The sequence below is a fragment of the Cotesia glomerata genome, linkage group LG4 (assembly GCF_020080835.1).
Source record: "Cotesia glomerata isolate CgM1 linkage group LG4, MPM_Cglom_v2.3, whole genome shotgun sequence".
In the NCBI taxonomy this organism is placed as follows: Eukaryota; Metazoa; Arthropoda; class Insecta; order Hymenoptera; family Braconidae; genus Cotesia; species Cotesia glomerata.
This window is the reverse complement of record NC_058161.1, coordinates 25,996,149-26,097,217: the sequence shown is the minus strand read 5'-3', so window position 1 is coordinate 26,097,217 and position 101,069 is coordinate 25,996,149. Positions and strand designations below refer to the sequence as shown.

Below are 101,069 nucleotides of genomic sequence, written 5' to 3'. Positions count from 1 at the left end.
TGAGGTTATGTTGACATCTGACTCGAGAATAGAGGCACTGTAGCCTCACGCCTACACGTTCACACATATTACATATGTTGTTGAACGTGTACTTGGCTTGAGGCACTACAGTGCCTCCGGATTTATTATCTATATATCTATCTATAAGGACGCATACTATATGTTTTAATAAAAGAGAGACAGAGTCCAGTAGTTTGCGACGCCACCACCGAAAGATGTCCAACTACTGCATGGAGGGTCTTATTATGTGACTGAACAGAAAATTTAGGTAATTGTTCCGATAGCGTAAGGGAATAAACCTTGGACTTGTGGCGGTGTGGACACCAGGTTCGATTTCTCGGTGGTACAGAATTATTTTTTCGGTGATCTAAACTTCTTTTTAATTTGAGTGATAGAAATTTACGATGTTACATCGTATGAATTATGATGTTTGAGTTCTGGTCCGACGCTACAATGTTTTATACTAAAAATTACGATGTTTTCATCGTAATTTTTCGTACAATTTTCTTTCCGTGTATATCATAGATTCTGAAAAAGTGCGTAGAATACTGCCAACCGCGTGAAAATCGATTCATTCATTTAGAAATTATTGCAGTGTGAAAATTCAAAAAATATTGTTTTGTTAAACTTCTATCAGCCTTTTGAGCTCGACGAGCTCAATTTATATGTTATTTCGAGCTCTCCGAGCTCAAAGAGTTAGCTGTTCTAAGCTTTTGAGCTCTTCGAGCTCAAAAGTCTGATAGAAGTTTAATAAAACAGTATTTAATCTATCAGATGAAAAAAGTAATTAAAAGAGAACTTTTCTAATGAGTGGTTATCTAACCAAAATAGTTAAGTAATTTTTTATTTATAAGCTGTTTTATCTTTTATTATGCTTTTTTATATAATTATATGATTATGCTTTTATATAGATATATCATATATATGATTATGCTTTCTTTTATAATTAATTAATATGTTAAATTTTTTATGATAATCAATTTTTCAAATTATGAAAATTGTATGAAAAAGTACACGATTGTTATTAATATCGCAGTTACTCAAACAAATCTGAAATTAAATAGAATGTCAATAATTAGTGCTTTTACATGATATTCAAATCAGAATTTGATCTTTTTTTGCCCTCCGGGCGGAAAGTGGCAACTTTCGTCCCGCTGCGCTAAACAAAGTTGCCGCTTTCCGCCTTCGTCAAGCAAAAAAATAGTATACACTCCACGGGAAGTAAATAAGAAAGCCTCAGATCACATGTTTGTCAACCTCGGCTTCGCCTCGGCCGACAATTACATGTGATCTGAGACATTTCTTACTTTACTTCCCTAGGTGTGTAATATACTATTTTTTGTTTAAAAAAAATCAATCAACACTAAAAAAACATTGTTAAAAAATCGAAGTGATAGTTTTTAATTTTCTGAAGGTGAAATTTTTCAAAAAATTTTTTTGATAATCATTTATTTATTTAAAAAGTCCTAAAAAATATAATTCAAGTTTTCCCGCAAGAAATCAGCGCCACAAGCTGTACTTCGGCCGCCTCCGTAACTAAAACCCCCGTCATGTCGCCGTTTCCCATTTTTACTGAGTCGGAGTCTCCCGAATGCTCACTTCTCAGTCCGTTACCCAACGTTGTGTTAAATCGTCAATTCCCGTGCAGTAATAATTTAAAAAAATTATACCAGCAAGTATAAATATTTACAATGCCGTAATTATTTAAACAATCAGTGCACAATGCTCATCAACAGTGACTAGTGTAATTTATTGCACACATATTCAACACATTTGTTATTATATAGTATTACATATTAATAATTACAGAGAAATATATATTTATATACATAAAATAAATACTTACATATATTTATATACGAAAACTAAAATAAAACAAAAAACATAACAATGGCTAGCGATATATGGAGAAGCTCGGACGCTTCCAGGACGTCAATTGTTAGTTTTTGGTGCAGTGAACTTATTATATGGAGGTTTATTGTCCTTATGTGGAGTTTGTCTTTTTTTGTTAACACCGCGCTGGCTCGGGATATTAATATTCATCACGGTAAGTCACTTCTTCCTGCTTATACAATTTTTTATTAATTACTAAATTAATTATTAATTGTTATTAATCTTTTTTTATGTTTTTTAGAAAAAACTGGTATGTAATAATAATAAAAATTATAATTAAGACCCGACTGTTTTTTATGAATCAGAAGACAGAGGGGATCTGAAACTAGTAGACCGACTTCAGTTAATTTATGTTGTAATGATTCATTTCATTATTGGAATTTTTTTTATTGAGCGTTAACTGTTTTTATGTGTACAAATATGAGATATTAGTTTTCATGATTCATTTTTTAATTGGATCTTTTAATTATTGGTTGCTGAATTTTTGTTTTTGATAATTCATATGTTTATCAAAAATATATACTTTAGTTTTTCAGTTGACAATTGCGAATATGACTGTTGATGATAATTTGACAGTTTTTAAATGAGTTAATTCCTAGAGTTGGAAGTTTTTTAAATTTGGATGAAAGAATAATACACTGGTATCAGCAGACATCTGAACATTTTTTTTTATTTTAGTTAACAAATGAATTAATACAAAAAAAGTTGTTTTTAAAAACTTTTCTAGTAGTTTTTTTAGTTTCTACATTACACGAAAATTATTTTTTTGATCATTTGTCGGTTATAAAAATTCGAAAAATTGTCAAATGTTAGTTAGCTTTAGCGTCATTAGTATAACAATTAAAAACAAATGCATAGATAATTTTTGTGCAAAATTGACAATTCAAAATAAATGCAATTAAAAAATTTTTACTTTGAAATTGTGAAAATTTTTAATTTTAAATAATTAAGTTTATATTTACTTGAAAATTAAAAAAAAATAATTCAATATAATTCAAAGTTGTTTTTTTTAAGTCACTGAAACTAAATAATTCAATTTTATGAAATTAAAAATCAAATTATTGCTTATTCAAAATTGAAGAGATAAATTAAAAATAGATTCTTTCCATTTAAAGATTTAAGAAATAAAAATTATTAAGTAATTTTGCTAACTATTTATTTAATGAAAAATAATTAAACGATTATTCCATAAATTAAAAACTGGTTTTTTCTGTTAAAACCTTAAGAAATAGCATCAAAATTTAATTTAATCTTCAATTTAAAATTTGTATTTCTAATATTAGGTAATTGCAATTTATGAAGTTAAAAAGTTATTTTTTAACTCATTAGTCTTTTTATAAATTTCTGGAAATTTGATAAATTAAGTTTTTTTTTTTTTTTTATAAATTTTTCTTATAAGGTATTTTAAAGTTCATGAATAATAAAAATATAACTCTGAAACAATTAAAAACAGTTCTCGCTTTAAAGGTGTGTAAAAAAAACATTCATTTTCTGACATTTTTTGCTTGTTCGAAAAAATATGATCTTGAGGTTTTTTATTCAATTGATCTAACAAAATATTTAAATACTCTCAAAAGCAAAATATTAATTTAAAAAAAAAAAAAAGATTAAAAGTGAGTAGTCATTCTAAACAATTACTGTTTTTTCGTTTTCACTTTTTGGAGCGAGCTTGTTATTTATTTTAAAAATGTTCTGTTAGGTATAAAGTGTTTCTCTAAAAATTTTCAATTGTGACGAACAACGTTTGCCCAAAGTTTCTGTATATTGTACAGGTGCCACAAGAATACTACCGTTTATTTCAATGAGTACAAGAGAGAAAAAAAATTGAACTGATATGTTGGACTAGCCTCGTTGAAATTATCGAGTCGTTGCATAGAGCAGATTACTAATAATTATTATTATTATACTGTTTCACTTTGCACACTGTAATTGTTCTTTTTTTTAATTTTGTTGAAACTAAAGATGAACCTGTTTTTTTTTTATTTTAAATAATTAACCGTTTTTAAGTTTTTCGTTTTGGCGGGAAAATTAAAATTAAAAAAAATGGGATTAATAAAAATCACAAAAATTCTTATTTTGTTTTTCCAATATTACAGCGAGAATTTTTTTTTGTTTCAAAAAATTGTACAAAACAATCTGTTATTTATAATAACTAGAATGAACTTTTAAATTATGAACATATAAATTACATATGTATGTATTTACATTAAATCATGACCCTGAATAATCAGTAATGAATAATGAGATAATTAAATAATTATATTTTTAAAATGAACAAACAAATGAAACTGCAATGATAAATTAATGTTATCAAACTGTTTATTTTTTTTCTCCTTTTTCATTTAATTATTAACTTATTTTTATTGGCAAATAAAGTATGTAGAGAGCGTAGTGTGCATGATACTAACTGTTAATTTAAACAAAAAGCATAAAAGAACGAGGCCGAGAGTTTATTCACGACAATCGACTATTTGATTGGAGAATTTCAATTGAATCACAAGGAAATCTCAATTAAGCTTTCAGCTGCTTTACTCGGCTTCATACAAGATCAAATTACCTCTATTTCCATATTAATTTTTTTATTTATTTTTTACAAAAATTGCCTGAAGTGAAATCTACAAATATCAAACTATTTGTCTTTTAGTCTTTAATTTTTTTTTACTATAAAAAAAATTGTCTACTACTTTCGTCGTCACTCAAAGATAAAATTTTAAAGTTAAGTCCGGAAATAGCGAAATCTTATCTATTTCACATCCTGTTTCTAATGTGTAGTATGTAGTAAAAAAAAAGTAATGAGTTTTTTGTTATCAATAGAATAATTTCATCATTTGTAAGCAATTTGTTTTAGAATTAACAAGTAGGGACGTTGAATATTTTTCTACAATATTGATTGTACCTTCTCACTTTACATTCAACAATAACTCGAAATTTGAACTTGAGGATTGAAAAAAAAATTTTTTTTCTTTAATGTAAAATACTCATTCTATTGTATAACGATTAGAAACCTCTACAATAATTATTTATTGCACCACTTCAAAGTGAAAGAAAAAAAAAGAAATAGTTGCAATTTTAATGAATATACATTTAAAAAAATTTTTACAGTAAAATAGTAATGTGTTGTTATTATTGATGTATTGAGCTAAAAACACCAACTATTGTCAATCTAATTGGTTTCAAGATTTATTTAATTACTTATGAATTCAATACTAATCGTACTTTTTCAAACAATCTCTAGAATTTTAAGAATTTAAAGAAAATAATATTTGTGAAAAATGAAAAATATTAATTAATGAAAAAAAAAAAAAAAAAAGAGATAACTATAAATTAAACTTCAATTTTTAATTATTTATTCAGCAAAATAGTTATTAATTTCGAAATAATGGGTGCCAATAATTGGTAGATCAAATTTAAATGGCGTCATTAAAATTAATAACTTAGACAGCGCCGTAACTTTTTGTTTTTATTTTAACTTCAAAAATATTATAAATAATTTAAAGAATGATATACTATATTAATATCTATTTTCAGCATTTGATTTTTAGTATTTAGTTTTGCAAATTAATGACTGAATTATTATGGGTGTCAATAATTGGTACAACGGCATCACTAAACCAGTCGAATTAGTTGGACTGTTAAAACAATTTAAAACAATTCTAAAAATGATAAATCCAAATTTTTGAGTTTAGATAATAAAAATCTATACCATTACATACGTTATAAATAATTTAACACATGATTATATTTAAATCAAACAAAAAAAAATATTTAAAGTTATTGAATTAATGAAAACCTAAACTTAAATGAATATAATACATGATAAAAAACAAAAAACATAAATCGTTATTGAATAAAAGTATTATGTTGTATGGAAAAAAATGAGTAGGTGGATGAATCACTAGGGAAAAGACTAGAAACAATGAATTATTCATAAGAAAATGTGTGTTATCTATGTATACAAATATAAGTATATAAATACGTAGATAAATTTTTGAAGACCGGAAGTCAGGAAGTTTTGTGCACAAGATAAATATTAATACTACAGAAAAAAAACCTAAACAAAAAAAAATTTTTTTTTAAGTGTAATTTTTTAATTAACACTCAAGGGAAAACTAATTTATTATTTTTTTAGAACAGTTTTTAGGTATGAGTTAATAAACTTTTCATGACCTAAAAATAGATAACATCAACACTAATTTCTTATTTTCAATAGCGTCACTTGTACTTGACTTAAAAAAAGTCCCCTATGTTAATCTATGTCTAAAGTAATCGTAATTATACATAATGACAGTATACCATACACATTAATTATTATCGAAATTATAGCAATTAAGGATTATTTCAGATAAAGGTTTAGAATTTTTAGTTTAAATTGATAAAAAATTGATAATATTCAGTATTTTTTGTCAGTCAACCATTTATGAAAAATTATTAGTTTTAAATACTCATTTTGTAGAAGTTGCAGGTTCAAATAGAGTGAAAATTAGTTTCAAGTTGTGTATGCTGACTGAGTCGCTTGCTACTAACTGTCACCTTTAATTACAATTTATTGTCATTTAATTCTAATTAATCCTATAACATAGATGATTAACTATTATTATTGGTAATTTTTCTATTTACAATTACAGTTATAAATAAATTATTTATTATTGCTCTTTACCATTACTTTTCTTATTTCTTATTTTTACATTCTTATTATTTTATATCCATTACTGTTTAACTAATTTTATTATTACTATGTATTCATTTCTATTTAAGGCCCTTAGGGAGCTAATAATTATAAGGCTTCAGGGTCTAAAAATTTGGTAAATAAATAAATAAATAAATAACATTACCTATTCATATATGAATATAAATACAGTTTTGTTATTATAATACATATTAGAAAAAAGGGAAAGATATATACATAGGATTGAATTGTTTACATTTTTAATAAATTCTGAACAGATTACAGTCAAATGTAGTAGTAAAAGTTACAGTTTCATGTCGCGGAATCAAAGTTTTAAGTAGTAGTTTCGATAATCAATGTAAAAATTAGAATTTTGACGAGTTCATAAAGTTCAAATATCTCATAAAAGTGTCATAAGCTTAAAACGTTACACAATGGCGGACTTTTTTATGATATTTTTATGACACTTATTAAAAAATCTGAAATTTACGAGATTGTACATTTTAGAAACATTTTATTACTCCAACTTACAATCCAAAAAATGTTATTATTTATATTTTTTTAAATATGTCCTAGATTTTTCTTTCCCATATTCTGAAAATTTTAAGATACTTTGGTATTTTTTTTTTTTCAAAAAACTTTTGTAATACGTCTGTACTGAGCTAATCAACAATTAATCGTAAAAATTGAATTATATATTATTTGTCGGGTGATTTTTTAACATTTTAGTGAAGTTTCCACACCTGTCTCCAGAAGAATATTCGTATTGAACAAATTTGAAAATTATCCTAAAATAACTTTTATAACATTTTTTATTAATTTTACAACTTTCTTGTAGTCAATTAATTTGTTAATATATTGAACAATTTCGATAAAACCGGTCAAAATAATAGTTTAAAATAGTAATCATTTTAGTTTAAAAAGTCCAAAATTTCGTCTTTTTCGTGTAAACTAAGTTATTCACCTCAAACCCTTAAAAAAAAAACAATTATTTTTTTTTCTTACTTACACTGACATAAATGAACTTCAAAATCCCAACCACATTTTCCAGATTAGAATCATCCCAAAAATATGTTTAAGCTGATTATTCTGATTATAGTGTTTGTGGTGGCTTAGGCGCGATAAAATTTATCGGGAGATGGAACAAAGATCATATGGTATTTTTTTTCTATTACAAATGTGCAGATGTTTGCTTCCACATTTCAACATTTTAAAAATTTTTAAAGTTGAGTTTCAGACGGTCGATTCCAGGTGCACCGTATTTATAGGTAGGAAGTGGAAAGAGTACCTGGAACGGGCTTTTCTCGATCTAAAGTAAATGACCCAAGGTTTTTATCCCTATTACTATGAAGTAGATGGCACATTTTATCCATACCCCATGATACCAAATTTGAAACTTTCACTCATTTTGGGCTTGATGTAATACAATAGACAGATCTTTTGTAAATTTTATCCAAAAGATCATTTCTGAATGACTTATTAGTTATGATTCTTGTAAAATTATTGACTACTTCAGATGTTATTGAAATTCTAATGCTGGAAAATATTCTATTTTGAATGCATTTATTTTCGATATTCAAAATTTTAGTTTAATATTTTTTGACCAAAAAGGATCCAAAGTATGATGAAACTGAAGAACTTTCCTCATTGAGATTCAAATTCTCTATAAGAAATGCTTTTTTTGTAACTTCAATACTTTTTTAAAATCTTGGTTTAAAATAAAAAAAAAATTTTTTTCGCCTAAAAAAAAAATGTTGATAAACTGAATCTTTACAAACTCAGATAAATAATTTTAAGCCAAAACAATCATCAGTAATCTGCAATCCAAAAATATCACTAGATAAAAAAGATAATCAATCTGCATTTTTAAGTTTAATCTTTTAATCTTGAAATAACAAAATATTTATTTGTAACTACTCAAACACTAGATAAGTTTAAGGGTATTTGCTGTAGAAATTTTTTCCCTTTTTCAAAACAATCGATTTCTCTTGAAAAACCCTGTTTCATTCGAAAAACTCGAGGTGACGCGAATCGCAATTAGTCACGGACACCCACGAAAAAGATCCCTTCTTCTTGCCCCTCTTTTTGAATGTAATATTTTCAATGTAACTGTAATCTAAAGCGTTGTTTAGCCACACCCAACATGGAAAGGTGGATTTGAAAATGTTTTTTATCTACTAATAAGATCTACTTGTATTGTAGCTTGTTAATTATTAAGTATAAATGAAATACTTCGTATCTAAAACATTTTTAAGCAGTTAAAAACTTTTTTTTTTTTTAATTTTATGATGTAAAAGCACCAATTTTTTATAATTTAGAGACATGCCTAGAATTACATTTTTTTTTAACATTTTTAGAACTGTTTAATTTTTTCAAAATTGTAACAATTGGTCTTTTGGTGATAAAATTCATGTTTTTTAATAGTACTTCTTTGAATTTGTTTATATATTCCAACTGATCTAAAGTTAATCACCCGAACTTACAAATTATTGGCACCTAAAATAACCAAGTCATTAATTTGTCAAACTAAGTGAAAGTCGGGTATTAAAAATAAATCTTTATTTATTGCTTAGTCTCCAAGTTTTAATATTCTCAAAATAAACCTTTTCAATAACAATATAAACTGAAAGTGACCGCGCTGTCTAAACGTACATGTCAATTTGACATAACTTGAATTTTACGTATCAATTATCGACACTCATAATTTGAAATTAATAACTAATAAATTGACTGTATTTATCTAATGTTGTTATATTTTTAAGAAAAAAAAAATAGAATTTTAATAGATAAAAAAGATATTTCTCTCACGAGCTGTTTTAACTTGAGTAAAACTTAATTTTTTTATTGAGGAATTATTTAATATTTTTTAAAGTTATTAATTTTTTTAATTATTTAAATTACAGAGATAGTATGAAAAATTATGATGTTTATTAATATCATAATTAAATAAATTAAAAAATAAAGTAATGTATCAATAACTAGTGCTCCTATCGTAGAACAAAATTCATTGTCAATTATATCATGATACCTCTGCAATCAATAAATTCTCGAAACATTTATCTAAAAACTAACTTTTATTACAAAAGTCTCCGTCATTCTATTTAAATACTGTAAAATTAAATCAATAGCATACAAAAGCTATTGTATTGACCCGTAAATTGATACATGCATACATATACATATATACATAAGTAATATATAATATTAAGTATATATAAGTACAAAAATGAGGGACAATAGTACTTAAGTTTTGTTTCCTTAATATTGATATCGATCCAAATAAAATTTTCACTGCCTATTTAGCCATGAGTCCATTTTACTTTTATTCATTTTATATAATATACTAGTTATATATTTATAGATCAAAGTATAAATAAATATCGTAAATCGTGACAATAACTCACGGTAATTGAACTGGAAAAAAAATAATTTTATAGTAATAGTAACACTAAATTTACCCCCAGTTGTGATAAATTTGAGTTTAGATTACGAATCGTACGTGTAGTATAGTTTAATATACATACATGTTTGTATATATGTGTAAATAGTGTATATCCAGTATACAATAAGAGTATAGAGTTTGAGGAGAAACAGCTGGAGATGGAGAAAAATAAAATACAGCAAATGTAGTGTATATACTAATGTTATGTGTTAAGTTTTGTTTAGTACGACTAAGAGCGATAGTACATAGCATATATAAGCTATATACAGTATTTGTCTGTATACGTGAGAGGGAATGAGATGAGAAGAGGGGAATCGAGTACATGAGTTATATTAGGCATGTGTCATCGTCTCCCATGTGTTGTATATTCGATCCTACTCTACGATAGTCTAGAGTTATAAGTCTAGAGCACTCTTATAATCTAATATGATCTTAATGTAAGATAAATATGTGTTTTAACTAGGACTAGCGGATATTTTCTTTAAAATGTTAGATTTTTTAGTTTTTACAGCGTATCTGAATTTTACAAAAAATTACAAATTCAAACTGTTGAAATCAGATGAACTCTCGTACTGAATTTGACAAGTTTTTGATTGTGTTCTGCCGTAAAAAATTTATTTTTTATTTGGAATCGACAATTTTTAGACAAAACTGCGTTTGATACTCAGATTAAGTGAATCGTTAGAATAACGATAGAAGAACTCGTTTTGAATTTCGCGCTTCTGGTGGAACGATTACAGAGCATGCGCGGTAGATGTTACTGTCACGTTTGTTGAATCTAGACTGCATAGTGTACATGAATAACAAAAGACTTGATTCGAGAAAAATATTTTCTGAATATAAAGTTATTAGAAGAAAATTAAATTAATGTTAATTTCACAAAATTATTCTTAGATGAAGAATTTTCTGTATTTTACAATTCTTTCAAAATAACTCCTAAAATTTCTATTTCTTATTACTGTATGTATTATTGTATATTACTGTATGAAATTTGTAGCTTAGAAAAATTTGAGGCGAAAAGTCTCAAGCTCAAAAATGATCATTTTAAGTCTATTTCTACCATGATACATTTTAAAAATCTCTAAAACAGTTAAAAATGTTTTTTCTTTTTATTTTTCCGATAATTAATTATACACAATAATAAAACATATTATTCATCAAAAACTGAATGAACCTTATCGCTTATTGAGGCGCTTATTTTTCCGATTATTTTTACTATTTTTCCAAGATATTATTTCAACCATCTGGTAGTTGTAAAATAAAAAACGATTTTCCTCTTATCTACAAATAATTCCATACAACAATCGAAAGTTGATACAGCATTGTAGCCTATCCCCGTTACGGCTCGTTACCCAATTAAACTTGATAATTATCCCAGTCAGACAAACTACTGTATGCATGCTATACATAATAATAATGATAATAATAGTAAGAATCATAAGAATAATAATGATGATAATAATAATAACAATATATATATTTAACACGAACGACTGAACTTCGGATGATTCAACCGGACGCAATACACACTTTCATTGACGTGACTACCGTTAACAATTATCTCTGTAGTACACAAAAACTACTATATCCTTTAAATTCTGAAAATATAAAAACAAAAATGATTCATCAATTGATTTTTTTTTTTAACCGATTCAAGTTGAGCGGTTATGGGTCTGAATCTTTAATCTTTGTCTGGGAGACTTTGTTGCGAAAAAGAAAGGAAACGAGCGCGCATTCCATTCTTCAGCATGAGTTTTTTAATCGATTTTTCGCAGACGAAATTGTTAGACAGGAGATTTTTAAATTTTTAAAAATTGTGGTGTTTACTTTCATTTAATGTAATGTGCATTATGATGCAAACGCTAATAAAAATTGAAATAATGAATTTGATCTACATATGAAATCCAGGACGAATTTGTTAGGTTCTGTGAAAAAAAAAGGAAACGCGATATGTAAACAGCTGATGAAATTATTCATTATTTAAGTACTAACAATGTTATTGTTTATTACGAAAAGAGTGAATATAAGTTGATAAAAAGAGAGCTACAACTTTTTTTGAATTTTACTTCGTATATCAATACCCACGTTCTAATACACAGAAAGGAAGATTTCTTGACTCGAGAACAAAATTCTTGGATCAAGTAAATTTTCGGGTGCCCGAAGGAAGACCGAAGTTGTCTTGGCCGAAGTAAACATTTTTCTTGAAATTTTATTTTTGGTGGAAGTAATTCGAATAGTTCCAAACCAACCGTCGGGGGTCGCTCCGATAGCCGACTTGTACTGGCATGGGTTTTCTCTATGGTTTCCCCATCGCCACTTTTCCAACAGCCATTCGAAAGAGGTAAGGAATAGGGTAAATACAGTACAGGAAGCACAAGTCGGTCCACAGCCACAAGAGATACGCAGAGATTATAAAAAGTTGAAAGAGCAGGTTGCGATATCTAGGTGCGAAATTTGAAAGGCAGAATCTTTGAACGCAGTGAAATTTGAACGCAGTAAAATTTGAACACAATGAAAATTTGAAAGAAATTCGAACGCCGTGAAATAGAGAGAGGCAGTACAATTGTGATGAAAAAATTGTAAAAGACAATTCTTACTGCTGTACAATGTAACAAATCTATCTATCTAAAACAAAACATAATTTAAAAGTATTAACAGACTTAAAAGATATTATTTCGTTGAATATATGTAAAAAGTTAGCTATGAATGATATTTCAGTTGATTCTTTGAAACAAATATTTAAACAAGGAGGTGATGAAGCTATCGTGCAATTGTTTACTGAAAAAGTAAATAACAAAGTAAGAATAACAAAAAAAAAAAAGACATTATAAAGAACGTCTTAGACTTTTTAAAAAAATTACCAAAAAACTCAGTTAAGAAACTAAAAAAAAATAATTTTAAGAAAGAAAGAGTTTCTAAAAAAGAATAAAATAATTAGTAGTATTAATGTTCTTCTAAAGTTAAAAATAACTTATTTTAAATAAGTGCCTTTATAAAATATTTCTTGAAAAATGTACTTTTAAATAAATAAATATTTATTATATTAATATTGTAGCTATATTCTTGATTTATACTATTTATTATTTTACATATTTATTTTTCCTATAAGGTAAAAGCCCCAATAGATGATCACGTACCAGTATATGATCACTCCATGTATTTGTATATCTATATTCACAAATATAGGTATACAAATACATGGAGTGATCATATACTGGTACATCATCATCTATTGGGGCTTTTACCTTACAGTAAATTTGTGCTTAACCTATATCCATTAAATTTTTATAGTTATTTGAATCTGTTGGGCTTCTGCTGTATTTTAAACTTCCCGCGCAGTGCAACGTTGCCGTCACTATCTCTCACTTATTAGGTTATAAGAGAACGCTTGAAAATTATTAAAAGTAACAAACTTTAAACATTGCTTATAAAAAAATTAATACCGCTCGTTTATGTTTTTTTTTCAAAAAAAATACTTGTTATAACTTCAATTAAATATTCTCAGTTTTAAAAAAAAATCCTAAGAAAAGTATGGTTGTTATTCAATAAAATGTTCGCTCTAACTACGGTCAGGATAGGGAATACATGTTAAATGTACGATTTTTAATTGCTAATATTTCGAAAATTAACACCGCAAGGACTATTAAAAAAAATTTATTCGTATAGAGGACACTTAGAAGTACGCGTATTCAAAAATTGAAGAATATTGTAAGAAAAGTGATTTTTCACCATACCTCCTTAATTCAAATTATCATAAATACTTGATACAATAACTTTTTATATTTGATCAAGATTTTTAGATACTTTGGGGAAGCAGCGCCACCTACTTCAGCTGAGAAAAAAATTTTCTTACCTTGAGAAAATTTTTCTCTTGAATATTTGATACCTATTTTAGATTATTTTAGAGCGCAATTATACATATTGAATGAAAAAAAATGATTTAATATTACTTGATCATCCCATTTGACATGTTCCCTAGTAGAAATAATCGAGTTTTCACTGGATATAAACCAGTAACTGGCCAGTGATATCGAGTAAAAACTTGAAATCGCGCCACCTACAACTAAGTCATAAACATTAGTTACACCGACAGTGTATCTTTACTAGTGTGTGTATGTTTGTTTATTTTTGTTAACCTGTACGCATCATTATTGTAATTATTATTATTAAAAAACAGTATAAATCAATCAAAATTAGTGTTTATTAATGTGTAAATAATTTCCAGTATATATTTCAAAATGGATGCAGTGAAAAAAAATGACACAATATATAAATTGTGACTGTGGGCATTAAAAACAAATCTCCAATTCAAAATAATTATTTTCTTATTCTATTGTTAGATTTATTATTAGTCTATCAGTCTAATGATGTTATCTATTTTATAATGTACACATAAATGAAACTTTTTATATCATATCGTTTATTAAACATTATTTTGAATTTATTTGACAATTTTAATAACGCCTAATAACTTCAGAATTCGAAACTGACAGTTTCACTAAAGCCGCCATAATGTTTTGTTAGATCTCTAGTAAAACTGGCCAGTTACTAGACAGAAACTGGATATTACACTGGCCAGTTACTGGTTTAAGTCTAGTAAAACTGGCCAGTTACTGGCTAAAAACTTGATTTCATTTCTACTAGGGTTAGTTAATAAAAATATTAATGAAAATATTAATATTAATGAAAATGAATATTAATGAAAATATTTATTTATAATAAATAATTATTTATTTATTAAAAATTTATTAAATAATAATAAGGAAAAATTTATTAAATAATAATAGTTGATAGGCCTACTTTTAATTATGAGTCACAATTCATGATTATTGTTCTACTTTATTACTATTTGAGCACTCGATTCTATAAGCATATGTCAAGTGCTCAAAAGAATATGTTTTGAATGCAAATTATTGAAAGTCGTCAAAATAAGTTAATAATGTGAAATTTTTTATTTTATACAAGATTATTGAAAAATTTATCTATTGTCTCTCAATTCAAGAGGATATTATTTTTGATCGATATCGAAAATTCTTCATCCAAGAACAAACTTCTTTATTAAAAATACCAGAAATGTATTTATGCATGAAACAACGAAATTTTTATTGTAACATATTTTATTGGCAACTTGAAACCGCGTACGTCTTAATCCAAAGAAGAAATAAATTTTTGGTTGGAGTAGGGTAGGGCGGGGCTAGTTGATCGTAGGGGCAAGTTGTGCAATTGAAATATCTCGAAAACTAAGCAACTTACAACAAAAGTGTAAATGGTGAAAAGAAAGGGTTACAAGAGAAGAACACATCACGCGAAAGTCAACTGCGGTCCGATGTTTAGACTAACTGACAAAACGTCTTCTTTTTTTTTTTAATTTTTCTCCTACACTCGCTTAAAAATGCTATTTCGTGATCACGAAAGTATTCAAAGATGACTTAATGTTTGCCCTTTCGATTATATATGATTGTTTATTTTTAATTCTTATTATTCTTTTATAACCTAACTTTTATTTTGTTGCCTCAATTGGGGCTAGCTGAGCAAGGCGCTGACTGCGTGTTAAACCAGCCCTACTATATTTTCAATACTGAAAAATGAAATTTTTCTTCACTAAATTAATAATTACCCATGCAGGAAACCCCCAGAGTTGACAAAGAGGCCAAGCTTGGGCCAGTACTGGGAAACCTAGCTTCGGCGTACCTGTATTAGCCCATGCGTGGGCCAGGCTGTTTAACCCAGCCTCGGCCATGCCAATGATTACCTAACCTTGGGCCAAGACTGGCTAACCTAGCCTTGGCCATTCATTGGCGACCCAAGCGTGGGCCAAGACTGGTTAACCCAGCCTCGGCCTTGCCAATAATTATCCAAGCTTGGGCCAAGACTGGCTAACCTAGCCTTGGCGATTCATTGGCGACCTAAGCTTGGGCCAAGACTGGGTAACCAAGCCTTGGTCGACCCAATTATTACCCGAGCCTGGGCCAGAACTGGGTCCCCCAGTCACGGCCACAATGATTACCCGCGGGTTAGTCAAGATTAGGAAACCTACACTGAAAAAAAAATTAACTTGATTCAAGAGAAAAATTCTTGAACCAAGAAAATAAGTTTGAAGAGTTTAATTGTCTTCAATCAAAACGAAAAATTCTTTAATTAAATAAAATTTACTGAAACCAAGAAAAATTTCTTAGTTTAAGAATTTTTCTACTCAAATCAGAAAAATGAAATTCTTAAAAATTATTTACTTGATTCAAGTAAATTTTTTTTTCTGTGTAGCCATGGCCGTTGAATGGCAACCCAGAATTGGGTAACCTAGCCTTAGCCATTCAATGGGAAATTCAAACTTAATAAATCACTAAGTAATAGAATTTTAAACAGTAATATTTATTGTTTAACGAATATTTGCTAACAAATTCTAAAATTTAAAATTTATTATTTAACCAAGACAATTGTATATCGTCAAAATTGATATAGTCTTAAAAAAATTAAAATATAATAATTTACAGTTGAATTTTTAATATTGATAATTTTAAACATGAAAATTTATCATAAAATATTAAAAATATACAGAACGATGTACAAAGTTTAAAGTAATATAAGAACTTGACTCTTGCATTTTTTTAACTAATAAACATTTGTAAAAAATAGTTAATTTTCATCAAAACACAATATTAAATAACATAAATTATATAAATAATAAACCGTCACACTTCGTCACTATATAGATTTAGCTTATCAGAATAATAAGATGTGCATCAACTTATCGGTCGTACGGTGTAGGGGTGTTAGTTATCGGTCTGGCAAGCGCGCGGCTCGGGTTCGAATCTCGATTAGAAGAACGGATACAATTTTCACTTTATTTCTATAATTAGCAATAGTTAGGTTTAAATTTACTTTACTAACAAAATAAAATAAAAAAATAACACCCCAAAAATTCTTTTTTATCATTTTTTATCAAATGGCATGGGCCAGACTTAAAAATTAACTATGGCTCAGCCCTGGTAACCAGGCATGGGCCAGTCCTAGTAACCAGGCTTGGCCCATCGTTATCATCCCAGACTTCAACCAGGACTGGGCCAAGCCCGGCTTACAAGCTTGGCCCAGAGATTTACATAGTTGGGCCAAGCTAGGCCCCGTGGTACTTTCCTCTATGGGTATCAATTGATTTGTATATGTGATGATTTAATATCATGTGTAAAAATTAAAATAACTCATATTAATATTATACTAATAAATATATAACATAATCATAATTAATATTGTTATGTTAATAATTATTATTATAATCATAATTATACGTATCAAGAATTATAATAAATTAAATATTTACTTGTTAATTACAAATTTATTTTGTTTTCATATCATTCTATACAGTCATTCCGTCTATTTTAGCCATTGCACAACTAGCCTCATACCCATGCTCAACTAGCCTCACTAGTGGGGCACGTTGAGCAATTTGGAGCGCTCGCGTATTTCCGGGAATAACTTGAAAATTTGGACTAGGATCGTTTTTGTGTCACTAGACCTTTTGAAGAAGACTAAATTACAAACCTAACAGTATATGACTTGATTAAATCCGATACATCGTCTTAAAGTTATGGAAGGTCGAACCAAAAAGTGATCAACTAGCCCCGCCTACCCTATACGTGTATCTTGTTTGAAAGCAGTAAAGTTTTTCCTTTGAATAAAATTGTTTTAACCCTCGAATTTTAATTTATTTTTTCGTAGGTTAATTTCTTGAATTAAGGAAACTGAATATCTTGAATCTAGAATAAATTTTTCAAAAAACTTCTTCTATTGAATAGCATTTTTATTTTTCAGTGTAATTTACAAAACAAGTCTCGATTATCATGCCTTGAATTCAAACCGCGTATTTGAATTGAATTTAACAATTTTTGGACTGAAACGCTACGCATGTACATTATCATTCAACAATTTCGATTGCCATTAAAATACAAAATAACATACATCAAACGGTTCCTTGACTATGACATCCGGTTTTTACCTTTCACTAAAAGATTTCGAGCGTAAAAAATGGCTCAGGCTAATAAATATATTTTTTATCAATTCAAAGTTAGATACCGTGCATTTTTTCCTAATATCCTCTAATACTTAAAAACTTGTTGACTTATTTTTTGATAAATTGAATTCTCCGCATTCTGAAGCGTGAAACGACACATAAATGTGATATTTTCATCCGGTTTAAATGGCTCTTTTTCATTCATTCGTTCTATTGCCACACATGGCAATTCAGGATCTGCATGGGAACTTAAAAAAAGATCCGCATTAGCACACGTGCTCTCTACAATAAATTTATCAATTTAAAAAATTAACAAAAATAGATTTCCTCTGTAGACGTAAATACAATATTTTTTTCTGTATTTATTCTATGTTGATCAACGTTCGTTTCATCTTTATCAACAGTAAAGACAATAATTTTCTTTTTGTTGCAGGACCTTCCGCAGAATTTAGTGCTCACAAATTAGTCAAGCCGCGGTTATTTCATGGCCGTAGTAAACGTGAAATTTTTCACACAAGAGAAAACGTAAGTATTTCTAATTATAGTCTACAACTGACTATAAAACACGTGAAAACAAATTTTTTTTTATCTTCAAAAATAAAATTGAACAGTCGAAAACTTTAGTAATTTATTTTTACTTTTAGTGTTTAAAAATAAATATTCATTTTTTGTTAGAAACAAATGTATAATTTTTTTTTTAATTCGCTCAGTGATATACTCATTGCTTTTTTAATTTCATACAAGTATATTTTTATTTATTCAATTTACACGGAAAGAACAATAACCCACTGTACATCCTCGTATAGTATACTCCGTGGTATTTGTAGTGAGGAGAAATTTCAGACTATAGTCAATATCCTTCAAAGTATACTAAATTATTTTTGGACTGTACTCAGTGAAGTCTCCGATTTAATCGATTAATTTTTCTGGTTATATCGCGTAAAACTTCACGGGATATAATCTGAAAAATTATTTCGTGTAAATTAAATTATACTCTGTTGAAATTTGGATTATGCCCACGGTGACTCGCCAATTTTTTTTCTAGCGTCTGCGCACTTATCATTATCATATCTATTATGAATTTTAAATATTAGGTTAGTCAAATATTGTTTTAAATAATTACTAGTATATGTTGCGCGCGCAAGCGCGTGTGAATTTAGTATGGAATTATCTATATTTTCATACTTATGATATATTTGACCAATCACGTTACGAATAGTTTGTCTTATTGTGTATATTTTCATATTTTTCATCTAAATTATAAGAGTGGATTACATACATCAAAAACATTTAAGGAGCATTAATTAAAGCACAATTTTTCCGATAATTTGGGGTTAAAAAATTGTTTTTTCTTTTCTTAGACTTTTCGAACTTAAAAATGTTAGGCTAAGAAAAAAATATTTTTACATATCAAAATATATAAATAGTCACACTCATATAATTCACTAATTATATTTTAATTAATAACCAATATGCTGATTGACTATAACTCACAAATTATAAACAGCACTTTACGCGCAGGCCACATGGCAATCCAGGACCAGACTTTCAATGTCTTCACTTTCATAATTTTACACTTGAAAATTTATGATGTTACATCGTAAAAAGCCGTACAAAACTAGTCAATATATGAATTTTTATAGTACAAAATATCATGTTTATATTTTTCGAATTTCTATAGGGGGCGTCCATAAATTACGTGAGGCATTTTTGAGAATTTTTAACCCCCCCCCCCCTTGATAAGATTTCGTAAGATTTTCCCCAACTCCCTCCCCCCTCCCCTAATCTCACGCGAGATTATTCAAAATTTATGTTTTGGCTGTAAACGGGTTGGATTATTGAGAAAAAAAGTGCCATTCGGCTACACCCGACATGGATAGGTAGATTTCTTGTTTGAATATTGAAAAAAACACGTTATTAAAAGGCCGTAATGTCCTAAAATTTATTTTTTATTATATTTTTGCAAATAACGATATGAGACTGACTACAGCAAATAGATATTTAAAGACATCTACCTAAAAAATAGGATTTTTTACATATAAAAGTCATTTGATGATAAAAGCTAAAATTTAATTTATTATTGATTTTTTTTGAATTTTCTCAACTACGAAATAAATTGAAAAAAGTATTAAAAGTCGACGAACAATAGTTTAAATTGAAGATAATTAAACATATTATGACAAAATTGTATTAAAATTACGACATGAGACCGGCTACCACCGATAGATTTCTAAAGAAATCTGTACCTAAAAAATTAGTGAATCCTATCGATCAATAATCAAATTAAACCATCGAGCGCTACTTTACTGCTCTGCAGGGTTCAGACGAATACGAAAAACACTATTGTGTCAAATTTGGCCATATTTTATTATAGAAATACTTTTTCACGCAATTTTACACTGTTTTTTGCTAGAGAAAAAATTACGTGATATTTGTTAAGATCCCCCCCTTCCCCCTAAGTGAGATTTGGTAAGATTTAGCATGATCCACTCCCCCCCTAGAACACCTCACGTAATTAATGGACGCCCCCATATTGAAATAGTTTCTTATCAGCAATGATATTTTCCAGTACTAGAGTATGGATTTTTTTTCAATTGAAAAAAATAGACAAAATTGTTGAGTGACAAGAATAATTCATTTTCCTGAAAATTTTACGAACTGAATATAAACAAAAATATATCACAAAGATATTCCTAATGTGAGTCTCATATTTGTGTCAAACATGAGATTTATTATGATATTTATAATAATAATAATAAACATCATTATATCATATCATTTTGATACTGACTGCAGTAACTGAAATTTCTTAGATTTTTTTTTTAATTTTTGTCATAAAAAAGTATATATCTGACTGAAAATATCTGATTTGTAAATAAAATACACATTATTTGACAGAGTTAAAAAAACAGAAGATAACATCAGATCGTAAGATATGCAACAGTATCAATAGTAACAACCCGAGTCTGGCCTAATAGCGTGCTTAAATTTTATGCAATGAAAACTTGATTTCTTAAAATTAATTGTTTTTAACTTATAAATGATCTGTTAACTGAAAATTAAGAAAGACTTTTGATATAACTATCATATCGACGGTCTAATTAGCAATTGTTTTAACTCCTTATTTTTTAGAGGGTGATTTTTCAATATTTTGATGTAGCAATAGAGCAATTATAAATTATTTGAATGATCCATGCCAAAATATTATACCTTTAGTAGATATCAAGTGTTTTTTTAAAGTGACAATAAATTTTGATCTAATTGTTTTTTCGTACAAATGGAAGATTCTCTAAAATGCATGGAGTTAGATATATAACCAGTGATACTTATATTTGTTCTATATACCCAGCTTTCATTGAGGTTTTCCGGAGGAATTTTTTTTATGTGGTTTTTCGCAATAGAACTGTTACTCAATTATCAACCGCGACTTTATTATTATTATTTTAATTATTATTAGTTATTAATTAATGGTTGCTAACTTTAGTATTTAATAAATTTATTGTTTATATGATAATAACAATCATAATTACGATTTGGTTTGGCCTAGAAAATATATTATTATTATCTGAGAATAAAGGAGTCTTTGATATTAATGACCAACAAGTTAAAAACATTTAAAGAAAGTATCAAGATTTTTATAATACAAAAGAAACATTGAAATTTCGTTGTAAATCTTGAATTAATTAAAACTTTTTTCTCTCATTAAATTAAGATCAACTTACTTTCCGAGTTAAATTTTACTCCGGGATGAAAGGTATTAAAAAAAAAAGTTTTATACTTAATGATCAAATAAAATCAAGTGAAATTATCAATTTTTTATTTTTTTTTATTCCTAGAGATGTTCTCAAGAGCATCAATTTTTTTCCATAAAAAAAAGCAATTACAAGTTATTTAAATTGAAAAAATAACTGTAGGTCGTGAAAGAAGATAGTAATTGTATTAAAACTTTAATTTGCTAAAAGTGTTTTTTAATGTATATAATTTAATGATTTCAGGAGCATAAACACGCAGATATTATAACAGTTGGTTTTGAAATTGACGGTGTCAAGCGTATTCTAGACCTAAGACTCAACACAGACCTCATTCCGGTAGGATTCAAACAAAGAACACAACACAACGGTGGATACAAAACAGAAGTGCCTGACAAACATGTAAATATACTTTAATTTCTTATTTTCTGTAAATAACCCGTAAAAATTGTGTAAATTTCCGCAGTTGCCGTAACCATGACCTCTAATTTGATTTTCAAAGTTTATTGACCACACATTTTTATTAATTTCAAAGTATTTACTTGAATTAGGTTCAGTGAGACCTAATTTGGATGCGTTTTTTTCAATTGATTTTCTGTAGAATATTTTTATTAAAAAATTTGGTAAATTGAAATTGAAATTCTTTACATGCTCATTCATAAGAATAATAATCAGTTGAAATAATAAAAAAAAAAAAAAAAAAAAGAAAAAAGAAAATTGCATAAAAAATATTGAAAATTTAAAGCTCAATATCTTCATTTAAAATAATAATAGCTATGATAATAAATCAATTTCTCGACAGTAATCTGCACATAAAAAATTCTTCTAAGTTTCGTTAAACTTTCAACTATTTATATTCAAGTCTTGAATTTCACTGAAGTTCATTTCAAATTTTTCTTCAGAGAAGTATTTATTTTTGTGCGAATCAAGCGCCCTCGAGCGTTCTGACCAGTGATTTATATAAAAAACTAACTCATGCGCCGATCAGCTGGCCACACAACAAACTATAGTATTAGTTGTATTTAATCGTGTATTTAAAAGAAAAATTGATATGGCTGATCAAAGAAAGAAAAATTTGTCTAACTGACAGCCGAAATGATCAAATTATAACTAAACAAAACAGTATTTAGTTAAGATTTGCGATTCAATTATTCCCTGTTGGGATTATGCACTGATAGAAGGATTTGTTTATGGTTAAAAATATTTGTTAATATTTAACAAATCATTTATTAGAAGCCATTTTTTAATCCTTAATAAATATTTCTTAATATTTAATAAATCAATATCAGATTTATTAAATACAAACAAATCATTTGAAATACTAAGAAATATTTGTTTAATACTAAAATGTGGTCTCTAATAAATGATTTGTTAACTATTAACAAGTATTTTTTGGTACAAATAAATCCTTCTATCAGTGTGGATATAAGTAACGGTGTATACTACAAAAAGGATCGAAAACTTTTACTTTAAAAATAAAACAAACTTAAAATATGAAAAATATAATATCTTAATAGAGAATGATTTCTGAAGACGAACGCAATATTACCAAAGTCCTGAGATTTAAAAAAAAGTTGAGCTCAAAAAAACTATTATAAATTATTTATAACAAATTTTTCATATAAAAATTTCCATTGATCGATTTAAGGTAATTATTAAAAGTGAGGTCAATCCCATTTTGGGCCATAACTAGGTGAAAAATTAACATTTTCAAATTTTTTTTATTCTGCTTGTTTTTACGGTGCGTTTATGATAAAAAAAAGTGTGTGCGTGTAACCTTTACGCGCGATTGAAGTAAAACTTCTTTAACGTTGACGGCATATATCACTGAAATGATCAAATTTTAACTTGAATAATAAATATCACATTATAATTTAATTATATTTGGCTCTCCGCCTTTATTAATCCCGCCAAAATTTCTCAGCAAAAATTTCTCACAATTATTTACAATTAAGTACAATTATTTCTAAAAAAAAACATTAACATGGCCCTTTTATTATGGTTTTTGTGTGAAAAAATATTGTACAAGAAATTATTGCTGACAATTTTTGTCGCGAGAAATTTTTGCGTGAGAAAAAAGAGACGGTCACCGATATTTTTCATACTATTGTCAAGATAATTTAATGGAGATTAATTTGACACTTTTCAAAAATTGATTTAGTTTACTAGAATCGGAAAAAAACTTCAAAATAGGTCAAAAAATTTTCCTGTCCGTCATATATGAAACTCTGAAAACACTATAACCTACGAAAAAATACATCAATTAAGTTAATTTTTTTTTTTAATTCTTTAGGATAATTGTAGGCCACCGAATGCGAATGGTCAGGTAATTCAGTGTCATTCATGTACAATTAACAAAATAAAAAAGCCAGAACACTATATATATATATATATATATACATGTAAAATTTACATGGATGGTGATATATCTATACAAATTATGTACATTTATTCTACCAGGGGCGCCTGTGCATTACCTTCCTAGTACAGCTGTTTTTTCGGCAACTAATTTTGAACGACTTATGTTTTTTTCTTTTTTTTTTTAATATTTCATAATTAAATGAGCATTATGAGTCGTGCACTTTTGGATTTTCCAAATTGAATTTTATAGAATGTCGCAATCGTCAGAAAATTTATTAACAATTTATTTATCACAAAAGTAATAAATAAACAAGTATATTTAGAGATTTTGAAAAAACTTTGCAGTTTAAAATAATTTTTTTAAAACTTGAATTTTTATTCACTTTTTGCTATTCACAATTGATCTGTTTTAAAATATTGGAAATAAATAATCCTAATTGATTATGATATTTGCCACTAGCTGGCGCATAAGTCAAGAAGCGTGGAGTATATGACATTTACTTATTACCAATCCAAATTATTATTTTTGAATAGCGGAAACTACACAGACTATAGTAAGCGTTACGTCCGTCAGAAAAAAAATCTGAGTTACTCCCTAGTCGCGCCTAAAGAAGTTTTACTTCAAAAGTCGTGAAAGGAAAAAATAAAGATTTCGATAGTTTATTTGCCTTCAAAAGTTGGAAAAAATTTTGGCTCTCAGGTTTTTGGATAAAATTTATATTTTATCTTTTTTTGATATATATTTTTTTTTTTTTGAAAAGTACATAAAACTGATGAAAAAAAATTAAGAAAACGATTGACCCTGAAGGCCATCCCTGCAATTTCCCGCTATTTTCGTAATTAAGCGCTCAAAATTGCACTTCCCATATAGGAAGCCCCAGAGTTGAACGACGAGGCCATGCCTGGGACATTATTGGGAAGCCCATCTTGGCAAACCTATATTGTCCCATGCCCGGGCCATAACTGGGCAATCAGCCTTGGCCATTCCAATGAATACCCAGGCTTGGGTCAAGACTGAATAACCTAGCCTTGGCCAAGCCTAGAGTCACCCTAACTTAGGCCAAGTTTGTGTAACCTAACCTCGGCCGTTGGATGGTAACCCTAACATAGGCCAAGACTGAATGATCTGGCCTTGGCCAATGAATGGTAACCCTAACTTGGGCCAAGATTGTGTAACCTAACCTCGGCCGTTGGATGGTAATCCTAACATGGGCCAAGACTGAATAACCTAACCTTGGCCAAGCCTAGAGTCACCCTAACTTGGGCCAGGACTGGGCAATCTAGCCTTGGTCAACCCAATGATTATCCGAGCTTGGACTAGAACTGGGTCCCCCAGCCATGGCCATTCAATGGCGATCCAGACTTGGGCCAATATTGAGCAACCTAGCTTTGGCCGACTCAATGATTACCCGAGCGTTAGCCAAGACTGGGATGCCTAGCCTTGGCCGTTGAATGGCAACTCAGACTTGAGCCAGAATTGGGCAACCTAACTTTGGCCATTCAATGGGAAATCCAAATTTAATTAATCATCAAGTAATAGAATTTGGAACAGTAAATATTTATTACTTAACAAATATTTGATAGCAAATGCTAAAATTGAAAATTTATTATTTCAACAAAACAATTGTATATCGTCAAAATTGATACGGTCTTAAAAAAAAAATTAAAATATTATAATATGATATTAAAAATATACAAAACGATTTAAAAAGTTTAAAGTTAATGTAAGAACTTGACTTTTGCTTTTTTTTTTTTTTAAATTAATAAACATTTGTAAAAAATAGATAATTTTCATCAAAACACAATATTAAATAACATAAATTATATAAATGATAAACCGTCACACTCTGTCACCATATAGATTTAGCTTATATGAATGGTGAGATGTGCGTTAATTTAACTTATCGGTCGTACGGCGTAGGGGTTAGTGGTCGGTCTGGCAAGCGCGCGGCTCGGGTTCGAATCTCGGTTAGGGTAAATGCGATTTTCACTTTATTTCTGTAATTAGCGATAGTTAGGTCTAAATTAAGAGTTAAGTCGTCTAAACTTGCGTTAGCTCAACATCAAAATTGAAATAAATTAGTGACAATTAAAAAATTCCTTTTTTATAATTTCAACTAACAACTACTCATTTTATACAAAATAATTTAACCGTTTCGTAGAATTTTACGATTTTATTTCAGAGAATTCAATTTATTCGAAATTGGGTTCTTATTACTAATTTGGTTTCACATTAAATAATTAAATTCTAAATATATTTTGTAATCTACTTCTTTTAGTAAATTCTATAGTAGTGAATAAGCCTGGGCTTGCTTTGGCTTAAAAATTTGGGCCAGTCTTGGTTAACAATCTTGGGCCAGTCTTGGTTATCATGCTTGGACCAGTCTAGGCAACCAAGCTTGGCACCCTGTTATCACTCCAGACTTCTACCAAGGCTGGGCCAAAGCGGGTTTACAAGCATGGGCCAGAGATAGACAGCATTGCGCCAAGCATGGCCCATATCTGGCCCCGTTGTATTGTCCTGTATGGGTTATTACGTTTTTGAGCTCGAAGAGCTCAAAAATAGAATTTTCGTGTAGTTTTGAACTCTCCAAGCTCAAAAGTCTGACAGAAGTTTAATAAAACACTATTTTTTGAATTTTCAAACCGCAATAACTTGAAAGAATGAACCGATTTTCACGCGGTTGGCGGCATTCGACGCAGTTTTTCAAATTCTATGATACATTTTTAAACACAAATTGATAAGACCGGAAGTTTCGGTGTAATTCGAAAAAAACACTTTTTTTCGATTTCATTCGTCAACGATAACTCACGAAGGATTCAACCGATTTTGACCAGACTGTAAAAACAATAACTTCCCGATTTTTGAAAATTTTCAATTTTCTTATCAGGAAGTTAAAAATTTGAAGAAAAAAAAAAATAACTTAGGCTAGCATGGGTTGACTCCACTTGTAAATAATTACCCGACTTAAAAAGATTATTTACTTTTATTTCATTTATTTATAAATTATGACTGTTAGGCATAATTTAATGCAACGAATTCTGGAACTTGATTTTAATTTTGCTACTGACTGTGCAAAAATTAGAAACTCAATAATGAAATAATAATGATTTATTGCAATAAATATGAAATTTATTTATTTATAAATTATTACAAGTAACATAAATACCTAATGTGTGTGCATAATAAAATTGAGCAATTAAGTGTAGGATTGAATAATAAATTAAGAGAGAGTTAATACTAAATAAGATAAAATAATCATATGGACCATAGGATGAGTGCACAACTTTAATTCAATTTAATTATAAATGAGAAAGAAAGACGCAGACATGCAAGTATAATTAATTTAGCAAATTCAATTACATGTTATGGAGAAATCTACTATTATTACGGTCTATTATTAGAATTAAGTAGGATTAATATAAATATTTATCGATTATTATTTATAGATTTCATAATTATGCTCATTCCGAAATCTAGAACACTTGGAAACTGGGGCCTTTTGTTAAATAAACATAATGGTAATAAAAAATAATAAGGTTATGAATGTAATCACTGCCTCTGGTCTATAAACTATGATAATTATAGCCGTAACTATGGTCATTACGCACTATCATTATTATATTAAAGACTAGCTGATACCCACCCGCTTCGCTGGGCATACAATAAAATTTTATGTTGTAACCTAGATGAAAAATATAAACAAAATGATTAATTTCAAAAGATAATTAATATAAATTTTGAATTAGAGAAAAGTGATTGTTTATGATAACCGGTGTTAGCGAGTATTAAATATATGAGAAAAGTATTTTATTATTAATAATCAATCAATCAATGGGTCAGTTAGTCAGTAAATCTGTCATTAGACAGATTTCCGCATCACCCATGACGTACTGTGTAGTGAGATGCGTTCCCATTATAATAATGTTATCCTAAACATTTAGTCTAGACCGGATAGGTCAAATGGTAGAGTAGCCGACATGTCACCGGAAGGTTCTGGGTTCGAATCCCTGTCCGAGCTATCTGAATTTTTTCTCGCATATTCTGTAAACTCTTATTAAGAAGGTCCTTCCTATTTCTTTCTCAATCTCTTCCTCCTCCCATTATTCTGTTACGTGAATGTTGGAACGATTCACGTAATAATTATCCGTAACTCCTATTCTTTTCCGCTTCATAGTATTATTTAATTTTAAAAAATGTCAATAATTTTTTAATTTTAAAAAATGTTAATAATAAAATACTTTTCTCATATATTTAATACTCGCTAACACCGGTCATCACAAACAATCACTTTTCGCTAATTCAAAATTTATATTCATTATCTATTTGAAATTAACCATTTTGTTTATATTTTTCATCTAGGTTACACCATAAAAATTTATTGTATTCCTATCGAAGCGGGCGGGTATCAGCTAGTTATTAATAAATTCATAACAAATTAAGTGGTATTAAAAAATATATTTATTATTACTCATTTTATTAGAAATTATCTTAAATCGACCGTTTTTATAATAATTTAACGATATCGTTGTAAAATTTTAGAGAAGACGCATCAGACACAATTTACCATTTTAATTTTAATCATTAAAATCAGTATAATCATTTAACAATATCAACTTGATAATATTTATGTTTAATTTATCTGTGTTATGATATAACCGAGTTCATCCTTCATGATTATTCCAATACATATAAGTTATTTCAGTTATTAATGATTTAGCTATTCTTTCTTAAAAAACGTATGATTATGAATTCCTACTGTCCCAACAGTCAATCGATAAAATTTAAAATCAATCATTTTGACAGTTATTATAGCAACGGTAACCATGATAACGGTAACCATGGTAACGGCAACCATGGTAACGGTAACCATGGCAACGGTAACCACGGCAACGGTAACCATAGCAACGGTAACCATGGCAACGATAACCATGACAATGGTAACCATGGCAAAGGTTGATTAGCGTGGGTGGTTGTGGGGTTGAGTTCGATAATTTACGGGTGCCACTGATGGTTTCTTAGATTAGAGGGTCAAAATGATATTTCGCTCCCAAAAAAAGAGAGAGATATAGGGAAGGGGAAAGATTATAGGGCACGGGAGGGGAGGAGAAGAATGAGAGGGAGGGGAGGGAGGGCATATGTGATGGTAGACGAAAAATTCATTTTGGCTAGGAATTGCGTAAAATCCGTTCTTAGTGAGCGTCTACATCACGAATGGAGTAACTATGCTAAATTTCAAGTCAATCGGGCGAATAGTTTCGGAGATCTCGTGATGAGTGAGTGGTATTTCGCTTATATATATATAGATTATTAGTGTTAGCAGTACCTATTAACACGAGATTTTTGGGTGCGTCAGAACATAAAAATGAATAATTGGTTTTAAATTATAAGAACCCTCACAATTTCAACAACTAAAAATAATGAAACAACCATAATGTTTCGTTTAAATTACCGAAGCCTCTGTATAATTTTATTGATTTTTTTATTATTGTTTACATACAATTATAAGGCTTAGATGAAAGCGGTAATGTATTAAATTACGCAGAATACTTAACATAACCATGGTGCTGGAGCACTAAAATTTTCAATGCAATTTCTCTCTTTAAATTCGTTCAATTTACACTATTATTTTTTTAATAGCTTCGTTTTTTAAATTCGTACAATCCTATGAAAAATCATCTTATAAACCCTTTTAGTTTATTAAAAATTAACATTTTTATCTCAAAACCGATGGCAACGTTGCTGTGTCTGCTACTGTGCTACTGCTACCTACAGGCAGTATTTAAAAAGGCGGAAAATTTTTAAATATTTAGAAAATTTTTCATGCAACTTATTAACGATTTTTAACATTTTTATTATTACACTAATATACATTTTTAACTGTGTTAAAAGCTATGAAATGTGTTAAAATATATTAATAGAATTTTCGTTTTAAAATATCAAATATTAACAAATCGATAGTGATAATCGGAACTACACCCACTTTCATCAAATTTACGGATTAATAAATAACGCCTAGGTTTAAAAGAACCAAAACTAATTTATTATTGTTTTTTCCAGGAAATTTGTCATTACCAGGGAAGCGTGCGTGGTATACCTGATTCGTGGGTAGCAATTTCGACATGTTATGGATTGAAAGGTGTAATTTTTGACGGAGAAAACATGCACCACATTCATCCTGAATATGAAACTATAGAATCTAATCATTATTTATATAAACACAGTGACTTATTAAACAATTACACTTGTGGTAAGTTATGAATTTTTATCAACAATATCCTCTTTTGCTTTATCGCACACCTCAGCGGCCAGAGCGTTGAGTTTCCTTATCTTGAATTCTTTAATCTTACAAATGAGGTCAGATAGAGTTTTCCGTCTTACATAACCTTGAGGAAAAATTTATTAGTTCATTTTGCAGAGTAAATTTTACAAAACTAAAGAGATGATTTTTTCAACATTTCTTAAAATTTTTTGAAATCAAAAAATAACATATAGTTATATTATCTTTTAAAACAAGATAAAAATACCAGTTGTTGAATTCCGAATTTTTTTATTTTTTTTTTATAAATAATGAAATTTTTAATCCAAACTTTTTGTTAAATTGAAGATATATTTTTAATAAACATCTGAAATTTTTGTAAAAAAATATTTAAAACTCAGCCATTACGACGTCTCTTCCGGAGACCCCCTCCAACAAAAGGTGCTTTCGCGTTGACACCATAACTCATGATAGCAGCATGTAAAATCAAAAAATCAAATTGGATTTTTAATTGAATACCTAAAACTAGAATCCTGACGTTCGAAAAAAAAATGAAATTTAGAATTTTGGCAGAGTTTAAAAAAAAAATTCAAATTTGCACCACATTTTGATCTTTTAAAATTAGTTGCAATTTGCACAAAAAAAAAAAATGCTTCGTCCAAGTTCTTTTCAATAGTATCTCAAAGATTCGTGCCAAATTTCATCAAAATCGGTTCAGTAGTTTTCAAGAAATCTTGACAACCGACTTTGAAAATAGCGTTTAAAGTTTTGAGCGTTCAGCCAAACTGGCCTTGAGAGCCAAATTACTCCAATCGACTTCAAAATTTAGGACAATATTCCTGACATGTTGTGCAATTTTATAAAGTAAAAAAAGAACGATTTCTTGAAGCACCCAACCCATCTAACCCCTTAAAGAATTAAAAAAATTTTATAAGGTAAAAGACCCCATTAGTGGCACCTTTAACCCCCATTAGTGGCACTTTTTCTTTCAATGAAAAAATGTTCTACTTGGAATAAAAATTAAAAATTTTTTTGATCAAAAGGTTTTAAAAATTATAAATAATATATTTATTATTGAAATTAATGATTTAATTAATTGAATAAGTACTAAAATCAAAGAAAGTGTCAGTAATGGGGTCCCCGCCACTAATGGGGTCTTTTACCCTAGTTGTAAAAAGTATCAAATATTCATTAAAAAAAAAATAAGTTTACTCGAATTGAAACAGTTCCATTTTTTAATATTTTTTTATCTTTCTTCACAATATTTCTTTTTTTTTTTTTACAAACAAATGAAGTATTAAAAGACTATTCGGCATCCAAAATGGGAGTAGATTTCATATTTATCCAAAAAATGTATTCTGACTTAAATGTTCATTACGATTTACAGAATACTATTATAAGGTTTATACTCAAGATGCAGTAATTATAATATACAGATCATTAGAATTATATTTGCGAAAGGTATTTTGGAAGCATTAATTAATAACTCATTACATTTTTTAAACGAATGCAACAGCAAATTTCGTATTTAACTATGAGAAATAGGTAGTAATTTTTTGGTCTACAAAGAATATGAAAGAATTAGAGAATAAAAGTTTATCTGAAGAATTTTTGGATGCAATTTACAGAAATTCGAAAAGTTGTTGCATTCAAAAATTATTTGGGAAAGAAACTTTAAAAATATAGATTTTGGGATTTGGAAAAATTTTTAATCCTGTAATTACCGATTAAGCTCATTTTTTAATTTGATCTTTGTATTCATCAGCAGAAGAAGTATGTTGAGTTTAATGAAGATCGCAAATTGTAGACGCGATTGTCCTGACAAGCCGCATTTTATCCGATATATGCATATATAAATATATACCTACATTTTTGAACTTTTGAACCACATGTATTTTCTGCATCCAACTAGGCGAACTGAGTCGTACTATAACAAAATTTTTTAAATGCTCCGTCATGAAGACCAATGCAATAGTTAGATTTCTATGAAATTTACTAAAAATTCACAATAATATATTATTTGTTATTATCATTTCAGTGGTAATTAATTTAAAAATAATGGATGTCGACAATTGTTTCATCTTTGTGTCATTAATTATATTCAATTTTGAAAACATGAATTTTCTAGCCGAAAGAATAATACAAATTAAAAGAAAAGTTGAACAATCTTAATTCTAACTATGTTTAAGAAAGTGTAATTCTAGCTATATCTTTTGTAGCATTAATAATTGGTGCTTTTACCGTAGGTATACTGAAAATAAATATAGAGAAGATTAATTTTTCAATTAAACCTTGAGTTTAAGAATTAATACAAAAATTATTTTACTAAATCATCAGCTAAATAATTATAGAATATAAAAATATCGTACCGTAAACTCTTCTGCTAAAGATTGAAAATAAAGTAGGAAAGCGGATAAAAAAATCAAACTGTACATAAAAAGAAGACACCCGTCTTACCTTATCAGTAAAGTACTCACTTCTCACTATAGTACCTTGATATATATTTGTGAGATGTTTTTCTCCATTAAATCCTCGCATTATATCTCATGGCCTTTTATTTACTAGCTAAAAAAAATTATTAACAGTTACAACAATAAGAATAGTACTAATTTTTTTTATTTTTACTATTTGTTAGGTTACAAAGGGAACCATGACGCTACTTCACATTTAAATCATTTACGTGTAAGTAATTTATAAGTTTATTCGGTAAACTTATCTCTTATAATTTTTATAAATAATTAATATTTATAAATTAATAATAATAAATTTTTAGGAAAAAAGAGCCACTGAAGCAGTTCGAGGTCCTTACAATGCTAACCGTCAATCTCGTTACGTTGAGTTAGTACTTGTTATCGACAAAAAAGAATACACGGCGCTAGGTCAAGATCTTCAGAAAGTTTACCATCACTGCAAGGATATCGCAAATATCATTAATGCTGTAAGTGTTAACAATTTTAAAATAAAGAAAAACATTTTGAGTTTAATTTGTTTAAATTTGGAGCTCAATGGTTGCCCAAGTTCAAAACATAGTAACTGACATTTCTTTGTTTTTTATTTTTTTTAAGGGATCATTTTAGTTCCTGCATTCAAAAAAGCAAATATTCATTATTTTTTTACACAGAAACTATTATAGATATTGATATCAAATTTATTTAGTTCAACAAATACACCCTTGAATATAAAAAAAACATCTAAATTTATTTATTTTTTTTATATTTTCTATACAAACAAATAACAAAGAGTGAACAAAGCTCCTCTAAAAGTTGGTATGTCGCTAACGTTCATGATAACTTGATAACGGCTCATCTAAAACACAAAAACCAAAATTATTTATGTTCAATATATAAGTATTTATTGCACCAGCTACGAAGATTAATATTTATTGATAAAAAACAAAATGACGAACATTAAAAAAAAAAAAAAAAAAAAAAAACTGAAAAATGAGACTTTTTTCACAGTTTCTAGTCCTAAAAAAATAGTAAAAATCATAATTTTGATGTGGTTGTAGTTAATGCAGTAGCTACTTCTATGTAGAATATGTGGTTCAAATTGCATTAAGATTAGGTCAGTGGTTCTGGAGATATCATGTACGTCAACCAAAACAACATAGTTCTGCGATAAAAGTGTTTAAAGTTTTTTAAATTAAAAAAAAATCTTATCTAAAATCAATCAGTGATGACAGCACTAAAAAAATCCCATCAGCTTTTTCAAAAATTTGTTTCTTTTCCAGTCGAACATCCACATAAAGGTGGTAAAATAATGTAGTTACAGTGGACTGATCACTTACAAATTTTTAGATATAAGGTAACAGCCCCAGTAGCTGCTTAGGAACCAGTACCTGCTCACTCCATGTATTGGTATATCTGCATTTGTGAATATAGATATACAAATATATGGAGTGAGCAGGTACTGGGGCTTTTACCTTATATACTTGAGAAAAATGTAAAAGAAAAAAATTATTTTGAAAATTACAAACTAGAATGGCCCCTCCAATTCAGTTTATAATAAGTACATTTTTACTAAAAATAAAAAAAAGAAATTTATACATGAAGAAATTAATTTAAAAATTTTAAAGTAAAAAAATAGGGAATTGTTTCTTAAGGAGGTATGGTGAAAAATCACTTTTCTTACAATATTCTTCAATTTTTGAATACGCGTACTTCTAAGTGTCCTCTATACGAATAAATTTTTTTTAATAGTCCTTGCGGTGTTAATTTTCGAAATATTAGCAATTAAAAATCGTACATTTAACATGTATTCCCTATCCTGATCGTAGTTAGAGCGAACATTTTATTGAATAACAACCATACTTTTTTTAGGATTTTTTTTAAAAACTGAGAATATTTAATTGAAGTTATAACAAGTATTTTTTTTGAAAAAAAAAAAAAAAACAAACGAGCGGTATTAATTTTTTTATAAACAATGTTCAAAGTTTGTTACTTTTAATGATTTTCAAGCGTTCTCTTATAACCTAATAAGTGAGAGATAGTAATAAGTGACTTGGCAACGTTGCACTGCGCGGGAAGTTCAAAATACAGTAGAAGCCCAACAGATTCAAATAACTATAAAAATTTAATGGATATAGGTTAAGCACAAATTTACTGTATAGGAAAAATAAATATGTAAAATAATAAATAGTATAAATCAAGAATATAGCTACAATATTAATATAATAAATATTTATTTATTTAAAAGTACATTTTTCAATAAATATTTTATAAAGGCACTTATTTAAAATAAGTTATTTTTAACTTTAGAAGAACATTAATACTACTAATTATTTTATTCTTTTTTAGAAACTCTTTCTTTCTTAAAATTATTTTTTTTTGGTTTCTTAACTGAGTTTTTTGGTAATTTTTTTAAAAAGTCTAAGACGTTCTTTATAATATCTTTTTTTTTTTTGTTATTCTTACTTTGTTATTTACTTTTTCAGTAAACAATTGCACGATAGCTTCATCACCTCCTTGTTTAAATTTTTGTTTCAAAGAATCAACTGAAATATCATTCATAGCTAACTTTTTACATATATTCAACGAAATAATATCTTTCAAGTCTGTTAATACTTTTAAATTATGTTTTGTTTTATTTGCATCAGATATTTCTTGCAAATAAACGTCACATTTTTTATAACAAGTGAATAAATTATTTTTTAAATTTAATATTTCCACTAAATTCTGTAAAGTTAGAACGTCATAAGCTGCATCATGAAATGATTGTTGTTCATCATCTGAATTTTTTAAAAAATCTTGACTGAGACTCTAATTTAAATTTACCAGGACCTTTTCTATCACTCAAGACCGATCGAAATATTGCTAAAGTAAAATCTGTCATTCTTTAGCCGCGAAGTTATTATTTATTATTTTCAGTCTCCAACTATACGTAACCTCAAAATTATTTCAAAACATTAAATTTTTCTACAACACATGCCTCAAGGGGCTCAAGGGGCAAATGATTCTGAGCGAGAATGCAACGTAGCCAAGTCAAAAAAAAGACGCAGTGGGATTATTTTTCTACTTCTACGCATGTGAGAGGAGGCGCAAAAGTGTACTGCATCTCAACTACTCCATATTGTAGTTATAATGCTTTACATTGGGGCATATGGGGGGAAATTTTTCTGAAAGTTGAGAACCGTTGTAGGGTAATACCTCCTTAAAAGTAAAAAAAAAAATATAACCAGATTCCAAAAAAAAAACGATCTAAAATTTTTGCAGTTACTGTGTTTTAAAATGGGAAAGTCGAGATGTAGTGAGAGAAGAGAAAGGTTTTTTTTTAGTAATTTTTTTACACGCTTTATATTAGCTTCACTTGTATGTCAGTTTGTCAGTATGTCAGTATGTAACTCTCCGTGGGTAATCTGCGCGCCTGCGGCCTTCCTTGGTTCTGGTAGCCGTTTCTCAGGCTCGCTCTCCGAAATCGAACTCTGATTCCCAGTATTTATAATATTTATAAATAATTATTTTTTATTAGCTTCACTTGTATGTCAGTATGTAACTCTCCGTGGGTAATTTGCGCGCCTGAATATTTTTGATAATCAACAAATAATAGTTTAAAAAAACTAAAAAATCACGCTTTTATAAATAAACCAAACTAAAAAGTAAAAAATAAATAATAGTTTAAAAAAACTAAAAACACGCTTTTTATAGAAAACCAAACTAAAAAATAGAAAATAAATTTAAATTAAGAATAGTGTTAAAAATTTCAATAAATATAAATTAATAATAGTGTAAATAAAAAAAATGTATTTTATTTTAAAAAAAGCGTGGGATGCTTTTTAAGATATTATCAAAATGATAATCACTCTACTCATATCTGTCAATAAAATATTTATAACTATTGACACCATGCACCTCACGCTTTTTTTAAAATAAAATACATTTTTTTTATTTACACTATTATTAATTTATATTTATTGAAATTTTTAACACTATTCTTAATTTAAATTTATTTTCTATTTTTTAGTTTGGTTTTCTATAAAAAGCGTGTTTTTAGTTTTTTTAAACTATTATTTTTTAAAGTAACCGTTGAACTCGTAGTGACCATCGTCTAAAAATAATCAAAGGGTTAAAGAAATTTAACCCTTGCGTGTCAGACTATTGATTATAACACTATCATTATTATTATTGTTATTATCATTATTTTTTAGCTCTATACCCCTTTAAATATATTCATTGCGTTGGTTGGCGTGGAAGTATGGACAGAATCAGATCAAATTGCATTATCATCAAAGGGCGATACAACACTAACAAATTTTTTGCGTTATCGACGTGAGATGCTGGTGAAGACTATCCCTAACGACAATGCGCAGTTATTGACGTGAGTATTTGTTTCACATAAATAATAAATATTCAATATTAAATATTAACTTATGCTATAGTTATATTTATTCAAGTGGTCGATGACTGATTGATTAATTGACTGCTTTATTGATTTAATTTTCAGACGAATTCACTTCGAGGACGGAGTCGTCGGCAAAGCCTTAAAAGGCCCGATTTGTACGTACGAATTTTCGGGCGGTGTGTCGATAGATCATTCGAATATCATTGGAATTGTCGCGGCTACTGTCGCACACGAAATGGGTCATAATTTTGGGATGGAACATGATAACACTGACTGTGACTGTCCAGATGAGAGGTTGTTATTTATATACTTTCATTATTATTGATGTTATTTCATATTTAGTAACAAATTTTTTTTTTTATTTGATTCTTACATTGAAGGATAGATCTTTCATAAAAATTAGTGCGATGACATATTTGCATCGGCAAATATGCGTACAGCTAAAAATTCCAAATAAAAATTGATTCCTCCTTGAAAAGAATGTTGAAAAAATTGTAAAAAATAATATCATTAAAAATGAAAAATGCTCCGAAACTCTATATTTCTGTATGCTAATGGAATTAAAATTATCAATAGTGAAATAAAAATAGATTTCAAAAAAATAATCTCAAATAAAAATTATGTCAAACATAATTCAAAAACAGTAAAAATGTTAATTATAATTTAAACCTTAGATAAAAAATTTTAAGCTTTAAAAAGTAAAACGGCGTGCCATAAAAATATATTATTTAATTTAAAGTAGGTTTTTTTTAATTAATAAAATTTTTCATTTTCAAATACAAATTCACTAGTTGTTGCAACAAGTCAATAACGATTTTCAAAAAATTTTTTTAAACAAAATTTTGAAAATCAGATATTTTTTAAAAAATACACAAGGGTGCCAAATTTATTGAAAATCAATTTTCACAATGATAAAATTTTTGAATTGACCAAAAAAATTTGATTGAGAATTAAAGAAACATTAAATATATACTATCGCAACTTAACCGTCTCAAAGTCTAAATAATGAAATAAAAATAATAAATAGCACCAATTAATTACATTAATTATATAAAATAATTTAATTATGAAGATAAATAACTTTCCGTTTATTTTAAAGATCTATTATCCAATAAACAGCCCCTTCTATTATTTTGAAAACTTTAGAATAATATTTAAATAATTACTAAAGCAATAAAATTAATTCTTAATAAATTTTAGGTGTATAATGGCGGCATCAAGTGGTTCGACGAGTCCCATTCACTGGTCATCATGCTCACTTGAGTACTTAGCATTGGCATTTGAGCACGGAATGGATTACTGCCTTCGCAACAAACCCGCAAAGTTATTTGACAGCCCTATCTGTGGCAACGGGTTCGTGGAGCCTGGAGAGCAGTGCGATTGTGGGCTAAAGGAAAATTGCGACAATCCATGTTGCAACGCCTCAACTTGCATGCTGCATTCAAATGCCAGCTGCGCGACGGGGGAGTGTTGCGATCTAAAGACATGCAAACCCAAAAACGCCGGCGTTGAATGTCGGAATGCCGAACACGAATGCGATTTGTCGGAGTACTGCACTGGGCAGAGCGAATTCTGTCCCAAAGACGTTTTCAAGATCGATGGAGAGAGCTGCAATATGGGCAAGGCATTCTGCTATCAAGGAAGCTGCAGGACTCACAATGATCAATGCAAATTGCTCTGGGGTCCCAGTGGCTCTTCTTCAGATTCTCAATGCTACAATATGAATAACAAAGGCACCAAGTTGGGCAATTGCGGATACAATCGATTGAATTCTAGTTACATCAAATGTGATGATCCGTAAGTTTCTTATTAGATATTTTATATCAATTATTATAAATTCTATTGGTAACTTTGGTGTATTAAATCATTACTTTTTCTGTTTTTTATTTTTTGAAATAAAAAAAAGTGAAATTTGTTTACTCGGATAAAAAAAAGCAATCATGATTGGAAATATATTAAAAAAAAAAAATCAACATTCATGCCTAATAATCTAATAAATTCAATAAAGATTCACGGGTATATGTGATTGCTGAGATTTATGGACTATGAATAAGAAAACTTTGAGAATAAATTTTAAAAATAATTGTGCTATGACAGGAACAATAACAAATAATTAAATAGACAAATGTGACGGAACAAATTTATAGAACCAAAAATTTATTCAAAACTGCTCCAAGAACTTAACATAAAAAATTGACTTTCACTAAAAAATATATGAAACCATGAAATGGCACAAATTCTTATCAAGACCTTTTTGATGATACCAAATTTAACTATAAAAATTTATTTAAAAATAATATGTTCGTCACAAAATTTTTCTTACTCTCAATTATTTAAATCATAAATGACTATCGCTGAATAGATATCAAAATAAATTTACGATAGATCTACCCGTTACAAAATTTTGATTAGTTTCTTAATTATATAAATTAAGTTTTGATCTATAACCACATTCACATGTACAAAACAAAACAAAATAAATAAATAAACAATTATTTATCGCAAAATTTGAATCCATTTAAAACAACTTCGAAAACATCGTAATAAATTAACAATTGCTAAAAAGCATATGAAACATTGAAAATGTACAAATTCAGGTCAAAACCTTTCCAATGATACTAAATTTAATTTTAAAAACTCAGTTAATCATATAAATATTCTGGAGACAAAATTAAAATAGCAAAGTGATTCATTGGAATAAAATTTTCCTATACTGAAAAAAAAAAAAAAAAAAAAAAATAAATTGACTTGATTCAAGAAAAAAATTATTGAGCTTTCTGTCTTGATTTAAGTAGAAAAATTTTTGAACTGAAAAATTTTTTTGGTATAAGTAAGTTTATTTAATTTAGAGTTTTAGTGTCTTGATTCAAAAAAATGGAATTTTTTAAAATGATTTTCTTGATTCAAAGATTTTTCTCTTGAATAAAATTAATTTATATTTTAGCGTAGTCATACTTGAAATTTAATTTATTATATTGAATAGTTAATTTCTTGAATCAAGAAACCCGAACATCTTGAAAAAGTAAAGAATTTTGAAGAAAATGCAGTATCACTTCGTATGACTTTAAAATGGGCATAAAATATGTTGAAAAAACAAAATTAGACAATTTTTAAAAACCGAATGAATTTCATTAAATTAAATTATTCTTGCAGAAATATTCTATGTGGAATGTTGCATTGCAAACATTTAAATGAAAGACTGGAATTCGGAATGGAGTCGGTAGCAATATTGAGTCATTCATTCATCAACAACGGTGGTAAAATAATAGCATGCAGATCAGCGATGGTTGACTTGGGTCTCAATCAGGTTGATCCTGGATTATCACCCGACGGTGCTAAGTGTGCACCAGGAAAAGTAATTAACCATTCAAACAATTTGTATTTATAATAAATAATAAATAAAACAACTTTCTAAAGTTTATTGAATTAATTAACGATTTTGGTTTTTATTTCAGATGTGTGTAAATCAAAAATGTATGCCGATAGCAGATCTAAGAACAATTACAGTTGGCCGTAACATATGCCCAAATAATTGCGGTGGCAATGGCGTATGTAATAGTTTAGGACATTGCCATTGTAATCGTGGTTTTCGACCACCGGATTGTGTTCAACCTGGATACGGTGGATCTGATGACAGTGGACCTGCCGAAGATCCTAATGGTAATTGATTATTCATATATTTACTTATTTTTTTCACATAATAAGTTCATCAGTAGTTAAAGCAACTTTTAAATTGAGCGTAAGCAATCGAAAGAGTTTGATTACTTCTCAGAACTGCTCGATAGACATCAAGAACTCAGATACGTTAAAAAATGGTTAAGTAGCCATTAGTCAAAAAAAAATTTGTAATTTAATTTTTTTTTTTAAATTGATGTTAAAATTTATGAATTTTTAAAAAATTGATACCTTACATGTTATTAGAAAATTTTCGTTGACGAACTAAGGTAGATTACGCAACCAATTATCTCACAAAGTATTCCAAAAAAGTCTGATTAAAGTAGTTGTCATGGTACAATATTGTCAAAAAATTAGAGATTATACGCGCCGCAAAAGTATATGAGCTTGTAACTAAGTAATCCATAATTTTTACGCGACTGTACAATTGTTTCTGTCCGACTCCGTAGATATATACTTTTTCATAATTTGTTCAACTTTAATCAGTTGTTTATAAATAATTATATGATCAAAAATTAAAAAAAATTTTTTTAAACTCACAACACATACATTAAAAGACTGTCAGTTTTTTAAAAATTTCTGACAGTTTTTTTTTTATAACTAAGAAACTGGTACAGAACTACAGAGAGCGTATGCAATCAATGTTAAATACCCAATTATAGGTGGTCAATCGACTTCAAATTTTGAGGGTAATTGTATCATCATGTCCTTAATAAGTATACAAAAATTTAGAATTTTCTGATGGTATGTTTTAACCACGACAACTACCTTAAGCTAAAATTTTAAAGTTTTTTAAAGAGAATAGCCACTTTGACGGCCGAGAAAATAGGTGATTTTTGGAATTTTTTTAATCAAGAAAATAAATAAATTTAGGGGTCAGGTTTTTTTTGTTCTATGAAATGTGTGTTTAAATTTTCCGCTCAAATAATACTGTTTATACTCGCGTACAGTGTTGTCAGATTCGTTTCTAGCCAATTCACGGATGGGTATATTTTTTCATTTATTGTTGGACTTTCAATTGCTATATCTCAATAATGAAACGGTGAATACTTTTTTTTTTTTAATTTTTTGTTCTTTTCAGAAATGATTAAATATTATGTTAGTTCTTAAAAGTTTCTGATTCTTAGTTTTTTTTTATGAAAATCGCGAACGTTACTTAAAATGCATGCTCCTTATTGCTCGCAATGTAAATAATTCGAACTTTGATTATAAATAACTCGAATTTAAAACGATCAATCGACTTCAAATTTGAATGGTAATTGTATCTTAATACTCTTAATGAGTATACAAAAATTTTCAATTTTCTGAGACTATGCTCTCAGCAGGATAACTATTTTATAAAAGCATCAGCAGTTGGTGAGAGTCGTGAAACTCTTACAAGGAAGGTCGAGGTTCGATTCCTATTGCGGACAATCAAAATATAATTTTTTATTTTTAGTAATTTATTTTCTGTTGTATATAAAGTGTTAATTAAAATGTATTTTTAATTTTTCAGCGAGAAACGACTTCGTAACAGCTCTCTACGTAATTTTCCTCGGTATAGTACCGACAATATCGTTAATATCTTTCCTCGTTTGGTACCGAAAAAATAATCCATCACGCCCCGGCTGGAAGAAGGATATTTTATCACCGTATGTATCCAATTTACCATGTTTTAAAAATAATAAGCGTCCCAATTTGTCTCCGAGCATTAAAAAATTGAGCAATAAACAATTAAAAGTCTCGAGTAAAAATAAATTTATGAACATTTTTAAATTTTCACGCGACAATAAAAATAATAGTAACAGCAACAATGAAAACTTGATGCATGGGCATGACAATAATAAAATATTTACTATAAATACTCTGTCACGTGACAAAATAAATATTCAGCGTAAAAATCTCGTCAGTACGACTAATCAAGACGTTATTAATTGCTCAAACAACATTATTGCACGTAACTCATTATTTTTACCACAGAGTGACGTTAGTAATGACAATGTTAATGATACCATGCCTATCTATGCGAATGTCAGTAAAATAATAGCACGTGATGGCGATAGTTTACCGAAAAAGTTGCATGAAAATAATTGTGATATTAATGTTAATGGTAAGAGTAATTTAAAGGTGGAAAGTAAAAAAGATAAAAATTTCAAAGATTTGAAATTAAATACTCGAATTGATTTTAAACAATTGGAGGAAAGTCCCGGGAGTAGTGGATCGGCAGGTGTTTTGTTAGGAGTTAATAAAAAAAATAATGAACCACTGCCTTTTTACAATAAAAAACCACCACCACCTCCTGCTCCACCTAAGAGCAATAAACCGAAATTGTTTAAATAATTTTTTGGTATTTATGTACTAAGAATATTTTGTCGATTAATTTTTGTACAGTTAATAACTATTCGGCCGTTAATTCATCTACTGGTAATAATTAGAGTTGCAAAAAATTTATTTTTTCAACATGATCCTCAATTTTATTTAAAAAATGAGTAATTTAATAAATTTTTTTGACGCATTTCTTTAAACTTAATAAATGGTATGATTTAAATTATTAATTAAAAAAAAATGTTCTTAGTTTTTTTTTTAATTCTTATGAATAATAAAGAGATAGATTTATTTTTACTTGTATCACTGTTACAATCTGTGTTTTACAAGGTATTTTCTTATACAAAGTTGTTTTCTCCATATCCTACTATATAATAAAAAAGTACTAGCTACTATTTTTTGCACTCTCTGCATTTAGAAATTTTTACATTCTCTATTTTCGCTGATACCTTTATTGTACAGTGCATTCCTTTATTTCATACTTTCCATACTTCCTCACTCATTCTTTCATTTCCATTCATTTCTTTCCACTCCTTCTTATCCTTTTTCTATTACATTATCCCATCTCTCTTTCACTTTCTTTTAAAACATTTTCTATTTCCCTCATTACCTTACATATCCTTGCCTCTATTTTTCCCTTGAATATCCCTACAATTCTTTCCCATATCTGTTCCTCCTTCTCAGTTTCATCCCACCACCTCTCCATTTCCACTTTACATTCTTCACTTATCTTTTCTCTTATTTTTGCACATGTAAGTACATGCACTAGCGTTTCTTCTTTTTCCTTGCATTTTCTACACATCCAATTTCTTTCCCCTTTCTTTCCAGCTTTAGTCAGGTTTCCACACCTTACTCTTGCCCATATTTCCTTATTTTCTCTTCCTATTTTTTTATTTTCCCAGTATTTTACATCGGCTCTTTCTTCCACCGTTCTCCTGTATATTTCGCTATAATTTGATGCTCTAATCCTTTCCTCTTCCTTGTCTGACATCTTTCTCGCTAAGCATTCTATTCCTGCTCTTATTTCTTCGCTTATTTCTTCTATTTCTTTTCCTTTGTATATTTTTTCTAGTACCCTCTCACAATTCATCTTCTTTGCACTTTCTTCTATCTTTTTTCCCCATTTTGTTGGGTTCCCATTTAATATCCCTCTGATCTCTTCCCTTAGGCATATTTTTGGCCACCTTTTATCCTCCATTCCTGCTATTTCTATAATGTATCTCCATACCCTTTCCTTTGCTATTACTTCTATCACTTCACTTCCTGCTTCTCTTCTCACTATGCCTCCTGGTGTGTTCCTTGCCACTCCTAGCGCCATTCTGTTGATTTTATTTTGCAACACTTCTATCTTCTTTACCTCTCCACTTCCCCATACCTCTACTCCGTACATGCACCCTGATCTCACCAGCGTGTTGTATAAATACATCCTGTCCTTTATATTGTTTCTTTTCGTTCTTCTTATTAGCCCCCACGTTGCATTCGCCATTCTGTTCGCTTTATCCTTCATATTATTCAAATGCATTTCCTGGCTATTTCTGGTTGTGAATGTATACCCCAGATACTTGAAGCTTTTTACCACTTCTAATTTTTCTCCTTTATACTCCCATTTTTCTTTTTCATTCCTCCCTCCGTTCTTGAAAATCACTATCTTTGTCTTCTTTGCATTTATTTTCAGTTTATTTTTGTCCGCATATTTTTCCAACTCTTTTATCATTTCCCTTAATCCTTCCGGTGTATCCGATACCGCTGCTCCATCGTCTGCATACTTTGCCATATATATTTTTTCTTTCCCGATTACCGTCCCTCCTATTTTTTTCTTTACTATTTCATCCTCCATATCGTCTATAAATATATTAAAAAGTACCGCACTTAGTGCGCACCCTTGCCTCACCCCTTGATCTGCTCCAAATCCTTTCGATTTTGCTCCGTTTATCAGTACCTCGTTTATCGTGTTTTCATATATTACCTCTATCATTATGAATAATAAATTTAAACCTTTAATAATTACTCAGTAGAGAATTACCAAGTCGATAAATAGATTTTTAATTTTAAGATAAATAAAAAAATTATTTTTATAAATCCATGAAATATTTTTGGTGCATTTATAACAAAAAATTTAGTGATAAATAAGACTATTGCACTTTAGATAGTAAAACACGAAATATAAAAAAGTATTTTCAAGAAGTTCTAGTAGCTGGCATGACAAATTTTTTTAAAATGCAAGAAAAAAAAATTCTTTTAAATACTAAAAATAACTAGCAAAAATTAGTGAACAAATTACAGTTAAAGTAATCGAGCGAAATTGCGTCGACTGAAAGATAAAATAATAGTACGCACGCACGCGCTAATTCTCTTAAATGAATTTAATGGAGTTTTTTTTTTTTAGTTTAAATACAAAAAAAATAAAGTTTGCCGTAAGAATAATTTTTCTTGCAGAGATTAATCTCCTTGATTAAAAAAATTCTTATTTAAAATACTCTCTTAAATATAATAAGTAATTGCATTTTTGAAAATCAATGCATTTGTTTATAAAAATAACATATCTTTTATTTAATTGATAATTTAATAGTATTATATTATTTTTAAATAAATTACGCATGTTAATTGCATGTTTGACTACTGGGACTAGATATTAATAATTTAATGTGCAATTTTGAAAATATATATTCATTTTATTGATAAGAATTTTTTTTATCGTGCATACACTTCTTTTTTATTTTAAAACGATAGTCATGTAGGTTTTTAAGAAAAATATAATATTTAATTTAAAGTAGGTTTTTTTTAATTAAGAAAATTTTTCATTTTCAAATACAAATTCACTAGTTGTTGCAACAAGTCAATAACGATTTTCAAAAAATTTTTTAAACAAAATTTTGAAAATCAGATATTTTTTAAAAAATACACACCGGTGCTAAATTTATTGAAAATCAATTTGCAAAATGGTAAAATTTTTGAATTTAACAAAAAAATTTGATTGAGAATTAAAGAAACATTAAATATATACTATCGCAACTTAATCGTCTCAAAGTTTAAATAGTGAAATGAAAATAATAAATAGCAAGCCAGTTGTGACTTAAATAAACAGAAAAAGAAGACGAAGGCTGTGTTGGATCAAAATCTTGACGAAATGACAAATAATTTTGTGGTAAATAGAGATCTATCATCCAATAAACAGCCTCGTCTAAACCTCTTTGATTATTTTACAAACTGTAGAATAATATTTAAATAATTCTTAAAGCAATAAAATGAGTTAATTAAAAATAGCAACTAACTTAATTTCTCATCTTTGAATAATTAAAAAAATTTTCCAATTATCGCTCACATTAATTTAAAAATTGCACATTTAATAAGTCAACTGTGATCCAGCATGCGTCATAAAAAGCGATATCAATTTTCACTGTATTTACAAACCAAAACCAAGTACTTGAAATAAAAGTATTAAAAAAAACCAACAGAAACTCTTGTCTTTCTTATTTTATTATTTTCTCAGCTATTAATTTTAAATCTTTACTAATTTTCCCGCTTCTTGCACGGCATGACTCAAAAACAAAACGACAAATATTCAAATTCAAATTCTACCGCTCGCCCAATGAAACCCTCCGCTTACCCGCTTTTTTTTAAAATTTCAGACACGACCGTGGATTTGTCAAGACAATAGACCGACCGGCATATTCCCACCCATTGACCGGGCTTGAGACAATAGACTCTACCTTATCATCGGATCCAGCGTGCGCGAGTCTTCTTCCCAAGCCCGAGAACGAAGAAAACTTCAGGAACAATATGTTCGGGCACTTCAAAGGGTTCACTCTTAAGCCGCTGCCAGAGGATTCACAAACCAGCCCTCCACCCGTCCCAGCCTTCGTCCCTCCAGGCCCAGCACTGCCGCCCCTGAACCCCGGTAGCACAGCCCGCCCTTTAATTAGCAGTCCAGTTCTAGCTGCCACTACTTGCACCACAATGGAACTGCCAGTTCCTACCCGACCGGCTCCAGATGTGCCCGCTCGCCCCCTAGAGACACTCGAGTCAACTACTTCTCTGTCCCAGTCGTCGACATCTCCCGCCTTAGCATCCCTGCCCTCCATTTCCATTGACGACAGGTCCAAGTCCTCGACCCTCAACCGAATCGCCTCCATTTTACGACCTCAAGTTCCAAAAACTCGCCACCAGAAGGCGATAAAGGTCGACAAGGAAATCCTCCGTAGTCTGGAAATTTCTGCCCCGATTCCGCAGCAGATTATCCAAATTACAAGGTCAAATCTCGTACTGCCAAATTCTACAGATTCCGTAGACGGTTCATCGGAAATCTGCCCTAAAGTTTCAGAGGTTAAGAAAGTGGTGATGCGCGCACAGAGCATGCGTGATAGCAAACAACCAAGACCAGCAATCCACTCGTTTGGATCCATGCGCTCCACCCTGAAGCGGCCTTCCTCGATCCCAAACAATCGGCCCACCGCGCCACCACCTCCAGTCCCCAAACAGGAGACCCCGAACCTGGATCTCAAGATTCCTGGGCTACCGGGCTACCAGACGCCGATTACTCAAATAAACTTGGTTGGGAAACAGGAGGAATACGATGACTGTATGAATCTTGTCCGCGAGAAGTCTTGCGACAACATCTATGCGGTGATCGAAGAAGTTGATGATAAAACGTACAAAGTCCCCAAGCCGGTGGACAACGGACTCGGCCTCCTAGGGGAGATTGTCTCCGAGATTTCCCACAGAAACTTTGACTCGATTTACTCAAGCTCAACTTTGAAGAGGAAGGAAAAAGAGAAAGCTGATGGGAACTACGTGAATGCTAATGCGAACCACTATAAGTCTCCAGCTAGTATTTACTCGAACTCCTCCACGGCTATGTCCGCGGTCCTGTCAGAAACTTCTTCCGGATACTTGCTACCCTCTGCTGTTAACGTGCCTTGTCTGGGAGGAAAAGCTCCTGGAAATCTGGGAGAGAAAGGGAAGATCGAAGACAAGTTGAATAGGTTGGAGTCTAGCAATCCGAATGTCAATGACTCGATGTCCAAGGCTCTGGGGATGAAACCTCCGAGTCCGGTTAAGGCCGGGAAGAAAGAAGAGAATTTAAAGGGAAGAAATTCTATAAATGAGAAAAGTCAGAAAAAAAAAATTGGAAGACAAGAATCTGATGGGAGTCTTCAAGGGAAAGGCACTGGGAATGATGATGAGAAGGTTATAAGTCCTGATGTTGTTACTAGTTGTAGTTCTACAAAGGCTACTGAGCCTGATGTTTTAAGTGGAGGGAATCTAGGAAGTACTGGAAGTTCAGACGGCAAAGGCGGAAATTTAGGAAACAAAGGAAGAACTTTTGGTACTAATCAAGCGAATTTAGGAAATAATAATAAGGGACATTTGGGAACTTATGAAAAAAATATAGGTATTTTAAATTTAGAAGAAAATGGAAATTTAGGAAAAAAAGGAATGACTAGTTCAGTAAAGAAAATTGAAGATAATAAAAAAACTAATAAAAATTCAGAAGGAATGTTGAAAAGTTTTACTGGGAAAGGGAGTTTTGAAAGTATTGGAGGTTTAGGAGATAAAAAAGGAAATTCTAAAAGAATTTTAGGAGTTAATGGAAATTCTGGAGTGAAAGAAGATGAAGCCTTGGAAGATGATGGGAAGAAAGAAAATTTAGAAAGAAATGAAAGTCATGAAGAAAAAGGGGGAAATAACACAAAAGATAAAACAAAGCCTCCAACAATGAACAAAGGTAAAGTAGTCATAAGACCCAGTAGTATTGTTGCTAAAGCAGCGACATTTGTTGACCGGAAAAAATCCCCAACTTACGGAGTGAAATCAGTGACATCAGGGTTGAAAACTCCCCCCTCGCCGTCTGGAAGCAATAAATCAGTAGGCGGTGTTGCGGGAACAAAAAGTTCGGTTACCGGTGGTAGTACTAAAAACTTTGTAGGGAGTGGAGCTGTTACTAAAGAAATGGTTAATAAAGTTGACAAAAATCTGGGAAGTCCAGTTAAAAAAGCCGCCAGTAGCAAAACAAATGTTGCGTCTTTACAACAGAAGTTTGAGCCGAAATTTATTAACATGAACGCCGGAAAGAATGTGAAGAAACCCGGGGGCAAGTAAGGTTAGGTTAGTTAATAAATTTGTTTCTCTAGTCTACAGTTATTGACTGATATTTTGTTGTTAATAATCATTGATGATGATTAATGTTGTTAGTTGATAATGAGTCAATTGTTTGTATTAAATGCGGTTGGCAATGCAGCTTTTCAATTTGAACAATTTAAACTCTGTGATAATACTTACGCGAAATGATTACTATTATTTTTAAAATGAATGACATGGATGTTGATTCAAATTTGCAAATTAAATATTGAAGAATACTATGCTTAGCGCCTTAGGTTTATTTTGACTGATGTAAATATGTTGATACTGTTCAATGAAAACCAATTAGATTATTTCGACAAAAAGTTAATTTGATAAGCCAAAATTCAGGAGATCCGTCGCTGCTTGTAAAAAAAAATATTCTTTAATTTGAATTTCGCGCCAGTTGAGTGTGCGCAGATGTTGACATTAGGGCATTCTCCCTAAACTTCCATTTGAAAATTTTTCTACCGAAGCGCCGTCTGGTGTCAGAATGTAGCACTAAAATTCTTAAAATTGAATTAAATTAATAATTAATTTTATAATTAAGAAAAAATAGGGGAATGAATTTGGTCGTTAGAAAAATTAAAATGCTACAATTTAATAATAATTGAAGATAGTAAAATTTAAAATATACTTACATAAAATGAAAAAAGTAAATTGTAGGTTAAACATGGGAAAAAATGTCATGTGTAAAATAATTATTTAAAAAAAACTATTACCATTCACTAAAAAGAAATGATCAGCTCCGTGTAGAATTTTTAGGAGATTTTAATCACATTTTAGTTAAATTTTAAACAATAATATTAATTAAATAGTTTTATGAAAACCATTTCCAAGTTTCAACATAAACAACAGTATCGTACATATTATGAGGTCCCAAAGGGATCCCAGTGTAAAAAGCGGGAAGTTAAAAATTTTCAAAATTTGTGGATAATGCAGTTCGCAAGTTACACTCCAAATGTAGTTACCATGGGATAGAGAGAAGCAATGTTACCAATAAGCCCTGGAACGGAAGTCATTCATGTAATTTGAATTTATCACCAAATATGGTGAGTTATACATACTTTATTTATTCATATTTTCTAGATAATGTTTATTTTATAAGGCATGCATATAATGCAATATTCTAGACTAAACAAACGATCGTTTTAAATAAATTTTCACTTCGATTAAAGAAATTTTTTCTTTGAGCATAGTTTTAAAATATCGCATCAGCATAAGTTCCCAAATTGTTTAAATAATATTTTCGAGATTGGCGAAGAAAATTTGAAACTTCACTGGCAGATTTTTATTGAGCTAAGAAAATATTATTATCCAAAAAAAAACTTTTTCTTGCTCAAAACAACGGCCTTTTCAAAATTTTTTTTGGTTTTAATAAATTCATTTTTACTGAGTCGAGTTATGATCAATAAAATTCATTTTTTTGTAGATATTTTTTCCACTTTTTAGCTGGAAGTCATTTTTCTAGTTTATTCTTATTACTTACAACCAAGCTTTCCTTAATAGTGATATCAAATTGTAAGTCGGTAGTCATAACTTTATAATTTAAAGTTATCTAAAGTATGAATATTCTTTACCAGAAAATATGTAGTACAACGAATTTAAGAGAGTAAATGTTATAATAATATTTTTTCACTCAAAAAAATGATGGAAGGTCAAATACTATATATATATATATATATATATATATATATATATATATATATATATATATATACGTGTAATGTCCATTTTGCATTTTCGTAGGGCGTGGCTTTGAAAAGTACAATCCCTGAAATGATAGACTATTACAAAATAGGACTTGTTTTAAAAATATAAATGGTTTCGAACGTAAATATGTAGCATGAAATGCGCACAAGAAAATAAAAAAAGATATTTATACAAATACTTCTGCACTGATAAAAAATAATTCGGTTTAAGAGAAAAACATCATAACCAAATAAATCATTTTGATGTGTTACTTGATTATTTCGAAGATGTTCACTGAAGAAAATAAATTCTTGAATTAAGTAAAATTTATTTACACCAAAAGTTGTTTTCCTGTTCAAAAATTATTCTGCTTAATTCAGATCGACCGAACTCCTTAAAACAATTTTTTCCATTCCACATTTCTGATGAATAAAAGTTTTTTTTTTTAAGTTATTGTTTTTTAAAATTAAATATGCATGTTAGTATATAATAAAACCGCAAGTATACAATATATCTCACTACATAATGTAGATTTATTTATTTATAGACATCAAATAATAAATCTAGAATATAGCATTATATGCATGCCTTATAAAATAAACATTATCTAGAAAATATGAATAAATAAAGTATGTATAACTCACCATATTTGGTGATAAATTCAAATTACATGAATGACTTCCGTTCCAGGGCTTATTGGTAACATTGCTTCTCTCTATCCCATGGTAACTACATTTGGAGTGTAACTTGCGAACTGCATTATCCACAAATTTTGAAAATTTTTAACTTCCCGCTTTTTACACTGGGATCCCTTTGGGACCTGATAATATGTACGATACTGTTGTTTATGTTGAAACTTGGAAATGGTTTTCATAAAACTATTTAATTAATATTATTGTTTAAAATTTAACTAAAATGTGATTAAAATCTCCTAAAAATTCTACACGGAGCTGATCATTTCTTTTTAGTGAATGGTAATAGTTTTTTTAAATAATTATTTTACACATGACATTTTTTCCCATGTTTAACCTACAATTTACTTTTTCATTTTATGTAAGTATATTTTAAATTTTACTATCTTCAATTATTATCAAATTGTAGCATTTTAATTTTTCTAACGACCAAATTCATTCCCCTATTTTTTCTTAATTATAAAATTAATTATTAATTTAATTCAATTTTAAGAATTTTAGTGCTACATTCTGACACCAGACGGCGCTTCGGTAGAAAAATTTTCAAATGGCAATTTAGGGAGAATGCCCTTATGCAGTAGTCGCCGTCTTGTGCAGCAGAATATAGTTTTAGGACTTTTCAGTTTTTTTGTAAATTTAAAAGCTAAAATTCGAAAATAAAACAAAAATATGCTTTAAAAAAATTCAAACTGAAAATATTTACATGGTAGTTATCGGATTTCTTAAAAATAATCAAATTAGAACTTAAGAAAAATTGTAAAATTTTGTAAATCACGGAATATAACTTTTTCTACTCTAAACTTAAGATGAGCAATGAAGAAAACGAATGAACAATTTATTATAATTATTTATTTAAAATAAATATTATCGTAAGAGCTTTTGTATATAATTTTGCCTTTGTCAGTAATGGTTGCTAATTTATTCTTCTTACTATATATGATGGCCGATGATATATAATAGATGTTAAAACGAAAAATAATAATTTTGGAGAAAAAAAATTATCAAGCTTCTTATTTTACATAAGGCTGATTTAATTATAACTTTTTGTAACAAAAATATCCAACTTAATACAAAATGACCGCATTTAAGCCACAAGTGTTCAAGCTTAAAGATTAATTTAAAACCAAAGACCATTTTTTAAATAATTTTCTTCTCTTCATATCATATTTTCAATTATAAATTACAGTGCTATTGGTAATTTATTGATTTTAATCACTACGAACAGAAGATAAATATATAGATTTATAAATGATATAATTATATTTGTAGGTTAATTATAAGCCAATATACGTTTAAATAAATTATTTTTTAATTCAAATTGTGTTTTATTGTTTATTTTCATTTATTTCACCATTTTTTATCTTAAAGACTATACTGAAACAAATCTACTTATTTAAGAAAGATGCTTTCATTTATTTCACCATTTTTTATCTTAAAGACTATACTGAAACAAATCTACTTATTTAAGAAAGATGCTTTTCTCAAAATTTCATCTTCACCTCGTCTACGAATCATGTTTATGATCATTGAACGATGAGAATGTCCTTTTGGTAAAAAAATAAAACTCCTGATATCTTTTTCTCTTCTATGTTCAATCTTTAAGTGACTTGCAAATTCACTTTGCAAGGTTTGCAGTAGGGACAAAAGTATTTTTTAATTTCATTTTGAGTCACATAAATAGGTTGGGAAGGAGAAATAATGAGTTTCCAATGATGAAACTTGCTAGACATTGAACCTTGTGAAATCTTTCGTGGAGCTAAATAAAATAAATTAAATCAATATTTTACAAAATAATTGAAATCACTACAGCGAACCATCTTATTATAAATTTTATACCTTCATAAGATCAAGTCTGACATAATATTAAAGATAAATATATTTAAGGCCCCTAAAATAATTAAAATAAGTAGCGGCTAAAATAATTAAAAATAGTATCTATTAACCTACAGAATAACTAATGTATTTTTTATCATGTCAAAAATTCTATTTAATAACTTAAAGATCTTAAATTTGTTTATATACATAAAAAAATATTTGGAAAAAAAATTAAAATATAAATAATTATAAACTAAGATCGTCATGATGTTAGATAATGAGAAATTTCAATTATTTATAAAATATATTTATATAAAATGGTTCACTTTAAGTAATTATATATATTCATATACCTGCTGCTTTTGATGAATCAGTAGCATCCATGTTTTGGCCAGTTTCAAAAGTATTTTGATCAGAGGAGCATAGTACTGGTGAGTTATTTTCATTGGAGATCGATGTTAAAGAAGTGTGATCTGTTTGTTGCTCTTTGAGATTGTTATTCTCAATCTTGCATGATACTGGAAAACGATTTTGATAAATAGTTTCGAAATAATAAATAAAATATTGTAATAGATTTTATTTTCCAAAGTTAGTGTAATAAAAATTCTAAAAACTCTTGAAAATTTCAAAAATTCTAATTGCAAATTGTATTTTTTATCTAGTTAATAATCAATAACGAATAAAAAGCTTATATTTATAATTATTTAATTTTATCCGTGATGTCCAATTAAATGGCAGAAGATTTGAAAGTAAAAAATTAAAAAAAAGATATATATATATTAATAAAATAGAAGCTTCCAGTATTAAGATTAAGTAGAACATTAGAATACCGTATCAATTTTAATTATAAATAGAACTAGAATTTTTGCCACTATTTCGAAATAAAAATCAATAATTAATTATATCAAATTTTTTATATGACAGGAAAAATATTGATCGTTTAAAAAAATTTTTTAAACAAAAATTTTTCAAAATTGAATTTTATAAAAAAAAAAATGTATCTTATAAATTTTTCTTTGGATCAATCAGAAAGCCGTAATTTCAAAATTGAGATTTTCATAATTAGTTTATAGTAATTTATATAAAAGAATCATAAAAAACATTCATTACAGAAAATTTAATTTCCTACAATTTTTATTTAAAAACTACTTTTTTTAAGTAACATATTTTAGCAGTAATTTCAAACATTCAAACTATTTGTTTGTTTCTCAGTTAAGGAAAATATCTTGGCCTTAATTATAAACATTAGAAACAGTTGAATGCAATAGTATATTACACACCTAGGGAAGTAAAATAAGAAATGTCTCTCGGCTTCGCCTCGGCCAACAATTACATGTGATCTGAGGCTTTCTTATTTACTTCCCGTGGAGTGTATACTATTTTTTTGCTCGACGAAGGCAGGAAGCGGCAACTTTGCTTAGCGCAGCGGGCTGAAAGTTGACGCTTTCTGCCCGTCGAGCAAAAAATGATTTTATTTGTCTAAATACCTGCTGTTTCTGATTCATTAGTATTTATTTCCATTTTCTTGCCAATTTCAACCAGGCTATGATGCGGAGGAAAGATTATTTCTGACTTTTTTTATGCCTAATGATTTTGAAGAAATGTCATTCAATTTCTCGTTTGTTAAATCTTCATTCGAAGTCTTACGTGATACTGAAAAATAAATTTAATTAATAATTTTAAAATAACTTTAATAATATAGTAAAGCTATTATGGAAAAGATTTACGACATTTGTTCTTCATTGAAAATTATTATGTATATTTTTTAACTTCCCGCTAAGAAAATCAAAGATTTTCAAAAATCGGGAAGTTATTGGTTTTACCCCGTTTTGCAAAAATTGAGTTTTCATCAGATCTCAACGTTTGAAGGTCACAGGAAGCTTCCCTGACTGTCCCCGCGAGGGTGTCACTATGTCTGTGTGTGTGTGTGTTTTTTTTTTTTTTTTTTTAAGGGGGGGGGAATCCTTTTTACGGATTCTAGGCATAGCTGTTTGGCCTGGATATGTAGCGACTCGACGCAGTTTCATACTAAAACTCGACGCTAGCGCCCCTACCCACTAAACCCTAAACCCCTTTTCCTCTTTCCCCTAATCCCTCATGGAAACCACCGTCAGGCATTACTTCGTGAGGGGAGGATTTAGCTACTGCTCTTTCTTCTGGTGGCTAGGGTGTTATTCTTTCCTCCTTCTAATTGGCGTCATTCGCTCTTCTTCTTTCTATGGACCGCAGGTCTGAGAGGACTCCCGTGACAAACGTGTTTGTGGCATTCCAGGCAGCCTCTGATGACAGCATTGCTTCTACTATTGTCTCTGGTTGGATTTTCCTCTTCAGGATATTCTCCAGCTCATCTCGCTGTGGATAAAAACGTGGGCACTCAAAGAAGACGTGCTCTGCATCTTCATTGACTCCTGGGCAGGACGGGTACTCTGGGGAATTATCATGCTTAAAGCGGTGGAGATACGCCCTGAAACAGCCGTGTCCTGATAACATCTGCGTAAGATAATAGTTGACCTCACCGTGACTCCGGTTTAGTCAAACGTTGATCCTTGATATGAGACGATGCGTCCACCTACCCTTCACTGTGGCATCCCACTGTAGTTGCCATCGACTTATGCTCTTCTGCCGTTCTTCTGTTCTAAGCTCCTCAGCGCTTAGTGTGGTTGACTTCTTTCGTTGGTAAAGGATCCGTCTTTCCTCAGCTAAGACTCTGAGAGGCAAAGTTCCGGAAATGACACACACTGCTTCCATAGATATTGTGCGGAAGGCGCTTGCTACTCTTAAGGCACTCAGACGGTAGACTGGTCCAGCCTTTCTCCATGATTCTTGCTTCTCTAGTGCATCCGCCCAGATAGATATTCCGTAAGTGAGCATTGATGTGACTACAGATGATAGCAGTAGTCTTCTGCTCTGCTTTGGGCCTCCGACGTTTGGCATCAGTCGTGCTAAGCTAGCTACCACTGCTGATGCTTTTACACTCACGTGTTCGACTTGCTGCTTAAAGTTGAGTCGGGCATCAAGCATCACTCCCAGATATCGGATATATGGTTGTGATGTGATTTCTTGTTCTCCGACTTTCAGCTTTATGGTCTCTATCACTTTTCTGCTGGTAATAAGCACATCCTCAGTCTTCTGTTTAGCCAGTTGTAGATTCATTGAGTCCATCCACCGGTTAACTTTCTCAAAAGTGATACCGAACATGTGGTTTATCTCATCTAGGTGTTTAGCAACGATTACGACAGCTACATCATCTGCATATGCAACAAGCTTGACACTTCTTGGAAGAGTCAGTCTCAGCAGGCCATCATACATGACATTCCACAGAAGTGGACCCAAAACGGAACCCTGGGGTACACCTCCGGTAATATCATACTCTTTTGCACCATTCTTCGTGTCGTATCTCAGGATTCTTTCCGTGAAGTAGCTAGCCACTATCCTACGTAGGTATCCTGGTACGTTTTTCTCTTCCAGGGCTTGCATAATGCAGTCCCAATTGGCGGAGTTGAAGGCATTTTTGATGTCCAAAGTGGCCACCAGGCAGTACTTCTTCGCTCCACCCTTCCATCTGATCCCTTCGATTGCCTCCTTGGCCGTTGCAACAACCAGATTGATTGCGTCCAGGGTTGATCGTCCTTTCCGAAAACCATACTGGTTATCTGCCAGGAGTGGATCGACAACTGCTTCTATTCTTTGGTGGATTATACGCTCAAATATCTTACCTGCCGTGTCTAACATACAAAGTGGTCGATACGATGACGGTTCTTCTGGTGGCTTTTTCTCTTTTAGAAGTAGTACTAGTCGTTGCTGCTTCCACTTCCGAGGGAAAATCCCTTTCTTGAGGCATGTGTCGTAGACGTCCAGGAACAATGATGGCACTGTTTTTATAGTTGTTTTTAAAGCAATATTGGGGACCCCGTCCAATCCCGGCGCTTTATTGTTCCCTACACTATTACAAGCTTCCATCAGTTCTTCCTCCGTGACAGATGGAATGTCATCCATTTCATTCTGCGCTGATAGGTAGTTAAACTCGCTTTGTTCGGGGAACAACGCGTTTACGATCGTCTGTAGGAGTTGAGGACACGTGGATGATGGCATTAGCTGGTTTTTAAGATCGGTTATGACCACCTTATACGGCCTACCCCACAGATCTCTGTCCACCTCGTTGATGAGCTCCTTCCAGCATTTTCTTTTGCTATCTTTGATGGCTTTGTTCAGGGATCGATGAGCTTTTTTGTACTCTGCGACCAGCTCCGCAGAGTTAGGTCGTCGGTAGCCACGCTGAGATATTCTTTTCTTCTGATGACACTCTTTACGAAAGGCGCTGATGTGGTCGTTCCACCAGTGAACGGAAGGTCTTGTGTTCATGCCACGTCTACGAGACATACTGGCATCACAAGCCTGGGTCACTCTTTTCATCAGGTCCTTGGTCTTTTCTTCTGCGCAGCCCGCGATAATCTGGTCACTATTGAGAGCTACTAACAATGCACTTGAGGGTCAAGAGTTTTTACCTTCCAACCAATGGTGTTAAGTTGCTTTTTAGGTCTTCTCGGGCTCTGGACGTTTGATATTTCCCAGAGAATCGCGTTGTGGTCGCTGGATGTGTAGATATCCATCACCTTTCAGTTGATATTACCTCTGGTGAGGCTGCTACTGACGAATGTGAGATCTACAATAGAACTTGCGTCTCCTTTGGTGTAGGTTGGTGTATCGCCACTATTGAGCAGTACTACATCTAATGTAGAAAAGGCTTCTAGTAGTTCCTTTCCTCGCGCGTTTGTATACTTGCTGCCCCAGTCTACTGCCCAGGCGTTGAAGTCCCCGGCTATTGCCACTGGGTGGTAATGCTTCGCGTCCTCGGTAAGTCGATCCAGAAATGCGGTGAATTCGACGGTAGAGAGGCTAGGTGGTGCGTAACAGCTATAGAAGCGGATGCCCTCTACTGATACTGCTACAAAGCCGGCATTGCTGTTGTCGACTGCATTTTGGAAAGGGAGCTTGCCACATGACCAGATGACAGCTTTGGATGTGCTGTCAGATTCCCAGGGTTGGGTACTCAGGTGTTTATATGGCTCTGCTATCAGTACCAAGTCAAGCTCTAGTTCTCGCACGGATTGCATGAGCAGGTCATGCGCTGCCTCACAATGGTTGAGATTGAGCTGCAGTATCCTCATGTTTGTTTGTTCGTCAACTTCTGGAGTGCCTCCTGAAATAACGGGCACTTATAAGTACCGGCATGGTGGGTAACATTCTCTGCACTTTCAATCTCAGCACATAATGCACATTTGGCTGGATTTTTACAATCAGAAATCTTGTGCCCTTCTTGTCCGCACCTGATGCAAAGCTTCGACCGGTCCACCTTGCTTCTGCACTGGGATCCATGATGTCCGAAATGCCAGCATTTAAAGCATTGAATAGGTCTCTTCGTTGCCCTTATTCGGCAATTAACCCAACCAATCCGGATTTTGCTACTTCCATCCAGTAGTTTCTGTGCTGTTGCTGCTGGTAGAATTACTGTGGCAATTTGAGTACCTCTATAGGCCTTACGGATCTTGATTGCCTCTAGTGGTATCTCACAGCCATCTCCAGCTTCCTTTTGTAGGGCACCCTTGATGTCGTCCTTCGTTGTGTCATCATCGACGTCTCGGATCTCAATTACCTCCTGTGGTCCTTTGCAGGTTACTCTTGCGTCTTCTTTCAGTATGTCTGCAATGGTCTTCCTCAATGTTTGGCCTTTGTCGGTGTTCTTCCTTGAAAGAGTTATCAGCATATCTCCAGGATTGGTCTTATGGATCTTCTCTACCGTACTGCGGACCTGATCATCAGGGACGTCCTGTTTTATTCGGCGCATGATCTCGGCGTACTTTGCTTTCTCTGTCAGCCGGATGATGAGGGCATCTGGTCTGATCCATTTCCGCGGTTTCTTTCGCTTGGGTTCAGATCAGGGCTCCTTTGTCATCTGTTTTGAGAGCACCTCTTTCTTCTGTCGCTTTAGCTCTTTCTTGGACTGAACTTTTTGCCAAACCAACGCTTTTTCCTGTTCGTCGCTTCGTACTGCCGCTCCTTGCGGAGGGCTTTTCTTCAAATCCTTTTTCTTCACAACTAGGCTGATTGCTGGGTCAGGAGAAGGTCGATCTTTTCTCTTACCTGACTTGCTGCTGGCTTTACTTTTGTCTTCCGCGACTGATTCACCGTCACCTTTGGCTCCGGTGTCCATTGCTTCGTCAGTCACGACGACAGCCTGACAGGCTTTCTCCGGTGTAGCATGGGAAATGCGCTGCAATGATAAGCGCCACTCTTCGTCCAGCTTCTCAAACCTTTGAAGGGCGTTAGCTACACCAGTCGTCTTGGCCTTTATCTCTTTGTGAATGTTGACCTTTGGTTGGACGAAATCATTCAACTCACTGATCAGCTTTTCAAGGCGTTTGAGGGCTTGCGAACGCTTCATTTCAGCGCTTGCGTCAATCGCTGCTTGTTGGGCATGTAGCCCGTTTCCACTCTTGCTTGTTTCCTGTAAATTACTCATACTTTTTTGATTTACCAGCGCATCGTACGGAGTGGAGCGGGTTGTCATAACTAGGAACGGGTGTACCCTCGGAGATAGTACTCCTACCTCAGTTCCCTGAGGCCTAGTCGACATTTAGCCAGTCCCGGAATACACGGACGGACTAGACTCGCTCGGAACGGTGAAGATTCCGATCTCTAGCACTCACTGCGTACTCCCTGATCAAGGCCCGAGGTGGCTGGCTCCTGATCTACTGCTGTAATTTACACCTCGGCAGAGCAAGCTCACATCAGCCGTGGCCTGCATCGTCGGAAACTACGACACAGGTTCCGGACACTCCCAGTGGTTTACAACAGAGGACGATCTCCTTCTTGCTAGGTCAGTTAGTGTGACCAACCCATTAAGGGGAGTTTTGTCCATGGGAGCGTATTTTATTTAGCTCCTACCCTCTGTAACTTGTCAACTAAGAGACACCATGTCATCCAAGGACAGCGAGCGTTCTCCCATCCGCTCGGGGAGATGCGCCCGGTAGCAGTATCTCTTCTGCCCCGAGTGTGTGTGTGTGTGTGTGTGTGTGTGTGTGTGTGTGTGTGTGTGTGTGTGTGTGTGTGTGTGTGTGTAAGTATGTAAGTATGTAAACTTTCTATAACTTTTGAACGGTTAGACCGATTTCATCGCGGTTGGTGCCATTTGAAACGGCAGGGCCAAACTTAGATTTTGAATATAATTTGGACCGATTCGGACCGATGAATTTCGAAAAATCTAAAAAAAAAATTTTTTCAAGTGGTTTTTTTGAAATCACTTTCAAACGGTTCTATCGATCAACTCCAAAAACTAATCAGCTCTTAACCTTGAAAAACCACGTCGATTGCCGCTAATCCGGTCAAAATCGGTTGATTCGTTCGAGAGATATCGTGCAGGACAGAAAATCCAAAAAAGCGTTTTTTCGGAATTACTCCGAAATTTTTGGTTTGATCAATTAAAACTTAAAGATTCTTTATGAGGCTTAAAAAACTGCGTCGAATGACGCCAACCGCAAGAAAATCGGTTCATTCATTCAAAAGTTATTGCGGTTTGAAAATTAAAAAAATAGTGTTTTATCAAACTTCTATTAGACTTTTGAGTTCAAAGAGCTCAAAAGCATAGAAAAGTTATCTTTTTGAACTCGGAGAGCTCAAAACAACACATAAACTGTATTTTTGAGCTTGACGAGCTCAAAAACGGCATAAGTGCAATTTTAAGCATCCAGGTATGGAATTAGCGGGAAGTTGCAGGGATGGCCTTCAGGGTCAACCGTTTTCCTAATTTTTTTAAGCTAAATTAAAAAAAATTTTTTTTTCTAATCGAAAAACAATGTTAATTTTTTTTTTTTAATTAATCTATTATAAGATTCATTTGTAAGCAAAGATTTCATTTTATAATTTTTTTTCATTTTTTAATGAATAAGCAGTATAAGACGTAGAAATAGGTTAATTTACTTTTAAGATCGCAGAACAAATAACCTCGAAATATTTGATTTTTCTTAGTTAAATTTTAAAAACCACACTGATAGAAAGATTTAGTACAGAGTACTAAATTGATTTAGTAAAAAATTTTTATTCATTTATTTGGGACAAACAAATATTTTGTACCTACCGATCAAAATTATTTGTTACAGTTTAATAAATGATTTTTTCATATGAACTCGAGTAAAGCCTAGCCCTCTGTCGGATAAAAACGGGTAATTGAGGTTAGTTACGCGGGTACTTAGATAGTTGAGCTCTGGCGGCACTGAACAGAACTGGTATGCTCATACATAATTTTTTTACATTCTTTTAAGAAATACAATTTAATAAAAAATTAGAAAAACAGTTGACCCTAAAGGCCATCCCTGCAACTTCCTGCTAATTCCATACCTAGGCGCTTAAAATTGCACTTATGACGTTTTCGAGCTCAAAAATACAATTTATGTGTTATTTTGAGCTCTCCGAGCTCAAAGAGACAGCTTTGCTATGTTTTTGAGCTCTTCGAGCTCAAAAGTCTTATCAAAATTCGATGAAACACGATTTTTCTAATTTTCAAACTGCTGTAACTTTTTAATAAATCAACCGATTTTCAGGCGGTAGGCGGCGATCGATGTGGTTTTTTGAGTTCTATAAATTAATCTGAACAAAAAAATTGATCTGATAAAAAATTTCGGAGTTATTACAAAAAAACACTTTTTTCGATTTTTTTCGACGATATCTCACGAACGCATCAACCGATTCTGACGCTCTATGTGGCGATTGATGCGGGATTTCAAGGTTAAGAGCTGATTAGTTTTTGAAGTTGATCGGTTCAGCCAATTCGGAGATATTTAAAAAAAAAATGAAAAAAAAAACAACTTTTTTTGCAATTTCTCGAAATCTACTGGTCCGAATCGGTTCCAACTTACAGGAAATCTAAGTTTGGCGAAGCTTTTTCGAATGATTCCAACCGCGATGAAATCGGTCAAGCCGTTCAAAAGTTACGAGAGGTTTACACACACATAGTCCAGTAAAAAGTTAAATGAAACCATGATCTGACCAGTTTTGGCGCAATGAGTAAAAATGTGTTCATTAATACTGAAATAATGATATTATGAAAGGAATTTTGATTAAAATTAAGGGGAAAGGGATGAAAAAAATAAAAAAAGGGTTGAAAAATGCCTTTTTTTTAAATAACTTAATAACGGTAGGAAATAGAAAAAAAAGTTTCAAGTAAAAGTTGTAGAGAAAAAAATTCTACACAAAAAAGTTCCTCTTCATTTTTTTGTTATCTGCTTTAGATTAGCTGCAAAAAATAAAAATTAAATTTGCTTTGTAATTAATTATAAAAACTTACTAGAATTATTACGGCCCTGTACCACGCAGCGCGCGCATCACATAAATATGTACTAACACTACTACATATGTTTTCCCCTCTACAAATCATACAGCTGACTGAAAGTTGCAATAACGTAATGCGTGCAACTGCGATAGACAATTAACCTACAACTTACTTGTATTTTTTTAACTCGAAATGTCTAATTTAAATTATTTAATGGAATGTTGGAAATGCTTCTCAAACATTTTGTTGAAAATTGCTATTAAAAAATTGGTTTTAGATGCATGTTAGTCAAATTTAATAATATTTTTATGTACATATCAATGAATATTTTTTTATTGAAAAATTACAAAATTTAAACACAAATAATTAAACTAAATTATCATATTTATAATTCTTTTAGAAATTAATAAAATTAATCTCTTCCTCTTGATTATATAAGTCTTCATTTTCATCAGAACTATTGTCTGAATGTTCAAATTCGTATGTTCGCTCAGCTACATCTGGATCCATATCCTGATCATTTACATCATCATTATCATCATAATTTTCATCTCGTTCAATCCCAACTTTTAATGTAATATTATGACAGCTGTTATCATTACAATTTTTGCATAATTGAGTACAACGTAATCCAGTTTTTTTGCACGTGCACCGAGCTGTGGTACAGTCACCTGTGCACCCACAGCTAATCTGTAAAAAAAAATTACAAGCCTTTTAGAAATTTAATCATAAATTAAAAAGTCAAAATTATTTTTTTTATAAATTTTAATTACCAGATTTAACAAGTCCTTTGGAGCTGGATCATCAGTATTGGTGATAGGAAGCATCATAGTGGTTGTCTTTTTCCACCCCCATTCCTCTGGATTCAACTCATTACCCAACCATTCTTGAATTTGATAAAATACACGGTATGCATGTTGACGCAGTGATGATGGAGTTGGTGGTAAAACTGCTAGCGATAGTTCTTTTTTTGCGTGTGCTACTGTTGATGTAAATAAATCATATCGTAATTGATCAATGGAAGCTGCCTTTGTGGATTTATTCTGTTTATATAAACTAAAAATAAATTGTTCAGCTGCTTCATAGATTGTGTCAGTAGTGCTGTGAGCGTAATAAAAGCATTGGCATGCATCCTGTAAAGCTTCCTCCTTTTGTAGCAAATTCAAGATAGATTTCTTGCCTTTTCTGAATATAGCACTTGTCGTATCACACCCTCCGAACGCATGAGCAAATAATATAAATGATTTCATTTTAATATGAGCAGAGGTTGAGTAAAATGTGTACGGTTTCTTGCCACTAGAAACTTTACAAAAATCTAAATTTGAATATTCTGGAGTAAGAGCAATCATTATCACAAATAAATCAGTATCATTTCCAATGACAATCACTGGATTATTAGTTCTTTCTTTTATTTGTATTGCTGTTTTAACAATGAGTACGTCAGCATCTTCACGAGCGATTTGAACATTTATATTATTAGATTTTAAAAAAGATGTTAGAAAATCTACAAATTTCTTTTTGTTAGCAATGTTAGATAAAAATTTAGCTTTAGTCAAAGGATTTAACATCTCAGGAGTAAAGTCTAAATCAGCAGCCATATTTTTTTCCTTACGTCGAAATCTTTCATATGATTTTACACCGATATTATCCTTATCGTATCCATCAAAAACAATGAAGGCATTTGTTCCAAAGTGACTTTTTATGTATCTCAAATATATATCAAAAATTTGCACGTACTTATAACCATGAGGCCACGAAACTTGGTGCAGTAACCAACCTCCATCAATGACAGGAATATGATGATTTATGAATTCAACAGGATTTTGTATGTTTATGCTCTTGAAAACTTTGTATAACTCACTTTTTGGTGTTTTTCTCATAAAGCCATGTTTATCAAACAAACTCAAAGGATATGGTGATAGCTCATACCGTAATGCAGTACGTGTGAGGTCTGTATTACCCCGAATTACGATAGATATTCTTTGAAATAGTAGAGAGGCGTCCACAGCGACATATTCTTCATCACCAATATGCACTTTATTTTTAGCAGCACCTAAATTTTTTACCTTATTAACATTAGATAAAGAAATATTATCTCCATTCTTATCCTCCATAGATGCCATCCCTTTTAAACCTTTTTCCACGGCTAAATGACAGTCTATATTATCTCCACCAACAATTCCAGTTGATAATGAAACAAGTGATGATCTATCTTTAAATGGAGCATGTTCATTAAACCAAAAGACAAATCTATCAATATCCTCGTTATCTTGATTCATACGACTTTTGCATAAGTCAATATGTTGTTCACTTGTGTAGGACGATAAATTACAGTACTCTTCTAAACAATTCATTATATTGAATGCTGTTGGCATTGCAAGTAAATATCTAGTTACAACACTTGGTGTAACACCTCGACCATGTTTCAAATCAGTTCCGAAAAAACGGTTCAGAGTTTGTTCGATGGTCATATCACTCCATACACCAGACCAGGCCTTATCAGTCCTACGAATTGTGAAAAAACCTTCCGATGTAAACTTATAATATTCTTCATCATCCATTTGTGACTCTAACTGAACCATGTCTTGTAAATAAACTTGTGCACTTTTAGCATACGCAAAGTGACCTGATGCATGAAAATATGGCAACATATCGCGAACAGCTTGTAAATGCAATTTCCAGTCACCCAATCGCTCAGCTTCAATAAATTGCAGTGCAATGATTACAGCCTTCATATATTGAATCCATAGTTTAGCAGTAGGCCCAATTGTTTCCAGTACATTCAACTTTTCAATAAATTTATTCATCATATCATTAATAGTGCGATCAGAATTGTGATGACTCATGAACGGAGGATTAGTATCCCAGTCTTTAAAAAAATTTATAAGAAATTGTTCAAAGCCTTTGTCCAAATTTATAGTATTACAAATCGTAATACCCAGAGCAGTAAATGTTAGAATGTGCGCACGTATAGCTCTTGAATAAGCATGACCAGACATCATTTTTTTCACAGATTCACCAGCATAAACTACGCCCCACAAATCTTCTAGACCACTTCCGTCCATGATGTACCCAATCGACCCCAAATACGACAGAATCATATGAAAGCCACCTAACCGTACAACGACATTTGGCAATGTAGTTGAGTTTGCAACAATACTTCGCGATTTCCAGTAGAGTGGTTGATCAAATGTTACAAAACAAGTTTTTTGATTCCTTCGATTACATTCTTCACGGGAATAGTGTAAAGCGGTGTTAAGAGTAGTTAACTTAGAAGGAGGCTCATTAATGAATGGCAGACACAAGATGCTGGAAACGAAATATTCTGAATCACAACATACAACTTCCATAAAGCCTCTCCATGATGGTAAATTAGGAATCTTAAATTTTTTTGCCCATAAATAAGTAGCATACGATTGTGATAGTTGTGGTCGAGAACCAAGTTGTAATTTATTGACATTAACAAAAACTACCGTGTCTAACGCTGTGGAATTAAAAGCTCCATAAGGTATTATTGGTATCGTTTTCTCTGATGCTAATTCCGACGCAGTGGGCATTTTTTTCAATTTCTTGGAACCACCTTCATATGAAATTCCAGACTCAGGAGTATAACACGCAATGCCTCCTAGACAATGAAAAGTTCTTTTCCCGTCTAATGTGCTTGTATTATGGTCTGTATTATCATACACGAACTGTACAAAAGTTTCTTCGGTGATTCGAAACTCTGGAGGATCTTTTATCGTTGAAGCTTCATGCAATTGAATACTGTGATAAGAAGCACTGATTCCTAATTTAGATAAAACATCAATTACTAGTCGTGAACCAGTTTTTCTGTAAATATAAGTGCCAAGAGCTAATTGTAAAGTAGAAATAAAACTGTTTGGTCGGAGTATTGACACAATTGAATGAGCAATATTATCACGTTTAATGCAATTTTCTTTGTCATTGTCAGTAGATAGTAAATCACCAAGAAAATATGTTAGGAGTGGAGGGATATCCTGAATGACACCATTAAGAAAGCTGCTGCTTGCAGGGTAACGATCTTTCTCATATCGAAAATCCTTTATTTCAGCTTTAAGGATTTCTGATGCGACAGTCAAAATTGTTCTCTTTTGTAGTTCATCAAAGTTATCATTAGCACAAAACCAATCACTACACACACCAGCAATATTAAAAGATTTATAGTAAACAACAGGTTCTCTACCCTGACTCCGGGTAACCATTATTTCAGAACCGTACTTTTGCTGTAGTTTTTTAAATAACTTATCCGGATTTATTAAATTATCACCCATGATTTTGCGCAAATCGGATAATTTAAATCTAAAATTATTACTTTTTTCAATATGGTCACAAACTTCTTGGAATGCAGCATCTTCGTGAATATTTGATGATGTTCTTGGTTCTTTAAGTGGAGGATTCATAAAAGAATCATAGCATTTTTTGTGATATCTGGCTTCAACTGCAACTAAATCAGTAGCACGTAATCTTTCTTTCAATAAAAACGTCGTATCATCATAGTCCCGATCAGCAATTTCAAGAATTCTATCAGAAAAATAGCTATTTTTAATAACATGTCCTATTTTATGAGCTTTATCCCAATTTTTGCCACAAAATATACAAAGATTTTTGTAATCGAAATTTAAGCTTGATGATGTCGTCGAGTTTATACCTGAAGAAGATACTGGTACTGGTATCGTTACTGGTACTTGTATTGTTGATGATGATGATGGTGGTAAGTTGAGTTCACGAGGTTTCTCCAGTTTCGGTTTTTTTCGAGGTATGTCAGACGATCTCAAACGAGAATATGATTTAACACAATTTTCATGGAAATCGTATGAAATTTTTCCATCCCACAATTTCCATTTATCATCAAGTCTAATTTTACTGTTATTAATTAAATTTGCCAATCCTTTGGCCTGAACAGTTCGTATTGGAGTTTCATTGCGCAGAAGTTGTCCACAAATTGTACATGACACCGTCGTATTATCCATTTTTAATAAACTGAAAAAAAAGTTTATGCTTATTAAAATAAAATTATATTTACTTAATCTAAGTACTTAAAAAAAATTGAACATGCATTATTTATTTGAAAGCAAAAAAAATTCTGTGTTACAGCTTTAAAGTCATAAAAATTTTTAAAAAAGTGAGATTAATTTTAAGAAAAGATTTTTATAATATAAATAAAGAATTTTATCTAGAGAAAAATATCCATTTTTGCTAAATGTGTAATAAAATGGAACTGAATTAATTGTTTACTTTTGCGACTTGATATTAAACATAATTATTAATTGAAAGGCGTATACTTATGATATTTATGATTAAATTTTTATGGCAACTATTTAAATCAAAATGATTTCACTCCAATTAATAACCAATAATTAACTAATTATAAATTGTAGCTTTTTTATTACTCCGTTTTGATTATCTTGAAATTTACTAAATATACGTTAGAAGTTGAATACAACAGAATTAAATTTTTTTCTCCAATATTTTAATTTAATATACACTCTAAACTTAAATAAATAAACTGTACAATTATTACTTACTTAAAATCTGTTAAACGTCACTTTTATATTTTTATATTTCACTCAAAAAAATTAAAAATAAACGTGTTTCGAGGTTTACAAACATGTGCTCTCAATATTATGTACAGACAACCGGGAGATTCTTTCCGAACTTGCGCAGTCCGTCACAACACAGTACATGTAACTGTGTTAGTGCTTGTAGATGAAACGCGTGCGCTGCGTGGTACAGGGCCGTAATAATTCTAGTAAGTTTTTATAATTAATTACAAAGCAAATTTAATTTTTATTTTTTGCAGCTAATCTAAAGCAGATAACAAAAAAATGAAGAGGAACTTTTTTGTGTAGAATTTTTTTCTCTACAACTTTTACTTGAAACTTTTTTTTCTATTTCCTACCGTTATTAAGTTATTTAAAAAAAAGGCATTTTTCAACCCTTTTTTTATTTTTTTCATCCCTTTCCCCTTAATTTTAATCAAAATTCCTTTCATAATATCATTATTTCAGTATTAATGAACACATTTTTACTCATTGCGCCAAAACTGGTCAGATCATGGTTTCATTTAACTTTTACTGGACTAACACACACACACACACACACACACACACACACACACACACACACACACACACACACACACACACACACACACACACACACACACACACACACACATACACATACATACAGACGTACGGACATCATCGTGAAAATAGTCAGGAAAACTTCCTAGGACCTCGAAACGTCGAGATCCGATGAAAACTCGATTTTCGAAAAACGGGGTAAAACCAATAACTTCCCGATTTTTGAAAATTTTCAATTTTCTTAGCGGGAAGTTAAAAATTGGCCTCTTTAAGTTTTTTTCTGAAAATTGATTGGAAAAACTTACAATGTATAGAAGAAATAATAAAAAAAAAGTAATTGTTTGATGTTGAGAAAAACTCATTTTTAAAAGCGAAAAAACTTTGTCTTCGATTTATTTTAATTTGCAAATACAAATTCTACCCTTCAAACTGTAAATTTAATTTTATATTAGCAAAAAATTGCGTTTCAGATACTACACGGGCATATACTGGCAAAAGATAAACTCAAAATGACAATTTAATTTTCTACAAGGAGTATAAAAACAAATATTTAAAAAAAATATTTTTCTTATGATACAGTTATTTTTAACATTAAAAAAAGAAATCGTTTATGAATGTATTTTAAATTGTGAAGAAGATTTTCCAATGCGTGGGCTCAATTTTTGAGATATTGCGTCTCAATTTAAGAATCGTCCAGCCGTTTCAAAAATATTCAAAATAAAAACCATAAAAATATGGTTCTTGTTTAATTTTTTCTGATATACTTTCAAAATATTGAACTAATATTACTACATCGAATGCTGCCAACCAAGTCATAATCGAACAAAGTGTTTAAAAATTATACGTATTTAGAAATTTCTAAATGATTTTTTTTTTTATGTAACTTTTCTCTAGAAGAGCTCAAAAATTAATTAATTGGTAACAAGAAGTTCCAAGAATGGCTTGTAGGTCAACTGCTTTTTCAGATATTTAATTCCTCCTATATTTATTGCGTTTAATATTCAATAAATCGACATGTTCGTTGCACCGAATAAAAATACTCGACGATTAAGTTTGTGATGTATGTTATTATTTGCTTACTGATGAAATATTAGTGGAACGAAAGAGCTAGATCACAACTCCCGGGCAATTTTTGGTCGATAGTTTCTACAGCACCAGCAGCTCTTGTGGAGGCCTCAGCCAGTTTTATGGCAGCAATAAAAACTCCTTTTCCAGAACAAAGTAATAGCTGATCTAGTTGACGTGTCTTTTACACGAAGCTCATCACTAGTTTTTACGATGTTTTGCCACATTGTGAGCTGTAGTTATCATTAGCAACAATTAAAAACAGGGTCACACATATTGCAAAGCATTCAATCGAACACTTTACTTCAAACTGCTCAGTTGTTAGCTCGTCAGACGAATTATCATTTTGAAGTTTTTAAATATTTCTAATTGTTAATTATGCATGATTGGGTTTCTATATTGACCATTAGCAGATTAATGATGCGGCTGATTAAAATCATTTTATGCTGTTGTGTATTTACTGATCACTTTTCAAATGGAAGCAGCATTCACAGTTCAGAAATCAAATCACGCCTCATTAATCATACGGTAAGTTTATTATTTTGCTCGCTTTGAGCTCAAGTGTGAACAAAAATTTTTTTTTTGAATACTTATTAATCGTTGTTAAAATCGCTCATTATTCTTGCAGATGGAATTGATTGATAGAGATTTTGCAAATAATTCAAACCCAGTAGTAATATCTTCTGACTTAGTTGATTGCCAAGTGGCAAATGGGAACATCGGATTCCGAACTGGAAATCCGTTGATTGTCATAAATGGTGATCAGAGACGGAAGCAAATCGAAGGATATCTTCCCAGCTATCCTACGTACGTCCTCAGATTTGAATCTCTGCACAAACTAATGCGACTCATCTTACGGTATATGGACTCACCAACCTGGAACATAAAGTCACTAATTTTCGATATTTTGATATCATACTATGTGTGTTATAATGACGACAAGGATTCAACCATAGTCTACACTCTAAATCCTTACACGCAATACGCTCCGTCACCTTGGAATCGAGTTGAAATTACAAATGCCGATAGCAATGGTAAAACAAAGTCGATACTATACAGTTTGCAGTATCCGAAAGGTAATTATCAAGTTTCATGATATTATTTACAATGCAGTTGTATAAGCTAAATCATTTCTCTCAATTGATTTTCAGATTTAAAGAACAAATATAAAAATATTTATTTTGATAAAACTCAGTATTTAGATGGTCATAACATAAAATTACTGGCTCGTGTCATTTCACCGTATTCAATTGAACAGAATGAGCAGAAAAATATCAATACAATTCTTAAACATTTTGTAAAGTTCAAAGACTACGGATTGACTTCATTACCTGAATATATTGTTGAGATTGTTAGTTTTACTTATGAATATATATTTTAATATGAGCTTCTATTCTATGGCCGCTAGGCGGCAGCTAATACTGTACTATTATTATGATTATGTTACACGTTATATCTTACTTATTCAAAATGGCTTTACAATAAATCACATGCCTATATAAATTAAATCTGCATTTATTATTAACATCAATATTATCCATTAATAATTAATCACAGGCTATGGGCCCAGAAGATAATTACTAGATGTTAAAAGTTAAATTTTTGTGAAAGGTGATAGTTTAAAATTTCTGAGTGCAAAAAATACATATTTTGAGGTTAGCCAGCCCACGTGCAAAGAGCAAGTAACCCAAACGATGGAAGTTACTCACGAAAGTATGAAACTACAGAAACTCCAGGGACCGGAAAATTGGGCGGTTTGGAAATTTCACACAAAAATCGAGTTATCAGCAAGACATTAATATTGAGAAAGCTGCAATAGAGCCGGCAAGGCCAACTGACATAGGCGATGTTAGACCAACACTGGCACAGATGAGTGAGTACCAAGAAAAATTAAAGATTTTCAATAGGATGGAAGCAATAGCCCAGTCCGTGATCACGTCAACCCTGAGTCCAGAAGCTGTGCTGCACGTTATCAACTGCGGGACGGCGAGAGAGATGTGGACGAAGCTTAAAAAGGTTTACGAGAGCAAAACGAAAACAGGTAGACACATGTTAAACCAACAGTTTGATGGTACATGATGGTAAAGAATGAGACCGAAAGCATGGTAACGTACATCTTAAAAGTTCAGGATCTCGCATACAGATTGAAGCAAATGGGTGAGACCGTTACTTATGATCAAATTATAATGAAAATCCTTTTAACATTACCTCCTATTTACAGACATTTTATAACCGCTTGGGAATCAACAGCAGAGGACGAAAGAACCTTGACAAATCTGGTTGATCGACTCACAACGGAGGAGACACGGCTAGGTGGCTCTGCATCAACGTCAGAAGCCAGTGAAGCTTTAGTTGCAAAAGGGAAGCATCACAAGTCTAAAAGGCCCAAGAAGAAAGGAAAATGAAACTACTGTGGGATCGAAGGACATTGGGAGAGAGTGTCGCACCAAAGCCAAAGACATGAAAGGGTCTGGCAAAAACGAGAACCCTAGAAGGAGGAAACAAGAAAATGCTCTCATCGATGTCATGCTCCACACAACGGTTGATAACGTAGATTCACAAGACAGATGGTGTCTTGATTCTGGAGCAACAAGTCACATGAGTGGTAATAAGGACTGGTTCTCAGACTTGGTAAGTCTCAAAATTAAATTACCTATTAGAATAGGAGACGGTAAAATAATATATGCTATTGCTCAAGGCACTATTAATATTAAAGCCTTTAATGGTAAAACCTGGATAGATAAGTATTTAGAGGATGTACTAGATGTCCCAAAACTAAAGTACAATCTTTTCTCTTTGAGCTCCACCACCGACAAGGGACACAAGATGTCCACGGATGAAAAAAGTTGCAAATTCACACGCAGTGGGAGCACCGTAGCAGTAGGCGAACGGGTTGGAAACCTGTACCTCATGAAGTTCAGAATGCAGAATGAAAAGAAGAAAGAAGAACCACCAAAACATGCAACAGTGGGGGATGGAGACCCTACGTTAAAGATATGGCATCAGCGAATGGTGCACCAGAATTATGCGCATGTGCAAAAGATTCTGAGAGCTAGAAGCATTAAAGTGACTGAGCACAGTCCCGATAAAAATTATAAATTATACAAATTGAAAGGTCTGTCCTGGAGGTATTAATAATATCAACATAGTTTAAAAAAACTACGTTAGACTTATTCAACTAGGTTACGAAATTTTTTCTGTAAAATTGATTAGTGGAAATTATACTTAATATACTTTTTCAACATTTAGCTTAGTAAATTATTATACTATACATATTTTTTTAGATATTTATATAATAAATCAGAGAAAAAAGTCATATGACACACGCAAATTGAATTGTCAAAAAAAAAATTCAGTAGTTATTTAAAAAAAAAAGAAAAATTCTTTTTTTTCTTTTTTTTCAAATTCTTTTACAATGATATTTTCCGCTACTAATCAATTGATTTTGATAAAACTAATGTATTCTTGATGGTTTTTCAGGTAAAATAAAGAAGTTTATTGGACCTAAATCGATCCCATTGTAATTTTAAAGATTTTACAAGAATAACCCGTTCTTTTAAATCTTTCTGCAACGATATTTCTACTAGCAATAATAACCGTACTAGTATAGAATGAATCAATAAAGTAAAGATTTGTCTTATTTTTATAAGATTTTATACAAAATCATTAAAATTTATAGATCATTGTATAAACATTTATATTTTCTTTTAAGAATGTCAATTTTTAACTTCCCGCTAAGAAAATTGAAAATTTTCAAAAATCGGGAAGTTATTGTTTTCACCCCGTTTTTCGAATATCGAGTTTTCATCAGATCTCGACGTTTTGAGGTCCTAGGAAGCTTTCCTAACTGTTTCCGCGGTGATGTCACCGTGTCTGTATATGTGTGTGTGTGTGTGTTTTTTTTTTCTTCCCTTAGGGGGGGGGGGGGGAATCCTTTTTACGGATTCTAGGCATAGCTGTTTGGCCTGGATATGTGGCGACTCGACGCAGCGTCATACTAAAACTCGACATTAACGCCCCTACCCACTAAACCCTAAACCCCTTTTCCTTCTTTCCTCTAATCCCTCATGGAAACCGCCGTCAGGCATTACTTCGTGAAGGGAGGATCTAGCTACTGCTCTTCCTTCTGGTGGCCAAGGTGTTAACTACCTTCCTTCTATCTTCTGCTATTTGCTCTTTTTCTTTCGGTGGAACGCAAGTCTTTAAGGACTTCTGTTGCAAACGTGTTGGTAGCGTTCCAGGCAGCTTCTGATGACAACATTGCTTCTACTAGTGAATCTGGTTGCATTCTCTGGTTCAGGATCCTCTCCAGTTCTTCACGCTGTAGATCGAAACGAGGACATACAAAGAAGACGTGCTCCGCGTCTTCAGCAGCTCCTGGGCAGGACGGGCACTCCGAAGAGTCATCGTGCTTAAAGCGGTGTAGATACTCTCGAAAACACCCATGTCCCGACAACATCTGCGTAAGATAGTAATTGACCTCACCGTGATTCCGGTTAAGCCAAATGTCGATCCGAGGTATGAGACGGTGCGTCCACCTACCCTTCTCTGCAGCATCCCATTGTAGTTGCCATCGGCCTATGCAGATGAGTATACCAAAAGGAAAAAGACGAATTAGTTAAAAACACCCTAAGCGTCAAAAACAGAATACTACGTAAACAATACTCGACAGACATAAAGCGGACGAGGGAAAGCAGCTGGTGGGACTTCGTTACGAAGAAAGGTAATCAAGAGAAGTGGGGTCCTGTTTACAAAACCTGCGCAGAAAAAGTTAGTCAAGAGTGCAATGTGCACACTAAATCGTAACGGAGCATCCACGGAAAACTTTAAGGAAACAGCTAGGCGCTTTCTCGAGACGCACATTGTAGATGACGACCAGGAGAACAAAACCCCCAATCAGGAAAAGATTAGAGCCAACACAATTTTACTACCTGACACCGCGGACGCCAAACCGTTTACCCCACGCGAACTGGACAAGGTCTTTAAAACACTAAAAAACAAGAAGGCCCCGGGGCCGGATTTGATAGAAAACGAGGTAGTTAAACGCACAGGGGTTATCCTTCGCGACCAGTTCTTAGAGTTATATAATGCTTGCTTGGCGTTAGGAGCATTCCCAAAGGAGTGGAAGAAGGGGGCAATTATAATGTTAGTTAAAAGCACCGACAAAAACACGAATGACCCTAAATCTTATCGGCCAATTTGCCTCCTTTCGGGTTTAGGTAAGGTGTTCGAGAAGCTCATCAAAGAGTGACTTACTGCCACAGTCTTAGCGGAAGGGAACATTTCGAGCCGACAGTTTGGTTTCACAGCCAAAAAGTCGACGGAAGATGCAATTGTGGAGATGCGCCGATTATTAGACTCTTCAGAGAAGAGACTGGTGGCCGAACTTCTCTTCGATATCTCTGGCGCTTTTGACAACATGTGGTGGCCGTTAGTAATCGAGGGCCTCAAGGCCAGAGGCTGCCCTAGCAACATTTACGCGGTAATTCGGAATAAACTTAGGTAAAATAAAATTAACTGGTATTTTTGTATCAAAGTTTTTTGAACTCTTAATAACGTGCTACATTAATGTCGCAATCCTATCCTATAATCTATAATATAAAATTGATGATTGAAGTGAAGTTAGTTTAGTATCGACACTCTCAATACTAATCGAAAAAAATAGACCTTGATTCCTAATGGATTTAGGATAAGAGCTTACGCGCGCAATTTGAATATTTAGAAGGTTAAATAATTCGTTTCATCTCCAATAAAAAAATTAGGAAAAAGGTTGACCCTAAAGGCCATCCCTGCAACTTCCCGCTAATTCCATATCTTAGCGCTTAAAATTGCACTTATGATGTTTTTGAGTTATTCGAGCTCAAAAATATAATTGTTGTGTTATTTTGAGCTTTCCGAGCTCAAAGAGTAAGCTATTCTATGCTTTTGAGCTCTTCGAGATCAAAAGTCTGATAGAAGTTCAATAAAACACTATTTTTTGAATTTTCAAACCACAATAACTTCTGAATAAATGAACCAATTTTCACGTGGTTGGCAACATTCGACGCAGTTTCTCAAATTTTATGATATACTTTTGAACATAAATTGATCAGACCGAAAATTCCGGTGTAATTCGAAAAAATCACTTTTTTTTGCGATATTTTTCGTTAACGATAACTCACGAACGAATCGACCGATTTTGACCGGCTTGGATTTTTGGAATCGATCGGTAAAGCCGTTTAAAAGTTATCCCAAAAAAACCACATTTAAAAAATTTTTTTTCGTAGTTTTTTTGAGATTTCTCCAAATCTACCGGTCCGAATCGACCTAAATTGTATTCAAAATTTAAGTTTGGTCAAGCCTTTTCGAATGGCATTAAGCGCGATTAAATCGGTCAAGCTGTTAAATAGTTATAAGAGGTTTACACACGCATACACATACACGCACAAACACACAACACACACACTCGGGGCAGAAGAGATACTGCTACCGGGCGCGTCTCCCCGAGCGGATGGGAGAACGCTCGCTGTCCTTGGATGACACTTAATCTCTTAGTTGATGAGGTACAGCGGGTAGGAGCCAAGCAAAATAACCAAACAAAATACGCTCCCGTGGACAAAACTCCCCTTTAATGGGTTGGTCGCACTAACTGACCTAACAAGACGATCGTTCTCTGCTGTGACCCACTGGGAGTGACCGGAACCTGTATCGTAGTTTCCGACGATGCAGGCCACGGCTGATGTGAGCTTGCTCTACCGAGGTGTAAGTTGCAGCAGTGGATCAGGAGCCAGCCACTTCGGGCCTTGATCAGGAAGTACGCAGTGAGTGTTAGAGATCGGAATCTTCACCGCTCCGAGCGAGTCTAGTCCGTCCGTGTATTCCGGGACTGGCTAAGTGTCGGCTAGGCCTCAGGGAACTGGGGTAGGAGTACTATCTCCGAGGGTACACCCGTTCCTAGTTATGGCAACCCGCTCCACTCCGTACGATGCGCTGGTAAATTAAAAAGTATGAGTAATGCACAGGAAACAAACAAGAGTGAAAACGGGCCTCATGCCCAGCAAGACGCACTGCTACTTAGTGCAAAGATGAAGAGGACAGATGCGCTGGCACATCTGGAGAAGCTAGTCTGTGGACTGCAGGACTTTCTCCAAACCAAGCAAAATGTCCACAAGGAGATCAAGTCGAAGTCGACGAACATCTGCAGTGCCCTGAGAAGGTTCAAAAAACTGGACCAAGAATGGCAGGAAATCCAACAACAACACGGTAATATCGTGATGAAGACGAGTGTGACAGCGGTTCCACCAGCAAAAGCCGACACGTTTGTCGAGGAGATGGACACAGGTGGCGAGGGTGACGTCGAGTCAGTTGTCGGAGACGGAGAGGAAACTGGAACTGAAATCAGGCCTGGGAAAAGGAAAGAACGAAATTCCACAGACTCAATGACCAGCCGTACTAAGAAGAAGAAGGACCTTAAACCAAGTCCCCCGAAAAACGCGGTAACACAGAACGGCGGAAAAAAGGAGGGGAATGAATGGCAAAAAGTCCAGTCAAGGAAGTCCAAGAGAGAGCAAGCAGTAGAAAAGCTCCAGAAGCAACCGCCGGAAGAGTCCAGGCCAGAGCCTAATCGGAAAGAACCGCGCAAACGGATTAGGCCGGACGCACTGATCATCCGCCCCGCAGAGACGGCAAAGTATGCTGAAATTCTGAAGCGAATAAAGCAGGACGTCCCTGACGAACAGGTCCGTACTACAGTGGATAAGATCCAAAGAACTAGGACCGGGAGCTTGCTGATTACGCTTTCGAGGAAGAGCGCTGACCGAGGCCAAGCCTTACAGAAGACCATCGCGGACATCCTCCAAGAAGACGCGAAGGTAATCTGCAAAGGGCCACAGGAAGACGTCGAAATCCGAGATCTTGACGGTACCACAACCAAGGAGGATATTCAGGCTGCATTGCAAACGGAAATCGGAGAAACCTGCGAGATACCACTAGGGACAATTAAGATTCATAAGGCCTACAGAGGTACTCAGACAGCTGTTGTGACACTACCAGCAGCTGCAGCGCGCAAGATATTGGCAGGAAGCGGTAAAGTCCGGATCGGCTGGACCAACTGCCGAATCAGAGCTACGAGGAGACCAATCCAATGTTTCAAGTGCTGGCACTTTGGACATCTTGGATCCCAGTGCAAGAGCAATGTGGATCGGTCTAAGCTATGTATTAGGTGCGGACAAGAGGGACACAAGATTGCTGAATGCAAAAACCCAGCGAAATGTGTATTATGCGCAGATCAAAGTGCGGAGAACTCGGCTCATCATGCCAGCGCATCCAGGTGCCCAGTATTTAAAGAGGCACTCCAGAAGATAACAAACAAACAGACATGAAGATATTGCAGCTAAACCTAAACCATTGCGAAGCTGCACATGATCTGCTTATGGAAACAGCAAGAGAACTAGAGTTAGACTTAGTAATGATAGCAGAGCCATACAGATACCTGAGTACCCAGCCTTTGGAATCTGATAGCACCACCAAGGCTGTCATCTGGTCTTGTGGTAAGCACCCCTTTCAGAGTGTAGTTAACAATGATAATGCCGGCTTTGTAGCAGCAACAGTTAACGGCATCCGTTTCTACAGCTGTTATGCACCACCTAGCCTATCCATTGTTGAATTCACTGAATTCTTGGACAAACTGACCGAGGACGCCAAGCAGCATTATCCGGTCGCGATTGCCGGTGACTTCAACTCCTGGGCAGTAGACTGGGGCAGCAAGCAGACAAATGCGCGAGGAAAAGCACTCCTCGAAGCTTTCTCTACACTAGATGTAGTCCAGCTCAACAGTGGTGATACGCCAACCTATACTAAAGGGGAAGCAAGCTCTATTGTAGATCTCACTTTCGTCAGCAGCAGCCTCATCAGTGGGAAATACGACTGGAAGGTGATGGATATCTACACAGCCAGCGACCACAAGGCAATTCTCTGGGAAATATTACATGACCGGAATACAAGAAGACCAATCAAGTCACTCAATACCATTGGATGGAAAGTGAAGTCTTTTGACACAAGCACATTGATAATAGCCCTGAATAGTGAACCGATTACTACTGGACCCGCAGAAGAAATGACCAAGGACCTGATGAAAAGAGTTGTCCAGGCCTGTGACGCAAGTATGGTCCGGAAATGCAGCATAAGCCAACGCCCGGCAGTACACTGGTGGAACGACCACATCAGCGTTCTTCGGAAAGAGTGTCTAAAGAAAAGGAGAATATCCCAGCGTGGCTATCGACGACCGAACTCTGCGGAGCTGGTCGCAGAGTACAAAAAAGCCCGTCGATTACTGAACAAAGCCATCAAGGATAGTAAGAGGCAATGCTGGAAAGAGCTCATCAACGAGGTGGACAAAGACCTGTGGGGTAGGCCGTACAAGGTGGTTATGAATCACCTAAAAGTCAAACAAATGCCGGCACCCACATGCCCACAACTTCTGCAGAGAATCGTTACCGCGCTGTTTCCGCAGCAACGCGAGCTTCACTACCAGCTAGCTCAAGGAGAACTGGAGGACATTCCAACTGTCACGGAAGAAGAACTGACGGAGGCTTGCAACCGCGTAGGGAATAATAAAGCACCGGGATTAGACGGAATCCCTAACATTGCCTTAAAAACAGCTATAAAGGCAGCACCGGCATTATTCCTGGATGTTTACAACACCTGCCTCAAAGAAGGGATTTTTCCTCGAAAGTGGAAACAGCAACGGTTAGTGCTGCTTCCTAAAGGGAAAAAGCCACCGGATGAACCGTCATCTTACCGCCCACTTTGCATGCTAGATACAGCGGGTAAGATATTCGAACGCATAATTCACCAGAGAATTGAAGCAGTAGTCGACCCACTCCTGGCAGACAATCAGTATGGATTCCGGAAAGGACGATCAACCCTGGACGCAATCAAACTGGTTGTTGATACGGCCAAGGAAGCAATCGCAGGAACCAGATGGAAGGGTGGAACGAAGAAGTATTGCCTGGTGGCGACCCTAGACATCAGAAATGCCTTCAACTCCGCCAATTGGGAATGCATCATGCAGGCCCTCCAAGAGAAGAATGTACCAGAATACCTTCTTAAGATCGTAGCAAGCTACTTTGAAAACAGGGTCCTGAAGTATGACACGAAGAACGGTCCAAGGGAGTATGCTATTTCTGGAGGTGTACCACAAGGTTCAGTTCTAGGCCCGCTCCTGTGGAATATTATGTATGACGGCCTATTAAGACTAACTCTGCCAAGAAACGTCAAACTCGTAGCATATGCAGACGACGTAGCCGTAGTGATCGTTGCCAAACATCTTGACGAGATAAACCATGTGTTCGATCTCACTTTCGAGCGCGTTAACCGGTGGATGGACGCAGTGAACCTGCAACTGGCGCAACACAAAACTGAGGCAGTGCTTATTACCAGCAGGAAAGTGGTAGAGACAATTAAGCTGAAAGTCGCCGAACAAGAAATCACATCACAACCTTATATTCGATATTTAGGAGTGATGCTTGATGCCCGACTCAACTTTAAGCAGCAGGTAGAACACGTCAGTGCCAAGGCGTCAGCAGTGGGAACAAGTCTAGCACGACTGATGCCGAACATCGGAGGGCCAAAGCAGAGCAGAAGGGTACTGTTATCATCTGTAGTCACATCGGTGCTTACATATGGTATATCTATTTGGACCAACGCTCTCGAGATGCAAGAATCATGGAGGAAGGCTGGACCAGTATACCGACGGTGTGCCTTAAGAGTCGCCAGCGCCTTCCGCACAATATCCGAGGAAGCAGTGTGCGTTATTTCCGGAACTCTGCCTCTCAGAGTCCTCGCTGAGGAAAGACGGAACCTTTATCATCGTAAAAGGTCAACTACACTAAGCGCTGAAGAGCTCAGAACTGAAGAACGGCAAAACAGCTTCGACCGATGGCAGCTCCAGTGGGACGCTGCAGAATAGGAAGATGGACGTATCGTCTTATACCGAGGATCGACGACTGGCTGAACCGGAGTCATGGAGAGGTTAACTACTACCTTACGCAGATGTTGTCAGGACACGGCTGCTTCCGAGCCTATCTTCACCGCTTTAAGCACGACGATTCTCCGGAGTGCCCATCCTGCCCAGGTGTCGCTGAAGACGTGGAGCACGTGATCTTTGCATGTCCTCGTTTTAACCAACAGCGCGATGAATTAGAGAAGATTCTAACAAAGAGAATTCAACCGGAGACAATAGTAGAAGAAATGCTGTCATCAGAAGCTGTCTGGAACGCCACGAGCACCTTTGCCACTGAAGTGCTTACAGAGTTGCGGTCCATCGAGAGAAAAAGAGCAGAAAACAGAAACTAGAAGGGAGATAGAAATAAAAAACATCTTAGCCACCAGAAGGAAGAGCGGCAGCTAATTCCTCCCCCCGCGAAGAAATGCCTTACGGCGGTACCATGGGGGATCAGAGGATAGAAGAGAAAGGGGTTTAGGGTTTAGTGGGTAGGGGCGTTAGTGTCGAGTTAGTATGACGCTGCGTCGAGTCGCCACATATCCAGGCCAAACAGCTATGCCTAGAATCCGTAAAAGGATTCCCCTACAAAAAGACAACACACGCATACACATACACGCACAAACACACAACACACACACACACACACACACACACACTTACATACATACTTACAGACATACAGACACCATCGCGGGAATAATCAGGGAAGCTTCCTAGGACCTCAAAATGTTGAGATCTGATGAAAACTCGATTTTCGAAAAACGAGGTAACAACAATAATTTCCCAAATTTTTAAAAATTTTCAATTTTTTTCGAAGGACGTTAAAAATATTCAAACCGTCATAGATAATTCATGTAACTAAAAACAAAAAATTAGGAAAACGGTTGACCCTAAAGGCCATCCCTGCAACTTCCCGCTAATTCCGTTAATACCTGGGCGCTTAAAATTGCACGTACGAAATTTTTGAGCTCTTCGAGCTCAAAAATACAATCTATGTTGTTTTGAGCTCTCCAAGCTCAAAAAGATACCTCTCCTATGCTTTTGGGCTCTTTAAGCTCAAAAGTCTAATAAAAGTTTCATAGAACACTATTTTTGAATTTTCAAACCGCAATAACTTTTGAATGAATCAACCGATTTGTACGCGGTTGGTGGCATTCTACGCAGTTTTTTAAGCCTCATTAAGAATTGCTAAGTTTTAAGTGGGCGAACTAGAAATTTCGGAGTAATTCCGAAAAACACTTTTGGGTTTTCTTTCCTGCACGATATCTCTCGAACGAATCAACCGATTTTGATCGGATTAGCGGCAATCGACGTGGTTTTTGATTTTAAAAGCTGATTAGTTTTTGGAGTTGATCGATAGAACCGTTTAAAGATTGGAGTTTATTGATTGTTTAAAGATTGTATATTGACAATATTATTAGTATATTGACCGTTTAAAGATTGGAGTTTATTGATAAAGCCGTTTAAAAGTTGTTCCAAAAAAACTACTTTTGAAAAAATTTTTTTTTACAGGTTTTTTTTAGATTTTTCGAAATCTATCGGTCCGAATCAGTCCAAATTGTATTCAAAATCTAAGTTTGGCCAAGCCCTTTCGAATGGCACCAACCGCGATGAAATTGGTTTAACCGTTCAAAAGTTATAAGAGGTTTACATACTCACACACACACACACACACACACACACACACACACACACACACACACACACACACACACACACACACACACACACACACACACACACACACACACACACACACACACACATACATACAGACATAATGAGACCCTCGCGGGAATAGTCAGGGAAGCTTCCTAGGACCTCAAAACGTCGAGATCTGATGAAAACTCGATTTTTGAAAAACGGGGTAAAACCAATAACTTCCTGATTTTTGAAAATTTTCAATTTTCTTAGCGGGAAGTTAAAAAAAATAATTTTAAGAATAAAAAAAAAGGTTTTAAAATATTTATAAAAATTCTATTTAAAACTAAAACCGCAGAGCTAAAAGTGTCGGGAGACTTATGTAAACCACTGGAGTAATTAGTACCGTGTTTTAAGTATCTCATTAAAGTGAAGCACATAAAAAGATTCTACACCACCCACCCACACGAGTTCCCTGATTTGTATGCATGTGAGTAAAATCCATGAATGTATGTATCATCTTTCTGCCTAGATTCATTCTTTTTTTTTTCTTCTCATTTTAATTCTTCTTTTTTCACCTTTTATAGTTTTCGAGGGAGGAAAAAAATTCAAATATTCCAGTTTGCATTCAGGCGGCGTTCGAAGCTGTCGTTAAGAATAATTCCGCTTACAGGCTACATCTCTCGGCAAATTTAATTTAATTTAATAACATTATATCAATAAAATATGTACTCCGTGCAGGTGACGTCAGCGAGAAGAAAATCAACAGTGTCTGTATCGTCTTCTCAACTGCAACCGGGAACTTCCCAGTGTCGTGATAGTGAAGTATTGTTTAATGTCCGCAGGAAATCTATTCCAGTGAGAATAATTAATTACGTTAAAGAGAAATTTCAGTCGCAAGATACCGCCGGTGAGCTTTGTTGTGATATTAATTGCACATTGCATGGATTGATAGTCTCATTTGCAAGTTTATAAATTTACTTGCTACTTATTTCGTTTATTCAAGTAATGTACATACGTCTTCTCACTAAGAATTTAGTAAATCCAAATGTAAATTCCTTAACCGATTACTTATTACAATAATAATCAGTTGAATGAATAAAAAAAGGTATACCAAGAGTTTGAATAAAAAATATGGGAAAATTAAAATTCAATACCTTCAAATAAAATTTTAATAACTATTACAAGCGATAAATATATTTACAACAGTTTAAAGTTCATTTGAAATTTTTCTGCGGAAAGTATTCATCTTTTGTGCAAGTCGAGCGCCCTAACGTGTTTTGACCAGTGAATTAAAGAAAGAACCAACTCAACAGTTGACTATAGAATTAACTGCATTTAAACTTCTCTATTACAAATAAAAAATTAATATGACTGATTATAGATCAGAAAAAATTATTTGACAGCCGAAATGAATTATAATTAAACAAAACAGTATTATTGAGATAAGATAAACTATACAGCTCTTCGTAAAAAAACCCGATGAAAAGATTGAATTCTTCGTTAGTTTTAGTGTTTAAAACTATGAACATGAGAAATACACACTATAAGCGATTTAAACATTTTTTTCTTATTTAAACACGTCAATTTATCGATTCAAAATTATTTTTCATAAATTTGGCCATCATATCTTTAACATCGTGATTTTTATTGAATTTTCTGCACGGCTCATGATGCGAAGCATCAGAGAGTGTTCTATTATCACCAAATTTTTTTTGCACATTATTGTGAGGGTAATTTAATTAATGAAGATTAATTTTATATTTTTAATAATTATTTTTGCGACCGAATTATATATATAAACTAGCGAACCCAGCCCGCTTTGCCGGGCTAAAGCTTAGTTTATTAAATAAAGTACATATTTCAATACATTGTAATTAATTAATTCTATTATCGCAATATGTCAACCATCATTCATCTTTGAGTTCATTTTCTTCAAGCGCTCTCTCTAGCGGGTGAAAATTTTTAATTTGAATTTTTCTGAATTCTATTTTAAAATAGTGAAAGTTGCATTTTCTGTCTTGTTATTTTTGAAGAACATTCAATTGAAATAAGATAGCTTATTATTTCTTTAAAACTTATCTTATGATTGATAAAATTGCGTCTTTAATTTGATCTATCAAATTTTTACCAAATGATGATTTTATTAAGATTATAAGAATTTCAATTTCTGTCAGTTTTTGGTAGACGGGTTTTATTAGTCCGTGTAATATAACTAACGGTGGTTTGATTGAAAATTAATTGTGATTTTTCACTGATAATTTAAGAATTTATTGCTTGATATAATTTTTTTAACTATGAATTTTATCGAAATCTACCTTTCAATTCAATTATTCTATCAATGACTTTATTTTCGCCATGAGTCTCGTAGTTTATAAATGTAACTAATATTCTATAGTAACGAAAATAAGCCTTGATTAAACAAAAGGATTAAAAAGTATTTAAAGTATTGAACTATTAATATTTCAAATTTTCTCAAATTCTACCTCTTATGAAAGTTCAGTACATGAAGAATCATTTTTGATCCTTTTGTTTTCTTAGGGAGTAAACAACGTCTTACATTGCATTGGAATATAAATGCTACACGGTTAGCTGATGCGAGCTATGGGCGCCGCCATATTGGACTTGGCTGCTCTGCCATATGCCTTTCACTTTATCCCTACTCCACGGCCGGGTAATGCGACATGCGATAGATGGACGAAAAATTTTGGGGCGATAGAATAAAAGTTTCACTTTAAAAAGAAGAGATAATCATTTTTAAATTGTAGTTTTTGATCGCAAACTTGTATTTTCTATAGTTATAATTATGACTTTATATGTAATATATCGAATTCACTTATATTCTACCTGATGTTCATAAAATTGGTATGTGCCGCGTATTCGTCCCAAGACAATTCATCCCCGCGACAATTCATCCTCTGACAATTCATCCCTGTGAAAATTTGGTTTTCAAACATTTTTCCGTTCACATTATATATATTCTAGAAAATTTTTAAATAATTTTAAACATATAAACAATCTTTTTAAGTTTAATAATGTCGGATATCCACACACAAAAATCATGATAAAAGGGCACAACACGGTATAAGAATATATTCGTTTGATGATAGTCCTTTGTTTATGATTTTATAACGAGATTGACATTGATTATTAGAAATTCATTGTTGTTAGGGATAGGTAGTCGGGGATTGATTGTCAGAGGATGAATTGTCGGGGATGAGTTTTCTTGGGACCAATACGCAGTCGACCATAAAATTTTAGAATTAACAGCTCAGAATACTCCTTTAACATCATCAAGTAGTTCACATTATTTTTCTCGACGGTAAACATAAAATATTTTGTGTTCCCGGATGTTCTTAAGCCAATTATATTTGAAATTACTCCAGCAAATTTTGTTCAGGTATAAAAAAAAATTACGTTTAGTTTTAACAGACAAATATTGATGTTAAATAACAAATGATATATTTGAATTTAGCTGATTTGCTTTTTAAATAAATTGTATTTTTTTATTTACAAATGAAGATTAGTTATTTCTCTTATTTTCTTATTTAATATAAGTTGTAAAATAACTCACTGAATTTAAGGAGAAAACATTTCATTGCCTTCATTGCCGCATATAAAATTTTAAATCAGTTGATCGCTATAGAACTTAATGCATTGAAGCGCTATCTGATGGTAATATTTAATAACATGGACATCATATTTACTTTCTCTGAGGAAAAATACATGGTCGTACCAATTTTTATGACAATCGGTTGATTGGGGTGGAAGTCGATAGTTCACAGCGCTGCCTGGTGGCGAGTTACATCAATGGGCATAGCATATTCGTTTTCTCCGTGGAAAAATACATGGTCATACCATCTTTTATAACAATCGGTTGAACGGGTGGGTCGATACTTTACAGCGCCGCCTGATGGCGAGTTACATCAATGGGCATAGCATATTCGTTTTCTCCGTGGAAAAATACATGGTCATACCAATTTTTATGACAATCGGTTGAACGGGGTGGAAGTCGATACTTGACAGCGCCGCCCGGTGGCGAGTTACATCAATGGGCATAGCATATAAAAATTCTCCGTGAAAAAATACATAAACATACCAATTTTCATAATTATTATATATATATATATATATAGATTAAAGTTTTAGCGCCTAGCGGTCAAATGACTAGTAGATCTAAATTCAAGCCAACGGATTGGCAACCAACCCCATTTATTTTTTCAAAGTTTGTCTTTACTCTCATTTAATTTCTTTCATTTCTTTTATTTAATAAACATCTTTATAACTCGAACAGATACCACAAAAGCTTTCAGCTTCACTAGTATTCAAGTTCGGTGGATCCTCATCGAAATTATGTAAAAGAGAGAATATGTCTCTCGACCAATATTGAAGATGGAATGTCCATCCGTTGGCTTGAATTTAGATCTACTAGTCATTTGACCGGTAGGCGCTAAAACTTTAATTTATTAATTTTATACTTTTGAAAAATTGATTTGATGCAATAGAAACGGAAAAAAAAACTTTGAAATAGTTAAACAAATTTACTTGTCTATCGAGTATGAAACCAGAAATCACTAACTTGCAAAAAAATCCATGACATTAAGGACGTTTCTTGACAAGAAAAAGACACCAATAGGTTATGGCTATTGGTTTCTTTCTCACGCACTTGTGCAACCTCTCTTTGGAGACTATCGCTCACTTATTTCCACTCCCTTAAAATATCGAAAGTCACTAACTTCAAACATTTTTTATAAAAAAATGAATACCGCTCGTTTTTGTTATTTTTGACAAAAAATACTTGTTATATCTTCAATTAATGATTCTCAGTTTTTTAAAACAACCCTAAGAAAAGTGCGATTTATATTTAATAAAACGTTCGCTTGAACGTCGGTCAGCATAGGGTTTGTATGTAAAATATACAAATTTTAAATGCTAATATTTCAAAATTTAGTGCCGCAAAAACTATTTAAAAAAAATTCCCGCGTATACTTAAAAGTATAAGTACTCAAAATTTCAAAAAAGTTTTAAGAAAACGGTTTTTTTTTCGAAACTTCCTTAAGTGAGTCAAATTTTTTTTAATAAATTCTTTGAAGGAATTGTAGGTCCCCTATCGCGAATGGTTATGTAACTCAGTGTCGTTTAATTGCAATTAATAAAATAAAAGAAACCAAAAGACTGTACATATCGATAAATGTCTATGTAATATTTACAAGTAAGGTTACATGTCTATACATGCTATGTCCATTTTTTCCACTAGGGGCGTCTGCGCATTATCGTCCTAGTAAAGCTGTTTTGTATTATTTGTATTTCACATATATTAATATTTCATAATTAAATTACCATTACCCTAGTAACATTGGGTTTGGACAAGATAGTTGAAGAAGCTCTTGAAACAGAACCGGATAGTTCTTAAGCCAGACAGTTATTCAAGATTATTTTTCCAGACTGGCGACAGACTTGAACAAGATTTTAAAACAGAATCTGGAGCAATACTTGATCAAGTTTAGTGACGAGTATGTAGCCAGAATTCCTCCAGATTGTTGGTAAAGAAGTTTGAACTATACTTACGTGAGAAACGAAAAAGACCAACAGCATTTCTGGCAATTTTCTGGACAAATTCAGGCTCCAGTCTTGCTCAAGAATCTTATAGTCAAATATCTGGAGCGATTCTTCGACGACTTTTGAAGAATGATCTGCCGTGTTTCTAGTCCAAGAATTATAAAAATCTGTATACAGATACTTCATCACGATTATTGAACAAATCTTGCCCAAGACTTGAACCAAATTGCTACTAGGGTATGAGTCATGAACTTTTGAATTGTCCAAGCTTTTATGTACTTTATGACCGTCTGATACGACTTAATTTCTATCAGGTAAGAAACCTGATTTTTAGGCAACAACAGAGTATAACCTTTGCGCTCTTGCGCTAAAGGTATGCAATTTAATTGACTCAAAAAAATTATCTCATAATCTTTACTTTATTTATGAAAATGTATTACAAAATGTTGACTCCATGTTTTTCTAACTTAATGTCTACAAAAGAAATACCAAATTAAAAAATATATACTTTAAGAATTTTGAAAAGTTGCGTAATTAAAAAAATAACCTCAAAAAAAAACCTGCATTTAACCTTAATGCTACTTCAGTACAAGACAACCCGCATCAATGCACCATGAAAACTCCGAATGCTTCAAGTCTTAGACTCTAGCATTCATAACAAAATAAGCGTACTAATAGTTAATCAAGTTGGCTCATAGCCCTACCAGTGGTTGAATCATCATAAAGTTTATACTTAATCCCAAACAAATGGTTCCTAGTTTCTGCGATCAACTTGAAGTTCCTTTTCTTGTCCGACTTCTGTCGACCAGAAGAAGTAACTGGCTCTGCGTAGCAATATACACTAGAAGTTTGTCCGATTTTCTCATTGACCTTATTAATATCACCGATATCGCGAATGTTAAGTATACTCTCCAACTGGCCGTTGATGCCACTACCTTCCGCTCTCAGCCCCTCGACGGACCCAAAAGATGCTGCTGAAGCGCTTTTCTGCATAGGTTTACTGCATGACCATTTGTTGGAGCAAGTCATCAAATCTTTCAGCGGCTCGTTGATATTAGCATTGTTAATCAAGCGGTCCTTAGTCTTGTAGTGCCCGTTGTAGTTGATGTCATCGCTGATATTCATTTCCGAATAGTTATTCGAATGAATGTTTTCGTTGCTTTCGTTGAAGCTGTAATCATTAGCAGTGTTAACATAATTAACGTAGTCGTAGTTATTGTTATCCAGCCTGTTTTCGTTGTCTTGGTACGTCAGAAGGCTTCTTTCCTGCTGCGAGCCGTAGTTATTACCTTCATCGTAGCCATTTTGCGGATAAATGCATTCGTAATTGCTGAAATTATCCTTAGCAGAGTCATAAGTGGTGATTTCCAACCCCGACTCTATTTGATGTGCACTTGATTGGTAGTTCCAGAAATCGGTTGATATTAACTGCGTCTGGACTGGATTTGAGGAGTCGGGAACCGTTTGAGGATAAGGATAAACGGGAGAAGTATACGGAGGGGGTTCGCAAGAGTTAGGGTACAAGTTGTCGTCGGAAGAAATATCGTCATTACTATCGGTTACAGCGGTCATGGTGTCAGAGTCGTAAACTTCTTTGTTGTTGATATTCTTGATTGGTTGAAGCAGTTGCTTAAGCACGGAACGCTCTTGGTTCGTGGCAGGATATTGCGAAGTCTGGGTATGTGTTATTAATACCGTCTTGTGTTGAAGATCCAGCGGAAGAAGCTCCTGAGATTGGTCAATGCGCAGATCCACCATAGGCGCTTGTGGCAGCCATGAGTCGGGCATAGGTGGCGTTAGTGAGTTTATGGGAGGGGGCAATGGGAGGAGGGCAGACAATGAAGAAGGGGGGAGTATGAGTGATGGAGAAGGTGCTGGAGGGGGAAAAGTGTTCAAGAAAGTGTTCTGATAGTGCTGAATCAGGTAATGGTGCACTGGAGTTTTTACAGATGACAGCTCGATTTTACTTGCCTGGAAGAAATATGTCGAAAACATGAAATATCATCTCATAAAGAAAAAAAATATGAAGATTGCTTACCCAAGAAATAGGGGATGCTTGCATTGCTCGAGTTTGATTTGGGTTAGCGAGGTGAGTGCTAATCTCCATCGAGTTTTCATTGAAAGCTTTCAGATGTTTGAAGCGCTTTTTGCGGGTATGCTGGATTCCGCTTAAGATGCGACAAACTTCGGTGTAGTCGTTGTCGTAAGCAGCAAGAATCACTTTGACCATTATATCTTTCTGTGGAATAAAGTGTGGGAATGATTTTAGTAAAAATTCGAGTCCGAGTACATCTAATAAACCCATGGGTTTCTGCAATTTCTAATTTATTGAGAGTAACAGTTTATCATGTGTAAAATCTAATCCTAAATGGCAGTTTATCAGTTTATAAAGATTCCCACAACCGAAACCAATGTAATCTAATGAAAAAAAAAAATTAGGAAAACGGTTGACCCTAAAGGCCATCACTGCAACTTCCCGCCAATTCCATACCTAAACGCTTGAAATTGCACTTATGACGTTTCTGAGCTCTTCGTTGAGTTGAGAAAAAATTTGTCCATCTATTGGAGTATTTACCCTATAAATTTTTTTATTTATTAAAAATTACGAGAGAAGCACCGACTATAGGATTCGAACCCTGCTGCTTGAGCCAGTCCAAGCCCAGTACAATAACACAAGCCTCTCAGTCATTGCAAGCTTTGGGCAGTGACGTATATTTGTTGCTATATTAATAGTATCTAATTTTGGTGGAATTCTAAAGGCAGCGCTGCGGTCTAATCGTTTGTAGCCAAGAACATCGATGTTCTTGAGAGAAGCTATTTCGCTTTGGAGTAATTAAAATATTTTTTGCGTTGAGAAATCAAAAATATTAATTAAAAAAAAAAAAAACAAACAAATTAATAACAATAATAATAAAAACATTGGTTTTTAAATTTTGATAAAACTAGATTAAAAAAATTGGTTGTCTGTAAAGTCGGTCTACGGACGATAGATTTACGTAATAACGTCATAAAGAAACATTGATGAAAAATTGTATACTTTATGAATTTTGAATATTTAAAAATTATTTTAACAAAAAAAAAGGACTTATTGATACATTGTTAATTAAAAATTGATACAATAATTTGATAATTGATATAATTATTATTATTTAACCCTTTCCCGATCGACCTTGAATCCCTACTCTCAATTTGAATCGTACGTCTTACTCTTTAAATGAGAGAGCTATAGTCTATTTTTTAGAGAGGGGGCCGAAAAAATGGTAGAAGGGGACGCTTGTCTACACTACCGCAACTAAACTTTCACTCATACAGCCTTACAACGGACTTTGATTGGCTCTATCCCCACTTGACTCACATCTAGACTCACCGATACTCTGAGCCGGGAAAGGGTTAAAATTAATATTAATTATTAATTAATTAACATTGTTTATTATTAATATATTATATAATATATTATTTATTATTTATTATTAATATTATTTATTAACAATTATTAATATTATCTACAATAATAATCTGATATATTTGATTTTTATTTGACATAAATATTTTTAAAACTAGTTAAAAACATTAATTTTTTATTTTTAAATATTATTTAGTTTTGAAAAAGTGATTTAAATAATTTGTTTAAATATCATCACGAACAATTAGTTATAGAACAATATTGTAACTGCTAGCTCTGACGTCACGCGAGAAGAGAGATATGTGTCACAAGCCAACGCTTGGGCCTCTCTATCGGTTGTTGCGCGCTCTCGCTAGCACGCACAAGTTCAGGCGGAACGGGACACTTTTTCGTGCGCGCTGCCAGTGTTCATCAATTTATAAGACGTTATCACGTCAATAATTTTACTCTATTGAGTTATAAGAAACTTTAGAATCAAATTGCTTATAGTCAAGAACAAAATATTCTCCAATCAAGATTTTGGTTGTCTTTAAATGAAAGTTTTCAAGTCAAGAATATTGTTCTTGAGTCAAATTTTTTTTTCTGTGTACAGAGTTAAAATTTTTACTTGTTTTTCTTAATGACAGGGTAAAAATGTTTTAATTTCATAAAATAATACTTAAAACCCATTTTTTCAAATGTCAGTTACTATTTTTGAGCTTAGCACGACAGTTTAATGAGCAACGCATGTATAAACAAATACTTGGCGCGAGATACAGACGCGTCTCATGATCACGTGCTTATAATCGATTTAGAAACCACTTTAACGTACAACAGAAAATGAGTAGGGTGTGTAGTGTAAATGATTAATTTACTACCACACCTTATTTTTTCATTACTGAAATACAGATTTTAAAAAAATCTATCAGTTTTACTCGAGCTGGCGCTAAGGCTTGATATTAATATTTTCTATAAACTGTAAGAGAAAAATAATATCATCAATAGATATGCCAGCTGAAATTTCTGTGACTTCATCTTCGCTCATACCATGTTCTCCTGAACAAAAATCAGTGCAATTAGATAATTCTACGGATATCGAAATACAGTGGCTAGAAAAAACAATTTTCGCCGGTCTCAAAGCTTGGCAACTAGCTGGTATCATTTTATCAATACTTTTGATGATGATTATTGTTCTTTGTTGCTGTGTAAAATTTCGCGTGCCAAGAACCAAGCAGAATATTGAAGCTGATTATGTCCGTAAAAGAATTACCAAAAGTTTTGGAAAGGAATTGACGAAGATTAATAACAACGATATGGACAAAATAGATCTTAGAAAAGGTAAGATGATGATATATTTTTTTTTTTTACGAATGACTAAAATAAAGTATAGACATTTCTAGCATTGGAACGAGTTCAAGCCGATCTTGAAACGGACAAAAACGAGCCAGGCGAAGAAAATAATGAACAAAAAAAGAAGAAATTTCTAAATTTTACTTCAATTTTTCATATTTTCTGAATTAAGTTCTGAAGATTTTTATTAAATTAATAATAACTACTAATGATTATCAAAATAAATGTACATTGAATGTAAAAAAATAAGTTTTTAATTAAAGTGGAGCATAACATTGGAAAAAGCTTACTAAATCTGGAAAAAATTCTAAAGCTTGTCTAAATTGTTGTTAGTTTCATAAAAATCATTATTTTTTTACTTCAAGTAGTTAAAAATATAAAGTAAAAGCATTACTTACTGACAATATAAGAGATATTGCTATGATAACATTTTTTTTAAATATTTAGAAATAAGGAGGTTCGATCGTTACTAATGAGTCAAAATAGTGTTTGAATTTTTCTTTGTTTTCAATTATTGTAATACTCATTAAAATTCATTGTTTAATTTATAATCATATAATAAGCTTAGTAATCGATAATTTTTAACTTCCCGCAAAGAAAATCGAAGATTTTCAAAAATCGGGAAGTTATTGGTTCTACCCCGTTTTGCAAAAATCGAGTTTTCATCAGATCTTGACGTTTGAAGGTCACAGGAAGTTTCCCTGACTATCCCCGCGAGGGTGTCACTATGTATGCATGTATGTATGTACGTATGTATGTATGTATGTATGTATGTATGTATGTATGTATGTATGTATGTAGAGTCATTTGGGGTAAATGTGCGCAGTGGGTAAGAGTGCGCAAACCCATTCATTTGAGTCCCAAATACTTTTTTTTTCAAGTGGTTTTTTTTTTAATAACTTTTAAACGGCTCTATCTATCAACTCCAAAAACTAATCAGCTCTTAATCTTAAAAAACCACGTCGATCGCCGCTAATCCGGTCAAAATCGGTTGATTCGTTCGAGAGATATCGTGCAGGAAAGAAAACCCAAAAAAGTGTTTTTTCGGAATTACTTTGAAATTTCTAGTTTGATCAATTCAAATTTGAAGATTTTCCATAATGCTTAAAAAATTGCGTCGAATGCCGCCAACCGCGTGAAAATCGGTTCATTCATTCAAAAGTTATTGCGGTTTGAAAATTCAAAAAATAGTGTTTTATCAAACTCCTATCAGACTTTTGAGCTCAAAGAGCTCAAAAGCATAGAAAAGCTATCTTTTTAAGCTCGGAGAGCTCAAAACAACACACAAAATACAAATTGTATTTTTGAGCTCGAAGAGTTCAAAAACGGCATAAGTGCAATTTTAAGCGTCCAGGTATAGAATTAGCGGAAAGTTGCAGAGATGGCCTTCAGGGTCAACCGTTTTCCTAATTTTTATTTACTTAAATTCTAACTAAGTTTTAATTTTGTTTTCTCATCTGTTCTCACGGCGTTGCCAAATCTTCAGTAATGTGAATTGCTATCGATGAACGAGATAAAAATTAAAATTCAACTTTAATTATTTATATAACTACATCGATAACGGTATATTTTTTGAATTTTACTATGTTTTAAATTGATTCAAGTGTATCGCATGTAGTTTTTTATTTCTTAAAGTTAAAAAGTTAATAGAAAAAAAAAATGAAAGAAGATTGGACGAAGGTACACTGATAGAAAATTTATGTTGACTCAAGAGATATTTTCTTGATCTAAGAATTTATTTTGGAAGATAAATGATTATTTTGCTTTAAGAATTTCTTGTCTTGATTTAGATTTTCTTGGCTTAAGAGCTATATTATCTTCAATCGATACATTTAAGTTTTTCAATCAAAATAATTAATTATTTTATATGTTAACATTATCGTTTAAAAAACTTAAAATAATTCATCAGAGTATATTTCAAAAACTGAATAGTCTTTAATTGTTATACCAAAAAAAAATTATTTCTTGGAAATAAGTAAATTAATGACTCAAAAAAAAAGCCATTCTTAACACAAGTCGGTAACATCTTGAATCAATGTTATCGCCTATCTTGAACCAAGAGACAAAAATTCTTAAAAAAAATATATCTATATCTAGTTTCAAGAGTTCAAGTTTTGAAGAAAAAAAGTTTCTTGAATCAAGATTGTTTTTCTATCAGTGTATGTTAACTATAAAAGTCCGTGAATACGACTTTAAAAATTTTCATTTTTAAAACTTCTCTTCTAAAAAACTAAATGATGGATCATTCTTAAATTTTAACAATACATTAATAAAGTACTAATTTATATGCATACCAAGTATCAAAGATTAAACTTGGAAAATTCATTCAACATTAGTAATGATCGAATCTCCTCGATGAATTCTTTTCAATTTTGTACTAATTAGTCTTTTGACTATAAAATTCGTGTTTTTCAATAGTACTTCCTCAAATTTAATTATTAATTTCTACTGATAAAGACAATCACCCAGATACGCTAATTATTGATAGCCTGACACAATCAACTGATCTAATTAATTAATGACATACGATTGTATCGATTATTGGCGCACAATAATATCCACGATTCATTAATTTACCGAGTGCTAAATACAACTCAAGTATTAAAAATTATTATTTATTTACTTTTTATTTTTCAAGTTGTTTTTAATATTTTTATTTTTAAAATAAAAATAATGAAAAGTTTATGCGCTCTTTAAATTTACTGTCAAAATAATGCAGCTTAAATTTTAATTGCCAATTATTGATATTCATTACTTTATAATTAACAACTATTAAGGGGGGAAATACGCGTACAGGCTTAAAAAAATTCAATTTTTTTTTTTTATAAATCGCTTGTAAAACTATTCAAAAATATAGATTTAAAATTTCAAGTAAAAATTCCTATTCGTTCAAAAGTTATAAGCGATTTAATAATTACTTTAATACTATTTTACATGAACTTTTTCTGTCACTTTTTTTTCAAACGCGTTTTTCTCGAAACGAGTTTTTTCAAAACTGTGTGCAGTGTAGCTCAAAGAGTTTTAAACCAATCATTTTGCGATATGGCTTATAATTTTCTTTATACAATTACCTTGAATAGGAACCTCAATCGAAAGCGATATTTTTATTTAAACTATTTTTTTTTTTAATAAACAATGTGTGAAAAATTAGTAAAAAATCACGAATTAATTTCACAGCCCTCTAAAAAATGCAAATTTTTACTTTTTTTTTTTTTTTTAATTGAGGTTCATATGGAAGATACACATATAAATGAAGTAATTTTTCTGTGTCATTGATTTCAAATAAAAATTGTGGCTTCCATACTGCACACAGACTGCTAAGTCGGATGACAACCTACGATGTGTATCAGCTGATATCTCCGCTATTTGTTAACTTATATTGTTGTTTAATACGAAAAAATACTCATAAATATATGTATAAAATAATCTGATAGTTTCCATAAATAATATTAATTTTTTATACCTTAAAAAAATTAATAAAAATCAGCATGAAAACGGTTTTCTACACGTCTTTCCCCCCTTAAATTAATTTTAAATATCTAATATTGATGAGTTTTGATATTTGATCTATTTATGAGCAAATAGAATATGAATAAATGAGAAAAAAATTCAAAATAAGTTTTTTACTCAAGCGGTTGTCCAACCATAACAGTCATAATACCCTAGTTAAAGAATTTATCGCTCATAAATATTTTATTAAGAAATATTTGAAATTTTTCACAACTATCAATTTTTTCAACTCTTTGAATTGTAAAGATTGCATCAGAAATTCAATGATTGTTATCAGTATCGTAGATAATTAAATAAATCATAGAATAAAATAGTGTATACTTGACCCCTGTTAATAATTGATGCCTTTACCTTTTATAAAATTTAGAACTCAGACATAATAATTATTTAATTGTAACACCAACTACTATCATTAAATTAGAAACTAAGTCAGTAGTGTCAATTTGTTAAACCGTACTTTTTGATAATTTAATTTTATTAACATTGTATTGATTTATTCAAGAATTTTAACATTTATAAATGTCAGCTACGTTGACACATTTTTTTTCAAGATCATCAACAATTTTAGTGAAACGATGAGTTTAAGAAAAAATTTTAGAAATTTATTTTTGTGCATTTTTTTATTACATTGTAAAATTTAATATATTTATTGAAAAATAAACAATTTACTGATTTTGATGATCAATGATCGACTATATTTTTTTAAATTATTCGATGTTGAAGTCATTAACATTTTTTTCTGACAAAAATAAAAAATAAAATTGAAAATCCGTTCATGTAGAGATTTACAAATTTATGTATAAGAAATTAAAAATATTTTATTTGTTAAAAAAAAAAAAAATAATATTTTAGTTATTTGAAATTGAAATTTTTTCAACAAGCAAATAAATTAAATACTCAAAAAATCTACACTAATAATTTTTTTCTGCTTGTGTATATTTTTCTTTTTAATGAATAATCACAAAAATAAATAGTCTGAATGGTTAAAGAATAATTTTTTCAATAATACTAAAATTATCTTACATTTGATAATTATTCAATTTGTCTAAACTATAAACTATGAAAAAAAGTGTGTTCAAAAATTGCACATGTTTTTTTCATTACACAGATATTAGGGATCTTTTTCAATTTCAACATACTTATTCTACAGGCAAATAAAAAAGTCTAGTTCAAAGATGAGCTTAATCAGTCAATTTGTTCAGAAATGACAGGGTTTCAAAATTTTTTAAATCGTAAAAATTCATATTTTGACATTCTTTTACGGATAACTTTTGAATGAAATAACTAATCAAATTTCTGTAAATTGCATTTCAAAGTCCAATAAACGAGATGTACTTTCTATGTAATTTAATTCTCCTAGTGAGAACATAGTCCTGAAATTCCATTCGTTTCAACGATAATACAAGTTCTTCGTAACTTAGGAAAAAGGTATTCTATATATGTGATTGAAGTATTTAAATTGTCATGGTGATTTTATTTCTGTAGGAAATCTACTTCCTTTTCAGCTGCCGATTGGCACTTTTATTATTTAATTTCTGATTATTTTTCATATAACATAAAAAATTATGCAGATTACTTTCACTTCAAAATTTTTTGTTTTCTCTGTACAAGTTTTGAAGTTATACAATTATTTAATTTTTGTCTAAAAATTTTAAGTCCATAAAATTATTTTTATATCATTTTTGTCGTAACAATTGAATTATTTATAAATCTGTCTCAAATAATAACACTAAAATTAGTCGTAGCTAACTGAAAATTTTTCAATTTTTTTTTTTACAAATAAATGAATATTAAAAAAAATAAAAAAAATGGTTTTTTCAACTTTCTAATGTAAAATTTTTTAGAAAATTTTCTTTTTAAGAACTTGTTTTCAGAAAAAATTGTCAGATGTCTGTAATAAATTAGGTATCATGATAATGAATTCAACAGACATCTAACAATTTTTTAGATTTTTTTAACAATTAATTTATAATGAAAAAAAATGTAGCAAAAGAAAAGTTTGGCAAATCCAAAAGTGCACGACTTATAATGCTCATTCGTTCGATAAATAAATAAAATAGTTTATGTTCTGAAAGAATATTTTTTTTTTTTTTATTTAAATATTACTTTTGTAATTTACTATTTTTTTTTGTTTGCTACTTTTTTTTTTTTTTTTTAACACTTTTAAATACAATTTCTTTTTTTATTTTTTCATTTCAAGTTTCGCGCGGTATTTTAAATTGATCATGCGCATTGAGTGTGGATTTTTTTCATTAATTTTAGTTTTTTGTTAATAACAAATAAAAACATTAAATAAGATTACCATCTCTAATGGAGATCTCCGCAAAGAGAATGCCAAACTATTAAAAAAAAAAAACTGATTGAATTCGTGAATGTTTACGCAAATTATCGTGTTTTTAACGGAAAATTGAGTTGGTTGACACGAATTTTCGTTTGACTATTTTGATATTTTTTTCTGGTTCTATTATCTTAAATTGATTTTTACCAGTGACAGATTTAATCTCTATTAAATTATCTATCGAATAGTGCGCAAATTAAATAGTGCGCAAATTAATTAGTTGCGAAATCGAGGCAAAACAAATTTTTCGATCGTAAGCACTCTCTGATGCTTCGCATCATGAGTCGTGCAATTACAGATGTAGAAATTTTAATGAATCATAAGTTTGAGTTTTTGAAAACATTTGTTTTTCTAATAATTGACTGGTTATAAAAATGCTAAGAATCATCAGATCTCTGTAATTTTAGCATTATTATCATGAAATTTCTGACAGTAAATTCAGAAGACATGTAACAACTTTTGATTTTTGATTTAAATGAATATAAACAATGACAATAATTGTTTTTATATCTCTCTTATGTGTAATTTTTCTAAGTTTTCATTGTGACAATTTGTTCAAAAACAAAATCAAAAATTGTCAGCTGCCTGGTAATTTTTTTTCTCTTTTTTTTCCAATAAATTGTTTATTTTACTTTTAAATAGACTTTAGAAATTGTAATAATTGTTTTTAAATCTTTCTAATGTGCAGTTTTGAAAAAGTTGTCATCATAAAAATTTATTTAAAATAAAATCCAAAAAAATTGTCAGCTGCCTGTTAATGTTGCTGTCACAATTTTTTTTTTTTTTTTTAACAAATTGTTTATGAATTTTTGAAAAATTGTCAAGTAATTAACACTGCTATAATAATAACATATTTTCAACACAAAAATTATTTAGATGTCTGTTAATTTTTGTATACAGATTTTTCTAACCTCAATAAATATTCACCAACTAACTTACGAATTAATAATCATATAAAATTACCTTAATATTACCAGGTACATTATACTTGGCAGCTAAAGATTGCAATTGTTTATAAGTAAGTTTCCGGAGACTTGATTCATCCATCCTTTAATTTTTATTGATATAACAATTACTATCGTTATTAGTTTCGTTCTTTTGAAATATTCAGTACTATTTATTTAATAGTAACAATTTTCGCTATCATTATTGTTTAACCGCAATAAATATCTTGAGTGTCAACAATTATTAGATGATTGTTATTGTAACTTCAGCAACAATTGAAAAGTTGCGACCCATAGTACTGACAACTATTTCTTAACCTAGCAGTTAATCAAAATGGCTACTTGCAAGTTCGTGTATTTAAGAATTATGACATGGGTTATTCGTACATTTACATGTACACATACAAACACTCAAAGCGAAACGTGAATATGTTTTTTGAGATTTTTTTTTTTATTTAATTGTGTATGAAAAATACACAGATATGAATAAGTGTATGAGTGGCTTGAAGTACAGTAACGGCGGACAAACGTAGTGCGGGTCTAGGCTGAGCGACAGATAAGGAACGAATTGTGAGGAACTGAGAACACTAGAACTGGGACTGAGAAATTAACGTACAGTGACATCTATCATTTTTTTTAATTACGCGCGGAAAAATTTATTTGAGAGTTGTGAAAATTTTAAAGGTAGGCTGTAATAAATATAATTTTATAAATTTTATTTCTCTAATAACTTTTTGGAAAAATTAAAAAATCAGGAATATAAAAATTTTGGTACTGTTAGCTTTATTTTCAAAGTAAGAATAAAAATCAAAAAAATAATTATTACTTCAATTAATTTAGTTTATCTTAAATCATTTTACTTGGGTGATTATTTTCATTGAAGTTAAAAATTAAACTATTTCATCAAGTATTATTAATTCATTACATTCAATTTTATATAAATTTATACTACTTCTTTAAGGCTAGACCGTTAGTAAATGTATTCTCTGTAATTTTGTTTTTCTAATTACTTTTTAAAAAAATTGTTAAATGAACTATTATCAAGCTTCTGCAAAAGCTCATATATTACTTTTTAGAAACTTCAGTTTGTTTGATTTCAAAATTTATTTAGGACGTAATTAGAAAAATAAAATTTCTAAAAATTCATTTCCTACGCCCTATCTTTTAAAATCCTAAATATACTGAAAAAATTTTCTTCAAAAATTTCCCCTAAATTCACGGCACTTGTGGGACGGATGGCACGGCCTTATCATTTTTCGGTAAGTGAAGATAATTTTTAATTTTTTTTTTAACAAATATAAATTTTACGGTAGTTTACCGTCAATTTTATTAGTTTTTCCGTAAATTTTGTCTAAT

General features: G+C 31.9%; 5 protein-coding genes across 5 annotated transcripts in view; 3 read left to right on the top strand and 2 right to left on the bottom strand.

Annotated features, from left to right (window-relative positions):
* Window positions 1-1,589: 1,589 nt before the first annotated feature.
* Window positions 1,590-49,621, top strand: LOC123262408 (disintegrin and metalloproteinase domain-containing protein 12). The gene is made up of 13 exons (XM_044724590.1): window positions 1,590-2,047; window positions 18,440-18,531; window positions 22,002-22,157; window positions 30,178-30,367; window positions 33,012-33,058; window positions 33,150-33,314; window positions 37,020-37,189; window positions 37,316-37,507; window positions 38,414-39,010; window positions 40,367-40,568; window positions 40,669-40,873; window positions 42,384-42,519; window positions 46,822-49,621. The coding sequence occupies exons 1-13, from the start codon at window positions 1,891-1,893 to the stop codon at window positions 49,289-49,291; spliced, it is 4,779 nt and encodes a 1,592-aa protein (XP_044580525.1). The 5' UTR covers window positions 1,590-1,890; the 3' UTR covers window positions 49,292-49,621.
* Window positions 49,622-63,219: 13,598 nt separating this feature from the next.
* Window positions 63,220-68,672, bottom strand: LOC123263201. The gene is made up of 3 exons (XM_044725771.1): window positions 68,380-68,672; window positions 63,607-67,834; window positions 63,220-63,523 (listed from the first exon to the last, which is right to left on the bottom strand). The coding sequence occupies exons 2-3, from the start codon at window positions 67,822-67,824 to the stop codon at window positions 63,230-63,232; spliced, it is 4,512 nt and encodes a 1,503-aa protein (XP_044581706.1). The 5' UTR covers window positions 67,825-67,834; window positions 68,380-68,672; the 3' UTR covers window positions 63,220-63,229.
* A 14,593-nt stretch (window positions 68,673-83,265) lies between these two features.
* Window positions 83,266-101,069, top strand: part of LOC123262558 (Kv channel-interacting protein 2-like) — a 61,845-nt gene continuing 44,041 nt past the window's right edge. The window contains exon 1 of the mRNA XM_044724782.1: window positions 83,266-83,540. Within this exon, the coding sequence (XP_044580717.1) occupies window positions 83,357-83,540 (184 nt within the window). The 5' untranslated portion in view covers window positions 83,266-83,356. The remainder of the gene's footprint in view (window positions 83,541-101,069) is intronic.
* LOC123262556 lies at window positions 88,593-100,230 on the bottom strand. The gene is made up of 3 exons (XM_044724780.1): window positions 99,733-100,230; window positions 90,228-90,428; window positions 88,593-90,160 (listed from the first exon to the last, which is right to left on the bottom strand). The coding sequence occupies exons 1-3, from the start codon at window positions 99,814-99,816 to the stop codon at window positions 88,868-88,870; spliced, it is 1,578 nt and encodes a 525-aa protein (XP_044580715.1). The 5' UTR covers window positions 99,817-100,230; the 3' UTR covers window positions 88,593-88,867.
* LOC123264236 (transmembrane inner ear expressed protein) lies at window positions 92,413-93,087 on the top strand. Its single transcript, XM_044727426.1, has 2 exons — window positions 92,413-92,909; window positions 92,972-93,087. Exons 1-2 carry the CDS (start codon window positions 92,579-92,581, stop codon window positions 93,085-93,087), a joined length of 447 nt encoding a protein of 148 aa, XP_044583361.1. The 5' UTR covers window positions 92,413-92,578.

Excerpts from the sequence above, each read along its gene's own strand:
- LOC123262408 (XM_044724590.1), top strand. The coding sequence starts at position 1,891 with ATGGCTAGCGATATATGGAGAAGCTCGGACGCTTCCAGGACGTCAATT. Across the intron at positions 22,158-30,177 it reads CAGAAGTGCCTGACAAACAT|GAAATTTGTCATTACCAGGG; the intron begins GTAAATATACTT and ends TGTTTTTTCCAG. Across the intron at positions 40,569-40,668 it reads CTAAGTGTGCACCAGGAAAA|ATGTGTGTAAATCAAAAATG; the intron begins GTAATTAACCAT and ends TTTTTATTTCAG.
- LOC123263201 (XM_044725771.1), bottom strand. The coding sequence starts at position 67,824 with ATGGATAATACGACGGTGTCATGTACAATTTGTGGACAACTTCTGCGC. Across the intron at positions 63,524-63,606 it reads CAAAGGACTTGTTAAATCTG|ATTAGCTGTGGGTGCACAGG; the intron begins GTAATTAAAATT and ends TTTTTTTTACAG.
- LOC123264236 (XM_044727426.1), top strand. The coding sequence starts at position 92,579 with ATGCCAGCTGAAATTTCTGTGACTTCATCTTCGCTCATACCATGTTCT. Across the intron at positions 92,910-92,971 it reads CAAAATAGATCTTAGAAAAG|CATTGGAACGAGTTCAAGCC; the intron begins GTAAGATGATGA and ends AGACATTTCTAG.
- LOC123262556 (XM_044724780.1), bottom strand. The coding sequence starts at position 99,816 with ATGGATGAATCAAGTCTCCGGAAACTTACTTATAAACAATTGCAATCT. Across the intron at positions 90,429-99,732 it reads ATGTACCTGGTAATATTAAG|AAAGATATAATGGTCAAAGT; the intron begins GTAATTTTATAT and ends TTTATTCCACAG. Across the intron at positions 90,161-90,227 it reads AAGCATCCCCTATTTCTTGG|GCAAGTAAAATCGAGCTGTC; the intron begins GTAAGCAATCTT and ends TATTTCTTCCAG.